The sequence below is a fragment of the Canis lupus genome, chromosome 6 (assembly GCF_011100685.1).
Source record: "Canis lupus familiaris isolate Mischka breed German Shepherd chromosome 6, alternate assembly UU_Cfam_GSD_1.0, whole genome shotgun sequence".
NCBI lineage: Eukaryota > Metazoa > Chordata > Mammalia > Carnivora > Canidae > Canis > Canis lupus.
Window position 1 is genome coordinate 5642714 of NC_049227.1, and position 121545 is coordinate 5764258.

Sequence of the window (121545 nt, forward strand, 5' to 3'; positions counted from 1 at the left end):
GATGGGGGCATGATCACTACACAGTCTTTACTTCCTCCTCCATGAAGTCTCAGAGCAATTTTGGCCCGGGGCCAGAGCACACTAGACACACCTCACCTCACAGATCACAGGATCTGTGATCCTTGGAACCAGCGAGAGGTCTCTCAGGATGTGCTCCCCGCCAGCGAGGTAATGCCATCTCTCAGCGCAGACCGCCCCCCCCTCAGGGCCACCCCACCCTCCATGGCGAGGCCTCCCAAGAGTTCCAGGGAGCAAGCCTCACATTCCCCACCACTGAAGGTCCAGAGCTTGTTAGCACTTGGCCCCACTCTGCGGATGGGATCTAAATCCTACAGCCCTGGGACATCCGTGTTTCTTGCTTGTGCTGTTTTTTCTGATGGAGATTTCCCCCAGGTTAACAGCTGTCCAGAAGTGGAGGTTGGATGTGGTAAACAAAGCCTGTGTTCCTCATCACTACATCCCCCAGTTAAAATTCTCTTTAACCAAAAATCCTGGACTAAGGAGGCTGTTTCAGAAACCCTAAGCAGGTTGGAAGTACCGACGAGACCTATCTGTGCCATTTCATTTTTCCATTTGGAGCTCATTGACCTAACAAAGACCCCAGTGGACAAGTTTAATCTCCCTCCCTCCCTCCCTCCCTCCCAGGATCCTGCAATCCTCCTGTGGCCCTATTTATACACACACTGCTGTCCCGTGGGCACCAGGGGGCCAGGGCCACCTGCCATCCAGGAAACCAGCCCAGGGCATCCCCAAGGGCAGGGAGGCAATCTTGGAAGGCAGCGCCCTGGCTGGGACACAGGGGCTAGAGAGACAGGCTGGAAGGTTCTGGAGAACACGGTGAGCCAATGAGAACCACTTGGCTCCTCCAGCAGACGGGACAGCAGTACCCCTTGCTGAAGAGTCCCCATTTCTTGAAGAAACTAAGCTTGATTAGAGGGGAGGCAGAATGGGCCAGGACAGCATTCCCTAAGCCCTTCAAAAGTTACGTACATGCTTGCAGTGCTGATTCTGGGCTGTCTGTCCAGAGTACAGAAACTGATCGGTTTGGCAGATGTGAAATAAAAAAAATATATAAAAAAAATAAAGGAAAAAAGGAAAGCAAAAGCTTTCTATATACGAGAACAGAAAAAAATGTGTGTATGTGCAGAGTATGTTTACACTGGACGTACACACTCATGCCAGATAGGAGGAAAACACATCTGCTTGCTAGGTCTGTAGTCCCACAAATTTTTGTTAAAAAAGTATTAGATGTAAGTGTTTATTAACTCCTTTTAAAAATGGCCCGTGGATGGAGAGGTTTCTTCTTTAGTGGCTGGGACGGGAAGTTGTGGGTTAAGGGCAGCAACAGCAAGGCTGTGTACACTTTTTAAGAACACTTTAAAGGAACCACGAGATCTGCCATAGTAGCTGTCACCCCATGTCGGTTGTAGATTAATAAGCAGCGAGTTCTGCTTTCTTTTTTCTTTTTTCTGAGTTCTGCTTTCTGTCAACACACTTGGGTCGGGTCAAGGGAGAGGCAGGGGCTGTGCTGGGAGAAAAGGAAAAAATCTGTAGTATGTGTAATTTTTTGTTTGTTTTTTTGGTGGGAAGAGCTGGTGCACGTGCTCTGTGTGGGGAGGGAACTTGCCTCAAAATCCCCTGGAAGCTGCTTACAGCTGGCATGTCCTAGCTGGAGAGTGGGGGGCTCAAGCCCCAGCTCAGAATAAATGCGCACTGGTCTCGGAAAACCCGTGAACAGTGCTCATCTAGCCTCCTCCACCTTGCACTCCACCTACCACCGAACCGCCCACCTGCCCCAGACATAATCATGAAAACACCTTCGAAAGAAATAAATTAGTGTGTGAAAGGCATGGATGGATTTTATTTATTACCCTATATCTACAATTTAATTTGAGGTAAAATATAAGCAACACATAAAAATGCCTATTTCTGCTACCATGTAATATAATTCTCCATCGTGAATATTGTGATAAAGCTAATGAAAACTCTATGCCATCACATACTCTAGCTTCTCATAGCTGGTATTTTACAACTCTCATTGTCTGTGAAATCCAACCCAGGTAAGATTCTCCCACAAAATGGCGCAGAATATCAGAGGGCGCGTCGTTAGCTTATTGGCCTCTCTTTCCCCACACTGGAGCCTCAATGTTACAAGTAGAGTTCTGAAACAATGAAGGCGATGAAAACCCCTGGAGTCTGGTCCGAGCTGGAAGTGTTCCAGAGAAACCTACACCACAACAGGTTGCGTGACCGCGAGGCTTTAGTGTCTGTCGCTGAGCTGGCCCAGACACTCCTACCTGATCTCACACTTCCAGTACGCCACGCACTTTATTTGGACGCACAGTCACCATGGAAGAGGTCCTCAGTATTCCATCAACAGGCCACACGCTGACATACTAACCTCTTACTGGCTTGTTAGGTGATCCAGATGGTGGTTGTTTTTAATTATGATAAAAAACATATGAACCATGATAGATAGCTTAGGAAAAGGTTTAGTCAAATATACAGATACTAACTGTTCACTCAGTCGTCAAGGAGAGCCGTGAACAAAAGGATCATTTAAATGATTTTTCAAATAGAAAAACTAAAAGGACTGAACTATCACAGGTGTTTCTTCACTGCAGGAGCTGAGATGTTCCAGTAGGAGAGATCTTCGCTTGATTGGAAAATAAACACCATAGCTGAAGGCTCTGTTGATACGTAAAAAATCTGATGAGATTCATCCCTGTCATTTTCCCTGTCGTTTTTCCAGCATTGCTGTAAAATCCTTATAATACATTCCAAAGTAAACCAGCCATTCCAAATCTACAGTCACTCTGCTCTTTAATTCAATTCACAGAACTGCTGAAAAAGTAGACATTTCTATCTAAAAGTAGAAAAAAAGGTTTGTATAGAAGGTATTTCTGTTATACAAGTATATTACACAGCTTGGGGCAGTAACAGGTCCGAAAAGCTCTTCTCACCCACTGATACTTTAAGCTACAATAGGAGAGAAAACAAACAAGCAAGAAACCACATTAATCCGGTTACAGGAATTTAACATTGGCAAACATCAAAACTCAATCAGCACGTAAGGCCATGACCTGGACTAAGTCTATGAAATATCCAGACCAAGAAAAAGTCTTTGTATAAAAAAGTATACCATCAGGTACAGATCAGAGCCAACTACTGTGAAGCTAGACCCTACAACCATCATGTCAACTATTCAACTGCTCAGGCTTAGCGAGGTTCAATGGGACCAAAGAACCAAGCGGGCAGACTCCTGGTGTGACTTGGCCAAGTTCAAGAAGTCTGGAAGAGCAGGTTCAAGGCTGTAGATTAATTATGCAAGACGCACGATGATTTGTTGAATCTTAGCCAGACTCTGCAAATACTATTTTTGTCAGAGTAGTTCTACGGATTCAGAGTGAATTCCAATGGAGAGGATGAGATTTATTTTCCTTTTAGGGCAAAAGTGTTTTTTCATCTTTGACTCACAGACAAATATTGATCTAAGGAAAATCTCTCTATTTGATCTTCTAACTCAAATCATTCAGTAGGGCTGACACTTGACTTCCTAAGACCCAAAGGAGGGGGAGGGGCATCATTTATGGCTGAAGCAGGGCAAACACACTAACTTCTAGGTGTGTGTGAATACACTAGGTTCAGACGGACACTAGATGGCACCCCAGACACAGACGCGGATTTACCCTAGGAGGGAAGAGGTCTACCACGTAGGGTCTGGTTCTTGCTTGATCTGAGAGTTTCCATCAGTCTCCTTTATTTCTATCAAGAAAAACAAAGGGGGTGGGGGGTGGGAGAAAAACAAAAGGGAACTGGTAAGTTGCACTATAAATGCAAATCTGTATGATTATAAACCCACTCCTACCAAACTCTGCACTAAAATGATTTAATAGGAATCATAAGATAGTAAAAACAACATTTTCAGAGACCATGTTGTTCTAGCAATCAGTTCTAAATTCTGTTACTCCAGTTTTCAAAGTAACAAACACCATATTACTTATCTATTTAAAAGTCTAGGTTAGAAAGTGGCCACTGAACTGGTTCAGGAGTCATTCATTAAGAGTCATTTGGAGAGAACAGAGCAAAAGAACCACAAGTCACCGCTAACAAGACATTTCTGGACACTAATGACAGATCCAATTCACCTCAACACAAAAGAAAACACAACCGCAGGGGTTTTAGAAGAGGTGGCATGAAAATCACAATCAATCCTGCGTTCTGAAGGCTCTCATAAGGAATTTCAGTTTTTGACAGCTGGACTAACCCTTTTTACCTTCTGTCGCAGGAACCTCCAATTGGCTGGGCTCAGCTGATTCTGAAGAGAAACACATGAAGATTTATCTTAACAAAGTCCTAAAGTCGCTCTCACTTACTTACAGGTCCTAGAGGAAGCAAGGAGAAAGCTCTCCAGACACTGCACACAAAGCACAGGTCCCAGATGCAAATAGCAGCCACAGCTGCTTGGGATTCAACAGGACGACTCAACTAGACTCACCTAGGCTCCCCCAAATTTCCTCTTCTGACATGTGCTAAGTTAATGGGAGCAACCAAAGTCTTATATAAAAATTGCAATTAACATAGCTCTCACGAGAAAGAAGTTCCTTTTTAAGGTCTTTCCCTGCCTTCCTGTGGATTCTTGTTTGATAAAATAAATGCCTTTTGTTGCTTTCAAGTGGATCCCAGTAGCAGGCCTCAACGCTGGTTTCTAAGGGACCTTTCTTTAAAGCCACGATTTCCACCTGACACAATTTGGCTGATAACAAGCATTAGATACGAATGGTATAAAGGAGTAAAGTCAGAAAGACATGTTTGTCACTAACAAATTACCCTCTACAACACTGGCCTCCCAGGGTTCCCAGCCTTCTTTCTGCCTGACCGGGACAGTGCAGTCAAATGGCATGTGGCCCACTGTTCTATTAGGACCCAGAGCTTGAACACAACAGACCTCTGAACACAGACAGGATTCATAAACACGAAGTCTGAGTGTGTAAATGACTTTCCCTAAAGTTAGGCACATGTAAGCAAGTGAGGTCTATCCACAATTTCATGTGATCCACTTTGTCGCAAAAGTAGGAATGTTTCTGTTTGACCTCACTTAATTTACCTTGTATCACTGGGCCTTCTGATTCACTCTGATCAACCAATTCTGAAAATAAAGCAAATTCATTTAAACAATAATTTACTGACTGGCTATTACAACGGAAAAGCATTCTTAGAACCATTCTCTACTTGGATGCTTCAAATTTGCCAGAACAGGTGCTATTTTCCTTATGAAAGGAGGGAACACATATTAAAAGTACTGATATATCCCATGAGAATAACTAATTCATAGTCATTACCAGAAAGTTCTATTATATACTACTGCATAAGGATGAGAACAAAACTGAATATTTTTAAACAAAAGATTGGGGGGGGGAGGCTTAAATACAATACTCTTTGAAACTAAAAATTACACAGAAAACAGATGCACTGGGATTAATAACCAAACAACAACAAAAAACAAATTAAAAAAACCCCACACATACACAAAAACCCCTAAAAGAAAAAAACATTTCTGTAAATGACCAAGCTCCCTGGTGTGATTCAAGTCGAATGTCACAAGGAGGATTAAAAGTCTATGAAACAAGGTCTATATCCTCTTTCATTATTAACACTATCAGATACGAACATACTTGGCCAAGATAGAGAGTATAATAAAAGCTGAATCTATAAAAAAAAAGAACCATAGTAGTTTAGGGGCACAGCCAAATGAATACAGACCAACAAATATATGTATAGTATCTGCTAAAAAAACGATTTTAAGTGTTATGAACATCAGGGAACTGGAAAACCACATATATTTGTTCATGCAACGATATTTGAGAGCCCAACGTGTGCCAGATCCTGGCTTATATATTAACAGAAGCAAGTGACATCACATTAAAAGATCTTATTTCAGCACTGTAATTGCATAATAAAGGAACTGCAGTAATAATATCAAATACAGATTATTCTTATGGAATGTATCAAGTATTGCTCTAGGTGAGGAGTCAAGAAGCTTTTTCATGAAGAGCTAGTTAGTGTGTATTTCAGACTTTGCAGGTCACAATGGTCTGGTACAGTTTTCCAAGCTTTCTGCCATAAGCAAAGGGGCAAGGAAATGTTCTCATAAAAGTTTATTTACAAACACAGACAGGAGCTCCCTCATCCATTTTAAGATGTTTGACACTGAAGGAGTCATTTAAAATGCTCGAAGACTCTCAAAATGGGTACCAATAAAACCATTTTACGAATGAATGAACTGAGATTTAAAAGACTGAGCAACTAAAAAATAAATTTAAAAAAATAATAAAAATAAAATAAAATAAATAAAAGACTGAGCAACTAACCCCATTTTACATGCAGAAAGTGCCTAGTGCTCTTACACAGGAGCTAAAACATCAACTTTGCCCGGTTACCGCTGTAGGTGAGGTAAAACATTACGTGCTGCGAGCAAAGGGCATGTATACACCAACAGTCTCTCACACCCCAGAAAAGAAGAAAAGGAAAAAGACTCCATGAAATCTACTCACGGTTATTAATCACAAGTCCCGGAAACGGTCTAGAGAGAGAAACAAATTGTGTAACAGTTTATTTTTACTCTACAAGAATGTACAAGTACATTGAGTTTATTTAACTAATATTTTACTCCCGTCACTTATGTGTTAGAATGAGCAATATTATCCAACTACATTTCTTTCCTTTTTCTATAAAGATTTTACCCATTCATTCATGAGAGACACACAGAGAGAGGCAGAGACATAGGCAGAGGGAGAAGCAGGCTCCATGCAGGGAGCCCGATGCAGGACTCGATCCCCAGGACTCCAGCATCATGCCCCAAGCCAGAAGGCAGACGCTTAACCGCTGAGCCACCCAGGCATCCCTCCAACTACATTTCAATCTTACACTTCTTAATCTATGGACAGATGGACAGATGAATAACTAATACCAACCATCACTGGAAAAGGTCACATGAACGATGGTGAAAACAGAGGAGCCAAGGAAAAAAAAGAGTGCAGTAATTCCACTGACATGGTCTAGTGGAAGCAGGCTTTCACCCAGTCCCCTGGGGAAGAGCACACACTGCTGACATGGGTTAAAAGGGACAGGTTAAAAGGGATAGAAACAAGATTTTTAGGGAAGGTTACCAGGAGAAGAGGAACAAACGACAAAACACCTTAGGGGGTTACCACATGAGCTATTCCAAGAGCCAGTCCAAAGGGATTTCTACTAGATACAGAGGGAGCTTGCCAGGGAACTGACTGTGAAGATTTAGTGGTAGTGAAGTTTTGGGGGTTGGAAAGGGTGGAGACTACATGGACCCTTGCTTAGGCGGACGGGAAAGAGGACATCCACTGAACATCTTACTGGGATGAGCACTTATGAATGAATGTAATCTCATGATGTCACTGAAGTGTAGGTTTAATCATCATTCCTGCTCTCAAAGATAACAACTACACTTTTATGGTACAGACAAGGACACAGAATGGGCTGGCTGGCTTGGGATCGGGTACCTGTCTGACCTGAGCCTGTGAAGAGGTGCCTGAGGAGACACAGGCTGGCCAATTGTTTTCTGTCTTGGGCCAGCCAGTAAGTATTTTCAGCTCTTTGCAGACCATACTGTCTCTGTCCTAACTGCTCCGTTTTAGCCTATAAATTGAAAGCAGGGCAGCCCCAGTGGCTCAGTGGTTTAGCACCGCGCCTTTGGCCTGGGGTGTGATCCTGGAGACCCGGGATCGAGTCCCGCGTCGGGCTCCCTGCATGGAGCCTGCTTCTCCCTCTGTCTGTGTCTCTGCCATTCTCTCTCTTTGTGTGTGCTTCTCATGAATAAATAAATAAAACCCTAAAAATAAACAAACAAACAAACAAACTGAAAGCAGTGGTAGACGCTATGTACCGCTAACTGTATGTGACTGTGTTTTGTTAAGACTTTATAAGAGCAAACAGCAGGCTGGATCTGGTCCACGGGCAATAGTTCGCCAACCCCTTGCCTTAAAAACTAGAGAATTAAGAGTCAGCTCAGGAAGAAAAGAATCCCACAGTAGAAGAACTCAAGCATTTTAAGTGTTCCTTTCACTACATGGAAAACCTGATTCTATTATTACATAGAACTATATTCTGGAAGATGACTTAACCTCATGATCTGCAGATTCATTCTGACGAACAAGCAGGGAAGCCTCACTTACCTAATGACTGTGAATTTAATGAACTCAGCAGAATCTAAGATCCTTCTCATGGAGCTGATTTCCAGGTAACTGGGGGCTTTGAATGAAACTCCGGGGGGCATGCCATCAACCACCACACAGCCAGGGTTAATTGTGATTTTCCTGTAGGGAACTTTCACAGGGAAACCCATACCAATAGCTTCACCTAGAACAAGATAAGCAGCATAAAAGCACAGATCAATCTATCATCTCTAAAGTGTTAGAAAGCACACGAGCAACATTTTTAAAGATGGTTTCCACGGTTAATGATGGCCACAGTACACAACAAACTACCCTACCTCTGAACCTCAATTCTATTCACTTTGATGGCGATCTTCATCAAGAGTCTAACACAGCTAAGGTTTCCTTAGGAAAAAACTTTAGAGAAACTCGAACACTTGCATTCCAACTTTATTTCCTTTTATGTAGGAAGGTAACAGCTATCTGAGCATAATCCATTGTGCAGATGTCACTGGAAGGAAATGTCCTAGCTCACTGCAAGGGGCACCATGCAAACACCAAACTCACCAAATTTCCGACTGAAGAGGTCATTCACTTGCTCTCGGAGCTGTCTGGCTTTTTCAACTTTTGACAGCCTTTCGTTATCATCATCTAGAAAAGTTAAGAGGACAGTCATAGCTTAATAATGCAATTTTAATTCCAAGTTAATTGTGAGGTGCTCTGACAGAACTTGCTTCATGTTTTCAGAAGATTTCAGTATTTTATACTGATCAAGATGGAAATGACTTAATCAAGTGATTTGACTCTAACAACACAAATGAAAATGCTCTGCCTTTGTTCCTGTTACAAGGAGCTTTGCCTGCACTTTAGAACAAATTTCTGAAATAAGACAAAAGGTACTAGCTCATGCCTGCATCTGGCCTAGAGCTTTCTGAAAAGGAACTGATGAGGTGATGTGTTTGGGGAGTGCTTTCTGCAAGGCGGGCAGGGGCACCGCACCACACAGAGCGAGCTCTAGGAACCTGAGTTGGTCAAGTGAAAGCCCAAACATGGAAAACCCCACAAACAAGAGAAAGACAGAAACATCATACCTGGAATCGTCACCTGAATGATGTTAAGATCTTCAACACCTGATGCAGTAGTATTAACGTTGGGTGATGAATTTATTTTTCCTTAAAACAGAAACTTCAGATTAGAAGACATGCAAAATGTAATTAAATCAGCTCTACCAATGTGCTTATAATTCAGACTACACAAGACAGTATTTAACCCAATTTTGTGCAAGGGTTGTTCCTTCTTCTGGTGTATTTTGTCATCCTGGGGGATTAAGCTTCCTGAAAGATGGTTTATACCCTCTACTTTTTTCTCTTTCTTGTGTTTTAGTACAGCATCAGACACACAAAGATTCTCATTTATATTAAATAAATTCAAAGTTGTAAAGAAATCACAACCATGAGTTTTAATGAGCTTTCTTGGTTTTGATTCAGTAGCTGCTCTTTCAACAATCTTTTTTAAAAAATCAATGCAACAAAATAATTTTCTCACAGCACATTTTCCATAGCACTCACTCCAACACTCACTCGGAGGGCTCTTCGAGGAGGAGGTGCTCTCCTTAATTGCAGTCTCAAACATTTCAGGCCTGAAAAACAAGTAGAGAGGAAAAAAAAGTGTGCTAATCATCCAATAGCAAAACATTAAAGATCAGACGAAGATTTTAAAATTTTACTTTCTATACATATACATTCAACTTAGTAATGGAAGAACAGAAAAAACATCCCTCGTCTAAAGTAACATATACAAAAAACCTAATTCTAGTCATGATCACAATGCCTATCCAGTCCTGCCTAGCTTATATTAGCTTCTCCTGTCCATGGTTTCCACTAAACCTTGGAAGAATCCAGTCAGTGCTAGACTTGAGGATGGATATATGGAGCACACTGTTCACGGGTAGCATGTAAACAGGGACAGGCTTGTGAAAACTTAAGCATGTGTCTTTTTCTATTAAGAAGTAGAAGCAAAGGGATGCTTGGGTGGCTCAATGGTTGAGGTATGATCCTGGAGACCCAGGATCGAGTCCCACATCGGGCTCCCTGCATGGAGCCTGCTTCTCCCTCTGCCTGTGTCTCTGCCTCTCTCTCATTCTGTGTCTCTATGAATAAATAAATAAAATATTAAAAAAATAAAATAAAATAAAATTCACTTCAATCAATTTCAAATAATTCTTGAGCACTAACCCGTATTTTTAAATTCTGATTATTTCCATCCATTTCAGTTGTGGTAGCCTAATTCACAGACCTCCAAAGCAGATGGAAATTTATTTTATTTTATTTTTTAAAGATTATTTATTTATTAGAGAGAGAGAGAGAGAGAGAGAGAAAGAGAAACAGGCAGAGGGAGAAGCAGGCTCTATGCAGGGAGCCCGACGTGGAACTTGATCCTGGGTCTCCAGGATCACGCCCTGGGTGGAAGGTGGTGCTAAACCGCTAAGCCACCGGGGCTGCCCTGCAGATGGAAATTTAGAATATTCTGGGGGCACCGCCTGGTGGGCTCAGTTGGAAGAGCACCCGACACTTGATCTCGGGGTCATGAGTTCCGGCCCCACAATTATGTGTAGAGATTAGAAAAAATAAATGAAGAAAGGGAAAATATTCTGTAAGCTGGAGAAATCACAGGACTTTATTAAAACTGCACGCCTTAGACCCCAGCAGCATCAACCATTAAAAATAAGACAATGGTAGACCTAACACTATCAAGTTGTTATCCCTCTGACAAGCTACAGTCCTCCTTTCCTTTCTTACCAATTATGAAAAACTTGTAAGATCTACGAAAGTACAGCTTAAAGAACTTTTTTGGGGGATTCCTAGAGCTCATTTTGTCTTGACAGAGGTGAACCCATGTACCAATCTGTCTGTATCACAAGTACAGGCTTCAAGGCCAGTCTTGTTTCTGCTAACTGCCCTTACTTTTTAATGATGAACTTAATCTTGGCCTTGTTTCTGAGTATCTTTTCCAGCCTTGGAATGCCAAAAGTGGACGGCCGCCGGAATGGCACACCCTCAGGCAGGCCCTCCACATAGAAGTCTTCTGGGAAAGATTCAAATAATGCAAACGGCACTTTTACAGCTTGCTTAAGGCCAAGAGCTTCGCCTGTAAAACACAGAGTTTCTTTTATTTCTCACATTCATCACTTTTCAAAACTCAAACTTTTTTTAAAAATGCATTTTAAATTACATTTTGTAGCTACTAAAATTATATATATATATATATATATATTTAAAGATCATACTACTTTCAATCTTAGAAAAATTTGTTCATTTTGCAGGCTCAGAAAAGTGGGAGAAATGATGGCATTCACGCTTGCAAAATGCATGCACTTCCAATGACCGTAAAATTTAAATGCTAAACATTTTATTCTGTGCACATTCTTCTACTGAAAAAAGGCCACCATATATTTTAGCACTAACATTTCAAAATAAGCTTACCGCATTTTTCATTGAAAAGATTTTCAACTTTCTGTTTTAGGTCTGTGATTTTGGCATTCCAGGCTTCTGCAAGTGAAAAATGAGACCATTACTAGCAATACTTAGCAAAATACATCTATGCTCAGCATTCTTATTTTATTGTACATTTTTAACAAGCACAAAAAAAAAAATACACAGGTTTTTAGCATAGTCATATCTTGGCAACTACTCTAATCCGACATTATTAAACTGTTTTATCATATTACTAATACATTGGCCACAAATAAATGACATAGGCTAAAATTAAAAATAAATGAAAACCAAGAAACCTCCCACCAAAACAATGATAGCATCTACTATGCGCCAGGTATGGTTCTACCCTTTAAATAACTTAGTACTTAGAATTCTCATTAATAACCCCATGAGGCAGAAGTAATATCCCCATTTTACACATCCAGAGACTGAGGCACAGAGGGGTTAAGTAGCTATTATAGTGCCTTTAATAGCTCATATATACTGACTTACCAGATAAAAAAAAAATTCACCTAGAAAAATAACATGTTTGTATTGGTTCCTTTTATTTCAAATGGATGAAATTAAGAAAAATAAAATTTATATGTACCAAAGGAAAATTCTCTCCCTCGAGGCTTGAAGGGAACATTAGAACCATTAGTCTGGGTAGGGGTTCGAACCGCGGAGGTTTGAGGGTTGTTGTTATTAGGGCCTAAAGAAAAATTAAAAGAAAAAAAATCAATCAATACACATATTTCATCATGTTTAAGTACTGCTTGTGATTCCCCTTAAAAACCAAATCAAGTTCAAACAGGACACAGGCACTGAGCAATGCAAATGGACACGCAGGCCCCAGGCCACATCCACCCATTCTTCTACTTTCATCCTTATATTCAGCCATTTTTATCCAGACAGAATTAGCTTTCCAGAAGATCTGAGGTATTTTCGACTCACTGAATGCTTCGTTCGAGCCCTTTTGGAGCCATCTAATTTTGGGGTAGCTATGTCTGCTTATGTGTTTTCCTTTCAACCCTTGATCATAATCACAATGTCAGGTACGGTTATCCTATCTCTACTAAGAAATCTTCCTTTAGATTCTCTAGCTGACTCTGGACACATCCTTCCTTTGAGGGGAAAAAAAAAAAAGATGCTTAGATGCTTATTTATTTAACAGATGGGGAGGGGCAGAGAGAGAGGGAGAAGCAGATTTCTCACTGAGCAGGAAGCCTGAAAGGGGGGCTTGATCCCAGGACCCTGAGATCATGACCTGAGCCAAACTCAGAAGCTTAACCCACTGACCTACCCAGGTGCCTCTTTCCTTTGAATTCTTAGTATAATTTAGAAACAGTGTTCTAGGAAACCAGTTGTTTTTCCATTGAATGAAGAGGACTGTTTAGGTGATTCTGATAAATCCCTGACCCTGATTCTTCTTTATGTAGGGTCACCTAATTATTAAATAGTTTATTTTAATCTGTAGCCAACCAGCAATATTTAAAAACAAAATAGTCAAAATAATGGGAAAATTTTTTAAAAATTAAGTTTCCTCAGATTTTCTTTAGAAAATAACCAACATTCTAAAGATACATCTTCAAACTCCGATTTCCTAGTTTGTAGAATATACGTATGGACTCTGGGCTTTCTGGGCTTTTCTGGGCTCAGCAGGTTAAGCGTCTGACTCTTGATTTCGGCTCAGGTCATGATCTCAGAGTCCTGGGATGGAGACCTGCACTCAGCAGGGAGTCTGCTGGAGATTCTCTCTCCTTCTGTCCCTCTTCCACCAAGTACACCCGTACTTTCTCTCAAATAAATACAATTAAAAAAAAAAAAAAACACTGAGCTTTCACCTAAACTATTTTCCTACTGAGTTACCTACTTCCTATTCTTATCTCCAATGTTTGCAACAACACTACCAACAGTGAAAGGTGCATATGGTCACTGCCCCAAGCATGTTGTGTGTTCACTAATTTAGTTTTCACAGGTAACATTACCACATCCAATGTACCCATGGAGACACTGAGTCCTGGGGACTACGTAACTTGCTGGTGACCACACAGTAGGTGCTGGGGCTGAGATACCAGCCATCGGAGTCTGGTTCCTTGGTCTTCACCACTATACACTACACACTACACACTATAGTCTCTGATGTACTTGTGGACAAGACCTTGAATGTCAGCAAGGGAAAACCTCAGTATGTGTGTGGCCATCCCCATCTTCTGAACTTAGCCTGGATATGGCCTTAGGATCCTCACCAGTATTAGAGGTGTTGGTGGGAATGGAGGATTCAATATGAAATGTATCTGTCATCCTCCATTAAATGTCAAGGGATGTCTGCGTGGCTCAGTTGGTTAAGTGTCCAACTCCTGATTTTCAGCTCAGGTCATGATCTCAGGAATGTGAGACTGAGCCCCGTTTCTGGCTCCCATTCAGCACAGGGTCTGCTTGTCTTCCTCTCTCTGCACCTGCCCCCATTCGCATATATGCTCTCTTTCTCTCTCTAAAACAAATACATAAGGTCTTTTTAAAAAAATTTTATTTATTTATTATAGTCACAGAGAGAGAGAGAGAGAGAGAGAGAGAGAGGCAGAGACATAGGCAGAGGGAGAAGCAGGCTCCATGCACCGGCAGCCCGACGTGGGATTCGATCCCGGGTCTCCAGGATCATGCCTTGGGCCAAAGGCAGGCGCCAAACTGCTGCGCCACCCAGGGATCCCCATAAGGTCTTTAAAAAATAAAATAAATACAATAAAATGTCCAGACCCAACATTCTACTCTTTAATTATTTAAAAACTCCTGAATAAAAATGCTAGCTTCCTTAAGATGGTATAGCAATGAAAGCAAAGTGTATGTGGGCTAGCTGGTTCTAGCAGCCTGTGCCAGCTGGCAGGTACAACCATGGAGAGGCCATCAGTCCCTCCCATCACCACAGCCCTGCAAGAGGCCACTAAGGCACCCAGCTCACAACTCTGCTTGTGTCAATGCTCGTAAACCAAGCCTTTGACAGTAACAGAGCAAGAGAGAAAGGAGTCTGGGAGCAACAGACCAAATGGAGTTGATTGAACTATCTAGTTCTTATCATTCTTCATTAATGAAGCAACATTCAGGTTGATAGTTAAATGAAATACCACCACACACCCTCTGGAAAAGCTTAATTTAAAACAATGACAATGCCGAATCCCGAGAGGACGAGTGGAAGCTGGAACACATACATGCCTGGCAGGAGTGTAAAATGGCAAAACCACCTCGGAAAACTGTTCAGTACTTTTGCAGAACATTAACAGCTCCATGATTCTGCTCCTAAATATCTCAAGAGGAGGAGAACATATGCCGCACTTTGTACACACATGTTCACAGTGTCGTTTTTAGACAAGGCTGGAAACAAAACCAAATGTCCGCTGACAAATGTATAAACAAAATGTGGTGAATCCACATCATGGTGGAATACTCAGCAATAAAAAGGGGATAGTGAAATATGCCCCAAGTGTAAATCAAAAAGCATTGAGAAAAAGAAGCCAGCCGTAAAAAGAATAGATACAGTAGGACTCCATTTATATGAAGTTTCAGAAGAAGCAGAAGCATTCCATAGTGACAAAAAGCAGACCAGTGGTTGCCTGTGGGCCCGACTGGGAGGGACTGGCTACTGAGGGCACCAGGGAGCAAGTCAGAGTGATGGAAATGTTCAAAAAATTGAGTGAAGTGGTGGCACAAACATTTCTCAAAACCTAAACCATACAATCACAATGAGTACATTCTACCATGTATAAATCATATGTAAAAAATTTACTTTTTAAAAGTAAAACAATTCCATACAAGCATGACATATAATTTAAAAACAGTATTAGTATAGTGCAAACAAAATACCTCCCCTCTTCATTAAATGGTCAAAAAGTTCCTGGATATGGACACAGCTTTTACTCCATACATCACCTTAAAATACTAACAACTGTTTAGTGGTATTTCAATGACTATTACTTACGTTTAGAGTCCATTTATAGCCTTGTTAAGCAACAAAAAGCTATCATGGGACAAGGGCCTCTACAGCATGGGGAACGTAATATAAACCTATTCTCTGTTCATCTCAAGTCAGGTCAAAACCGTTTTTCACCAAGCCATCACTGATCTTAAGCCCTTTCCTTTTGAATTAGAAACACTGGGTTTCTAAACTAGTATAATAAATGGGTTTATTACCCAATATAAAGGGCATTCCTATCTTGTTTCCCTTGCTGAAACTACTGCAAAGCAAGAAAAGTATTAGCAATTACACGGGACCATCCCAGTTAATACATTTATTTGTACTTAATAAACCCTCAAAAAATAAAGATTAAAAACTTATGTCCATACAAATGTTCATAGAAGCATTGTTCATAATACCCCCAAATCAGAAATGTCCCCAATGTCTACATGATAAATGGATAAACAAAATGTGGTACATTCACATGATGTAATGTAATTCACCAAAAAAAAAGAAATGGAACACCCAATGGGATGGATATTATCCAAAAAGTAAGAAACAGAAGGTGCGCCTGAGGAGGGGGCTCAGTTGGTTAAGAGTCTGACTTTGGCTCAGGTCATGATCTCATGGTTCTGGAACAGGGTGTCAGCATGAATTGGGAGTCTGTCCCTCTGCCTTTGCCCTCCCCAACCCCCCAAATAAATAAAATCTTTAAAAAATAAGAAACAATAAAAAGTGGTGGTGAGTACATGGAGAAACGTGAATGCTTGGTACATTGCTGACAGAACGTCAAATGTGTGGCTGGGGTGGAGAATGGAGCGGCAGTTACTTAAGTGAGGCGAATTCCGTATTGACCAGGTGGAGTTTCAACAGGGTAAGAGGACAAAGGTCTGGAGATTGACAGCGGTGATGGTCGCACAACAATGTGAATGCACTTACTGCACAGAACTGCACGTTTAAAAAATGTAGACCGGGATGCCTGGGGGGCTCAGCAGTTGAGTGTCTGCCTTCAGCTCAGGCCATGATCCCAAAGTTCTGGGATCGAGTCCCACATCCGGCTCCTGCATGGAGCCTGCTTCTCCTCCCTCTGCCTATGTCTCTGCCTCTCTGTGACTCTCATGAATAAATAAATAAAATCTTTAAAAAATAAAAATAAAAAAGAACGGTCAAGCCTTGTTATGTCATGTATATTTAACCAAAAATCTTAAAAGGTGGATGGAGGGGAAGCCCTGGAGAATTAGGACAAGCTACAACCCAGATGCACCTGGAAAACATGATGCCAAATGAAAGAAGCTGCTCACAAAGGATCTCCCACTGTGTGTGTCATTCCTCTTATATGAAACGTTGAAAACAAGCTGATCCAGAGACAAAAAACTAGATGAGTGGTTCCCAGGGGACAGGGAGATAGGAACAACTGCTATAGCCATGGGGTTTTTTCCTGGGGTGATGAAAAGGTTCTGGACTTCAACTGGTCGGTCGGTTGCTCAACCTTATGAATATAATAAAAATTACTGAGTTGTGTAATTTTAAGTGATGAATTAAAAAAAAAATAAAACGAATTTTACATATGAATTATACCTCAATTCTAAAAATAGTGTATGAGTCAAATATTATTCTTACCATTTTATAGATCTACTAACTGAAGCAGAGATTTTAAGTAATTTGACTAAATGGTGGAGCCCAGACTTAAAAAATCTAATAAACACGTTAGCAGCAGAAATAATGTTAGCACATTATTTAGTTTTAAATTCTCCCCACCCAATCAAGAGATCTAAAAATAAATCTGCTAGGGAATTCTAGAACAGCTTCTTGCTTGTGCTGACAATGGGTCCAGGGAGGGCTGATACTAAATCTCCTCTATACCTTGCTTTGTATGTACACCTGAACCTGCCGGAGTTCAATGGGTCTTCCTATATCCACGAAAGAAAGGACAAGAGGAAATTGAGAAGCCAGTCTTAGAATTTTGGAGCTACAAAAGGTAACCTACCTTCAGAATTTCTTTTATGTAAGAAAAACAGGCATCTCTCTTTGTAAAATTACAGTTGTTTATAACAGAATACAATCCTAATTTCTACCTGGTAATCTTACTTCTATAGACCTAATCATATTAAAGCATTACATTAACTACTCATTTCTCTATTTTTCTTACATCTAATTGATAACCAAGACTTTACTTATACTTATTTTTTTTATACTTATTTTTTTAAGCTGCCTCCACACCAATATGGGGCCTGAACTCATGACCCTAAGATTTTTTTTAAGATTTTATTTATTTATTCATGAGACACACAGAGAGAGGACAGAGACATAGGCAGAGGGAGAAGCAGGCTCCTCGCAGGGAGCCCAATGTGGGAATTGATCCCCAGACCCAGGATCACACGCTGAGCCCAACACAAATGCTCAACCACTGAGCTACCCAGGCATCCCACAACTCTGAGATTAAGAGTTGCATGCTCCTCTCAGGGTCATGAGATCAGATTCTGAGTCTGCACTGGGCATGGAGCCTCCTTAAGACTCTTTCTCCTCCCTCGCCCTTTTCCTCTGCTCCTCACTCCTTTCTCTCTCTCAAAAAATGGGGAGGGGATGCCTGGGTGGCTCAGTTGATTAAGTGTCCAAATTTTGATCTCAGCTGAGGTCTAAGCCCAGGGTCACTGAGTTCAAGCCCAACACTGGATTTCACACTGGGCGTGGAGCCTAAACTTGATGAAACAACACACACACACACACAGAATTGTATGCTCTACTGACTGAGCCAGCCAGATGCCCTCAAGATAACTAAAAGGGGACTAGGGATCCCTGGGTGGCGCAGTGGTTTAGCGCCTGCCTTTGGCCCAGGGCGCGATCCTGGAGACCCGGGATCGAATCCCACGTCGGGCTCCCGGTGCATGGAGCCTGCTTCTCCCTCTGCCTATGTCTCTGCCTCTCTCTCTCTCTCTCTCTCTGTGTGACTATCATAAATAAATAAAAATTAAAAAAAAATAAAAATAAAAATAAAAGGGGACTAAGTTTCCACTTAGTACCAGTACTGTAAACCATCAATATAAAACTTGAAGTTATGTGATAACAAAGAATTATCTTAATTAACAATGAATTATCCTAATGATAACAAAGAATTATCCTAATCCTTTTTTCCTGAGTGAACTGAAGAGATGGAAGATGATATCCATACCAACAGTAGGCTGAGAATCAACTACACTGTGCAAAGTACTTTAATACTGTGAACCTGAAAAGATGAAATTTCCAGACCCCATGCAAGTGGAGAGGGTATTAACCTGAAGATGTAGTAGGAACTAGTTTAATCCAAGGAACTGCCATTTAAACCACCCTTCAACACTTTACTGAAAAGAATAGGAGGGGCACCTGAGTGGCTCATCTGGCAAGCCTCTAACTCAATTTCGGCTCAGGTCATGACCTCAGGGTTGTGAAATGGAGCCTGGCACTGGGTTCCACACCCGGCATGGAGCCTGCTTGGGATTCTCTCTCTCCTTCTGCCCTCTCACCTCAAAAGAGAGAGGGAGAGAGAGAATTGCACATGTTCCTCTCTGCACCCTTAATTTATTAGAAAAAAAAAATTTTAGTGATCTTCCTGCAAGCAGATTACCATGTTCTACAGGAACATCATGTGGACTACTGTGAAAGTTTCAATCAGAAAGATTCAGAAATTAGTTTTATCATAGGTAGCTCTTCACATGTAAGTCCAGTTTTGCAAAAATTCATTTGCATAAAAACAAACAGTAAACTGAAGAATTGATGGACACTGTCAGTGAATTGGGAGAATCATCAGAAGCCTACCCAGAGTGGCCTTACCTTCCACAGTGACCTCAATTTCAGGAACTTTTGAATTGCTCCCAGGACTCCGTGGTCTTTTCGGGGACTGCAAGGCTATAAAAGAAGCATGTGATCACTTCTGCATATTGTAAAAAACAAAACAAAAACCCAGAAGAAGATGCTTTATAAAAGCAGAGTATTAAAATTCATACAGTTTGGGTCTTTTCAAAGAAACCTGAAGAATTAAAGTGGTAGTGTAATCCTCTACCTGAGTCTCAAACATAGATGTGGAAACATGAATGAAGGAGGATTGCAAACATGAAATTTTCATGAAATGTTTCAAAAGGGGGAGGAGAGCCTATTATATATATAAAATACCTTAAAAAGCCAAGAAATAAACTGAAAGCCCCCAAAAGACACGAGCACATGATTCAGTGTGATTTAGGTAATGACGATAAAGAATGTTTTAATGCACAGAGGTGTAACAAAGCATATATGTTCTCTTACCTTTAGTGTTTATTTTACTAGCCATTCCAGGAGGCAGGTAGGAAATAACTAGTTCAGGTCTATAAAGAAAACCAAGAAATGTTACAATAGCCACCATACTGTTGATCTTCACAGCTAGTAAACATTATCACAAGCAGTGATTTTTTTTTTTTTATAAATGCTATTATTCATAATGCGACAATGCATTCTGTCGTTATGGATAAAAACAACTCTCACTTTTCCCTCCCACCATAATGTGCTACATGAATTTGAAGAGTAAATGACTTCTTCCATGAAATGAAAATTAAAGAACACTAGTTTAGTTTCTGCAAGCATGGAAATCCTGCAGATGTGTAAATAAGAAACACAAGCACTGAAACTCAGCTGTCCACGAGCTGCCTCAGGAATACTGGAAGAGATACAGATCTGCGTCTTCATCCTTCACTCAATTACTGAGAAATGTTAAGAGTCAACACAGTACCTGTGACCAAGGTGAACATCACCCCTGTAAGGCAGAGGGGTCACCCTTCTCCTTGTATGGAAGAAGAAAATCTACACAGGTTAAAGGATTTTAAGCTCAGAGCTGTGCTTCCCATCACAGTCTACAAAGCCTTAGCTATTGCGTACAGCTAGGAAAAACTGCAAATAGAAAGAAAACTTTACTGTTTTGATTCCAGAAATGACTACATGGGCAAATTAAACTTACTTTTTAACAACAAACTTGATTTTATTACTCCCACGGACAATTCTTTCAAGCCGTGGGATTCCAAACCAGGTAGGGCTTCGGAAGGGAATGCCTTCTGGCAAGCCTTCTACATAAAGGAACTCAGGGTTTGATTCAAACACAGGGTATGGAACCTTCACCGCCTCTGTGAGTCCAAGAGCTTGAGCTGTAGGTTAAGAAAATATAACACATGTAAGGTAAAATGTTAAGAGACATTCTTTTATTTTTGTCCGCATTCTTTTTAAAAATTTTTCACTTTATCAAGGTATAGTTGACATATAACATTACATTAGTTTCAGGTATATAGCATAATGCTTTGGTATTTGCATAAATAGCAAAATGATCACCAGAGTAAGTTAACGTCCCGGCATTCTCAAATGTGTTATGCAAAGATTCCCTATCATCTAGCGATATCCATTCAGTATTTTTTTTTAAAGGGAGTCTCGATTCAATTATTAGAAGCATTTTGCATAGTATATTGTGCAAAACTGACGAACAGGCCTAAAAAATGAGTAATTTGAAAAAGAACATTTTAACACTTAAGGAAATCCAAAGGATAGTTCTATTACTAGTCAAAATGATCTCTGTGCTCTGGGCAGAAATAAACTATGGGCCAAGGCATACTGAAAGAGCCAAGTTTGCTGTTGAAAGATATGAGTTGCATATGGTGCACCTAAGTGGAATTCATCAAGTTAGAGAGATCAGAGGCAAAGTTTCCAGATTCCATATCTGGGACACAAAACGTTAACACCTTTTAATAATGATGGATGGGAAGGCCCCGGGGAAATTGCTATCACTCCCACTCCTTACTTCCTTTTCCATGATAGACACACCCAATCAACTGAAACACTCTTGCTGAATCTCCTCAGAATCCTCCTCAAGACAGCGCTCCAGGAAACCGCTGTCAACAAATCTACGTTGAAACAAACGATGAAACCTATTTGCTGTATGTGCGGTGTTAGCCAGATTCGAAGTGTACAGTGGAACCAAGCCTTCCCCCAACTCCTCCCTTCCTCTCCCATTTGGACATCCCAGAAAACCTAACCTGAGAGCAATAAAGTAACTTGGCTCAGGTTAAGTAGCAAATTTGGTAGCAGAAATAAATGAAAACCCAGTTTTGGGGAACTTACTTTCATAGGCCCGAACTGTTAGAATTCATTCAGAACACTGCCTCTCATTCAGGTTTCTAAACTAAGACATAATCACTAGGTCTTACTTACCGAATTTCAAATTAAAAATCTCTTCCACTTGTTTCCGTAGCTTGGTAATTCTGACATTCCAGTCTTCTTTGACTGGAAAGCAGAAATAAATGTAATTAACAATGTTCCTTCCTGGTGGTGACACAAAATTAGGCTGGATTTCCCAGTGAGGCTGTTTTGTTTTGCCTTTTTTTTAAAAAGATTTTATTTATTTATTCATGAGAGGCACACATAGAGAGAGGCAGAGACAGGCAGAGGGAGAAGTAGGTTCCATGCAGGGAGCCTGGTGTGGGACTCAATCACGGGACTCCAGGATCACACCCTGAGCCAAAGGCAGACGCTCAACCACTGAGACACATAGGCATCTCTCCCAGTGAGGTGGTTTTTTAAAAGATTCAGATATATCTGACATACAACATCGTAATCATTTGGGATGTACAAACCAGTGATGCTCTGAATTTGACTTCTTAGAAACAAAACCTTTGGGGCGCACCTGGGTGGCTCAGTGATTAAGCATCTGACTTCGGCTCAGGGCATGATCCTGGGGTCCTAGGATCGAGTCTCACACCAGGCTCCCCACAGCCTGCTTCTCCCTCTGCCTATATCTCTGCCTCTCTCTGTCTCTCATGAATAAATAAAATCTTAAAAAAAATAAAATAAAAAAGAGGGGATCCCTGGGTGGTGCAGCGGTTTAGCACCTGCCTTTGGCCCAGGGCATGATCCTGGAGACCCGGGATCGAATCCCAATTCGGGCTCCTGGTGCATGGAGCCTGCTTCTCCCTCTGCCTGTGTTTCTGCCTCTCTCTCTAACTATCATAAATAAATTAAAAAAATAAAAATAAAAAAGAAAGAAACAAAATCTTTGGGTCTTAAAGAGGAGGATTCCCTGCACTATCAAATATCAGAACTTCAGGAAGACATAGGCAAATTTCAATTAATATTGTGAATGAGGGGGAAAAAATTGTGAATGAGGAAACTGTTCATAAGCGCACTCTTTGTGAGTGGTCTTTGAGCATTCCGCCCTGGAGGTGTAGCACAGAATGCCGTCAGGACAGAGAGAAGCAGCTGTGTCAGGGATTTGGCATCCTACACCAGCTTCACAGAACAGCCTCAATTGTATTTGCTCTCTATATAGGCGTTCCCTGTCTTATCAAACTGATGTGTGGCCAGAAGCCCACAGAAAGCACAACTTCACTCATTACAGAAAAAATACGGGAGAGATACGTGTTCAGATGATCAGAGAGGGCTTACTTGACACTATTCACATCTATAATCTGGCTTATTTCATTCCCCTTATTTAGAAGACAACTATCTCCTTTTAGATAAAGCGAAAATGAGCCACTGCAGAAGACACGTAGGATGTCACTGACTTAAAGGAAGACACTCAGGACTTGTTTAGTGGAGCTGTGGCTGGAGGCCTGGGGGGTAAGGGGAGGGGGCTTTGAGGGAAGGGGCTGGACAAAGAGAGGAGAGCAGGGGAGGGGGGGAGCTCAAGGATCACTCTGTGTGGATGTCATCTGTGTTTGTGGATGAAGGCAGTGGGAAATGCTGGGGACACTGTGGCTTCGGAAAATCTCACAACACACTGTTTACTTTTGCTGTAGAAATACTTTAAAAAAGAGTTGCTCTAAAAGAAAACCTAGCATCTCAAAGATTTAATATTGTGTGGCTCAACTGTTCAGCTGGAAGAAGTTAAGTCTGGTAAAGACCAGATTTGAATTATTACTATAAAAACATCAAGACTCCCTTCCTCCAAGTCAAGAGCTTCTGTTCACTTGTCTAATTTCTGCCCTATGCTACAACTCCTAGGATGGTTGGTATCTGCTGACTAACAGAAAACCATCTCTGCACTAATCCCAGGACGTAAGTAACTATCCCGATTCTGCCCCTGCAAACAGCAATCACCTGGTTAACTCCAAGACTTCCTTCCATGTGACATTTGTGTATCTTCCCCAAAATTGAGGGCAAAGTGCCTGACAGTATGTTTTTTTTTTTTCCCCGACAGTATGTTTAAGTGTACAGCTTTTATCAAATCTCATGTCATGCCAAGAATCAAGTAGACCTAATGGCATAACTAACTTTTGTCACACAGGTTGACAGGAATTGGCCCAGTGAAAGCTGAATGCCTGGTTCACTGGCAGACCGGATAAACATTTTGTTGGAATGAAGAATGACAACTTTAATTCTTGCCAAGGTCTCCTAGGAATGGTGGAAGGCTAAGTATCGTTACTGATTTAAAACATTGAGGGTGGGATCCCTGGGTGGCGCAGCGGTTTAGCGCCTGCCTTTGGCCCAGGGCGTGATCCTGGAGACCCGGGATCGAGTCCCACATCGGGCTCCCGGTGCATGGAGCCTGCTTCTCCCTCTGCCTGTGTCTCTGCCTCTCTCTCTCTGTGTGTGACTGTCATAAATAAATAAAAAAAAAAAAACATTGAGGGTTTTTTGATGACAGGCTTTTCTTCTTTCTTTCTTTCTTTCTTTCTTTCTTTCTTTCTTTCTTTCTTTCTTTCTTTCTTTCTTTCTTTCTTCTTTCCCTTTCTTCCTTCCTTCCTTCCTCCCTTTCCTCCCTTCCTCCCTTCCTTCCTTCCCTCCCTCCCTCCTTCCTTCCTTCCTTCTTCCTTCCTTTCAGATTTTATTTATTTGACAGAAAGAGAGAGAGCGCACAAGCAGGGGGAGCTGCAGGTAGAGGTAGACGAAGAGGAAGAAACAAAGCTTCCCGCTGAGCAGGGAGCCTGACGCAGAGCTCAATCCCAGGATTCCGGGATCACAACCAGAGCTGGAGGCAGACACCCAACCCGACTGAGTCACCCAGGTGACTGCCCCAATGACAGGCTTTTCAAGTATCTATGCTAGAAGACAACAGATCAAGTACAGCTAAAAACAGGACACCTAAATCTAGTGCCAGGAACATCTTTACCACTCTCAGGTTTGTATTCACTAACAGAATTACTCAGTAGTGGGCAGCACAGGTGGCTCAGCAGTTTAGCGCCACCTTCAGCCCAGGGCCTGATCCTGGAGACCTGGGATCAAGTCCCACATCAGGCTCCCTGCATGGAGCCTGCTTCTCCCTCTGCCTGTCTCTGCCTCTCTCTCCCTGTGTCTCTCTGAATGAATTAATTAATTAATTAAAATCGTAAAAAAAAAAAAAAAAAAGAGTTACGTAGTAGTGATCACATTAATCACAACCTTGAATTTGACTTCTCTCTTGAGAAATTAAGACCCATAAGGAGATCTTCATCATAATCCCACTAATCCAGGATAACCCCATTCCACTTTTGAGAATTCTCTATCACTTCTCTCAACAAAGCCTAGGTCATTCTGTCTTTATTACCAATATTGTTTCTTTGCCTAAGTCAAAAGCACATTAAGAAGGTCGCTGTGTGGCTTCTGATGCTCATTGATCATGCCATTTACCCAGCAGGATTCCTGGCACAGGAGAATTCTGTTTCCCTTGTACCATGTTTCTGAACCACTTTGTATGCCAGTATAAACACAATTTTTTTAAAAAAATTTTATTCATTTATTCATGAGAGAGACAGAGACAGAGACACAGGCGGAGGGAGAAGCAGGGATCCTGATGTGGGACTTGATCCTGATCTCTGGGATCACAACTTGAGCCGAAGGCAGATGCTTAACTGCTGAGCCACCCAGGTGTCCCAACACAAACGATTTTATAATCTCATTGGCTTATTGGCTGACCCTCGCCAGCTGCCCACAAGCACCCTCAGAACTGAAGGATCAGTATTAAGTATAGACACCTTGTATACCATTTTGCTACAATATTTGTAAGAACAATTAACTGTGTGAATTCAGAAACACCACCTAGTTCTGTAGGGGGTGCCATTTTCTGTAATGCTATAGAATACAGGCAAGCAGTGGTCACTTTTTCTGACATGCATGGTAAACAAAAAAATGGCAAAGAAATAAAGGCAGACTTATAGTTCTTTGAAGAAAATAAAACCATTCATTCACACAACTGAGACTGAGACCTCACAGTTCTACTGGGCTATGAGGTCACTGCAGCTGCTGGAATTACAGTGTTTGTTATTAAAAAAAAAAAAAAAAAAAAAACAAAACAGGGGATGCGTGAATAAAGATTAAGGTCTCAATCTGCCTGGTAGGCCACATTAGCCCCATGTGGGGGCTGAACCAAGCACTTGAAATGTGGTTTGTTGAAGTGAGATGTACTCTAAGGATAAAACTTGCACAAGAGTTTTACCTCATCATTTGTTTATTTCAATCGATTACAGGTTGAAACACTGATTTAGCTACTGGAAAATTAAAACTGACACATGTGGCTTGCATTTGTGATGCACGTTATATTTCTACTGAACATCACTGATCTAAATTCAAAGCCTGAGGTGCACTTGGGTTGCTCAGTGGTTGAAAGTCTACCTTTGGCTCAGGGCATGATCCTGGGGTTCTGGGATCAAGTCCCACATTAGGATCCCCGAAGGGAGCCTGCTTCTCTCTCTGCTTCTCTCTGTGTGTATCTCACAAATAAAAAAATTTTTTTAACAAATAAAATTAAAAAATATATATATTTACATTCAAAGTCTGAGCTTTCCCAAAATTACCTGGGTGTGTACTGATAAATCAAGGCGTGCCTGCACTGAATGTCAACATATGATTTTGAAGGGGAAGGGAGAAAAGATGAGCTCTGTCCCTTTATTTATTTTTTTATTTTTTTAATAAATTTTTATTTATTTATGATAGTCACACACAGATAGAGAGAGAGAGGCAGAGACACAGGCAGAGGGAGAAGCAGGCTCCATGCACCGGGAGCCCGACGTGGGATTCGATCCCGGGTCTCCAGGATCGCACCCTGGGCCAAAGGCAGGCGCCAAACCGCTGCGCCACCCAGGGATCCCGCTCTGTCCCTTTAAAATAAGACTGTCAAAAAGGTTAACACACACTGATCTAAGCTTTTAAAAAGGAATTCATAACTATCTTACCTGGTGTATTCGTTCTTGGCTGAGTGACTTCAGTAGTACTGTGGGTCAGAAGTTCTGGTCTGCAAAAAGGTGGGTGAGATTATTAAGAGAGCAGGCAGGGAATGCTTTATAGGCCTTCCTCACACAGCTGTGCACTGCCAATAATTTCCAATATGGTTCATTCTGCCTTTATACCCAGTGGGGTAAAAATCAGTTTGAGGACTTGATTATTTTGAAAATAGTAATTTTCACAGATTCAGGTTCAGATCTGTATGTCCTCAAAAGCATCTGAAGCTCAACTACACAGAAACAGTCGCCATTTCACCCAAAACAGTTCGAATATTTCTAAAATCAGATGAACTCCACCATAATACCTGTAATATCTGGTCCTGTTGTCCTAAAGTTCCCTCTCCCTTGTACAGTGAGACCCAGTGACAAAGGCAAGAACCCCAATGAGTAAGCCACAGACAGCTACCCATTCTACCCCTACCCCTTTAATAAATACCCTTCTGTATTAAAGACGGGTATTCTGCACCCTCTCCCTGGCTCCATATCACCTATTCTGCTACCCTTCAAACTCAAGGCAGAAGAATCCTTTTAAAATACAAATCCAAATTACTAGTATTATTATTAAAGTAAGCTCTATGCCCAACTTGGGGCTTCAACTCGCAATATGAGAGTCATATACGGTACCGACTGAGCCAACCAGTCGTCCCTCCCAATTCTTTTAAGACAAACTGGCTTTAAAACCTTTTAATTACTCCATTGATAGTCCAGTACCAAAGGCCTTCCTCCATGCCCACGTCTGCCAGGCTTCCCATACCCACAGAGCATCACTCCTTCCACAAAGAATGGTGTAGTTATGTGACCCATCCCTCCTCTACTTTTATTATTTCCTGTATTTGAAGTCCCTTTACACTACTTCATGCACAGCTGACCGATCAACCTGCCACCCCTCACTTTCTCCACCAAAGCACCCGGTAACATCTTATTGCATTTATCTCATATAATATGCCTCCCAAGGACAAAGATCCCGTTGGACCCAGTTTTATCTATCTGGTATCTGGTAGTAAATAAACATTCGCTCAACACATGAACCTAACTCTAATATAACCTAATTTTAAATATGGAGAGTGAATCCAGCTGAGCAGGGAACAAAAGACCCACTTGCAGGAAATTAATCTTTTCTTAAGGACAGCATTACAATTTGTTTCCAGATATTATAATCTTACCTTTTAATAACAAATTTAATTCGATTGCCCACTTGTATGATTTTCTCCAGCCTTGGGATGCCATACCACGAGGGACTTCTAAAAGGAATGTTTTCAGGTAGTCCTTCCACGTAAAGGTCATTAGGATGTGCCTCAAATTTCTGGTAAGGTACAGCTTTGGCCTCTGTGCTCCCCAAGGCTTCCGCTTCACAAAGGAAAAGCAATTCAGGAGATTAGGTTTCTGTTGAAATCACCGTTTAGTACAATCCAAAGAAAGGTAGTGGTCAACTTTCGGAAAAGCAAAGTAAACCCTGGAAACATACACACTAACTATAGAAATAGATTCAGCACAGCAAAGGCAAGAATGAATGCCCCATGACCAAGAGGCTAACTTCTGGTGGAGGGGAGTTTCCGGATTTGAAGACCCTCTTATATATGTATGTATATGTTTATTTATTTATTTATTTGAAGTTCAATTTGGCAACAAATAGCCTAACACCCAGTGCTCATCCACCAAGTGCCCCCCTCAGTGCCCGTCACCCAGTCACCCCAACCCCTCACCCACCTTCCTTTCCATTACCCCTTGTTCATTTCCCAGAGTTCAGTATCTCTCATGTTTTGTCACCCTCAGATATTTTCATTCATTTTCTCTCCTTTCCCCTTTATTCCCTTTCATTATTTTTTATATTCCCCAAATGAATGAGACCATATAATGTTTGTCCTTGGATTTGAAGACCATCTTTTAATAGCGCTAAGGTCCTACAAAAGAATCTTCAATATCTTTGGGAGGAAATAAAAGGATAAGAGAACAACCACAGAGAATAAAAAATCTAATTTAGATACTACTTTTTCAAAGCATCTGGAGGCCGACTTTTGCTGCTTCATGTTCTCTGAGTGTGATAATCCTGTTAACTGACTCCTGCACACGAAGTTACTGCAGGCTCTATTCTTTACTTACATTGCAACCATGACATGAATGTTCCTTACCCCTTAAACCACACGAGTGTGGCATTTTAAAAGGAAATAACTTCTGCGAAGAATGCATGGAATGGGAAATAAAAATAGCAAGCAGAGACTGCTTTAGATTAAAAGAAATATATCAACCAAAGCTAATGCACCAATCTTGTTTAAACCCAAATTCAAAGCAAAACCTTTATTTGTTTTATTTATTTTAAAAATATTTTATTTTTTTATTCATGAGAGACACAGAGAGAGAGGCAGAGAGAAAAGCAGGCTCCATGCAGGGAGCCCAATGTGGGGCTTGATCCCAGGACTCCAGGATCACACCCTGGGCCAAAGGCAGGTGCTCAATTGCTGAGCCACCCAGGCATCCCATTCATTCGTTCATTCATGAGAGACGCAGAGAGAGATACAGAGGCAGAGACCTAGGCAGAGAGAGAAGCAGGCTCCCTGTGGGGAGCCTGACATGGACTCGATCCCAGAACCCCGGGATCACAGCCTGAGCCGAAGGCAGTCACTCAACCACTGAGCCACCTAGGCGTCCCAAAGCAAAACCTTTAAAGGTCCTTTTCAGGTAAATGATAAACAGTTGATGGTGTGAGGTGTGACGACTACATGGTGCTCATGTAAGAAAATGAAAACACTATTCACGGAGGCATACTGAACACAATATAAGTAACATGGTACCTGTGACTTGCTTTATAGAACACTCTTACAAAGGGAAGAAAGAGGAAAAGATGAACAGTGTGGAAAAATCTTAATGATCAAAGATTCTGAAAACTGGGTACATGGGAACGTTTTGCACTGCCTTTCCACTTTTGAATCTGTGGAGAACTAGAATTTTAAAGTGAAAAAATGAAATTTCCAATCTCTGCTCTGAAACCATACTTGAACAGAGCACTAAGAAAGATCTGAGGCCTTCCATTTAACTTGTTTCACTAGCACCAAATCTGAAGGGCTCAAGCACAGGATCTCTTCACTCTAAGTAAAGAATGTGTATTTGAAGTCACACACACAATATGTAATAAAGATTCTGACCTTTAAAGGAACCCACTCCCTCAAGAAATAGGGTAAAGCCTTCCACACCACACCCAGGAGAAATCTACGCTACGATAGGATATGTGATAGAATAATAATTACTCATGGAAATAGAGCAAAAAAGAATATGGTCATAACTCTAACAAAGATAGAAGTTATTTATAGGAGAGGGGGAAGGCCAATTGCATCAGCTGGTCCCCAGTGAGGCCTCCTTTAGAGAATACAATGATCCGACTCCCTATTCCCCTCTTGTCCCCATACTATATAACCCCTCTTGTATATTATGTATCCACTTCCTTTTCTCCATGCACCTTTCCCTGCATCTGGATGAAAGCCCCTGGGGGAAGTCCACTGCCTTCTGCTCTGACTCATTCTCAGCACCTGGTGCCCAGGCGTCCAGAGGGGCCTAAGGCCTAAAACTGAGTATTCTGCAGAATCAGCGGAACCATCTAGACTTACTATGTTTGACACTTAGAGAAAACATAAGCGTTCCTCTTTGCCTTTTGGGAACCTTTAAAGAAAGCAGCAACCCTCTCTTGTCCTAGACTCACCTAAGAACTTAAAAATAAAGAGCCAGACTTTTCACTGTTTATGACATAGCAACGTGTAAGCTCTTACCTATTTTCTTAGCTTTGACACAAGGCCAGAACATTTTTCTGTTGGCCACTTTTCGTGTGAGTGAGTGCCTTAGAACGTAGATCAAAAGCACATGTGGAGACTCGCGGGAAATGTGGCCTACTGCACTCTGAGAAACAAGCATTCCTTGCAGGCAGCTTCCAACAAGCCTCTAACATAGGAGAGTCAGAAGCTATGTCCACAGTAGGTGTGGAGCTGCGAGGGACAGGCCCTGTGCTCAACTCTCAGAAAGAAGCATTCCTTGAATGCAGCTTTCAACTAGCCTCTCATCTATGGGAGTTAGAATCTAGCTCCACTCTAGGTGAGGTATAAGGGCTTGTCAACAGCCTCTTCCTTCCATGAGGCCAAGTCAGCTGGCTTGGCAAGCATCAATGGCTTGGCAAGTCAGCTGGCTTGGCCGACTATTTTCCCCCAAGCTCAACTTCCAGAACCACACATGAGGGCAAAGTTTAAACCTGCTCATGCAAATACTCCTGGACTCTAATGACACTATGGTGGCTTTTCCAATGATGAATGACCTTCTTGATTTGATTCATTTTATTAAATGCCTTGGAAATATAATGATCTTTAAAGCTGTAAAGATACCTAAGTTTATTACTCATTAGCTGATTTCTGACCAGGTATATCAAGAAGAGAGAACTTGTCACTAAAGTCTTTTTTTTTTTTTTAAATAAGATTTTATTTATTCACGAGACACAGAGACATAGGCAGAGGGAGAAGCAGGCTCCCTGTGGGGAACCTGATGCGGGACTTCATCCCAGGATCCCAGGATCACGACCTGAGCCAAATGCAGCTGCTCAACCGTGGAGCCACCCAGGTGCCCCAGTCCCTGGCTTTTTAACGTTGGCCACTTATTCCCATTTTTAAAGGTACAAAAGCCCCACGAACAGCATCTTTTGCAAGATTCAGCAAGTATGTTTGCCACACCTGGTTTAAGCAAGAATGATGTGCAGTATGTTTGTAGTTTAATGTCACTAAGGTCCTATATTCACGCTGGGTTGTCCAGAACAGGGATGAGGAGAAAAAACTTAAAATTCGGACTTCTCAGGGGATCCCTGGGTGGCTCAGGGGATCCCTGGGTGGCTTGCACCTGCCTTTGGCCCAGGGCGCAATCCTGGAGTCCCTGGATCAAGTCCTGTGTGTCGGGCTCCTGGCATGGAGCCTGCTTCTCTCTCTGCCTCTGCCTCTCTCTCTCTCTCTCTGTCTATCATGAATAAATAAATAATAAAAAAACTTAAAAAAAAGATTAAAAAAAAATTTCGGACTTCTCCCCAAGGCCTTTTAATCTGAGGTCAACATTACAGGTAAATGATCCATACAGATTCTGCCAACAACATGCGATCAGTGACCTACGTTCCAAGATGGCACCTGAGATGCACCTAAGAGCTGCTTTAACACCCAGTGCCATGCACTGCCCCCTGGAAACCACAGGGCAAATAAGAATTGTCACCCAGGAGACTTGGCTTTTTTGTGGTGAAACTCCAATGGTTTCTCTCACATAACAGTGAGAACCCCCGTGGGCCACCCACACTGGCCTCTGCTGCAGCCTTCCCTGTGGAGGACAGCTGGGGCACTCCTGTACTGCCTTTGGACTACTCGGTGACATAATTTAATGAGGTCCAATGTACACTACCTGACTGAAAGGCTCAGTGGTTCCTGACGGTGTTAGCACACACTTCCATGACATTATCTATTCAGAGATTTGGTCAGTACCTGCTCCAGCCCCAGTCATAGTTCTAGAAGCAGATAAGATACAGAAGATCTTGGCTGTCATTATCTATGGGTGTTGTAATGGGAGGCAGAAGACCACCCTCAGTGCATGAGGATAGAAAATGTGATGACATATAATGAGCTTAGGGGTATAACAGTAGATGGTAACTCAGGAAAGACCTGGCCAATGGGGCCACATTTAAGACGTAAACGAAAAGAAGAGGCACAAAAACATCTCAGGTCATAGCAGGGGCACACTCCCAAGGACGTGACCTTGGAAAAATAAAAGATAAGTAGATGGCGGTAACAACTGGTACCAAGTGAGTAAATGGGACTGTCAACCAGGTGGTATCAGAAGAAAGGCAGGGTGGCTATGATCAGGGACTGTGGAGTTTATTCCAAGAAAAATGGGAGGCCATGGAACAGAAAAGAGGGAATGGAAATGCCTCCATTTTATGTTTTGATGAGATTAAAACCTAGTTGCAAAAAACAAAAACAAAAACAAAAACAAAAAAACCTGACTGCTTTGTGGCACCAACTTTGACAACAGCAAGAGACAGCAGCAGAGAAGAAAGGAGCGAGAGGGCTCCTTTCTTCCACCCTGGATTTGGGGTGGGCAGAAAGTCTGTCAGCAGGAGGCCATGTGAGAATTGAGAAGAGAAATCCAGGATCCTCGTGGGGCTTTGGCTGGGACAAAGTGGCAGGTGGTGCTACACAATGGTTGGGTAAAGGAGTATGTTGCAAGGAGGGGGGGCGATGGGACAAAAATCTTAATTAGGCCATGTGAAATCTGCAGATATATCAAAACAGGTGGAGGAGGGAACCCTGGGTGGTGCAGCGGTTTAGCGCCTGACTTTGGCCCAGGGCGAGATCCTGGAGACCCAGGATCGAATCCCATGTCAGGCTCCCGGTGCATGGAGCCTGCTTCTCCCTCTGCCTATGTCTCTGCCTCTGTGTGTGTGTGTGTGTGTGTGTGTGTGTGTGTGTGTGACTATCATAAATAAATAAAAATTAAAAAAAAAATTTATGAAAAAACAGGTGGAGGAAAAAGAAAGGTCAAGTGTCAGTTGGGAATGTCCAGGGCTAGAAACTTAAATGCAAAAGCCATCAGGAAATTGGGACTCTGGGACGCCTGGGTGGCTCAGCAGTTAAGCATCTTCCTTCAGCTCAGGGGTAATCCTAGAATCCCAGAATCAAGTCCCACCATCAGGCTGACTGCATGGAGCTTACTTATCCCTCTGCCTATGTCTCTGCCTCTCTCTTTCTGTGCCTCTCATGAATAAATAAATAAATAATCTTTTAAAAGTGGGGGGAATAAATGGGGGTGGGGTACAGACTCTACTATGTTCCCAACGTGAGATGGGAAGGATTAGCTGCTGAGAAAGCACAGCAGGGAAAGAGCGAGAGGGCTCAGGAGCGAGCTGCCAGGTGGCACCCCAAGCTGTCCAGACTGAACTGAAGGGAGGTGTGGTCATGAGCAAGGAGGACAGCCACCGACACAGGAAGAAACCAAGAGTCACCCAGGTTTGAAACAACCAATCCCATTGCAGGGCACTGAAAATCAGGGCAAAGCAGGGGAACATGAACCTTGGTAACAAAAGATGTTGCAGTGCCAAACCAAACCTAAGTATGGGTGGGTAAGTGTTCAGGGATGTGAGCCAGCAAGGCCAGGGAATGAGAGGAAAACAGGTGGTTCACACTGTGTTTTCAGATGACCAGACCTCCAATGACAGACTGCAACCCAGGCCCTTTCCGACAAAGAGACGCACCACGTGCTCCTACAGGGCCCAAAGACAAAGGACGACTGCCAGGTGCTGGGCGCTATATCAGTAATGCCGGGTCAGAGTTACTCAGGAAAAGAGCTCGAGTTTCCACTGCACCACTCTCTCCCTCCCCTGTGATATGGGTCTAAAACTCTTGATGATTTACAGATGGATATTGACCAATTAAAGAAAACTGGAGGTGACACACCACTCAGAATGGCTAATATTAACAAGTCAGGAAACTACAGTTATGGGTGAGAGGATGCAGAGAAAGGGGGACCCTCTTGCACTGTTGCTGGGAATGCAAGCTGGTGCAGTCACTCTAGAAAACAGGATAGAGGTTCCTCAAAAAGTTCAAAATAGAGCTACCGTATGACCCAGGAATTGCACTACTGGGTATTTAGCCCCAAGATACAAATATAGTAACTGAAGAGACGCATGCACCCCGGTTTACAGCAGCAATGTCCACAATAGACAAACTATGGAAACAGCCCAGATGTCAATGGACAGATGAATAGATGAATGGACAAAGAAGATGTGGTATATATATAAAATGGAGTATTACCACCAAAAAAAATGAAATCTTGCCGTTTGCAATGACATGGATGGAACTAGAGGGTATTATGCTGGTAAAATAAGTCAGAGAAAGACAAATACTGTATGATCTCACTCATATGTGAAATTTAAGAAACTAAACATAATCATAAGGAGAGAGAAGTAAAAATAAAACCAGATGAAATCAGAGGGAGACAAACCGTCAGAGACTCTTAATCATAGGAAACAACCTGAGGGTTGCTGGGAGGGAGAGTAGAGGGACGGGGTAACAGGGTGATGGGCATTAAAGCGGGCGCATGACGATGACGTGATGAGCATGGGGGGTTATACAAGACTGAATCGGTGAACGCTCTTCTGAAACTCACTGTATTTAATTTATTTTTTTTTTTTACTGTAATTTCTTAAAGCAAAATTTAGAAAACTTATTCTGTAATATACTTTAGTCATGGAGGAAATCAGACTTACCAAATTTTTTGCAGAAAAGCTGATCTACCATCTTCCGCAGTTTTGTGATTCTGGCGTACCACTCTTCCTTCACTGTAAGAGCAACAAACATAAAAATGGCGGCCTCTAACTGGTAGCATCACTAAACTAGGCCAAGTAAATATTATGATTTTTCTTAAAGTTTATTTAAGTAATCTCTATATCCAATATGGGGCTCGAACTCATGACCCTAAGATCTCACATCTCACAAATAAGTATGATACCCATGGCTCTGTGCTCTAAAAAGTGAACCCTTTCATGTCCTGTGGACGATGATGAGAGAGGATTCCATTGACCAACGCAGATGTGGATAAAACACTCTGCTACACTGTGCCAGACTTTGTATTTCAGAAGTAGAACAGGTATAGTTCTCTTCGCCTACCCAGAGATGTGATGCTTACGGTTAATTATTAGGAGGAACGTAAGTTTATTCTTCTTGAAAGCATAGTATTGCAATGTTGTGTGTTTCTTGTATATAATGTTCTGATTTTGCACATTATTTAAAAGTTATCTCTGTGCCCAAGGAGGGCTCGAACTCACAACCCCTATCGAGAGTCACATGTTCTACCAACAGGGCTAGCCAGGGATCTCACTTTGACACATAGTTTGAAACAAGACTGGAGACCTACCTCCTGAAGCTGGTTTATCAAGCTGTAAGTCTTCACGTGTTGAATTCAGAAGTTCATGTCTGTAAGGTAAGAAAAAATACTAAGGATTTACCAGGCAACATTTAGCAAAAGTAGCAACTACTAGTACTTATTTGATATTCAGTCATGAAGACCAGTTTTAAAAAGAAGAGACAATCTGGACTCTTAAGCACAATTAAACCCTTATTTCTGGAGATTTCAAGAGAGTAATAAAACCAAACAATAACTGCAAATTGTTTCATAAGGTACGTCTTGGAGCATTTGTCCTTCATGGAAACACTTCACTTTGCAACCTAAAGATATCTTATAAAAGCATATACCAAAAGAAGTGAACCACAAAAATTTTCAATGAGATCCTTTAATTTTACATTATACTCAGGACTACCTCACCTTAAGACATCTATAAATTGGTTATAAAAATCCTAATTATACTTCAATACTAACACACCTGCAAGACAGATTACACGTTTTGGGTTTTTTTTTTTTTTGTAATACAAAACTGCCCAGAAAACATAATTTCTAGATCACAGAATTTTCATAAACTAACATATATCCCATCATTCTATTTTGATGTAATGAGCTATAGTTGGGGGTTGTGGATAAGGGTGGGAATTGGGTCAGATATAAGCATGACCCTATTAACAACCATCTCAAAAATGTTGGAAATAAGCACAGGATTAAATCAAGGGTGTATACATAATATTTAAATAATATTAGTGAGCTATAAATAAAACATGCTAAGCTCTATAGAATTACCCTTCTAAATCAATCAAATACTTTACACACATCAAGAATAACCATATTAACTATTAGGGAAAAACTTTAGAAGTCCCTCTCAATGTGGAAGAGAGCCTGTCACAAATAAGTATATTGAAAGGACCTGAAACAGGATGTGCACAGCCTAAGTTATTCAACAATACATTTGCATTAACATTTAAACATCCAAAAAAAAAAAAACAAAAAAAAAAAAACAAAAAACATTTAAACATCCAAACAGTTTTATACCCTTCAAGGTTAGCAAATACAAGCAATGCTATATATAAAAAATTTATATACAGAAGTTCTATATAAATATAACAAATTTATAAAATAAATTCTGTATTTTCTTTAAATATTGTTATTTAAAAATGAATTCAAAACCTCTAATATTAAAAGCACAATAAAATGATAGATAGCACAAGTTTTCTTAAAACAATAAACGTATTAATTTATCAATGCATGGGGGAAGGCGGATGCTGACTGATGATCCTTGGGTAGTGTCAGGGTTTTAGAACAAGCCCATTTGGTTGACAATTCAATTTCATGAGCCTACTAGATCTTGAAACTATAATTTGTTTGCAATGACTTCTCTCTGTGGAGGACAACTCACTTATTACCTTGAGATACCTCTTGGGTCTTTTTCATGCTTAGTTAAATCTTAAAAGCTGTCATCCCTTTACTGAATACCAGTATAGACACAAGCATGCTTGGTTGTAATCTTTGATCAAAACAGTTGTTAAATTTCCATTTTTTTCAGCAGCACCAGAGTGTTCCCAAAGTAATGAAGTTGAATACTTCTGCAAATGATAATACTATTATTCTACCACTTTTTAAAAAACATTTATTTGAGAGCGAACATGGGGGCAGGGGTAAGAGGGAGGGAAAGAGAGAATCTTAAGCAGACTCTGTGCAGAGCCCGAGGCGGGGCTTGATCTCAGGTCCCTGGGATGACAACCTGAGCCAAAACTTAAAAGAGTCAGATATTTATCCAATTGAGCCACCCAGGTGCCCCATTCCACTACTTTACTGCCTTTTTTTTTTTTTTTTAAGATTTATTTATTTATTTATGATGGACATAGAGAGAGAGAGAGGGAGGCAGAGACACAGGAGGAGGGAGAAGCAGGCTCCATGCCAGGAGCCCGACGTGGGACTCGATCCCGGGACTCCAGGATCGCGCCCTGGACCAAAGGCAGGCGCTAAACCGCTGAGCCACCCAGGGATCCCCTACTTTACTGTTTATAGTTCAAAATATGTCAGAAAAAAGTTCAAAAATCAGTTATAATAATATGCACACAGAATCAAAAGATTCATTCCTAATCACAAGACTTCAAATGAAAGCATGTCTTTCAGCAGAAGCACACTCATGGCAACACCCTTGGGCCTGAGTATTGCTTGGTCTAGACCCATAATGGTTTATCTCTCTCATGGCTATAACTGGTTGAGGAATAAGCACTTGACAGAATTCTAACTGGAGAAGAGGAAGGCCACCTTCCAAGAGAAACACAGGTAGCTGTGGGCTCTCCTCCATAAGCTGCCTGACTGGGAGGCCAGGAATTTCTGCATCCGGCACATAATTGGTCTAAGGAAACTAGCAGCCCAAAGAAGGAAGAATCTGGAGAATAAAAGCAGAGCCTTCCATACCAGTTTTAATCATCTTACCCCTGACCTCCTTCTCAGGTGAGATAAGCCTATTCCTGTATGAAGGTGACTAACAAGGATTTTTGTCCCTCACTGCTGTATTCCTAACCACTACCCTATCCTTTCCATGGCAGAACGTCTCTATTTATGGGAGCCTTGGTGGGGGGGAGGGGCACTCAGTCAGTTAAGGGTCCATCTCTTGGTTTTGGCTGAGGTCGTGATCTCAGGGTCACGAGATTGAGCCCCACATCGGGCTCCATGCTCATCATGGAGTCTGTTTGAGATTTTCTCTCTCTCTCTCTCAAATAAATAAATAAATCTTAAAACAAAATAAAACAAAACAAAACAAAACCTCAGCCCTAAAAACAGGACACATTAATGACAAGTACTATATTACTTTTTTAAAAAAATATTATGCTGATATATGGGCAGCCCGGGTGGCTCAGCAGTTTAGCACCTGCCTTCAGCCCAGGTCGTGATCCCAGAGACCCAGGATAGAGTCCCATGTCGGGCTCCCTGAATGGAGCCTATTTCTCTCTCTGCCTATGTTTCTGCCTCTCTGTGTCTCTATGAATAAATAAAATCTTAAAATATATACATATATATTATGCTGATACATTGATACTTTATTCCTTTCTTTAGCAGACTTAGCAGAAAATTGGAGAAAAGAATGACAGCTATAAGTCAACCACATGAGCAGATATTCATGTTCCAGAAGCCAACTCTGGGCATGACAAAGAAAACCCTGTCCACAGACACATTAAAACATGGTAAATAAAACAATGTATAACTCAAATTTAATTAAAACAGAGCCCTAGAGGTTAACAAACATTTGACAACAGTATAAAAAGATGCACTAAATAAGAACAAAGACAAAAGTCCAAAGAGTGTCTTACTTCTTAATCACAAAACGAATCCTTTCCTTTGCCAGTAATATCCTCTCAAGGCGAGGAATTCCATACGTAGATGGTCTTCTAAAAGGAATTCCTTCTGGAAGTCCTTCTACATAAAGATCTTCAACGTGTGACTGGAAAAGAGGGTATGGGATCGTCACAGGACCTTTGGCTTTTATAGCTTGAGCTTTAAGGATAAGAAGAGAAAGGAAAAATCATTAATTTACAAGGAATAACCACAACCACAGTTTGTTTTTTTTTTTTTTTTTTTTTTTTTTAATTTTTTTTATTATTTATTTATTTATGATAGTCACAGAGAGAGAGAGAGGCAGAGACACAGGCAGAGGGAGAAGCAGGCTCCATGCACTGGGAGCCCGACGTGGGAATCGATCCCGGGTCTCCAGGATCGCGCCCTGGGCCAAAGGCAGGCGCCAAACCGCTGCGCCACCCAGGGATCCCACCACAACCACAGTTTGTACAATAGAGTAATTGAATATGTACTGCTCTGTAACTTTCACTACTTCATCTTTGCTTTTTTGTTTTCTAAACTATAACTAAATCACAAGAATACTACAAAGAAACTAAAAAAAAAGAACACCAACGATGCCAGTAGTCTAACCAAATCTGCAATCAAACAGTGTATTATTTTGGGGTAACATAGATGCAAGCCAGATGTTCTATTGAAATTTAAAGAATGTGCAATCCAGAATAACACACTGGTTCGCATCAGCTAATACATGCAGTACGTACAGAAAGACAAGTGATATTTTTCAATGACAAACATCAGTATAGAAAGGATTTTTTTTTAGATAAAGTAATTAAAGTAAAAGATTTTTTTTCTGAACTGTAAAGATTCTGCTAAGATATGCTTGTCCAAAGGTAAAATAATGCAGCAGCTGCGAAAGGTCAAAAACATGGAGAATCAAATATAATGAGAAGACCTTAGTGATTTTATCAAACAAACTAGAAAGGGTCAGATTCTCCAAACAACAGGTTATAGCTGAATATCATATGTAATGTTTGTGATAATGGAACTGAGATTAAGACAATTCTTTCCCCTCACCTAACTCCTGATTTTGCATGGTTTGTTTTCAAAGTAAGCTTTATGCCCAACAAGGGGACTAAACTCATGACCCTGGGTGTATCAAGAGCGGCATGCTCTACAGACTGAGCCAGCCAGGCACCCAACTCCCCATTTTGAAATGTAGAGCTGAAATGACAAGGTGTCTGGGACACTGCAGTTTTGTTTGTTTGTTTTTTATGATTTTATTTATTTATTCATAAGAGACACAGAGAGGGAGGCAGAGAGAGAAGCAGACTCCTTGCAGGGAGTGGGACTGGATCCTTGGACCCGGGATCATGCCCTGAGCTGAAGGCAGACACTCAACTGCTGAGCCACCCAGGCATCCCAGGATATTGTAATTTTAAAGTAAGTTTGCATCAAAAAGAGATGGGACAGGAGAGAGAGGACAAGAAGGAAACTCTCATAATGTTAAAGGTTGTTGAATTTGGGTGATGGATACTTAGAGGGTCTCTGTATCACTTACTTTTAGTTTTGTTTGGAAAATTTAATAAAAAGGTTTTAAAAAGCATGAGTTAAGCTCATCTACAACAGAGACACATTTATAGATTGTATTAAAAATTTCATTTAAATATTTTGATACTGAGTCAATCAATGCCAAGTATTTTAGGACTGCAGAGCAGACACATATCACTCCTCTCAAAGGCTTTTACTTCACTCGATGAGCATAGCAGTTACGGAAAAAGCTTTCTAGGGGGTGTACAGCAAGAACAGCCAATGAGCTACTGACCTGGCCAAAAAGGCCCCCCCCTTGCTGCCTCCTCCTTGTTCCACAGGAATCCCACCTCATCAAAACAGCCATCCTTTTTCACTAGTATTCTATGTAGAAGTCTGTTTGCTAAATGTTAATACCTGTACTGAAGTTTCAAGTGGACCGCAGTTCGCATTACTGCTGAGTTACATTTAACATCCTTTGTTGATGTACTGCATCTGAAAATCCTATTCACATAACAAAGAAAGCATCTTCCCCTAAGGCTATCACTATTGTTTCAATTTGTAAAATGTGAATAATGTTCTTATAATCTCATCATGCTAGGAAAACATTATTTTCTTACATGCAAAATAATGAAGTAAATCACCAAGCAAAAACAGAATTTCTCTTTATGAGAAGCACTGAGATTTCTAAAACTGTCTAAGAGTAATTATTTTTACTGCAAACAGTACTACAGTAAGTATATAATAACAAATGTGTAAACAAAAAGCACTTGCTAATTACATACAACCTATTACAGGAAGTAATTTACAGACACTATGCTATCTTATCAAATCTTCGTAACACATCCTCAGCTCTGCTGATCCTTTCCCAAGAAAGGCTCAGAGAGGAATGAAGAGAAATGGCCGAGCATTCTGTCCCCAGGGCCTGTAACCTTACCAGCATGGGACACTGCTTAATGTAGAACAGGTTCTGGGAGTTTCTGCTTTGAAGTGGACCAATTAAAATCACAGGCAAACTGCTCTGGCTACTGGAGAGGGAAGGCTACTAAGAGAATCTTAAGGAAATAACTGAAAGCATTAGGGGAAAGTTAAATGAATTTGTTACTGAATTTGCTCTCATTCTGAATCTCCACAGACGGGGTGGCTGTCATATTTGAAGTTTATCAAAGTAAATAATACCCGTGTAGTTTATCATTCAAGAGCGTAACCCAGAGAAACTCAGTGATACAGGAGAACACGCTAAATATAGGATTTTCAAGTGAAAATTCAGTGAATCAGCCCATTTTATAGACTGTCAGTCTAGTACAAAGTAAAGAATCCTCCAAATAAAAACACAGTTCAATGATGGTTGCTATTTTTAGGTGAGCATTTAATATATACCAACTGGTGGTAACACGGTGCTTGTTTCCTTGATCACTATCTAAAGACAAATGTAGGATAGAATAATGAAAGGAAAGGAGAAGAGAATTTGAGATCTAACTTAACCAATTATGTATCAATCATCAAAAACTGGGACACTAGATGAATACCAGACTTAACATAGCAGATGAAGTAAGACTATTACTAAAGAATCTCAACTTCAATTCAACCTCCAAGATCTGGGACTTTTGCAACAAATATGTAAATAAACTCCCAAAGGCTCATGTTGAAGTGTTAAGAGAAATGCTTCCTGGTAATCACAGAAAGAAAACTTTCCCAAACCATCAAAGTAATCTAGGAGATAGGGTTTCTAATATTTGGACAGATACTCCCCATGACCTTCTAAGGGAACCATATACAAGCAAGGCACACTTCACTGAGAGAAGTGGACTTTCTTACATTGGATGATATATAACCTCATTGTTAAAAGGCTTATCAACAAACTATTATAAGAATTTCTTAGTTTAGGGGTGCCTGGGTGGCTCAGTCAGTTAAGTGTCTGCCTTTGGCTCAGGTCATGATCCCAGGGTCCTGGGATGGAGCCCCTCATAGGGCTCCCTGCTCAGTGGGGAGTCTGCTTCTCCCTCTCCGTCCTGCCTGCCAATTCCCCCTGCTTGTGCTCTGTCAAATAAATAAAATCTTAAAATAAAATAAAAAGAATACCTGAGTTTAGACTCACCATATTTTCTTTCAAACAACTCTTCCACTTGTTTCCGTAGATCAGTAATTCGAGCATTCCATTTCTCTGAAAAATTGAGATTTCAAGTTACATCTAAATAATAAATCCCCGTTTGGACACACTATTATATTACAATGATCCAACATCTAATAACTTATTTTCTACATAATATATCCTATTTTTTTATATTAAGTAATCTCTATGTACAACATGGGACTTGAACTCATGATCCCAACCAAGACCAACAGTCTTCCACTTACTGAGTCAGCTAGTGCACCCATCCTAATTTTTAATAATGCAACTCCATCTATATAATTTTACTGCTTTCTGAAGAACTATTCTCTTTTTTGTGCTTCTTAGGATTGGTCCAGTGAGAGGTTATAAGAGATGTTTTTGAAAGTTTATTTTCAAGGGGCACCCAGCTGGCTCAGTCAAAAGAATGTGCAACTCTTGATCTTGGGGCCATTGAGTTCAAGCCCCACATGAGGTGCAGAGATTACTTAAATAAATAAAAAAACCTTCAAGAAAAACAAAGTTTATTTTCAAAATAAACCGAGTACCTCTTTTTAGCCTGATAATTTCTAAAAAGGTCAAAAAAGACCAGTCCAATTAAACAGTATTAAGTGGAGGCAAAAAAGAGGAGGTGTCTAAGGTCATTCTGAAAACTTTCTAAAGCATGCCTATGTTCTGTCGAAATAAGTATTTAAACACAGTTGCACCCTTCAAGAGAGTGCTAAGGAATATAAATAGCTGCAAACTTACTACTATCCATATAAAAATCAATTTATATCCAACATTTATGACTATGACAAATTAAAATACTTAAAAAGCTACTTAAAAAGTACACAAGTGGGGATCCCTGGGTGGCTCCGCGATTTAGCGCCTGCCTTCGGCCCCAGGGCGTGGTCCTGGAGTCCCGGGATTGGGTCCTGAGTTGGGCTCCTTGCATGGAGCCTGCTTCTCCCTCTGCCTGTGTCTCTGCCTCTCTCTCTGTGTCTCTCATGAATAAATAGAATCTTAAAAAAAAAAAAAGTACACAAGTGAAATGTTCTAACTATTCAAAATATGGATTGCAAATATAATTTGCTCCACTGATATTTAGTCCCTTAAAAAAGATACATCATCCGCTGGGGCTTGTTTAGATTAGCTGCTGGCAGTTACACAGTACAAGAAAAATCAATGCGTAAAATAGATTTTAAATAAGCAAATGAGGTTTTAAAGTGAAGAAAAACGACTTAATTACTAAGTCGTCAAAACCCTGACTCAAAGTCTATTAACTGTACTTAACATCAGAAGATGCTGTGCCTCATGCTCGGCCCCAAACCTTGCTTCAGCAGTGTCTGTAAGCTTGCTTCCAACTGTGCTAATCTAAGGTAGTAATGTATTTTTAAAGCAGCTCATTCCCTCCACGCTCACCAGAATGGCTCAAAGTTCTACAAGAAATCACTGGAAGGACAGAGAGGAAAGGCGCCTGCCCACGTCTGATCTTGAACGTACCGAAGTTGAACTCCCTCACTTTCCGCTTCCCAGCATTGGCAGGCTCCGAGACCGCTGGCTGGGGCGGCTCGCTGCTCTTTGGTCTCTTGGTAGGTGGAGAATAATCATCATCTTGAAAAAGAAAATGGTCATCACTGGAGGAACAGTATGACATAGTCCCAGCTACCGCTGTTCAATCCTCAATATTCAAAGACAGAGGTGGGAGTCTTCACCCCCGTGGGCAGAGGCAGTCAGCACCTCCCTGCGGGCATCTGTGCCTAGTCCCTCCCAGTAACCCCTTCAGCTTTCCTGCTCTGGGAGGCAGTGCTCAGGTAGACAGTCCTCATCTCTCTACCTTACTTCATCATCTTGACTTTGCTTAACTGGAACCACATCCTCATAGATTTCCCTTCTCCCCTAACTCCTCTCAATTCTTGAGATTACAATCTCTTTAGAGTCTTTTCAAGAAAAAGGTTTTAATGGAGACAGGTAACTACAGTTCTACAAATATGTAAGAAAAGGGGGAGGAAACATAGCTTGAAGAGAAAACTATTTCAGCTCATACAAGATCCAAGCATGCACAAACAAGGGAGGGTGGGTAACTGTATGTCGAACACTTTTAACAAACACAGAACTTACAGAATTAATGAAATAATGCTACATTATTTGTGAAACAGATAACGCTGAGTCAACACAAAACCTAGTAGAAGTGGGCAAGCAGATATTTAAGTACAGAATGTAGACGACTTAAGACATTGGTAGCCCGAGTTCATGATACTGTCTTAGTGGATATGTCTGCAGTGTGACTCTGCTAGGAAACTGCATCTAATGCTAGAATTAAGGACATCTGGATAAAATAAGAAAAGCTACCAATGCCATCTTTTGCTAGAACCCTGAAAATGTCATGTGGTACAATACTGATTTCTGCTCAAACATCATCCATACATTACTAAAACTACCACTTTACAAAATCTCTACTTGAAATTCAATCTGGGAATGGGGAAGAAATAATCACTGTATTAAAGACAATCTCAAAAAGATGCCATTCAAGTACTACAGGTCACTCTTCTAAATAATTTTCACTTTCCTCTCACAACTCAAGAAATCGGCTTAGCAAGTGTTCTGTGACTTAACCATGACACACCACTCAGCAGTGCAGCTGAGATCAGACTCTGAGTGTGACTCTTACCAGCACACTAACATGGTACTCTCAAAGAGAGAACAAGAAATTCCAATTCAGCAAATACACAACATTGCCTAGAACAACCATACATAACTTCTATGTATTTTGTACGTTAATCAAGGGAAAATCTGACCGAAGCTTAAAAGACGTGTATGTCATTCCTCTCCCGGCATCATAGAACACAATCAGACACTGTAATCCTGGTTCTTCCTCAAACACCAAGAGATACTCTAGTAACCTGAAATCATTTGGTGATTATTCCAACCAATAGGAGAAAAAGTCACCAATGTCACCAATACCAGATTAAGTCACATCAGGACCCATTTATGAGCTGGAAAAGACCAAAATGCCACATTTAGGGGATAGTGGGAAATGTTATCATATAAACAACTTAAAATACTCTTTTATGTATTGACAGCCACTGTAGAAACACTTCTTCAAATCCAGAAAAAAAGAAATCTATTGTAGAAGATTTTAAAATTACAAACTAGTAAAATAAAACTCGATCATGTCATCTGGGCTTATTAAAATACTACAAGGATTAGTGGTCAAATGACTATAAAAATGGTCAAAAGACTATAAAGATTATCGAGTAATTATATTCAATCTGAAAAGACACATTTGGGAAAACATAAGAAGTGTCATTAATATGTTTGCCCTTCGATTCTGAAAATGTACTAGAAAAAAAAAAAACAAAAACCAACCCCATTTTTTTCAACTTCCAGATTTTTAGAAGCAGACGAGTATTTTCATGCTAGTTTGCATAAAGTAAAATGAAAGACACTCGGTTCACCTATGAATAGGGTCAAACCTCTTTGTTTTATCTTAAGTAATCTCTACCCTCAACGTGGGGCTCGAACTCATGACTCTGAGATCAAGAGTGGCATGTTCTGCTGGCTCAGCCAGTCAGGTGCCCCCATGTCAAAGCATTTTAAACTCTTGATGTTAACGTTTCTTTACAAACATTAAGCAATGACATTAAAAGCAAAAATACTTTCTCTGTAGGGTAAATGTAGCCTACTTCTATAGGTCATCATTTAAACTGATTGTTAACTGAATTACATACAATGAAAACTAAAAGTATAAAATTAAGACGACAAGAGAGCTGGAGGGTGGTAATGAAGAATCCCAGCAATCTATTATATTAATCTCCACTATATGCTCTTTGAAACTGAGGCCCAGGGGCAAGGGCAAAACAGCTTTTCTTTAGTGTCAAGACCTCTTTGATCAGTCCAGCTTTATTTTACAACATAAGGGATTTAATAGGATACACCAATTTTATAAAAGTAACCTCATTAACTATAAACAGAAATAAAGAACAAAGACAAATCTAGGAGAGTGTTTTCAAATAAGACAAGCAATTGAACAGACCATAATATATTAAAGAGTGGTATCCCATTTCTCTCCAGCGACAAGTATGTTTAATCTATAAATGTGAACAAATACAAAGAGATAAATTTAATTACTTGTGGTAAAAAAAAAAATTACACCACACATTCTAGTAAAAGACTAAGCCATTTCATATATTTACTAATCAATCTTTGGACGTTTTAAATCCCATGAAACGTGGAATGAAATCAAAGTAACAGCTACGAGCCTGACCATATCTTCCATAGCCTTTTCCACTTTTTTCTGCAAAAAACTAATTTCTTTTGAGAAAGTACGAGCAAATGTTATTTTGACTTCAAAATCCTTTCCACAAAGGATAAAAATTACTTACTTCTCTGTAGCAAAAATATCAAATAAAGCCCTAAGCATTTGCCTCTTCTGGCAATCAAGTCCGGCAGACAGAACAGTCATTCTAATTATCGTGGCATTTCCACGTTAGAAACAACCCACTTCTGTGTTAAAAGATGCGTATTTCAGGAGGCTTCAAATTCAACCCCAAACTAAAAATGTTTACACCATCAATGTTGAAAGCTGGTAAGATAAATTTCAAAATATTTTAATGTGCAGAAGTTGTTATGCGGGAATAGAGAAGTATTACGCTGCCAGTACTAACACAAGCACCTACCACATCTTGAAAAAAAAAGGCAACTACTGTCCCTAACTCAAAATGTGTATTTAGAAAAGCCCATTCCCCTTTCTGCAACATATTTACAAATATACCTACAGGACAGCACAGACTTCAGAGCTTAAATTTATTATGGCATCCTTAACGCTGAATGCATTAATGAAATATGAAACAAATCTTCTGCTACTTTTATTTGCAACACAATCCAATGGTGATGCTTCCACCATACAATCTGACATCTATTTTTTAAAGATCAAACTAATAAACTAGATACCATATTCCTCTTGAAATTATGCAGAGTCATGAATTACCCTACGCATTTTAAAATTAATGGATGGCAGTTTTCATCCATGGATCTAGGTCCCAACTCCTTTAATACTCTAATTTTTACAGAAACAATAGGAAACTCATTATATAAAAAAAAATTTAAAAAAGGAAACTCATTATATGATTCTTAAGCAGCTATATAATTCTAAACACAAAAAATTTCAAATACTATAACGTACTTAACCATCCAGATCCTATGAACATGCTGATAATGTTTCCAAGATAAGCACAATAATTAAACAGTGACGAACAGCAAAGCCTACTGGCTCTATTTTCAGAACAGACTCACAATTCACCTACTTTTATCTCCAATGCCTCCATCCTGCTCTAAAACATCTGGCCTCTGGCCCTGGGTAGCCGAACACAACAGCTTCTAAGGCCGGTGTTCCTGCTCTGCTCCAGTCTACTCAGTCTTTCACAAAGCAGCCTTGTTTCCTCAAAGGGAAGAACAGAACTGTTGCTCCTCTTGATCAAATACCTCTAGTAGACTTGCCTATCCTGTTCCTTCCTAAATCCTAATCACCATGTGCAATCCCAGGCACATACGAGGTGCTGGTTATTTGCACAATGATTAAATGAATACTTGCATAGCGTAGTCCTTAATTATAAGCAGCAGCCAAATATTTATGAAAATCCTACTCATGAGTGTCACAAAAAAAGGATTCCAATGGAGGATGACAAGTCATCCAGCTATTGAAGCTCTAACACAGTGTTCTCCAGTAACAGTCCATGTGCCTGCTACATGTAGAACTGCACTGCTGTGTTGAAGTATTTGTGTATGTTTCCATGGACAGGGAGAAAGAAAATTAATATTTCAAACACAGCTTTACTTCAGAAAATGAAGGATTTGTTTCTAAATGAGTCTCCTTACAATCAACTTAAAGGAAAACCTTGAGTGAAGAAATGAACAGGAGGTTTTGCCACAGCACAACGGACATGTGTGAGAGGCTCAGGTTTGGGAACCAGTGCCCTAACAGAGAAGCGTGCATGATGGGAGCCTCTTCTGAAGCACAAAACACTCCTGTATTACCTTGCCCATGACAGCGAGAGCAAACGGTTCTAAATAAGATTCCCTTGGGATGCCTGGGTGGCTCTGCAGTTGAGTGTCTGCCTTTGGCTCAGGGCGTGATTCCCCGGGTCCGGGATGGAGTTCCACATTGGGATCCCTGTGAGGACCCTCCTTCTCTCTCTGCCTATGTCTCTGCCTCTCTCTCTGTCTCTCTCATGAATAAATAAATAAAATCTTAAATAAATAAGTAAGATTCCCTATGCATGTATTAAAGACCTATCAGCAATCCAATTTTACTTCCAAATGCAGGCATGATGTTTACTAAATTAAGGCAAGCCTCTTATTCCAAAGGCCATTTTCCAAACCTAAGTCACATACAAGGGGAATGTATACCAATGGCTCCAAGGACAAATGCATCACCACAGATGGAAGAGCACAACTCCGAGCACACCACCAGCAATGGTAAGGACTACGATCCTAGATAATGTGTCTTCAGTGATGCCAAATTAACCTCTTTGCAGCTCTATATGATTTCAAATGCAGAGATCAACAATAAAGTGCTGTGGAAAAGTCTAACAAACTTACTTGATGACAAGTTTTTTTGTTTTTCTTTTCTATAAACTATTTGGGAAATACAGAAAGATACAAAAATAAAAGTCATCCCAAGCAAGTAGGATTACCTTCATGTATCTTCTTTTAAGCCCAGCATTTTCTTAAACAAAACTGGTATCATTCTCTAGAGATAATTTTCCTTTTAAATGTACTTCATTCATGAAACACAGGGATTTTTCAACCTCAAAACTTCTTATAGTAGGAATCTTTTTATAAGTCACTGTCTTAAAACAAAACCAAACAAAAAACCATCCCTCTTGTTCAATGCTTGTATATTTTTTGTATTAGGAGGTTTTACCACATTTTCTTTTTCTATCAGTATCTTAACTAGTCATATAATGATTAAAAATCATCAATTTAAATTAAGGTTGATATTGACCATGTGTGTGAAAGTATATGCTGTGGAGGATGACAGCCTGAAAGGCAATTACTTTGCAAAAACCTGGCATTTCACTGGTCTTCTGACCATAAAGAAATTCTACTACTTGTGGATAAATTAGAATGGGTAAAGCAAACTTCTGGCACTGTCTCAAATTCAGAGAGACAGGATTTATCATTCCCCTTCAAAGAGTTAAAACTGAAAAGACTGACACTTCAGGCTCAAGATCCATTCATTTCATGATTATCTTTAAAGGTCTTGTGCTATAAATGTCAAGTAATTATTTTCCAACCAATTTTAAGTTTTTACCTGCTTTAAGTATTCCTAAATCTACTAGGTTACTAGTCCTACTTAAAAGTTTCATTCTAGGGGCACCTGGGTGGATCAATGGGGTCAAGTGTCCCTCTTGGTTCCAGCTCAGGTCATGATCTCAGGGTCAAGATCAGGCTCGCGCTGAGTAGAGAAGCCTGCTTAAGATTTTCTCTCTCTCCCTCTGCCCCTTCTCACCCTGTCATAAAAAAGTTTTATTCTAATAATTTTATTAATCGTCTATTTTTCCTATCTCTGCAGAAAGGACAAAGTTCTGAGTGTATATAATATTTACATACTTTTAAAAAGTTCTTCTCTCATAATTAATGAGGCTTCTAACTAAAAAGCAGTTAAATTCAAGTATATAATGCTGACTACAAACAATTCGAAATTGCTTTTAGGTTAGTGAAATTATATTAATGATTCAAGAAATGTGTGTGTGATACTGAGCTATTAAGACATGAAGTATGAAACAAATTCCCATGAGAATCATCAACATATTTCAGAAGCAATGAAGACAAACATTTTGAGTAGTATGAAACAGCAAAACATGATAAATAACCAAATAACAAAGGAGACAGGTTATAAAAAGAGAGAGAGAGATCAAATTAAAAAAGGTTAGGCTGCAGGAAAAAACAAAAAACAAAACAAACCTCAAAACCCTGAATCACTAAGATGTGTGGTTGAAGGGGGGAATTCTATGGAAATGTGATATATGTGTATTTTAAATGATCATTATAACGTATGCTGAAAATATCTATATATTTTTGCAAAACTAAATATATACATACATGTGTATTTATACACAATAAACTGGTATCTACCTGAGTTTAGGGATTTTAGAACAGAGCAGGATTGGTAAACAAAACTTTACATAGTACAATTTATTATAATGTTTCAACATTTTACTCTAAGAAAGTACTACTAGTGGAGGGGAAGGGAGGAGAGATGGGGGGGCATTTTAGAGGAGTAGCATAAGCCATTAATTGAAAAGGAAAAATATCAACATGCATCTAGGAATTATTAAACATGAGAAGTGATACTATTAATAATTTTCTATTAGCTTAATTTATTCATAATCCTGGGCTATCTGCATTCATGCAGTACCTTGGAAGACAAACTAGGTTTGAAGCCACTGTCACTAAAGATGTTACTTGAGCATCTATTCATCGCTACTGCTTCAATAATCATTTTTAAAGACAGATTCTGCATCAGCCTTTAATAGTGTTCTAGGGGCAAATGTGAAGAATGAGGAAAGAACTCTCCACACTTTCCCTTCCAATTCATGGAGGTACAAATTAGCTCTCTTCTGTTGCAACCCAAGCACAGGTTCTAAACTGTTTTTGTGAGCATCATGTTTGGTCATTGTTTTCATGTGTTTACTTTCGATTCCCAGTGACAGTGAAGGACAGCTCGGTCGACTTGTGGGCCGCTGCCTGTGCTCACACCCTGCCTGGTTGTCTAGAGGTCCCAAAGCACTGGCTGCGTTGCTGGGAAGCGGGCTGCCTTGGTCACACATACACATATATGCATCAGTTCTTCTCACAAGTTTCCGTTAAGAATGAATGGAATGTATACTCGGCAATGTGAATGTGACAAAGGGTTTTATGACCAGAAGTCCACTTTTGGAATCCAGGCTTCCGGGAACTAACCTTCGATAGTCACCTCAACTTCGGGGTCCTCACTTGTTTCTGAAGGGACATGCTGAGTAGAATCTTGAAAAAAATAAAATTCTAAAATGACATTCGTTATACAGCACTTTCTGTAAGTTCCAACATTTCACTGATTCACTGTTACTCCAAAAGCAGCCTACGAGAAAATTGTTACTGGCATTTGAATTCAGCTCATAGTTGTTAGGTTAGAACATCTGACCCTTTTCATGGCAAACAGAGATGAGGGAGAACAGAAAGAAAACCTCTGGACAACTACTTGATAATACCAAGCTACTTGCAGTAAACATTAACGGACTCAAAAACCTCCGAGTTTACAGGAAGGAGATTATAATGCCGTCACTATTGTTTTCCTGCTGAAACTAGAAAATGCTAGGACAGACTCGAGGCTTTCTCTCTTGTTTACTATTTCCCCTCTCCTTTCAGAGATCCTAGGAGTGGTTTACAGCATTAAATAAAACCACAATCCATTTTTTGATCTGGGGACCTTCATATCAAGATAATGGCTGGGACAGAAGCAGAGAGGACTCAATCCCCTAACATGATATGCAGCAGACTCATAAAACATAAGATCTTTTGTTTCTTTTTGTACTACTACACAAAACAAATGTACATGAGAATGTTAGTGCTAGAAAGCTCAGCTAGAGAGTATCCTTGTCAACTCTCTTTTCATTTTGCAAAGGTTGAGAGATTAATTGATTTGCCAAAGATTATGTTCACTTGTTAGTAAAAGAATAAAGACCAGAACCCAGGTCCAACTCAACTCTGTTCATACTGAAATGGGACAATAAAAATCTCAAACATCAAGTATTTCAAAGCCTAGAATGTGGACTATGGAGCAATGCAGACTGCCTGAAGAAGCCCTGTGCCAGGTGTGGCCTGCACACAGGTAGCTCACTGTTGCACATAGACCACCTATCTAAAACAAATGTTACAGAGGAAACCATCTAATTACCTCCTGACAGTAAAACATTAAAAAAATAATAATAATCCACACAATTTTCTATAAAAAGATCTCAAAAAGAAATGTAAAATATTGTTGAAAATGAGCATCTTGATATTTTTGCAAGATATGTACTTCAGTTAGAAACCAAATTCTAAAATCGAATTTGGAAAACTTAGCCGACATTTCAGGGACCTTAAGACCTCCCTATCCTCAAAAGAGGGTAGAAATCAAATTAATGATTTTTAAAAGTTAAATAAAAAAGCAAATATAAGGAATAAAAATATTCTCGAAAAGACTCCTTTTCTATTTGGGCAGGGGTGGTGGTGGGGTAGGCACAACATGACCAGTTTTTGAGAGAAATCAAAATTCTAAAACAAGATTCGGGTACCTTACACCAGTCATTTTCCTTGGGAAAAATCTACAAGAATTCTTCTGGAATTATGTAAACTGCTGAGAAATAGGAAGCCATTTGGCTCAGTAATAGTTTCACTTAGGATCTGGAGAATTTAAGGAGCCATACCACAGTTAAATATTTCCTTGACGCCACAATTGAAGGAGGATTGGCTGAGAAACAGAGAAAGGAGTTCCAAAGGGTATAAAAATAAACAGAGAGAAAATCCCTCCTTTATTAATCTTACGTGGAAACACTACTTTGAAAAAAAAAAAAAAAAAGGTACCGTTACATAATATTTTTAAGAATGAAATATGAACAGAAACCAGTCATTTTTTTCGGTCTAAAATATTGAAGCCAATCTTTGAGAGATCTGCAATATGGCACAAGATGATCAGGAAAAAAGGGCAGCATTTTGCATCATGAAGAGTTTTACTTACCACTTCTGTTTTCATCCCCATATGCTTTATTACTCAATACAGTTATATATGTATATTACACCTTAGGACTAAAAAAATAAACCTGTTGGCTAAGAAGGCATACCAAAACAATCAACTTTTTAGTTTCAAATAAGGTGTTTGAAGGGCAATATTCTCTATAATAGAGAACAAACATAATATGATTACTGCAAATTTAAAATCCCTTTATTTCTAACCTTCTGCTGGTACTTCCATTTCTGTTCCTTCATTGCCTTCTGAAGAATGATGGCTCCCTAAAGAGAAAATAAACCACATATACTAAACCAGTAAAAACTTACATTGAAAGAAGAGAAACTAGGCAACAGTGCAAATAATTTAACACTTAACCATACAACATATACAAACTGATTAACTCCTCTGCAGTTAATTCCAACAATGCGATCTAATTCAGAAAAACACATAAAACTTCTATTTGAAAGCACAAGAAATTATTTTAAAATGTAAACAGATAAAGAAACCTAAGTAGGTTTGGGGATTTAATATTATTACTGTTACTATACAATATAATTACTGATAGATGTTGGAATTTGAGATACAGAACAATTATGGTTCAAGGTACCATGCTCATCTGTCAATGACGCACACACAAAAACACAAATCAGAGTAAATTCTATCTTTGCTCACAGACTCTATTAAAGTCTACACAAACAAGTTCAGGTTTTGCTGTGAAATGTTTCCTGCTTTCCATTTTTACAATGGCGGAAGCTATGGAAACGCAATCCCCATTATTTAATCAAAGTTGTACTAAAAGGAAACTCGTAAGTTAAAATTTAAGATACTACCTTTAGTCTCAAAAGCATTTTAATTCAGGTAATATAATCTGCCTGCTTCTAAAAACTGGAACATAAAGCAATGTATCAGGTTAGGCAGTCACAAGGTAAACAGGCTCATCCTACTAGTGCAGAAGTTTTACTCATAAATAGGAAAGAAGTAATCTACAACATTAGAGAGCCACTTAGGATTAATTGCCCAAACTGCCCCAGAATATCATCCTCTGTCCTTAAATGTCTGAGCTACTAGCATGGAAAAAGCTGAAAATCACTGCCTTCAGGTATCAATAAACTATATTACATAGGAGTAAGAATAAATCAGATAGGGGAAGTAAAATGCAATCCATTTTGTCATCCACTAACAACTGAACTCAGAAGCTATACTAAACATGTGACCCCTAGACATAGGTTTAAATATAAGTATTTATTTTGATCTTTAAAGAGCATCGATTACAGTTTCAAAAACTGCCATTCAGTGTCTAGTACCTTTTAACTTAAATGCCATACTAAGGTCAAATACTTTTGGTTTTTAAAGGTCTAGTTTTATGATGCCATGATTATCTTGGGATTCTCTTCCAATAACTCCATATTATAAAAACTCACCTGAGCTCAAAACACTAGGTAAATCTATAAATCTAGAGACATGAATTATTCTTTAATTAACTCTTAAAGTATACTTTCTCAACACATAGTGCCCCACCCCCAGCCTTTAATGTTAAAATCCGAATTCATGGAGCACTGGCTTCTTTGACTGTAAAGTCAAAGAAAACAAAGATGAGGTCAAAGGAATGAGAGATAATGGAGCAGAGAATAGTATTTAACAAAGGAAGGGTGGGTAAAGGATAACAAGTTAAGCACGCTGTTCCACCCTAATATTACACAAGTGTCTGTCAACAAAGATGCTGTGTCCTTTCTGTTCTTTTTTAAATCTGAAATAAGCAATTACATTTATAGTCAAAGTAAAACTAAAAACTTAAAAAAAAAAAAAAAAAAATGGATCCTACTTGACCAAAGCCAGAATAGACAGAAGTAAAAGCCATCACATAGCCTATGATCCTCAAGTCAGGGCACACTATACAAAAATTCCCAGAAAAGTATTCAATTAATAAACTTAGGGATTTATTTACAAGTGGTATTTCACAAATCTTTCTAAAAACTAAGAATCAACATGACCTTCTCGATATTTACATTACTAACTATACAATAAAAACCTTATTTCTGACTATTCTGATATAAGGTATAAATGTGTACTTTACCTTAAATATGAAAGTGTGTCATGTACCCATTTCGAGATTCATTACTAGATTCACAAAAGGGAAAATTGGTTTTGAAAAATTGTTGCTTGTGAAGTTCATTTATGTTTTAAAAAAAAAAGGCCAATACATTTTCTTTTTCCTTTTCCATTTAGAAAAGTAACAGTACAGATATTAATACTAAAACACAGTCTGTCCAATATAAAGAACATCACATCACAACAGTACGTGGGAAAACGGAAGTGAAAACATTATACCTTGTAAAGACTTCGAAAGGGGGAGTTTGTCATCAACATCATCATTTTCGGAAGGGCCTGCTTTGGAATACAAAGATAATACTTCAAAAGTAATCCCAAAACTGTATTTTGGGTCACCTCAGTCAACAAATTGGACAAGAGAGATGGAATAATACAGCCTTTTCACGAACAAAAAAAAGAAAAAAAAAAGGCAAAATGAAAAAAAATGACAAAATGAGTGGCATCAATTCATGGTCTTACTGAATGGAAAAGGTGTCCTCAGATAAGTTCATATGTAGACAGTCCAGAGACATTTTGAAAATGACCAGACATATGGATTGAATGGGAATGGTACGTCTGAAACAGTAGACATGGGTTCCACACAGAAGTTTGGTTCCTAACAGCAAACTGCAACTTTCACTTTACACAGATGGTAAATGCAGATTTATCACACAAAGTGTATTGCTTCCTTCCTTTACAAATATTTGCTTCATCTTTTGTCATGCTGAAGAAAACTGCAGAATCAAATTGCTACACTTTCCTTAACTCTCTAAAATCATGTAATTAAACTATCAGTAAGCCTAAATCTCCACTGAAACAGAAACAGGACAAATTAAGAGTTATTAATTCAGAATTCCCTCTTTCCTGCAGATTCACAGGATTCCTTAATAACCTAATTGTTCTTCCCAGTTATTAATACAGAAAGTATTCTGAAATAACTAAACCTCCACAGAAAGCTATGAAGATTGTGACAACACGTTACATGTAGCATCAAGCTTGTTAGTGATGAGGGTAATCAATCTAAAACAGAGAACAAAACACTGTGTTTTTAATGGCTACTTATAGAATGTTCCTGTACTCAAATGAATACAAACCACTTCACTGTCTCTGAATATTGGATAGTATCATTAAGACTTTTGAAAGGTATCACATGAGAAATTTCACAAAGACCCAAACTACACATTATAAGCAAGGAACACATCATAGGAGAAAATAGTTTCAGAGAAGATGTACAAACTATATTCAGAATTTTAACTAAGAGCAAGATGCTGAATGAAAGAGACTTGAATTCAAACACCAGATTCATTGCTTCCTAGTCATGGGCTCGTGGGTAAACTATACACAGAAAATAAATGATAGCTAAGGGTGTTACTGGACTTTTAAGTATGGCTTTAGCTGCTTTTCCACTCTGGCTTTGTAGTATTCTTGATATTGTCCTGTTCTAATTTTGTAAAAATTAAGTCCTCTTTATTTTTTTTTTAATTTTTTTTTAATTTTTATTTATTTATGATAGTCACAGAGAGAGAGAGAGAGAGGCAGAGACACAGGCAGAGGGAGAAGCAGGCTCCATGCACCGGGAGCCCGATGTGGGATTCGATCCTGGGTCTCCAGGATCGCGCCCTGGGCCAAAGGCAGGCGCCAAACCGCTGCACCACCCAGGGATCCCAAGTCCTCTTTAACACAAAGTACATTTTTGTAGGATTTTCAATGTACAGGATTTCTATTTTAAATAACCTGTCTACTTCTGATTTCTAATTATACAAATTATATTATGTTCAGAGAATTTAAGGTTATCTGTGAACAAGTATAAAGTCAATTTTTTAAAAGATTTATTTATTCATGAGAGACCTAGAGAGAGAGAGAGAGAGAGAGAGAGAGAGAAGCAAAGACATAGGTAGAGGGAGAAGCAGACCCCTTGCAGGGATCCTGATGCGAGACTCGATCCTGGATCCCAGGATCACACCCTGAGCCGAAGGCAGATGCCCAACTGCTGAGCCACCCAAGTGTCCCCTAAAGCCAATTTTTTAAAAAGATCCATGCTTTGTAAGTTTATGTACTGGGTGCAGAGTTCTAGATATGCATCAATTAGCTCATGCTTCTAAACTGTAGAATGCAAATATTGTACTTATCTATAGGTATTCAACAGCATGAGATGTTTCTGTTATTGACAGTCATTTGTTAAAATCTCCCACATGACTAGAGACCTATAAATTTATCACAATTGTGTCAATTCTTTATTTCTATTTTAATTTCGAGGCTATACTTATACTGTAAGGTATATGCAAGGGTATATTTTTTGTGTGTGTGTATAGTATATATTAATGATCACTGTATCAACTCAGTTACTTATTAGTATATATTATATAGTCTAACTTTTTATACCTATTACTTTCTTCTTCTTTGGCCTCAAATTTATATTGTTAAACTTGATTTCTAGTGGTTAATATATGCCCAGTATACCTTCACAGACCACTACCCATTCAAACTACCTATGATGTTTACATTTAGCTATCTATGTTTTCACACATATATTTGGATTTTATTCATTCTAAGCACACTCAAAATGCTAGCCTTGTCATTTCAGTCATGAAAATCAAACATTCCCAATGCTCATATCTAAGGACCACTAACTATCCTAGTGGAACACTGACAAGTGCTCAGATATATGTCCGAGCCGATTTTAAAATGTCAAAAGTTTTGAAAGATAAATGTCCTATGTAGAATAATGATCAAATGAACTACAATGTAATCATACGACATATTATCACAATAATACTATTAAACTTCTATGTGACAAAACAAGTAAATCTCAAAAACTTACACTGCATGAGGGATGTACAAGAACATGTACATACCAACATATGTAGTACAATACCATTTGTGTCAAGCTTAAAAACTAAGAAAATACCATATATAAAATGCATGTGCATGGAAATACACAGACACTTCTGTAGGAGCAGATATGCAATAAAAGCATAAAATCTTTATGGGTAACGGGGCACGTGGGTGGCTCAGTAGATTGTCTGCCTCTTGATTTCAGCTCAGGTCAGGACCTCAGGGTCCTGAGATCTAGGATCACACTGGGCTGGCGTGGAGCCTGCTTAAGATTCTCTTTCCAGAAAAAAAAAAAAAAAAGATTCTCTTTCCAGGACGCCTGGGTGGCCTGGGTGGCTCGCGGTTGAGCCTCTGCCTTCACCTCAGGGCATGATCCTGGAGTCCCAGAATCGGGTCTGCCTCAGGCTCCCGGCAGGAACCTGCTTCTCTCTCTGCCTGTGTCTTTGCCTCTCTCTCTCTGTCTCTCTCATGAATAAATAAATAAAACCTTAAAAAAAAAAAAAAAAAAAAAGATTCTCTCTTTCCCTCTTCCTCTGCCCCTCACCTCCCCACCCAAACAAATGTTTATCAGTAAGGATGACCCTCAATTTCAAGAAACTAGTTAACTCGGAGGAATAGAAAAGAAAGTAGAAATTTCAGAGAGTCCAAGAAAAGGTGCCAATTACATATTTAACATGTTCTACTGTGGTAGGGGGCGGGGGGAGATGACAAGAGAGTAAGATTCCATAAACCCGGGCAGATGTACAGTATGTCTTTAGGTTTCAACATTTCACTTTAAAAGAAACCATTTTAGAAACACAAAACAGCAATGTAAATAAATGATCTATAAGTACACCCAACAATATGTCTCACAAATTTTGTTTTATAAAAAAAAACCTAGGGGTGCCTGGCTGGATATTGGAGTTGCGAATTCAAGTCCCAAATTGGGTGGAGAGATTACTTAAAAAATAAATTAATAAAATCTTACAGGTAAAAAAAAAAAAAGAAGCCTAAAACAACAGTATACACAAAAAGATCCCATTTATGTGAAATACAAAACCAGACAAAACTAATGTAGGTTGCTACAGGTCAGGAAGTTACCACTGGAGGGGGTTGCCTAGAAAGGAGCCCAAGGGAAGGAGCTAGTTTTAAGGATACTGACATCTAACAGCCCTTCAGAAAACACAAAAGGAGGAACAGATCTAGAGTCAGTTGGAGATTTCAATACTGTTTGACAGAATAAGCAGACAGAAATAGCAGTAGGAACAGCAGACCTAAATAACAATCAATCAACCTTAACAAAGTTAAAATAACTGAAATTATACAAAGAATGTTCTCCAACCATAACAGAAATAGAGAATCAGTAACAGAAAGATACCTGAAAAGCCTACAAGTATGTGGAAATTAAAACTACCCACTTCTGCTATGATCCAGTAATCACACTACTGGGTATCTGTAAAAAAACCAGAATAATACTAATTCAAAGGGATACACGCACTTTTGTGTTTATTGCAGCATTACTTACATTAGCCAAATTATGGAAGCATCGTAGTTATCTATCGATAGATGAATGGAGGAAGAAAATGTGGAATATATAAAGAAAGGAGTACTAATCAGCCACAAAAATGAATGAAATCTTGCCATTTGCACTGACATGGATGGAGGTGGAAAGTATTATGCTAAGCAAAGTAAGTCGGTCAGAGAAAGATAAATACCCTATGATTTTACTGTTGTGTGGAATTTTAGAAACAAAACAAATGAGTAAAGGGGAAAAAATAACAGAGAAAGACAAAGCAAGAAAACAGACTCTTAACTATAGAGATCACACTGACAGTTACCAAAAGGAGGTGACCAGGAGGATGGTAGAAGCAGAAGGGGATTAAAGAGCACTCTTGTTGGAGATGGGCACTGGGTGTTGTCTGAAAGTGTTGAATCACTATACTGTAAACCAGAAACTAATATAATACTGTATGTTAACTCTACTGGAATTAAAATAAAAATGTAATAAAAAAAAAAAACTACACACTTCTACAGAAACCACAGGACAAAGAACTAATCACAAGGAAATTCAAAAATGTTTTGAATTGAAAGAAAACAAATACAAATCAAAGTCTGTGGAATACAGCTGAACTAATGATTAAGAAATTTATGTCATCAAATGTTTATATTAGAAAAGATTTTAAATCAATGATTTAAGCTTTTATCTTAAGAAACATAAAATAAACACAAATTAAAATTAAAACAAGAAAAACAACAGAAAGAAACCTAAGAGCAAAAGTCACTGAAAGTAAAAGCTGGTTCTGTGAGAAAAAGAAAAAGTATGTAAAAGCTCTAGAGCTGGACCAATGGTTCTCCACTGCTAGTGATTATATCCCCACTCCACAGGGAGAGTTTATGTCATAATTACATTTTTGATGGTCACAGCTAGGGAGATACTACTGCTATCTAGTGGGTAAAGGCTAGGAAAGCTACTAAACATTCTATAATTCATAGCATAAAAGAGATACCCACAACAATCAACTGCTTGATCAGAATATCAACATTGACAAGCTTGAGAAACTCTGAGCTACAGCAACCAAGAAAAAAAAATGATAGACACAAACTAAAAAACTAGAAATGAGAAGGGCATCACTATTCATCTTGCAAATATTAAAATAAAAAAAGAACACTTGGCAAAATAGATTCTCTAAGAGACACAAACTGCCAAAGCACAATCAAGAAGTATGTGACCTGAACAGCTCTACAACTATTAAAAGAAATCTAAAAATTAAAAAACAGACCAAGTTTAAAAACCTTCCATTGGGGAGCCTGGGTGGCTCAGCTGGTTAAGCGTCTGCCTTCAGTTTGGGTCATGATCCCAGAGTCCTGGGATCCAGCCCTGCATCAGGTTCCTTGCTCAGTGGGGAGTCTGCTTCTCCCTCTGCCGTTCCCTCTGCTTGTGCTCTCTCACTCTCTTTCAAATAAATGGATAAAATCTTAACAAATAAAAAATAAAAACCTGGGGGATCCCTGGGTGGCTCAGCGGTTTGGTGCCTGCCTTTGGCCTGGGGCGTGATTCTGGAGTCCCAGGATCAAGTACCACATCAGGCTCCCTGCATGGAGCCCGCTTCTCCCTCTGCTTTTGTCTCTGCCTCTCTCTCTCTCTCTCTTTCTCTCTCTGTGTCTCTCATGAATAAATAAAATCTTAAAAAAAAAAAAAAAACAACTTTCATTATGGAAACCAAAAGCCCTAGGTGGCTTCACTGGCAAATTTCACCACACGCTTAAGAACAGAATAGTACCTATTCTCAAAAACCCTGTTCCAGGACAGCCCCGGTGGCGCAGTGGTTTGGTGCTGCCTGCAGCCTGGGGTGTGATCCTGGGGACCCAGGGATCGAGTCCCACATGGATGGGACTCCCTGCGTGGCGCCTGCTTCTCCCTCTGCCTCTCTCTCTCTGTGTCTATGAATAAATAAATAAAATCCTAAAAAAAAAAAAAAAAAAAACACTGTTCCAGTATATCACTTCCCAATTCGTTTTGCTGAGGCCAACATTACCAAAACCAAATACAAGGACATTTATAAGAAGTTTTCTGACTAGTATCTCTTAAGAACAATCAATAATACATAAAAAGAATACATTATAACCAAGAAGGGTTTATTATCCCAGTAATACCTGTCTGGTTTAACATCTGAAAATTAGTATTAATCACCATTTTAACAGACTAAACAAGAAAAACCCGTATAATCATCTCAAGAGATACAGAAAAGACCTACGAATTCAACATCCAATCACTATAAGCACTCTTCCCACTCGGAATACTAGAACTTCCTCAAACTGATGAAGGGCATCTACCAAACACTCACAGCTATTATACTGAAAGATGTCCTTCTAAAACTGTGAACAGGATAGGGATGTCTACTCTCACTACTCCTGTTCAAAACAACACCAGGGGTCCCAGATTGTGCAATTAACCCAAGGAAAGGAAATGGAAGGAATAACATTGTCTACTTAGAAAATACCAAAGATTTCACCAACAAGTTGCTTCAACTAATAAGTGAATTTTAACCAAGACACAAGATACAAGGTCAGTTGTAGTTCTATGTATTGGCTATAGCTGGAAGCTGAAATGTATCAGAATAATACCATTTACAGTAACACCAAAAAACATTAAATAGATATAAATCTTACCAAATGGGCACTACAGGATCTTTCTCTGAAAACAAAACTCTGATTTAAAAAATCTAGGAAAAGCTAAATAGGTAAGAGATATAAACCATGCTCATGAATTAAAAGATTGGGTATTAAGATACTTAGTTCAAATCAGCTATATATATTCAGCATAATCTCTATCAATATCCCCACAGTTTTTGAACAAATCACCAAGCCTATTTTTATAATTTATATGAAAAGATAAAGGAGCTAAAATAGACAAAATAATTTTTATAAAGAACCAATTCTGTAGGACTGCCACAATCTGATTTCAGGACTTACTATATGCTATAGCACTCAACACAGGTTAATATAAGGTTTACAAAAGGACACACAGAAATCAAGGTAATGCAATGGAAAAGAGCAGTCTTTTCAACAAATGCTACTAGAAAATTTGGATATCCATCTGCTTAAGTTTGAACTAAATATTTGCCACACCATGCAAAAATAAGGCCTAAATTGATCGAATACCTAAACGTAAAACCACAAAATTTTTGTAAAACAAGATACACAGTGTCTAGCTCCTACCTTCTCCAATTGGACCTAAGATAATATCATTTCAAACAATCTTCGCTCTACAAACATCTGATCTCCAATCCTTATTTCTCAAGCATTACCTTAAATTACTCAACGAACAAACTCAAAAGGGAACAAAAAAGCTTCTATACTCATGGCTGAGAATAACAACCCTAAACAGACAATACCAAAGATGAAGACAGACTTTTTATTTTAAAAATAACGTGTTAAGAAAAAAAAGACTAGGGTAGCCCCGGTGGCTCAGCAGTTTAGCACCTGCCTTCAGCCCAGGGCATGATCCTGGAGACCCAGGATCGAGTCTCACATTAGGCTCCCTGCATGGAACCTGCTTGTGTCTCTGCCTCTCTCTCTCTCTCTAGTCCCACATCAGTTCCCTGCATGGAGCCTGCTTGTGTCTCTGCCCCCCCCCCCCCCCCGTCTGTCATGAATAAATAAATAAAATCTTAAAAAAAAGAAAAAAAAGACTATTTTATCAACTAGTATTTATTAAATTTATGCACGTGTATTAGGTACCAAAAGCTACTTTTATAAAGGCTAAATTTTTTCCATAATTTTAACTCTTTACTTAAAACTCCACATAATTGTCTCAACCTTTTACCCATGTGATTATTAACATCACAAGCCATAAAATGTTCAAAACTGGCAGATAAAAATAATAAAATTCACTATGAAACATTTTAATATATGTATAGTTATTCACATTACAAATAAGAATAAATTTATTCATAAAACATTCACAATGCTCTAGAACTAATAAGGGCTTATCTTTTTAAATGAGTTACCACTATTAAGCAAATCACAACGAAAATGAGGTCTCGTAAGACACTCACTAAAATGGCTAAAAAGAAGACTGACAGGACAAGTGTTGGCAAGGATGTGGAACAACCAGGAACTACTTATGCACTGCCGGTGGAAATGTAAAATAGTACAAGCACCGTGCAAAACAGTTTGGTGGTTTCTTACAAAATTAAATACCTACCATATGTCCCAGCTATTCCATTTCTAGGAATCTACTCAAGAGAAATGAAGGTATATTTCCATACAATAATTTGCACACAAAAGTTCACAGCAACTTTGGTTTTAATAGCCCCCCAAACTAGAGACAATCAAAATATCCAACAATATAAAAAGGAATAAACAAATTGTGGTATACAGCCAAGCAATGGAATAATACTCGGTAATAAAATGGAATTAGCTATGGATATATGCAACATTGTGGATGAATTTCAAAACAATTATGTGGAATGAAAGAAGTCACATCCCATCCCAAGAAAACAGTACATACTTCATAATGATTCTACTTATAGAAATTTCAAGAAAAATGGAAACTCGTGTCAAATGAGATAAAACAGATCAGTGGTTGGCTGGAGAGGGCAGTGAATTGCAACAGAATACAAAGAAACTTGAGGGTTATGGAAATGTCATTATCCTCACTGCAGTGAAGATAACTTTACAGGTATATAGAGACAACCAAACTAATCAGATTTTATACATTAATATTTTCATGTATTTTGTACATCTATAAAAATTAAATGAGCTATAAAATATAGAAAATGTTCTTCAAAACTAAAATCTGACGCTGCATTGTTAAACTACAACTTTTAATACCTCCCTAATAAGCAAGTAAAAAAAACAGAACAAAGTGATAAATTAATAGCTAAAAATTTATTATCTTACCTTTTATAGATTTTTAAGATAATAATGCTTACACAGATATTTTTTGTTGCACAAATAGAGTGATTCCAGGTTCAGAAGACCTCTTTTCTGTCTTTCAAATAACTCTAGAAACTAGAACTGAATTCTAAATTGTGCCACAGCTTTTGCTTGTCCTTTTAAGAATATTAATGGCTATTTTACATTTTGCCTGTAGATAGATTACTTAACTCATTGCTCTATTTTTGAAATCTGTCTTATTCCAGTGATAAATTATAAGCACATGCCAATCAAGAAAGTCAATAAAGTCGTATTTAATGAATTCAGGCAATTGATAAATTTGAATCTTAACCACAAACAACTCTGGAAAGAAAAAATGCATGAATAGTATACCTTGAATATTATATTGATAGTAATCAGGATCTTCTGATTCTTCTTTTACTGTCACAGCTGCCATTTCCAGAGAAATACCTGTAAAAAGCAAATGAAAGTATATAATTACACATTAGGGCATGCAGTTAGATGGTGTAGGAAAATCTCTCCTACCTAAATAATGCAGAGCAATGAATGAAGACTTTGAAAAGACAAAAGTTTGCTAGGTAGCAAAGGGGCAAAAACCATCTAAAATCCAACCTAAACAATGTTTTAACAATATTACTAATTTTCTGAGATGATCTGCTTTTTCCTCTGACATCCTTATTCTTAGATTTGAAGAAAATTAGTCATACTCTCTTTTCATCCAACATTAAGAATGCTTTTACAGGGGTGCCTGGCTGGCTCAGTCAGTAGAACACAGGACTCCTGATCTCACGATCATGAATTCGAGTCTCATGTTGGGTATAGAGCTTACTTAAGAAATAGAAAAAGACTTTCACAAATTACTGAACATCACCTGTAAGGGCATCTGGGTGGCTCAGTCAGTTAAGCATCTGCCTTAGGCTCAGGTCATCATCTCAGATTTGAGACATGGAGCCCTGTGTCAGGCTCCGTGCTAGGCATAGGACCTGCTTAAGATTGTTTCTCTCCCTCTTCCTCCCTCTGAATGGAAGGAAGGAAGAAAGGAAGGAAGAGGAGAGGAGAGGAGAGAAGAGGAAGGAGGAAGGAAATTACCTTTAAACTTCAGTTGTAATGACTCAACACTCTGAGGTTAAGATGGTTTTGTTTTACTTTATTTTATAGATTTTATTGATTTATCCAGGAGAACCAGAGAGAGTCAGAGACAGGCAGAGAGAGAAGCAGGCTCCCTTTGGGGACGAAACTCAATCCCAGGATCTCAGGATCATGCCCTGAGCAAAAGGCAGACGCTCAACCACTGAGGACCCAGGCACCCTAAGATGGCATCATTTTATCTTTTTTTAAAGATTTTATTTATTTCTTCATGAGAGACACAGAAAGACAGGCAGAGACATAGGCAGAGAGAGAAGCAAGTTCCATGTGGGGAGCCCAATGTGGAACTCGATCCTGGGGCACTAGGACCACAACCCAAGTCGAAGGCAGACACTCAACCTCTGAGCCACCCAGGTGGCCCTAAATTGAGAATATTAAGATACAAATTATAAGGGAGAAAAAAGAAACCTCTCTGATAACGATACTATTATATCCATACATAAAGATGGTTGAAGAATTCAACAAAATAGGACTTTTCTCAATTCAGCATGTTTATTTTTAGATACACACTATTCAAGAAATGACTATGTGAATAAAAGAGAACAATTAGCAAAATGATCATTTAGGTGCAATTAACTAAAAGCTAAACAGGAAACTGTGGCATAGATTCAAATACTTCCTTCCCAATAAGATATTCAACGCTATCTTTCTCATACATCTCACAAAAAAGTAACACTTGGTCTATCTGTAACATACACAAAAGCTCCTGATCTCTCTCTCTCTGTCTCTCTCTCCTCACCTCCCCTCTCTCACACCAGCACACAGGCAGGTGCAATTAATACAGCTTCCCTTTGGGGCGCCCGGTGGCTCAGTTGGTGAAGTGTCCGATTCTTGGTTTCAGGTCAGGTCGTGATCTCAGGGGCGTGGGATCGAGTCCCCAGTCGGGCTCCACATTCAGCGTGGAGCCTGCTTGTCCCTCTCCTCTCTCTCTCTCTCTCTCTCTCTCTCTCTGAGGATAAAATCTTAAAACAAAAAAACACAGCTTCTTCTTTCCCCAACTACTAATCCCAAATGCCGCTAGATGCCACTGAACAATGTAGGCAGCCGCATCAGGTAGGTTCTGTGCAGCAGAATGAGAAGAGGACTTACAGGAGATTAAGGGGACACCAAGAAGGGCTTTAGGAGACGGAGGGAGATGAGTGGGCAAGCACGGGTGGTGACAGCCCAACAGGGAGGGCCACAGTGGGAGTGAGCCAAGGAGCCATGGGCTACAAAACAGGACATAGGTCCAATGAAGTAAATATATTAAGAATATCTGACTAGCAGGATCCTCATTGCAACAGACAGGAATTATATAGGAAAAGGAGGGGAAGGAACCCTTGGGATGTCAAGAACTGAAAATATGGGCATGGAAAAATAGAGATGTAAATAGAGGCATAGATATATTTACATGTATACAAACACATGTATATAAGGCACACACATAGGTTCCCAAGCTTTGTTAGAAATAGTAACATCCTAACTGCAGTCAGCACACCCAGCACCAAGATCCTTTTGTCTCAATATCACTCAGGAACCACGGCTTCTTGAAATAGTTGATACTAGAGCTGGACTAGAGAGGGATTAGAGACGAACCTTGACCATGTTCTACTACAAGAAAGAAAAAAGTTATCGGGCAGCCGGGGTAGCTCAGGGGTTTAGCGCCACCTTCAGCCCAGGGCCTGATCCTGGAGACCCGGGATCGAGTCCCACGTCGGGCTCCCTGCGTGGAGCCTGCTTCTCCCTCTGCCTGTGTCTGTCTGTCTCTCTCTCTAGGTCTCTCATGAATAAATAAATAAAATCTTAAAAAAAAAAAGTTATCTAAAATGATAGATGACATATGGACCAGGGAAAGGACTTGGGACTTCTTGAAGTGGCTCCCAAAGGCCAAAGAAAGGACTATTTGCAAATCAAGATAAATAATGATAATAATGTGTTGAATAAAATAGAAACATATGAAAGTAATAAACTGATTTTAATGGAAAGCCTGATGAGGAGTGGCACATATTTCTAGAGTCTCAGAGAAACTTCCACAAATATAATTACTACAAAGGAAGAGTAAGTTCATAGAGGAAAAGCCTCTCAAAACTAACTTTCATCTCATAAATGAAACCAACAGTAAAGGGATCAAGAGAAATCACCACCTGATATGAATGAACACAGTATCACTTCTATGATACTTTTGCTTAAAAATAAATAAATAAAAAGGCATTACATGAATCCAGTCATGAGAAAACATTAGATACTTCCTTCAAACATGCCCAGGTCACAGGAAGAAGACCCAGAAAGATTAGGAGACACTCTAGAGTGAAGAAGCCATCCACAAACACAATAGCAAAACTTGAGAAAGGTTTGAGAATTAGATGGGAGCAACTTATTGCCCTTATTTTGATGACTGCACTGTGGCAACGTGGGACCATGTTCTGGTGTGTAAGAATCACACACTTCAAAGAGTGAAAGGGCATCATGTTGGTAACTTTATGTCCAATGATACAGGGAAAATTCCCGGACCTGGTACATGCGGGTTTCCTAAAAGTCTGCAATAATTTTTAAATGTTAACACTTTAAGATAAAAATTTAAACAACTGGGCAGCCCCAGTGGCTCAGCGGTTTAGCACCGCCTTCGGCCCAGGGCGTGATCCTGGGGACCTGGAATAGAGTCCCACGTCGGGTTCCTGCGTGGAGCCTGCTTCTCCCTCTGCTGGTGTCTCTGCCACACTCTCTCTCTTTCTCTGTGTGTCTCTCATTAATAAATAAATAAAATCTTAAAAAAAAAATTTAAACAACTACAGTATCATTCATCTATTCACCATGGTAGCATTTCCTCAACTAAGTAGCACTCTGTCTTCTGGACACCTGCATTATCAGCAGGTATTCCACTGATGGAGCTGTAGGTTAAGTGCCGTTTTTGTAAGACAGCACAGGATCAAAGAACATGTGTACCTTCAATGACAAGAAAGGGGCATCTGGCTATCTCGGTTGGAACACACAATCCTTAATCTCGGGGTTGTGACTTCAAGCCCCATGTTCACTATAGAGATTATTTAAAAATAAAATCTTAAGGGCAGCCCCAGTGGCTCAGTGGTTTAGCACCGCCTTCAGCCCAGGGCATGAGACCTGGGTTCGAGTTCTACGTCGGGCTCCCTGCATGGAGTCTGCTTCTCCCTCTGCCTATGTCTCTGCCTTTCTTTCTTTCTCTCTCTCTCTCATGAATAAATAAAGAAAAAAACATTTTAAATAAATAAATAAATAAAATCTTTAAAAAGTGAATAAAATGAAATGACAAGAATTACCAAAGCATCATCTACATAATAAAGCAACCATTTAAGCGGTCATCAAGAATTTTTTTTTTAATTTTTTTTTTTTATCAAGAATTTTTAAAGCTCCCATGGCCACCTACTCTTTACTGAGTATGAGCAGAGTGTTTGCCAATCTGCTGGTACAACTTCCACCTCTGTTGGGTTTTTATCTCTCTTTAACAAAACTAATATTTTCTCTTGCTTCTTGAATCTCTGATCATTTATTCTTTGGATTAGCTCTCTGTAAGTCCACTACAACAACCACTTGTCATATGTCCTGCAAGAAGCCATTCCCTGCGTCTCACATGTCCCTGACACATTTTGGCTGACTCTGCCATCCTTCATTTTTAATTCCTTCTTAGTCTTATGTGGTGGTTAGAAATTATTCGGATGATTACTGAATTTTCTCCCCACAATGCTTTTAATCTGAACTTTTATTATATATATGCAATTTTTCACACTTCACAAAGTCAAGTCAGTCTCTCACTATTATGTTTTCAAGTGCTCTAGTTGATTCTCTTTGGTGTTCTAAATACACACTCCTATTGTCTGTACAATCTAATGATGCCCTCCACTTCCTAATTACTGAAACCTCATTCTTTTACTGGTTTGTACTAGCACACTGGTAAGAAACTGGTGAAATGTGCTTCTTCATCATACAAAGAATGCTTCTAGTGGTTCTCTACTAAACACAATGATGGGCTGGTATTTACAATTATGTACGATAGTCCAATCAATCAGGTTATGGATTTCTTTTTTTTAAGATTTTATTTATTCATGAGATACACAGAGAAAGAGGCTGAGACATAGGCAGAGGGCGAAGCAGGCTCCCTGGGGGGGGGGTGCCCAATGCAGGGCTCAATTCTAGGACCCCAGGATTATGACCAGAGCCAAAGGCAGATGCTCAACCACTGAGCTACACAGGTGCCCCAGGTTAAGGGTTTCTGCTGCCTTATCATCTACTCAGATGATATATTATTTCTAATTATTTTAGTAAAAAGAAAAAGTGAGTTTAGAGATTTACTAATAATATCCTTGTGTTCCTAGATGAAACTTAAGTCTGAAATTCACTACATAAGGTAATTTTTTTGAAGATTTCATTTTTTATTAAAATTTCTACACCCAACATGGGGCTCAAACTTACAACCCCAAAATCAAGAATTGTCCTATGCTCTATCAATTGAGCCAGTCAGGCAGCCCAGAGAATGGTTTAACTAATTTGAGAGCACAATAAAAGATCGGCTCTGCAACAATGCAAACATGGACATAACAAAACTGAAAATTGGCTTCCATCCTCTCTAAGAGGTCAAATCGAAAATATCACTATTTTGCAGTGACATAAAACTGCATTTTACAAAATTCAAATGTTTGGACTCCAGCTATAGCCTCTGCTTATTAGATCATACAGTTTATATATGCCTTCAGTACAAAAATGCAGTAAATGTCAATTTCTCTTTGCCAATCACCAAAGCTAATTATAAAATATATTCCTGGTAATAATACAATGATCTTTTATAATTATGGTTTTTTTTTGTATTTTTTTTTTAAAGATTTTATTTATTTATTCATGATAGTTACACAGAGAGAGACAGAGAGGCAGAGACACAGGTAGAGGGAGAAGCAGGCTCCATGCAGGGAGCCCGACATGGGATTCGATCTGGGTCTCCAGGATCGTGCCCCGGGCCAAAGGCAGGCGCCAAACCGCTGCGCCACCCAGGGATCCCTGTATTATTTTTTAAAGATAAAGTTGCAGGGTGCCTCAGTGGCTCAGTCGGTTAAACACCTGCCTTCAGCTCCAGGCCATGATTCTCAGGGTCCTGGGACTGAGTCCCACATCAGGCTCCAAGCACAGCAAGGAGTCGGCTTCTCCCTCTCTACAACTTGTGCTCTCACCCATGGGTGCTCTCTCTCAAATAAATAAATAAATAAATAAATAAATAAATAAATAAATACAAGATGATGATGCTTTCACTCATAGAACCAGAAAAACAAAAAAATCCTAACAATAGAATTATAATCAAGTCATGAAGAGCTGTATGTTTTATAAATAAGCTAAACCACTTGTGTCCTATAAATGGAACATGGCAAAAAAGCAAAACGTATGTAAAATGCCCAAGATCATGCTCAGTTGCCAAAGAACTTGAACAGTAAAAATCAATTTACCTATATGGTCAGAGTGGAAAAGGGGAAGAGTACTGGGAGACAGTAAAATAATTATATCCTCATTTTTCCATATGTTAACATAACAAAACCAAACCTTAAAACGACATGACCTACAGTGTGCTACTGGTCTAAGGCTAGACATTAGAGTTCAAGGGAACAGAACTGATAGTTGTAGAAGTACACTTGGTCACCTGCTGTTTGATAGAGGTGCTAAGGAGATCCGATGGGAACAGGTCAGCTTTTCAACAAAGGACACCAGGACAGTGGCATGTCCGCATGAAGAAGGATGAAATCAGACCCTTCCCTGGCAACCCACAAAACTATAAACTCAAAACAGGCCTGAGGTTTAGATTATAAGAGTTAATTAAAACCATGTAAAATTCTTCATGACCTCAGGTGATGCAAAGAGTTTAGTTTTGTAAAATTCTTCATGACCTCAGGTGAGGCAAAGAGTTTAGTTTTTCTCAGATGTAACACCAAAAGCCCAAATGATTAAAAAAAAAAAAAAAATTGAAAAACTGAATTCCATCAAAATGAAAACATTTTTAGGCTTCAAAGGACACCATAAAAAATGAAAACACAAGCCACAGAGTAGAAAAATATATTTGCAAAACGTTATTTCTGGGAGAAAAAAATGTATCCAGAATACATAAAGAACTGTTATAATTTTTTTAAATTTTTTTAAAAGGGAGAAAAAAAGAAGAAAGAATAAAGAAGGAAATCTTGTTATCTGTGACAACATGGATGGATCTACAGAGCATGAGGCTGAGCGAAATAAGTCAGACTAAAACCATATGATTTTACTTACATGTGAAATGTAAAAATCAAAACAAAAGAACAAAGACTCTTAAATATAGAGAACAAACTGGTGGTTGCCAGAGAGAAGGTGTGTGATGGGTTGGGCAAAACAGAGAAAAAAAGATTAAAAGGTACAAACTTACAGTTATAAAGTAAATAAGTATAAAAAGTACAGCATAAAGGATATAGTCAATATTGTAATGATGTATGGTGACCGATGATGGCCATACTTACCATGATGAGCACTAAATAATGTAGAGAATTATCTAATCACTATGCTATAAATCTGAAACTAACAAAACAAAACACTGTATGTCAGCTCTATTTCGATAAGGAATAAATAGCGGCACCTGGGTGGCTCAGTCAGTTAAGCATCTGCCTTCAGCTTAGGTCATGATCTCAGGGTCCTGGGACTGAGTGTCGCATTGGGCTCCCTGTTCAGCTGGCAGTCTACTTTTCCTCCCTCTCTCCTCCTGACCCCCACTTGTGTCTGCATACTCCCTCTCTTTAAAAAAAAAAAAAATGAAAAAAATAACCAAAAAGAAAAGAAACAACATAATTAAAGAATGAGCAAAAGATTTAAAAAGACATTTCATCAAAGGCAATATATGAATACCTAATGAGCACATAAAATGATGTTCAACATCATGAGGAAAATGCAATTAAAACCACAGTTCCAGAGGCATCTGGGTGGCTAGTCAATTAAGTAGCTGCCTTCAGCTCAGGTCATGATCTCCATGTCCTTGGATGGAGTCCAGCATCAGGCTCCCTCCTCAGCAGGGAGCCTGCTTCTCTCTCTGCCCTCTCCCCATGTTCATGTCACATAAATAAATAATCTTTAAAAAAAAACACAACAACACAGTTCTAGGATATCCTAGAAAAGGCAAAACAATGAAGGCAGTAAAAAGATCAGTGATGGATGGCCAGGTGTTACAGGAGAGAGACAGATGAAAAGGCAGAGGGCAGAGGACTTTTAGGGCAGTGAAACTATTCTGTATGATACAGACAAGTCATCATTATACATTTATCAAAATCCACAAAATGTACAAGACTAAACCCTAATGTAAACTATAGATGCTAGGTGATAATGGTTCATCATTTTTAATACCACTTTGATGTGGGATGTCCATAGTGGGAGGCTATACTTTTTGTTGAGTTTTGTTGTGAACCTAAAACTGCTCTAAAAATAAAATGTCTATTTAAGAGCATAAAGGAAAAAAAAAAAAAAAAACCCACACAATGAGATACCACTTGAGACTCCCTAGAATGACTATAATCAAAAAAGACAGACATTACCACATTTAGCCAAGATACAGAGAAACTGAAACCTCATACATTGCTGCTAAGAATGTACAGCCACTCTAGAAAACAATTTGTCAGTTGCTTATAAGTACAGTTACCACAGAAGTAGCAATTCGCTCCTGGGTATCTATGTATACCAGAGAAATGAAGAGAGACTTATTTCTACACAAAGACAAATATGTGAATGTTCACAGCCATGTTACTCAGAACAGCCAAAAAGTACGAACAATTCAAATGCCCAAATGGTAAATGGATTAAGAAAAGGTAGTATATCTATACAATGGAATAATATTCAGGGTATGAACTACTTATGTACACTACAACTATTTTTGAAGATGAATCTCCAAACATGACGCAGAGTTTAAAAGAGGCAAATGTAAAATACCATATTGTATGATTCTACTCATATGCAATGTCCAGGTAACCTACAAAACCCAAAATTAGATTAATGGTGGGAACATGGTTTCTACTTGGGCACCAGGTTTCCAACTGGGATGATAAAAATTTTCCAATATCAGATTGTCATGATTACTGCAAAACTCTGTGTACTCAACACCACCGAATTTTATACTTAGGGCTAAGTGAATTTGGCTGTATCTCACTCGATAAAGCTACCCAAAAAATATATATGAAATAAGAGTACAAGCATGACATTTAAAAGTAAGGAAATGAACACCAAAAACAGCATAAAGTTAAAAGCAGTCTCCCTAGAAAGTAGAAATAGGCGGCAGACGGGGGGAGGCAGGGAGAGTAAGATTACTTGCTTGGCTTGTGTAAAAAGCACTGCAGAAAGAGATGACATTTTACACTACTGTTCCTATGTAATCGAGGGGAAAACCTATTAACAAATTTGCTTACAAACATGTAATCAGCAACAAACTTCTGGCTACCATTCAGTAAATGAACTTTTTCAGGTTTTAGTATAGTATCTGGTAACATTAAGAGACAATGTCACCAATGGAACAAATTTGTTCTGTCTGCTTCTCATCAGTACATCACAGTAAAAAATAAGTCAAAATACAATCTTCTACATTAAGGAAAAGGTTCCCTTACTTTTATTTCACAGATTCTAAAAGCACTAGCAAGAACATACCAGAATCTTCTGTGGGTTCAGTTTTCACTTTGACGGGGCCACAGCTGAAAGGAAAAAAGCCTTAATGAAGCTCTGCACTGGTGCGGGCTGTCCACATACCAACACACAAAGTCACTTACCTGACCAAGCTCAAGGCAAATCTGACTCAACTTTTTAAGTTTACATATTTATCTCTTGCATAACGATAACTTGTCCACTGAATTTAGTATTTTAATTCCAATCAACTTTTTTTGGGGGGAAAAAAGACTGAAGACATAGGATAACATGATAACTTGCAAATTCCATGTTATTCTAAGGCCCTCCTCTTCCCAGTGTGGTTATCAACCTATCTTAAATGCTTCCCCCCAGAGCTACTCAGTCAAACACTGCATTTTCACAGAACCCCAAATGAATCAGCTAAATATTAACCCTCAAGACATTGTGATACGGGCCTTTTAATGTTCTAATTCCTCAAGATTCGAAAAACTAAAGTCCCCGGGATGTGGATGTGCAGGTTTATGCGTACTGATGAACTTTGCTTTTTACCTTCCACCTGGAGAGAGCATGGACCTTTCAGCATCCGTTACCATTACGCGACCACCTATGTACAAAAAAATAGTGAGATTTAGGTTTTGCCAACACTTTCAACTAATATTTCCAAAGGTCCTCAACAGAGAGTAAGCAGGGTAGGGATGTCCACAGCTCCAGGTCACAGTGGAGGGCACACGGCAGTGTGAATTCACATAACAATGTCCTTCATTCTTCCCTCAAAGGAAGAGGTGTGGGGATGATGACCATCCAACAGTTTTCACCCCCTCACCCACCAGCACCCTCCCCCCTTAAGGAAAAAGCTCATAATTTTTTTAAAGATTTTATTTATTTGACAGAGAGCACAAGTAGGGGAATCAGCAGGCAGAGGGAGAGGGAGAAGCAAGCTCCCTGCAGAGCAGGGAGCTGGACATAGAAATCGATCCCAGGACCCTGGGATCATGACCTAAGCCAAAGGCAGACACTTAGCCAAATGAGCCACCCAGGTGCCCCAAAGCTCATAGGTTTATCAGTGAAACAAATACACCAATGCACTATTACTCCAACAGTAGAGAAGAAGCCTATACTGACACAGGAGTGCTGATAAAGATTTCTGTTAGGGATACATCAAGCAAACAGTGACTGAGTAACAGATACAGGATTTCTATTTGAGAGTGATAAAAATATTCTGAAATTAAGAGTGAGGTGACAGTTGCCCATCTTGTAAATATACAAGATGAACTGCACACTTTAAAACCATGAATTTTTTTTTTAATTTTTATTTATTTATGATAGTCACAGAGAGAGAGAGAGAGAGAGAGAGGCAGAGGGAGAAGCAGGCTCCATGCACCGGGAGCCCGATGTGGGATTTGATCCCGGGTCTCCAGGATCGCGCCCTGGGCCAAAGGCAGGCGCCAAACCGCTGCGCCACCCAGGGATCCCGTAAAACCATGAATTTTATATTAAAAAGCCCATGAATTTTATGTTTGCAAAAAAATTAAAATGTAAAGAGAGGCTGATGCCACCAAATGTGAATGAAGATATAGAATAACTGAGACTCTCAATGTTGGTGGGACCACCAAATGAAATAAATCACACTAAAAACCAGATTGGCACGTTCTTGAAGAATTATTTATGTAAATACCATGTGCCACTCCAATTTTAGGTATTTACCCAAATGTGTGTCCACATAAGGTCTTACACTGAAATATTCACAGTAGTTTTCTTTATAAAAGCCAAGAAATGGAAACCCAAATTTTTGTGAACAGGTGAATGGGTAAACAATTATAGTGTACCTGTACTGTAATACTCATCAGGAAAATAAGGAATTACTGATACACAAACAGGCATAAATCTCAAAATAAGACAAAAAAAAAAGTACCTACTATGATTCAATTTCTATTTTAAAAGTCTAGAAAATGCAAATAAATCCACAGTGACAAAATCAATGGTTGCCTGGGATTAAGGGTAGGAAAAACAAAAGACAGGAGTTATCAAAGGCTGACAGCAAACTTGGGGTGAAAGATATGTTCCTTGTCTTGACTGTATTGATGGTTTTCACAGTATATACATGTATCAAAAGTCAACAAACACTCTACACTCTAAATATGTGTAGTTTATTTTATGCCAATAACAACTCAACAAGGGACACCTGGGTGGCTCAGTAGGTTAAGAATTTGCCTTCAGCTCAGGTCCTAGGATCGAGCCCCAAGTTAGGGTCCCTGCTCAGCAGAGAGTCTGCTTCTCCCACTCCCTATGCCCCTCCCGCTTGTCTGCACACTCTCAAATAAATAAAACCTTTAATAATAATAATAACTCAACAAAGTTATCAAAAACTTTAAAAACTGGAAAATATCCCATTACAATCAAAACTTTCCAATTATTCTGAGTCAAGTATGATAAAAAAAAAAAAGCAGTCATACAAACCCTCCTGCTTGTACCACCTGGTGTAAGCACCCTATAAGAAACATTCTTTAGTTAACAACCAGGCCCCAGTGTTTCAAAAGAAATTTATAGAAGACTTCAAAAAGTACAAATGGCAGATTAAAACCTAGAACACTTCAGGAAAAAAATACTGCTTAAGAAAATTTGGAATTTAAAATTAAACAAAGCAATAAAGCTTTTCTTTCTTATAAAGGACATCTACAAAAAACCAACAGCTACCATATTGTCAAAGCCAAAATGTCTTCCTCCTAATACTGAGAGGGTGAGGCTCCTATCCCAACTTCCATTAGATATTATATTGGACATTCTGGCTAGAAAAATAAGATGAAGATATAAAAAGCATTCAGACTGCAGAGTTAAACTATCCTGATTCACACACAACAGGATCCATGACATAGAAAGCTCAGAAACAGGCAAGGTCAACTAACTTTCTTTTTTAAAGACTTTTTATTTATTAGAGACCCAGAGAGAGAGAGAGAGAGAGAGAAACAGGCAGAGGGAGAAGCAGCCTCCATGCAGGGAGCCCGAAGTGGGACTCCCGGGTCTCCAGGACCACACCCTGGGCAGAAGGCGGTGCTAAACTGCTAAGCCACTGGGGCTGCCCAACTAACTTCCTAACAAAAATCCCAAAGCACTTCCGGGAAGAAAGTACATTTTTTTTCCATCAAATTGTGCTGGAACAACTAGACAGCCACATGCAAACTGAATTTCCACCTTCATCATGTGCCATACACAAAAACTAACTCAGAACTTACCACAGATCTAAACGTAGTAACTCAGAATATAAAAACTTATAGAAGAAAACACAACACATTCTCATGACCTTGTGATAGGCAATGGATGATCTGAGATATGAGATCAAAAGCATAAGAATTAAAAGAATGAATTGGGCTTTGCAAAAATTAAAAGCTTTTGTTCTCGGGTGCCTGGGTGGCTCAGTCAGTTAGGTGTCTGCCTTCCACTCAGCTTATGGCCCCAGGACCCAGGGATCGGGCCCCAGGACCCAGGGATCGGGCCCCAGGACCCAGGGATCGAGCCCCACGCCCAGCTACCTGTTCAATAGGAAGCATGCTTCTCCTTCTCCCTCTGCTCCTCCCCCCTGCTCATGCTCTCTCTCTCTTTCAAATAAATAAATAAATAAAGTTTTTAAAAACCTTTTGTTCCTCAGAGGACACTGTCAAAAGACAACTTGTAAAACTAGAGAAAATATACATATCAAAAATCTATAAAGAACTCTTACAACTCTAATAAACTACAAATAATCCAATTAAAACACATGGAAAGGCCCTGTACAAACCTTATTTCAAAGAATATACATAAATGGTCACTGGCCACTAATCCCGTGAAAAGATACTCAACATTTTTAGTAATTAGGGAATATGCAAATCAAAGCCACAATGGCATACCACTTCACATCCATTAGGATGGTTAAAACCAGGGATCCCTGGGTGGCTCAGTGGTTTAGCGCCTGCCTTTGGCCCAGGGCGCGATCCTGGAGACCCAGGATCGAATCCCACGTCGGGCTCCCGGTGCATGGAGCCTGCTTCTCCCTCTGCCTGTGTCTCTGCCTCTCTCTCTCACTGTCTGCCTATCATAAATAAATAATAATAAAAAAAATTAAAAAAAAAAAAAAAAAAGGATGGTTAAACCAAAAAGACAATACCAAGTGTTAAGAGGAATGTGGAGAAAGTGGAACCCTCAGACAATGCCCATAGGAACATAAAATGGTACAGGCACCATGAAGGGAGCTTGGCAGTTTTTTAAAAGCTAAATGTGAAATTAGTCTATGACTCAGCAATTCTATTCCTGGGTATCTAAACCCAAGAGAAATTAAAGTATGTGTCCACACAAAAACTTGTTCAAGTATGCCCACGGTAGTATGATTCTTTAGTATGATTCGTAACAGCCCAGTGGAAACAATCTAAAGGCCTATCAAAGGGATCCCTGGGTGGCGCAGCGGTTTGGCGCCTGCCTTTGGCCCAGGGCGCGATCCTGGAGACCCAGGATCGAGTCCCACATCGGGCTCCTGGTGCATGGAGCCTGCTTCTCCCTCTGCCTGTGTCTCTGCCTCTCTCTCTTTCTCTCTCTGTGACTATCATAAATAAATAAAAATTTAAAAAAAAATTTAAAAAAAATAAATAAAGGCCTATCAACCGGTAAATGGATAAATGAGTAGTATATTCGTATGTAGGAATATTCGCCATTTAGTAAGAGAAAGGAAATAACTATTAATACATCCAATGATCTGGATGAGCCTCAATTGAGTTATGCTGAGTGAAAAAAGTTAATCCAAAAGGATCCACACTGTGTATGTATTTTATATACCCTTCATGCAAATATGAAAATAACAGAGATGAGGATAAAAATATTCTGAAATTAGACTGTGACAATGATTGTAAAACTTTGTAAACTCTGTCAATTTACTAAAGCCCACTGAATTATATAATTAAAATAGGCGAATCTTATGGCATCCTAACTATACCTCAATAAAACATATAAAATATTAATCTTTTCATCATGGTAAGAAATAAAGGTTATTTAACAAAAAATAAAATACATTGCATGTGTATATATATTATTCTGTCCTTTCTTATACTGGTAGAGGCTATGAACGATAATGGTCATTTATTTTCAAAAGTCTCAAAAAAACCTGCCTCCAAAGGCCATCAGTCTCCTAAAAATCACTTTTCCCTTCAAATGCAATGGCTTAAGTGTCCCAAAAGAAAGTCCTATTGAAATTCTCATTTTTCAAGGGCCCATCTTAATGCCTTCTTCGATTTCAAAACCTTCTTGGGCTGTAAATGAATCCTTCCTGCAATGAACTTCCACAGAATTTTCTCTAACCATTTGTGCAGTGTGTACGTTATGATCTTGCTGTGGTGACTTTATGGGCTTTTTTTTATGTCTCACATTAAACTACCAGCACTCCGAAGCTTTAATGCTTGATGCACAGTTGTATATCTCCTCCTCATTCAATCTTGTGCCCAACAATTCTGTGCCTGTTCAATGAACGCTAGGTAATTAAGTCATCCTCTTAATTCTGGGAAATGAGGGCAGATCCAATGTATGATTGTATATGTTGCCAAGGTAAACCTTGACTACATCATAAACAGAGTAACAGAGCCAGAAACAAAAAACAAGTCTCTAGTTTTTCAGCTCAGTGACTTTTCATGGTTTTGTTTTGTTTTTTAATTTTTATTTATTTATTTATGATAGTCACAGAAAGAGAGAGAGAGAGAGAGAGAGGCAGAGACACAGGCAGAGGGAGAAGCAGGCTCCATGCACCGGGAGCCCGATGTGGGATTCGATCCCGGGTCTCCAGGATCACACCCTGGGCCAAAGGCAGGCGCTAAACCGCTGCGCCACCCAGGGATCCTCATTGGTTTATATAGAACACCCTAGTTCCAAAATGTATTACATCATAATCTCAAAGAAAATAAAAATCAGTAAAATATGTTCAGTTTGGACCCAATAGGTTTAGGAACAATCTGTAAACAAAGTAATCACTTACCTAGGTGCTTCTTTGGCTCTAGGAAAGGTCTGCATTAAAACAAAATAAAAAACTATACATGAATATACAAAATAAAATTATTGTCAAGCATAAATTTAAATAACTTCTACAGTAAACAAGAATTTTAAAAACATATTAAAATGAACTGCATATTCAATGTTATATAATAAACTATTGATAAGCAAGGGGTAAAGTACTTTACCTCTTAATGATAAATGAAATCCCTGCTTTGTTCTCTAAAATCCACTTCAGGGTGGCAAGATCATAGTTCTCGGGGTGTTTAAAGGCAACTCCTTCTGGAAGCCCCTGCACGACCACAGCAGACTGATCTCGTAGCATCTTCTCATATGGAACAGGTACCACAGTTGATTTGCCTAAAGCTTTCCCTGGGAGTGAGGGAGAGGGGTGAGGTAGAAAGAGGGTAAACATCATTAAATGTTGAGATTAAAAAACAAAACCATCATTAGTTGATCACAGCTTAACAAATAGCCTTCATGCTGTTTTGTAATATCCGATTTCAAAATGACTTCAAAATAGCAGAGGGCCCTATTCCCACGTTAGAAGTTCTAAGCCTGAAACAGATCCAAAAGGTCAAAATGAAAAGTACATAAAATATTTATATAAAACCTACACAAAAACAAAAGGAACAATGGCTGATTTTTTCCACTAGTGTCTTTCTTTACAATGGCCTCACTCTGGTTTAATACAACCTTTTCATATACAATTCAGGCTTAGAACATGGAAACCTGACAGGTCCTATTGTCATCATAAAACATCAGGCAATTTTTGGCCAATCTTCTCAGCGAAAACTTATTAGATAGAGAAAACTGATATTCACAACTGGGTGTGCTCTACCACCCTGTCGTTGTGTATCAGGCAGTGAGCCACAGATGCTAGAAACCCTATTCCCCAGAGATGAAATTTACTACAACCTCACAGTATGTAACCAGTATCTTCTCCCTTCCACTGTTTCTCTGAAGAGCTTTGCTTACCACATGTTTAGACTAACAAAAGGTGGGTTTTTTTCAGGAACTGGTGAGATCAACACAGGGGGCAAAAATAAACCATTCTCTTTGGGTGATTATGTTGAGTTAATGTAGGTTGGGGGTAGGCAGTTGTAGTGGGAGGGAGCTATGCAAGTATTGGGCCAGGGGGTACACAGGAAATCTACTTTCCTCTTTACCTATAAACCTTGAACAGCTCATAAAAAGAAAAAGATTAAAAACAAAAACACCTATCCCATAGATCTAATAGGTATGTTTGTTTCCAGGTTCCTTCAAACTAGAAATGGGAAGTACAGTCATTCCTGATGTTAACCCACTGATTTGAAGTTGATTCACTCCGTTTGTCAAAAGTGTGCAGTTTGACTATGAAACCAGTTACACAATCCACCCTTTACCAAACTCAATTTTATATCTTTTAGAAAATTCAGGTGTATAACCTTACCATAGCAAAAGCAGAAATAGTCCTCAACTGTTTTTCTGAGTGTCTCAATCTCTACAGCGTCTACACTCATCCGATTTGCCGGGGTTGTAGATTTCATCTTATGCATTTCTGCAGCCTTTTCTTCTTCTTCAACACCTATAAAATAATGATATAAAAGGCTCATGTTCATTATCTTAATATTTAGACTTTGGTAAGAATACTTTTTTCTATATTCTAGTATTTATGATTTGTTATAAAAAGACAAAGAGGAATGAGCACCCGGGGGGCTCAGTTGGTTAAGCACCTGTCATCAGCTCAAGTCATGATCTCAGGGTCATGGAATTAAATCTCATGATGATCCCAGGACACCGGGATAATGACCCAAGCCAAAGGCAGATGTCCGACCACTGAGCTACCCAGGTGACCTGCTACAAATATTTTTTTTAAAAAGGTATCTTTAGGGACGCCTGGGTGGCTCAGCATTTGGGTGCCTGCCTTTGCCTCAGGTTGTGATCCTGGATTCCGGATCACAGAATCGGCTCCCTGTGGGAAGCCTGCTTCTCCCTCTGCCTGTGTTACTTCCCCTCTCTCTCTGTCTCTCATGAATAAAAAAAATAAATCATTAAAAAATAAAAATAAAAAATAAAAAGGTATCTTTAGGGATGGCTAGGTGGCTCAGTGGTTGAGTGTCTGCCTTTGGCTCTGGGTGTGATTCCCGGGATCAAGTCCTGCATCAGGCTGCCCGCAGGAAGCCTGCTTCTCCCTCTGCTTGTGTCTGTCTTTGATGAATAAATAAATAAAATCTAAAAAATAAAATAAAAAGGTATCTTTAGAGTAATTCACCAGCTACAAACTTTTTCTTAATGCACTAAATGAATACTTTTATTGACAACTAAATCAACTCCAAATTTAAATATAAGATTATCTTTCTTTAATATTTTATTTATTTATTCATGAGAGACACAGGGAGAGAGGCAGAGACATAGGTAGAGGGAGAAGCAGGCTCCACACAGGGAGCCCGATGTGGGACTCGATCCCAGGACTGCGGGATCACACCCTGAGCCAAAGGCAAACACTCAACCCCGAGCCACCCAGGCATCCCTAAATATAAAATTATCACACCACCACAAAAAAAATTCCAGGTTCAAGAAGTTCAACAATTAGCCACTAGACATCTGTGGCTACTGACCACCTGAAATGTGTACTAATCCAAATTAAGACGTGTGGTAAAGGGCAGCCCAGGTGGCTGAGCAGTTTAGTGCTGCCTTTGGCCCAGGACATGACCTTGGAGACCCGAGATCGAGTCCTGCGTCAGGCTCCCTGCATGGAGCCTGCTTCTCCCTCTGCCTGTGTCTGCCTCTCTGTGTCTCTCATGAATAAATAAATAAAATCTTAAAAAAAAAAAAAAAAAAAGATGTGTGGTAAAATTGCCAATACATACTGGATTTTAAAAACAGTAAAAAGAGTATGCAAAATATCCCATTAATCACTTCTATGTTGATGCTGAATGATAATGTTTTAAATAGATCAGGTTAAACTATAACTACTAAAATAAATTTCACTTGTTTCTCCTTCTTATTGTCATAACTCAAATATTTTAAATTATGAGTGATTCATATCATCTCATTGCTCCTGGACAGTGCTTCAAACCTTGGGAAAGAGAATTTTCCCCAAGAAATTATAAAACTGACTCATAAACCTACTGATTAGGTGTCAGAAGACTACTATTGACCTTTGTGTACAAAATACCTTATATAAACAAATATTACATACTTAAGAATTACTTCCAAAGATTATTTTCTAAGGCATTGAATTATTGGTAACAAAAAAGAAAGGATGAATACTAATGGGCAGGGACTACAGTTTGCAACTATGGACAATTCCCCAAATGCTTAGTTCTAACCACTGGAGAACCACATAAGCAAGGCAGTATAGGGAATGGGAATATAAACACAGCTGCCAGTGGGATTATAGTATTCATGGGACAGATGGCAGCTGATATACACATAATCAAAACAACATTACTATAAACTTAAATACACAAACATGATCAAAGCCTTAAAAATTCTCAAAACAATCAGAAATAATGAAAAAAATTTAACTAGATTATACTACCATAAAGCTTAAAAGATTATAGTGGGGGTGGAAGCAGACATATACAGTGTGAAAATATGCATTTTAACAGGACTAAAAATTAATGTTAATAAGAAAACTATTTTATTCACCCATGATCTCAATTCATCATGAATTGGATCTAACTTGCTAATGGAAATTTAAGTTTGGCACCTAAAGACACACTCACGTACACAATATGCCTATAGACATCCCCACCATTTTGTTCTTTCCATGTTTAAAAAGAGGCTAGATCACTGAGACAACATGACACTGGCAGGCAGTGTAAGGTTAAACATGGATACAAAATCGGTCTGTGTAAGATCATAGGTAGTAACAGCCTACAGCAAATTTATTTACTGTTTTTGTTGTATATCAAGTTAAATTTTCACCAACTGGATGAACTCCCAATTGAAGAACCACAAAACACACTGAGAATCCTTACAAGTTGATTCTACTGAGGGAATCAAAGAGGCCAGTTTAATTTTATATCATGCTTACGCGAATTTCATGCACAAAGACTTGCTTTGAACACACCAAGTACCTATCAAGAAAATAACTGTTTACTTAAACAAGAACCTTTAATCAATTCAAGATTTCTCTACCTTGTCTCTCATATGTGCCACCAATCCAAAGTAACACCAAGCAAGGAACACAGAATAAACATTTACCATTTTTCTTAAACTCTTCAGTATTTACCCTTATATATTATCATGTTGGGAACACTGAGCATTTTGAAATGTCTCTCTAGACATTTTAGAAAGTCTTTTTAGTATAAATATCATTCTGCTTTAGAAAGTAAGATATTGGGGACGCCTGGGTGGCTCAGTGGTTGAGTGCCTCCCTTCGGCCCAGGGCGTGATCCTGGAGTCCCGGGATCGAGTCCCACATCGGGCTCCCTGCGTGGAGCCTGCTTCTCCCTCTGCCTGTGTCTCTGCCTCTCATGAATAAATAAATAAAATCTTAAAAAAAAAAAAAAAAAGAAAGAAAGAAATAAGACATTTGTTATCCACAAATATTTGGGCACAATATTTATGAAATACAAATGATAAAAATATAATACTTACAGTATTTTACAAAATCTTTCTGAAAATCCTTTCTGGTGTTGACAAAAGCACGTCCTCTCTCAGTTCCAACAACAAACACATCTGTCTCATACACTGCAATGCAGGCCACTTCTGCCTTGGACTTGGCCAGTTCTTTACACTAAAATACAAATAACAAACCTTATGTTATATACAGATGTCTGAAAGTACTATTTCTGCTGGATGGATAAAAAAAATCTTATCACTTCAATTGTCTTATTACAGTAACTGGAATTAGATGAAGTTCCTAGTTTCTGGCCTTAGATCATCATATAAAAAGAGGGTCACCGTTTTTTATAGGTATCTCTCTTTCTAGATAGTTTCTAACCCCAATTTTAAACAGGAAAAGAGAATTTGTAAGAAAAAAAGGCAGAAATCCCTTGTAACCTGTGATAGGTCAAATTCCCATGAAGCAGACTCAGATTTCTATTCAGGCTTTGTGGAGAGTACTCTCTCAATAGCAACACCCAGGAGATGTGACGGATGCAGGTTTCGGCAGAGGGGGAGTTGATCACTGGTGCAACTGCATCTGGAGAGCTCTGGAGCTGGGATGGCCCTCCCATAGAAAGGGGAGACCTTGGGCAAGGGAGCCTCAAATACTCGCAGCAGCTGGGAGGATTATTGCCATCAGTCAAAAGGGAAGTTTGAAGCCACATCACAACATCCACTATGTTGGGACGCCTGGGTGGCTCAGCAGTTGAGCATCTGTCTTCAGCTCAGGGCGTGATCCCAGGATCCAGAATCGAGTCCCACATCGGGCTCCCTGCATGCAGCCTGCTTCTCCCTCTGCCTGTGTCTCTGCCTCTCTTTCTGTGTCTCTCAGGAATAAATAAAATCTTTTAAAAAATAATAATAAAATCTTTAAAAACAGTAATAATCCAGTGAATGGTTGTATTAAAGAGTACTGTACCTTAGATATTTCTCTGTAAATTAACATACTATTTGCCTACTTTTCTACTATGTTAATAGTGTTTTTTCCTATTGATTCATAAAAATATCTCACTTATTTTAGGCATTAGAAAAGATGTTTCTGGAATTAAATAGGATTATATATTTTTCTTCTGGTTTTTAAATTTGTCCTAATATATTATTTTCTTTTACTCATCTAGAATTTTAACTTGACATACTATAAAGACTTGAGTTTGGGGATTTTCTTTTGCTTTTTTTTTTTTTTTTGGCCAAATACACTATGTTCTCTGTCATTTGTTGCAAACTACAGCTTTCCTCTATTTGGTTTTTATTTACACAATAACCATCATAAATAGAAATTATCTGCATGATATTGATCTAAAACATTATTTTGAATAAATAATTTTATGCCAACTGAGATGATCACAAATCTTTTGAAATATAATAAAGCCACAGCATAGAACTTCTGACCTAGAGGTAAGCCAACAATTGTTCCCAGCATGAGGAATAATGCTGCCCTATCATTTTGTTAACATTTTATTTACATGAGATATACAGTAGCTGCTCACCTGAAAGGAAATGTGTGAGGGTGCGTGCCTATTTTATCCACACTTAGGTGGACATCCGTCTCACCAAAGGCAGTATTTATGAAACAACAAAGCAAGATTCATGTATTGCCCAAGATTATATGAAAGAAATCTACTGTTAAAGATAAATTCAAAGCTACTGTTTGCAAAACAAGAAACTGCTTAAGACACTGGTAGGTAAACAACTGAAATTAAATGTAAAAAGTTAAACAGGTTAAGAACATTCTGAAACATGGTAATAAAATCATTTGAAAAAAAAAATAAAAATAAAATCATTTGAAAGGCTTATATTAACTATTATTCAAGCAAAAGTACTCTTCTTCTAAAACCAAAAAACATGCAAGTTTACAAAAAAAAAAAAAAATCAATCTCACCTATGAGCTCAAGCCTATTCAACTACAGACATTTTCTAGAACTATAAAGCCATCTCACCATGGACTCCAGAGCAGACATGAGGAATGTCACCACCATCCTGCTCTCTGAGGACTCCTCGTCTTCAACGGGCAGGGTAGACATTGCTACTTGGGCCATGATCCCTAGGAAAGAAATAGAAAGTGAGTGGCAGAAATCCACAATGTCCTTCCAAACAGACATTCAGAGCTATGAGAGTCCTCCACAGACTGCCTAATTTAGTTTTCTTGCCTAAGAGAAAAGCAGCTCAGGAACTGACCAATTTGTCCAAAACTCCCATCCTCTAAGATAGAAAAAAAATCAGTCCTCTAACTTTCCAGCTAATTTCTACAAAATTAGGCCAGTATAGTCTCCAAAATAAACTCAGATGTCATCAACAACCAGTTAAAATTTCTCCTAATAGAGGGGTGCCTGCGTGGCTCAGTCAGTTAACCGTCTACCTTCAGCTCAGGTCATGATCCCCGGGTGCTGAGACTGAGTCCCTAGTTGGACTCCCTGCTCGGCAGGGAGTCTGCTTCTCCCTCTCCTTCGGCTCATGTTCTCTGTCTCTCAAATAAATTCAAAACAAACAAAAATTGCCCCAAGTGAGAGTCAGAGGTAAGGCATTCCACCATCCAGTGACAGTTTATCACAGTTCAACATAGGACATAGATGCAACGCTCCCCCTCCCTCCCAGGCACATGTGCAGTGGGTTAAGGCAGAAGGACGCTGGACGAAGAGAATTTCTTTGTTCTTACTAAGAAGAAAATAGGGGGCAGGACAAATAACATCTAAGATTACTTTATAATACAGCACTATTACTCTCTGTAGAAAACATTTTCTGATACTTGGCTATCAGCAAGGAACTTGAGCTCAATCTCCAACACTATAAAAATGCAACACATACAGACGCCTGGGTGGCTCAGCGGTAGAGCATCTGCCTTTGGCTCAGGACATGATCCTGGGATCTGCGATAGAGTCCCACCTCGGGCTACCTGCATGGAGCCTGCTACTCCCTCTGCCTGTGTCCGTGTCTCTCTCTCTCTCTCTCTCTCTCTATCTCTCATAAATAAATAAATAAAATCTTTAATTAAAAAAAAAAGAGAAAGCCCTCGACATAAGAGTTTGTAAAAAAATTTTTAAATAAATAAATAAATAAAATAAAATAAAATAAAAATAAAACGCAACACATAAACACTAAATAGGAGAAATTGGAACCTTTGTATACGGCTGTCAGGAATAGAAGATGGTGCATGCATGGTGGAAAACAATTTGCCGGTTCCTTAAAAATTCAACAGAATTACCGTGACACAGCAATTCCACTTCTGGGTATATACCCAAAAGAAATGAAAGCAGGCACTCAGATACATCTATACCCATGTTCACAGAAGCGTTACTCACAATAGCCAAGAGGTAGAAACAACCCAGATGTCCACTGTCAGCTCAATGGAAGCACAAAATGGGATACATACATACAATTGAATATAATTCAGCCTTAAAGAGAAAAGCTCTGAGACATGCTACAACATAAATGAACCTTGAAAAGATTATCCTAAATGAAATAAGCTAGACAAATATTATGATTCTACTCATATGAGATATCTATATAATAGTCAAACTCACAGAGACAGAGTATAGAATGATGGTCACCAGGGACTGGGAGGAGCGTGTAGTGGGGATTTATTGTTAATATGCACAGAATTTTAGTTTGGGATGATGAAAAGTTCTGGAACTAAATGGTGGTAATGGTTGCAAAACAATATGAACGTGCTTAATGCCAAGGATGGTTAAGATGGTAAATTTTGTTATGTCTATCTTATAAAAATTTAAAATTGAAGGGGTGTCTGGCTGGCTCAGTCAGTAAAGCATGCAACCCCTGATCTCAGGATAGTGAGGTCAAGCCCCACACTGGGCACAGAACTTTAAAAAAAAAAAAAATTGAAAATTGAAAAGCAAAAACATGTCACATAAAGACACTCAAAAGCATATTTTAAAAATCAAAAGCCAAAATCAAAAGCATATTTTTAAAATACTAATACTGGGGCACCTGGGTGGCTCAGTGGGTTAAACGTCTGACTCTTGATTTTTGGCTCAGTTCATGATGTCAGGGTAGTGAGATCAAACCCCTAGGATGGCTCTGTGCTGGGTGTGGAGCCTGCTTAAGATTCTCTCTCTCTCCCTCTGTCCCTCCCCCAATATCCACCCCAGTGCCTGGGCTCTCTCAAAAAAACAAAAACACTAACACTAAAAAAACCTTTTTCTAGGAGCACCTGGCTGGCTCAGTCAGTAGAATGTGTGACTCTTGATCTTGGAGTCCTAAATTCAAGCCCCACATTGGGCATAGAGCTTACTTTAAAAAAAAAAAAAAAAATTGGGGGCAGCCCGGGTGGCTCAGCAGTTTAGTGCTGTCTTCAGCCCAGGGTGTGGTCCTGGGGACCCGGGATCGAGTCCCGCATCAGGCTCCCTGCATAGATGGAATGTAGCCTGCTTCTCCCTCTGCCTGTGTCTGTGCCTTTCTCTCTGTCTCTCTGTGTCTCTCATGAATAAATAAATAAAATCTTAAAAAAAAAAAAAATGTGCTCTTGCTCCACCATCTCTTACCAGGTAAGTTACCTGCTAGGCTAGATTTGGGCATCAGCAAGTAAAGTGTACATACTTAGGAAATAACACTTTACAACAGAAAACAATAACAAAAACAACTGACACTTATCCCTGAATCTGTGAACACATAGAAGCAATTTTGTTTTTCAAAACAAGATCTCTATCCTGAATAGAGATAGAATCAGGAAAAGCAGTATTAAGCAAGAGAATGCTTAAGACACAGAAATTACTTTCCCTAATAGCCTGAGTCCCATTCTTTTCTCCTGAATACGTAAGTTTAAGTAAATTTATACTGAAATGTGGCTCAAAATGGACAACAAAGGGATATTATCTTGCCATAATCAGAATATACTGTCATTATTTCTGAAAGTTCATAGTATTTCTTAGCTAATCTCGCTTTTCCAGGTGCCTGGGTGGCTCAGTCGCTGAAGTGTCTGCCTTTGGCTCAGGTCATGGGAACTGGGACCTAGCCCTGCTTTAGGATCCCTGCTCAGCTGGTAGTCTGCTTCTCCCTCTCCCTCTGCCTCTGCTTCTGCCTCTGCCTCTGCTCCTCCTTCTGGCTGTGCTCTCTTTCAAATAAATAAATAAAACCTTTTTAAAAAATAAGTAAATAAAAAAACTAATCTCACTTTTCCTTCAATTCTCCAGAAAGAGATAAGGGAGACGTGAAAAGGGAGACATGTTCTCATTTTACAAATTTAATGATGTGTCAAAGGTTACAGCCACATTCCGTGCCAGAACACAACACTGGGACAATTTTCTGCCCACTACAATCTCTACTTCTCACCTTCAACTGCCAGAAATCTGCCATGAGGTCATTCACACTCAATCAGTGTTAAGAAATGGGAGAAAGACACCACACTGACAGCCCTATAGGGATGCCACAGGCGACAACAGGCCCTATTTCATTATCAGAACTTCTCTGGAAGCATCCTAGCATAGCACTCATCAATGGAAAGAATCTTGGAGGTGACCAATCCAATAGGGTTTGATGGGGAAGGACGCGTTTTGTTTGGGGCTTTCTGGCTAAAGAAAAGTATTCATTGCATCACAACAGAAATTCTCTGGACTATTCTTTGCCCATCCAGATAGGTCTGGGTCATTTCTCTAGATCATCTTGAGTCAAGACTATTCAAGGACCACTCTCCCTGCACTCCTCACCTGGTGACTGCTACCCTTCTCCTTCCCAGGAAAGAACTGCCATCACACAGTGGCAGTGACAACGGACACCAGGGACACACACCAGCCCAGGCTGCTGACACAAGCTTATGGCACATGAGTCATGACAGGCACTGGCAGACGAGGCTGGAGGCCGCCAGACCACTAAGCAGCTCTGGGACCTCCTGTGAGTAAAGACACTAAATCAACCACTTCCTTAGAAATTTCATTTCACCTCTGACCTTTTTTTTTTTTTTTAATTTTATTTATTTATTCATGAGAGACAGAGAGAGAGAGAGAGAGGCAGAGACACAGGCAGAGGGAGAAGCAGGCTCCATACAGGGGGCCCGATGTGGGACTAGATCCTGGGTCTCCAGGATCAGGCTGAAGGCGGCGCTAAACCGCTGAGCCACCCAGGCTGCCCTTACCTCTGACCTTTTATGAGCCCCCTCATTTTAAACAGGAATTAGACCAAAAAAAAAAGAATTAAAGATCTATTCACTATACCCATCATGCTTTATTTATTGATCTATTTCAGAGTCACAACAACCCTATGAGGGAGAAAGAATAAGAGTACAAAAGCACAAAAGAAGTATATTCACAGAGCTTAGAAAAAAGAACTTCTGGATTATTTTAAACCGTGTGTGTGTGTGTGTGTCTGTGTGTGTGTGTCACTAGAAATGAACAACAAAAAAATTACCACTGAAAGCAACTAAAATGGGAGTTAGCTCTGTACTCATATTCTTTGGAACAAAAAGGAGAATGAACAAAATGATCATATACTCCATAAGTAAATACAAAAGAAAACAGTGGATCCTTTTGAATCTTTTATATACGGAAAAGGAGAAAAAATTGACCTGAGACAATTTGCTGAGTGAACCCATGTTAGACAAGAGAACGACTTCTGATTTCGGGATTTGTAACAGAAAGTCCTTGCTTCCCACTGTGTATCTCTGATGCTGTCTTGGGAAAGGAGACCTTACAAAGAGCTCAGGTCATCTCTTTATAAGGCAGTCATCCAAGTCAGTCAAGGAACAACCTGGTGGAAATCCCATTAGAGATGTACTATCCAATATGGCAGTGAATAGCCCCATGTAACTATTTTATTTTTTTTATTTTTTTAAAGATTTTATTTATTTATTCATGAGAGACACAGAGAGAAAGAGAGGCAGAGACACAGGCAGAGGAAGAAGCAGACTCCATGCAGGGAACCCGACATGGGACTCGATCCCGGGTCTCCAGGATCACACCCAAAGCTGACAGCAGCGCTAAACCGCTAAGCCACCAGGGCTGCCCTATTTTATTTAAATTTAAACTTTTAGCATTACTTGTCACCTTCCAAGTGTTCCATATCCACATGTAGCTGGTGGTTACTATATTTAAGATCAAAGAACATTTTCTTCATCACAAAAACTATATGGCTATAGAGGTTACACTATGTTGAAGAAGTTCATTTAAACTTATTCATGAAAAAAAAATTTAAAAAAAAATAAACTTATTCATGAGAAGTAATTTTCATGACTCCTTGAGCCAGTGTGGTGGGGGTAGCTGTAACAAGAATTAACCAAGGAAAAAGATCATTCATGGGAACATAAACCAGGATACAAAGGTCCACTATAATGCCATCTGGGCATTCTTCACTGCCAACCTACCAAGGATTGATTTTTTTTTTTTAAGATTTTATTTATTTATTCATGAGAGACACAGAGAGAGGGGCAGAGACACAGGCAGAAGGAGAAGCAGACTCCCTGCAAGGAGCCCGATGCGGGACTTGATCCAGGGACTCCAGGATCACGCCCTGAGTCAATGACAGATGCTCAACGGCTGAGCCACCCAGGCATCCCCCAAGGATTGATTATTGATGTTAAGAGTATCCCACAGGAAAAAAAAAAAAAAAAAAGAGTATCCCACAGGAAAAAAAAAAAAAAAAGAGTATCCCCACAGAACAGAGTAGCAAAGTAGGTTTCCTGAGTAGAACACTCAAGTACAGTTTTATGATATGCTACAGTTAAAATGTATGAGACATCCAAGACACAGATTCTCAAGATAAATTAGTAAAATTCCAAAGAGGATAACCCACTATCAGTGCAGTGAACTTGCCTCAATGATCAACAAGCACTGTGTACTTGTAGCCACATTCCATATTTTAACAGGACAAATTATTATTTATACAGCTACATAACAGCCCATCAAAATGGAGTCATACAATTTCTCTGAACATTTTCATAAATATACCCTTTGCCGTTATTTCCATATTTTAAAATTCTTAATACTGAAATAGATTAGTATAAACACTCGTATTTTATTTTTTTTAAAGATTTTATTTATTTATTCATAGAGATGCAGAGAGAGAGAGGCAGAGACACAGGCAGAGGGAGAAGCAGGCTCCATGCAGGGGGCCCGCCGTGGGACTCGATCCTGGGTCTCCAGGATCACGCCCTGGGCTGCAGGCAGCACTAAACCGGCTGAGCCACCGGGGCTGCCAACACTTGTATTCTAAAAGGTTTATTTATTTGAAAGAGAGAGAGAGAGGGATGCCTGGGTGGCTTAGCGGCTGAGCATCTGCCTTCAACTCAGGGCATGATCCCAGGATCTGGGATTGAGTCCCACATCGGGCTCTCTGCGAGGAACTTGCTTCTCTTCTCCTTCTGCTTATGTCTCTGCCTCTCCTTCTTTGTGTCTCTCTGAATAAATAAGTAAATTTTAAAAAATAGAGAGAGAGGGCAGCCTGGGTGGCTCAGCGATTTAGCGCCGCCTTCAGCCCAGGGCGTGATTCTGGGTCTCCAGGATCCTTGAGTCCCACGTAGGGCTCCCTGCAAGGGGCCTCCTTCTCCCTCTGCCTGTGTCTCTGCCTCTCTCTCTCTCTCTCTCTGTGTCTCTCATGAATAAATAAAATCTTAAAAAGAGAGAGAGCACAAGTGGGGGGAAGGAAACAGGCAGAGGGAGGGAAAGGGTGTCTCAACCAGCACCCCCCTAAGCACAAAGCCTGATGTGGGGCTCCATCCCCTGACTCTGAGATCATGACCTAGGCCAAGATCAAGAGTCTGACACCCAACTGACTGAGCCACCCAGGCTCTCCAATAAGTAGCATGAATATCTTTATAGCTCTTGATACCTAATGCCAAAATTTTTATTGTTCCCATAATTGCTTAAAATATACTAAATTTGGGATGCCTGGGTGGCTCAGCAGTTGAGCATCTGTCTTTATCTCAGGGCATGATCCCAGAGTCCCAGAAGGAGTCCCACATCAGGCTCCCTGCGAGGAGACTGCTTCTCCCTCTACCTCTGTCTCTGCCTCTCTCTATATATATCTCTCATGAATAAATAGTCTTAAAAAAAAAAAAAAAAACATACACACACACTAAATTTGAGGTGCCTGGCTAGCTCCATCAGTACAGCAGCATATGACTCCTGATCTCAGGGTCATGAGTTTAAGCTTCATGTTGAGTGTAGAGATTACTTTTTAAAAGTTCATTTTTGGCGGAAACAAGATGACGAAGGGGACGTCATCGTTCGGAAAGCGTCGCAATAAGACGCACACGTTGTGCCGCCGCTGTGGCTCTAAGGCCTACCACCTTCAGAAGTCCACCTGCGGCAAGTGTGGCTACCCTGCCAAGCGGAAGAGAAAGTATAACTGGAGTGCCAAGGCTAAAAGACGGAATACCACTGGGACCGGTCGAATGAGGCACCTAAAAATTGTATACCGCAGATTCAGGCATGGATTCCGTGAAGGAACGACACCTAAGCCCAAGAGGGCAGCTGTTGCAGCATCCAGTTCATCTTAAGGATTTCAACGATTAGTCAAAATAAACGTTCTGGTTTTAAAAAGTAAAAAAAAAAAAAAAAAAAAAATAAAAGTTCATTTTTGGGGATCCCTGGGTGGCGCAGCGGTTTGGCGCCTGCCTTTGGCCCAGGGCGCGATCCTGGAGATCCGGGATCGAATCCCACGTCGGGCTCCCGGTGCATGGAGCCTGCTTCTCCCTCTGCCTATGTCTTTGCCTCTCTCTCTCTCTGTATGACTATCATAAATAAATAAAAATTAAGAAAAAAAAAAAAAGTTCATTTTTGGGGTAGCCCTGGTGGCACAGCAGTTTAGCGCCACCTGCAGCCCAGGGCGTGATCCTGGAGACCTGGGATGAGTCCCAGGTCAGGATCTCTGCACGGGGCCTGCTTCTCCCTCTGCCTGTGTCTCTGCCTCTCTCTCTTTGTGTCTCTATGAATAAACAAATTTAAAGAAAAATAAAAATAAAAGTTCATTTTTTAAAAATAGTAATAAAATAAAACATACTAAATTCATCGGCCTCAAAAACCATTTTGAAGAGCTAGGACCTAATCTCTATGAATATCTCATTACTACCAAAGTAAATCAATTTCCTTGCTCACTAAAGAAACACTTTTCATAGTTTTGTTATTTGTATTTCTTCTTAGGTGACTCAGATCCTATGCCCATTACTAAGTCGATGTCTGATGGCTTTATATTTAGATAAGTTGTCAATAAATTTCTTTTTTTAAAAAAAAACTAGGCTCCATGCCCAACATGGAGCTTGAAGTCACAACCCCAAGATTGAGAATCACATGCTCGGGATCCCTGGGTGGCGCAGCGGTTGAGCGCCTGCCTTTGGCCCAGGGCGCGATCCTGGAGACCCGGGATCAAATCCCATGTCGGGCTCCCGGTGCATGGAGCCTGCTTCTCCCTCTGCCTGTGTCTCTGCCTCTCTCTCTCTCTGTCTCTCTCTGTGACTATCATAAATAAAATAAAAAAAAAAAAAAAAAAAAAAGAGAATCACATGCTCTACCAAGTGAGCCAGCCAAGTGCCCCGAAATTATCAATAAGTTTCAATTCCAATTCATTCTTTCAATTTTGATTATGAGTCACTCCTTGATTATTCACAGCTTTTGTATATGTCTTAATTCTGTATTTTCAAATGCAGTATTTTTTTTTTGCTTTACCCAAGTTTTCATTTTTTTTTAGTCACATACTTAAGACAAGTCTTTGTTTATTCTTTTTTGCATCTCAATACTTTCCTTCTGCCTGAAGTTAATCCTTTAAAATTTCCTTCCCATGGCAAACTGTTTTTGTTTGCTCAAAGTCCTTATTCTTGTAAGGTATTTTCACTGGAATAGAAATCTAGGTCGACAGCTTCTTTCAGCACAGTGAGGTTACTTCATTATAAACTGGCTTCCACTGCTGCTATTCAAAAGTCATCTGGAGTCTCCTTTGAAGGTAATCCCTCTTTCCCCCGCCCCCTGCTGTTTTTATGATGTTTTCTTTCTTTGGTATTCCATAATTTCACTATGCATCTAGATGTACTTTTTTTATTCAGCATGTCCTTCCCTGGGCTTCCTGACTAAAGATTCCGTTGGGGCAAATTCTCAGCTCTTGTCTCTTCACATATATTGTCTCCATCCTGGTTCTTATTCTCCCACCCTACTGAGATTCAGATGGAATGTTATGTTAGTCCTTAAGACCATATATACCCTCTTCTGTATTTTTCTCATTTGTCCTCTCTTAAGTAAACTATTTCTTCAGACTCACCTTCCATTTCATGAATTCTTTATCTGTGCTTATTCTGTTAAAACCATCGGCTTTTTTTTTATTAATTTTCACTTCTAAAATTCCTATTTGTTGTTATGTAACATTTTATAGTTTCCTACTCTCTAGAGATTTTTAGGCCTAACATATTTATTTAAAAAAAAAAAAAGATTTTAGGGTGCCTGGGTAGCTCAGTCAGTTAAGCATCTGCCTTTGGCTCAGGTCGTGATCCTGGAGTCCCAGATGGAGGCCCATGTCAGGTTCCCTGCTTAGCGGGGAGCTTGCTTCTCTTTCTCCCTCTGCCCTTCACCCTACCTGTGCTCGCTCTCTCTCTCATGCTTTCTCAAATAAATAAAAATATTTTTTTAAAAAATAAAGATTTTATTTATTTATTGGAGGCAGGTAGGGGAAGAGAGAGGGGTAGACGTAAAGGGTGAAACTTAAGTAGACTCCACATTGAGCATGGAGCCCAACATGGGAATTGTTCTCACAACCAACTAAACCACACATGCGCTCAAAGTCTGACCTATTTCTAAAGTATAACAGAGGTAGTTGTTTTACAGTCTCTGGCAACTCAAAAAAGTCTTAGCAGATGTATTTCTGTTGTTTCTTGCTCATATTCATGGTACTTGTTCCCATGTATGCCTGATTATCTTTTATACTGTGCTGCTCACTTTACATTAAAAAATTATTAAAAGAAATTAACTTGGGATGCTTGGGTGGCTCAGCAGTTGAGCATCTATCTGCCTTCAGCTCAGGGTATGATCCCGGAGTCCCAGATGGCATGATCCAGGGGTCCTGGGAATGAGTCCCACATCTGGCTCCCTGCAGGGAACCTGCTTCTCCCTCTGCCTACGTCTCTGTCTTTCTCTCTCCATGTCTCTCATGAATAAATGGAATCTTACAAAAAAATAAAATAAATCAATTTAAATGTGAAGCCTAGGATAAGGTAGGTTCCTCCAGATGTCTGGGAACACTACCTTGCCTGGGTTTACCATAAATCAAGTTCAAGGTTTTAGGCTGCTTGGGCCACCCAGATGTTAACCCAGACCACAAACAGGGATGCAGGCTGGCTTACTTATCAATCACCCTCATCCAATTTGGGGTCTCATCTTACTGGGGGGGGGGGTGGTCTCCTATTTGACCCCTGACTTTTGTGGAGGCTTTGGGCTTCAATTTCTGAGCCTCTCATCCTATGAGGTGGTACAACTGGTAGATACCTTCAGGACAAAAGTGATTTTCACTTCTATTACCTGAGTTCCCACTTCCTTTTTCCTTTTTTTTTTTTTTTTTTTTTTTTAAAGGTTTTACCTATTCATGAGAGACACAGAGAGAAAGAGAGAGAGAGGCAGAGACACAAGCAGAAGAAGCAGGCTCCATGCAGGGAGCCTGACATGGGACTCGATCCCGGGTCTCCAGAATCACACCCTGAGCTGAAGGCAGTGCTAAACCGCTGAGCCACCCAGACTGCCCATATCTTATAATACTCTTTATTCTGAAGAATAATTTATGAATTTGCCAGAACTATATATTTTTTTATTTTATTTTACTTATTCATGAGAGACACAGGCAGAGGGAGAAGCAGGCTCCCTGCAGGGAGCCAGATGTGGGACTCAATCCCAGGACCCCTGGATCATGCCCTGAGCCAAAGGCAGACGCTCAATCACTAAGCCACCCAGGTGCCCAACCAGAACTAAGTATCTTAGATTGTAAGGTTACAAATTCCTATTTCAAACTACCCCAAGAAAGGGATTTTACTGTCTTAATTATTTAGCTTAAAGGTTGCACTGGCTCCACATACAGCTAGATCCAGAAACACAAGACATGTCATTAGAGTTCTCTCTACTCTGATAGTCTTTACTTCTTAAGCAGATGGGTTTCTTCCCTAAGACAGAGATGACGGCCACATGTATCTTTAAGCTTACCACACACCTGTACTGTGATGCCAGAGGCAACAGACTATCCTATCTTCCCACTACCGGGTGCACAAAAGTTCTGGGGGTTTGTGCCATGAACCTGGTCTAATTACAGTGGCTAGGCAAAACAAGATTATCTGGAATTCACTCTGATTTGCAGTGAACTAGAACTACATAGAATAGGAAGGTAGGCAGTTATTCAGAAGGCAAAGCAGGGGCTCGCCTGACCAGCTCAGTTCGTAAAGCATGGACACCTAATCTCAGGGCTCTGAGTTCAAGCCCCAAGCTGGGCATGGAGCCTACTAAAAAGAAAGCAAAGCTGGACACTGCTATCAGGAGAAAAACAGGCCTGGCACACAAAAATTAGCAATCTTAGTCTGCTATATCTTCTTTCCCATTTTTTCAATATCCTCAATTTGCCCATTCTGAATGTTTTCTGACTTCATCCTGTGTTTCCCGGATTTGATTTTCATTCTCCTTTATGAGTTTCAAAGATGACCTTCATTGGACTGTTGCTGTTTCATCCATCTCTCATCTTCATCAGCTACTGTTTAATGGATGCGATGTTTTTTTTGATCTGAAACCAGACTCCAGACATTCTTTACAACCTTCTTGTGTTTCTTGCTGGAGATCCATTTCAAGGATTAGGTTTATTTGTGTTCTTACTGCTCTGATCTGTTCTAACCTCAAAAAAGCCGGTAATTAATTCCATATAAATTTTCATTTGACCATACTTCTCCTTTTAATTTATTGATCCTTGCTGTTAATGCTCAACAGCAAAATAACAAAACATATTTTAGAGCGAGTCAGAGACCTCATGAACATTTTCATGCATGCCATTATCACTCTAAAAACAACAAAAACAACAAAACCCACTGAGGTTCTTAATATTTTTTATTATGATGATCTCTAAAATATTACTGAATTTTCAGTACTTCTGTTTCTAAGTTAAGCTTCGGGTCAGACTGCTAAATGAGGAAGGCACTATATTATAGTGATCCTGTCTTTACATTCTTACCCTATTTCTTTTTGGTATTTATATTGTTAATTTCAATAAGCATCTTCCCATTTCAGTCTTACAACATATAAGATTTTTCCTTAGATCAAAGGAAAAAAAGTAAGATATTTTTAGTGCAACCTCTTTGCTCCATTATGTTTTATAAATGAGAAGCCCAACCCAGAAAGATTAGCTGTCTTGCTAAGGTCATAAAGAGAGTTAATTTTATAACAAGTGACTAGACTCCATATCTCCAAATTCCAACTGACCTCTTTCATGCACAATAATATTCAAAGAAAAGCAGGTTAAATAAAAAGAAACCCAAGGTAAATAATTACACAGTGATTAAAGCTGTAATACTAGGCAATCTTTATGATGCAGTAAATTAACTGCCACCCACTGTAAACAAACTAAAGCAAAAGGATAGTATCCTTTTTGTCCATAAAGCACAGATTACAGTAGACATTGAGGAATACTTTATATATCAATCAGTCACATTCTATGAAGAAAATAAAAGATTTGATTCAAAGAAAAAATATTAATGAGTTACAGGCCAAGTATCTATGTGAACACGTAATTTCTGTCACAGAACGCTGCTGACAGGAAATCAGGAGTCATATCTTCTCTTAACAGCAAAGAACAGCCCACAGAGTTGAGTTTAAACAACAGTTTAACTTAGTAAAATTTTAGTAAAATCCAAAACCCAGGACCCACTGCTCAACCAGGAGGAAAAGGAGTTAAATTGTGAGCAGCACCAGGCCCATTATTTTATTCTATTCTCAAAAACTTTCTTTGCACAATTTTCTACAGACTGCTAAGGTTATCTCCACTATATTTACTTATACTAGGCAATTAAGATCTACCTTGGGCAGCCCGGGTGGCTCAGCGGTTTAGCGCCTGCCTTCTGCCCAGGGCGTGATCCTGGAGACCCGGGATGGAGTCCCACGTCGGGCTCCTTGCATGGAGCCTGCTTCTCTCTCTGCCTGTGTCTCTGCCTCTCTCTCTCTCTCTGTGTGTGTGTGTGTGTGTGTCTCTCATGAATAAATAAATAAATTTTTTTTTTTTTTAGTAAAATCTTTAAAAAAAAAAAAAGATCTACCTTGCACAGTTACTTAGGTAAGGTGAAATAAACTTCAAGACTGCAGAAATCATTAACTTTCCTAACTCAATGTTTTGTACAAGAGCCATAACACCACTAAACCCCAGCCAGATACCTGGATCAATTAAAACCAAGAAAATATTCAAAAGTTCCTAAAACATCTATCACTAGGATATTGTCTATGGAAGACTACACATAGTATTTAGTACAGGTAAAGGTATTCAATTCTGTAATAATTCAACAGGCTTAAGAGGTAAAAATAAACAAAAGAATACTTTTACCAGGACAATCTTTCATCCAAACTTCTTCAGTTACCGACCTCTACTCCCAAAATTCCAGTGAGGGGCACCTGACTAGCTGAGTAGGAGATCATGCAACTCTTAATTTTAGGGTTGTGAGTTCGAGCCCCATGTTGGGTGTACAACCTACTTAAGTTTAAAAAAGAAATACATCTTTTAAAAATGCAGTGTGACTTTCCTGTATTATGAATGGCCTTTCCTGGGCCAGTATTTTAAGATCCCTTTCTTGGTTTTACAGTATTAGTTCCAGTTGTCTCCATTCTATGAGATCTAGTCTCTGGTTATCATTTATGTGTGAGGTAAAACTCAAGTTTACCAACTCATTTTATTAAGAAACCCTAAGTGTCAAGTTTTGACAAAATTAATGACAAAAGGCATCATTATCATCTGAAGTATATAAATAAACAGAAACATCTTCAGTGAGAAGTATAAAATAATTTCAAGTATCACTTAATTCTAAGGAAAATGTAAAACGGCATCTCAGGCTTTTAAATATAAATTATAATTTATAAAATAAATTTTCTCAAAATGATAAATATGAATAGAAACAGAAAAGTTAAAATTCATCATCTAAGATGTTACACATTTTGTCGTAACAGGGTGCCTAAAATAAATGGAAAGAATCAAATAGTTCAATTAGCTGATTTTATCCTAAACAAGATTCAGTCCCATTAAAATTAATTTAGGTCATCACATAATACTATCTTCTGGGGGCACCTGGGTGGCTTAGTGGTTGAGCATCTGCCTTTGGCTCAGGTCATGATCCCCAGGTCCTGGGATCAAGTCCCACATCGGGCTCCCTACAGGGAGCCTGCTTCTCCCTCTGCCTGTGTCTCTGCCTCTCTGTGTCTCTAACGAATAAATAAATAAAATATTTAAAAAATATACTATATTCTGACAATCTTCTAGGCTCCCTAAATCTATCTCTGAAATTGATGGTATTTAAATACCTCCATGTTCTACATGTAATTACAAGTAGTAAAAGCTAAAGAATCTGTTTTTCTTTAGAGGAGAGGAAACATTCATCCCCTAAAACATCAGTTTATGTTTACTATAATCAGTTCAGACTGCAAACACAGAATTCGTAAGGGTCTTAAATTTCTTTCAACATGCTATGTTGTTCTAATTATGTCTACTTAGTAGCTTCTACAGAAGACCTTTTTAAGGTAATTCGCTGGCCCTATTAATTTGTCTTCCGAAGGATACCAAAGAAATGAACTTGATTGGATTTTTAAAAGATTTTATTTATTTATTCCACAGAGAGAGAGAGAGAAAACAAGCAGGGGAGCAGCAGGCAGAGGGAGACGGAGAAGCAGGCTCCTCACAGAGCAGGGAGCCCAATGTGGGGCTCGATCCCAGGACCCTGGGATCATGACCTGAGCTGCAGGTAGCTGCTTAACCAACTGAGCCACCCAGGCATTACCGAAGTGGGGCATCTGCCTGACACATTTTACAAAGCAGAACTTTTTTTCTTTTTAACGGGAGAACAACTCATAACTTGGAAAAACAAGGTAAACTGCTCAAGATTGCAGAATTCTAAAGTAGAATCTAACAGAGATCTGACTGCTCTTAATTCTTTTTTTTTTTTTGCTCTTAATTCTTGATGTTCTCTCAAACCACATCATATACTGTAAAATTTAATCTGATTATTGCTTCCCAAATTCCAGTATCCACAATATTTAAATTCCAGAAAAACACTTAGTATTCAGAGACTTAAATAACAACTGTAACAGGATTTTTAGGTCCATGCGCAACCTTCATTCTAAAAAATAAAAAAACCCACCCTCAAGAAAAAAACAAATTCCTCAATTCTAAGAGATAGTTTCATTATCCCCAAAGTATTGCCACACAAAATGCTAATTAACGAAGTAAAGCATGGCACACACCAAGTGATAGAAGTTAACACTAGTCAGGGGACAAACAGACCTCACATCCCACCCATCAGAATGTACTGAGAACACCGTGATATTCCTGCCTAATTACATTGGACAAACCAAACTTGAAGGACATTCTGTCAAATGACTACCGCGTAATCTTCGAAAAGGTAAAGGGCATAGAATTCAAAGGCTAAGGAACTGTTGTAAAGTGAGGGACAAGACAACTGGGTGAAAATGTGATCCTGGATCAAATACACCCTTTTGTTATAAAGGGACATCTGCCAAAACCTGAATGGGGTTTCTGGGTGAAGGGTATATGGAAAATTTTTGTTTGCTGATCTTGTACCTATTTTGTCAGTTTAAGAGCATCCCAAGTAATTTTTAAACCACTAAGTACATATGTGCTAATAAGCTAATCACCATTTTTCTATTTTTGCCTTATTTCATGGGTGTTTAAGTCCTGCCTCTATTAGCTAAATAAAACTGGGAATGGGCTATTTTTCTCTCTTCTTGTGTTTAAAGGAGGAAGTAACTAGAAATCCCTGAAGGTCAATACGCCCAGACATATTACACTTCAAAGGTTATCAAACTTCTCTACAGACTACACATCAAAGGTAAACTGGGGGTTTTTTAATTTGGACAGTATTTACCATTGACTGTGTGTCTATTCACTAAGGGTGGCAGGGGAGATGCGCTCACCCCAGCACCAACACAGCACCTGGCACACATTAAGCACTCTCGACACTTGTGCTGAATTCAACAATGAATCCTAGGTTCCTGGCTGATGTTTCCCCCCCAAAACTAGAACTTAGTCACAATGAAGGCTGTCAAATAGCAGATCTCTAGCTAGAACGCCTATGTCAGAAAAGTGTATTCAATAATTTGATCCCAGGTAAGTTCGCATAATTTTCAACCTTGTAGCTATCTTGTTTATAAACAGTTCAGTGAAATTATGAGTTTATCATTACCTATACTTTGAACATTAATATCAGAACTGGAAATTAGTATAATGTGATAATTAAGAGCATGGTCTCTGAGTCTCACTGCTTAGGTTGATGGCGCCTGCCTACTTTGGGACACTGGATTGCTGTGAAGATTAAAAGTATCCTAATGTAAGCAGTGCTTAGAACAGTAAATGCTTTTATAAAAAGCACTCAAAAAATGTTACTAGTTACTGGTATTCTTGCCCAATTCTCTTTAAGGTATCCTAAATTTCCACACATCCTCCAACAGTTTGCTACATTGTTTAAGATTTTATTTTTGGGATCCCTGGGTGGCGCAGCGGTTTGGCGCCTGCCTTTGGCCCAGGGCACGATCCTGGAGACCCGGGATCGAATCCCACGTCGGGCTCCCGGTGCACGGAACCTGCTTCTCCCTCTGCCTGTGTCTCTGCCTCTCTCTCTGTGTGTGTGACTGTCATAAATAAATAAAAAATTAAAAAAAAAAGATTTTATTTTTAAAAGTAATCTCTACACCCAACATGGGGCTCGATTTACAACCAGAGATCAAGAGTCCCAAGCTCCAAGGACTAAGCCAGCCAGGCATTCTGAGCTTGCTACTTTTTAAATGAACAACTTGCAAACACAGGACTGGCTTAATATTAGTCCTAACGGATCAAATCTGTCCCTGTCGGGCAGCCCCAGCGGCCCAGCGGTTTAGCGCCGCCTGCAGCCCGGGGTGTGATCCTGGAGACCGGGGATCGAGTCCCATATCGGGTTCCCTGCATGATAGAGCCTGCTTCTCTCTCTGCCTGTGTCTCTGCCCCTCTCTCTCTCTCTCTCTCTGTGTCTCTATGAATAAATAAATAAAATCTTAAAAAAAAAAAAAAAAGCTGTCCCTGTCACATCCTCAAGAGCCTTCTTTTACAAAAAAGCCCTTTCAACGCACTGTGCTCCTCCACGTGCTCATCCCTAAACTAAGCATCCCCAGTATGTCCTGTGCTTTCCCTGTAACATCCTTTGTTACAGGGATTAGTAAATTACACTTTACTACACCATCCTCAAAATGTTCAAGTTTGTCCCAAACTTGGAATTTGGGAATTGGACATAATATCTCAGATAAGATCAGTTCACCAGACACTACACTTGGACCTGTAACTCCCAGAATTTAATTATTACTTGCCTATTATCACAGACAGATATTTTAATTCACGTTTGTAAGAGCCAATCTCCACAGGATTAATTTTCCAAAGGGAAGAAAATTAGGTTAGTGCTTCATTCAGTGGTTTCCATTTCACAAACACTTCATAATAGAATATAAAGTATCACTAAAGTATCACAATTTATATTAGTATAGTAACATATATCTAACACATATAACTTCATCAGACAAAGCCAAAGAGCCCATTTTAGTTCACTTAACTTTCATTAATCTTTTTTTTTTTTTTTTAATTTTTTTTTTTTATTTATTTATGATAGTCACACAGAGAGAGAGAGAGAGAGAGAGAGAGGCAGAAACACAGGCAGAGGGAGAAGCAGGCTCCATGCACCGGGAGCCCGACGTGGGATTCGATCCCGGGTCTCCAGGATCGCGCCCTGGGCCAAAGGCAGGCGCCGAACCGCTGCGCCACCCAGAGATCCCAACTTTCATTAATCTTTAGAAATTATATCTAATGGCAAATACTTAGAAATAAAATTAGAAGTCTGGGGATCCCTAGGTGGCTCAGGGGTTTAGTGCCTGCCTTCGGCCCAGAGCGTGATCCTGGAGTCCCGGGATTGAGTCCCATGTCAGGCTCTCATGAATAAATAAATAAAATCTTAAAAAAATAAAAATTAAATTAAAATTAAAAAAAAGAAATAAAATTAGAAATCCCTAAAATGAACCTTTGCTCAAGAAGGTCTGCCCAATTGATGGATCTTAAGTTCAGTCCTGAGCCTCACATGTAGCCAAAACAAATGTCCTTGAAAAACAAACGAAAAACAAAACAAAACGAAACCCTTATCAGCTATTCAGGAAGATTGGCAACTTTACTTGGCACTACAGTTTAAAAGAAAATGCAAATGTATAAATTATCCTTTTAAATTGATAGTCAAAAAAATTTTTTTTTCATTTTTTAAATAAATAAATTGATAGTCCAGGGATGCCTGGGTGGCTCAGTGGCTGAGTGTTGTCGGCCTTTGGCACAGGGCATGATCCAGGGTCCAGGATGGAGTGCCACATCGGGCTCCCTGCAAGGAGCCTACTTCTCCCTCTGCCTGTGTCTCGGCCTCTCTCTCTGTGTCTCTCATGAATAAACAAATAAAAGCTTTAAAATAAATAAATAAATAGATAGTTCAGATCTTTAAAAAGCAGCAGCTTGCTCTGCCAATACACCAAGAAAGTATCCCTTTGACCTTATTACAAATTTAAAAATTATTTAGTACTGGAAAAGCTGGATTACTTGTTCTTTTTCTAATTTTGTATGAATTAGGAGAAGAAATGGAAATCAAGTAACTATGATCTACAAAGTCCCATCTTTATTTTTTCTTAATGCACTGTTCATAGATGGCAGGCAACAGAGCAAAGCTACCATGAATGCCAATTCTGCAATCAGACCAAAGTTCTGAATTCAAATTCTATCTCAAGTATTAGATAAGACTGACCTTGGAAATCTCAAACCCGAAACTTACTATTCTGGAAAATGACAATAATATGCATACTTAGCTCACAAAGTTATCAAAATCTAAGTTAAGTCCCTGCCAGTGTTTCACATAAACATTCAGTAAATTAACCATTTAAAATTTCATTAAAATACTTTTTTTTTTTTAGATTTTATTTGAGGGATGCCTGGGTGGCTCAGCAGTTGAGCACCTGCCTTCAGCCCAGGGCATGATCCTGGAGTCCCAGGATCAAGTCCCGCATCTGGCTCCCTGCATGGAGCCTGCTTCTCCCTCTGCCTGTGTCTCTGCTTCTCTCTGTGTCTCTCATGAATAAACAGCCTGCGTCTCCCTCTGCCTGTGTCTCTGCCTCTCTCTGTGTCTCATGAATAAATAAATAAAATCTCGGGATACCTGGGTGGCTCCGCGGTTGAGCGTCTGCCTTTGGCTTAGGATATGATCCCAGATTTCCAGGTTGTAGTCCCATATCAGGCCCCCCACAGGGAACCTGCTTCTCCCTCTGCCTGTGTCTCTGCCTCTCTCTGTGTGTGTCTCTATGAATAAATAAAATCTTAAAAAAAAAAAATTAAATTTAGCTTCTACATAATTAAAAAAAAAAATGGTGAAAATAGGGCATCTGGCCAGCACATGACTCTTGATCTCCAGGTCATGAGTTTGAGACCCACGTTGAGCATGGGGCCTACTTAAAAAATTTTTTTTATAATTTAAAAATGGCTAAAAGGATTACTAATATTATTTTTTGTCATATCTTTATTGTAAATATCATGTAGCTGTTATAGTAATTAACAATATACTAAAAATAAGTAAACAATATAAATGAAAAATGGTCAAGTTCTGTGGCATGTATTTTTTTTTTAAGATTTTATTGATCTATTCATGAGAGACAGAGAGACAGAGAGAGACAGAGACACAGGCAGAGGAAGAAGCAGGCTCCATGCGGGAAGCCCGACAATCCTGAGTCTCCAGGATCACGCCCTGGGCTGAAGGCGGCGCTAAACCGCTAAGCCACTGGGGGCTGCCCTGTGGCATGTATATTTTATCACAACATTTTTTTTTTTTTTTAACCCTATGAGGAACCACTTGAAAAAAAGAGGTGTTCGTGGTGGAAATGGCAGACACTAATTTACCTTTTTTTTTTTTTTTAAGATTTATTTATCTATTCATGAGAGACACAGAAAGAGGCAGAGGCAGAGAGGCAGAGGGAGAAGCAGGCTCCCGGAAGGGAGCCTGATGTCAGGGAGCCCGGATGGGGGACTCCAAGCCAGGTCCCAGGATCACACCCTAAGCCGAAGGCAGACAGACATTCAACCGCGGAGCCACCCAGGTGTCCCCACAAATCTATTCTTTACAAAGGGGACAAATGCATTTTATATGGGTTTTCTACACACTATTGGGAGATTTATTCAGATCCATCCAAATTCTTCTCCAAAAAAAGCATTAAAAAGAAAAACAATGACCCAGCGATTCCACTCAAGTATATACACAAAAGATCTGAAAATAGGCTTCAAAATACACTGGTGAACCAATGTCCATAGCTGCATATCCATAATAGCCAAAAGGCAGAAAGCATCTGAATGTCCATCAACAGATGAAAGTACAAATAAAATGTGGTAATTATATAATGGAACATTATTCAGCCATAAAGAGAAATGAAGTTTTGACACAGCCACAACATAGAGCCTTGAAATCAAAATGCTAAGTGAAATAAACCAGACGTGAAATGACAAGCACTGTATGATTCCATTTAAAAGAGATATCTAAAATAGGCAAGGGGCACCTGGCTGGCTGAGTCAGTAAAGTGACCCTCACCTTGGGCTGGTGAGTTCAAGCCCCACGTTGGGCAATGAGCCTACTTAAAAATGATAGATAGATGGATAAACAGAATAAAACAGGCAAATTCATAAAGGCATAGAGTGTATTAGAGTTACCAGAGACTGGGGGAAAAGAGAAATGATGAGTTATTGCTTACTGGGTACAGAGTTTCTATTTGGGGTGATAAGAAAGATTTTAGAAATGGTGATGACTATACAACATTTTGAATGTACTTAATGCCATTAAATTTTTAAAAAATGCTTAAAAAGAAAAGCCTAAAAATGTTTAAAGTGACAAGTGCCTGGGTGGCTCAGCTCAGTTGGTTAAGCATCTGCCTTCAGCTTAGGTAATGATCCCAGGGGTCCCAAGATCAAGCCCAGGATCCAGCAGGGAGTCTGCTTCTCCCTCTCCTTCTGCCCCTTACCCTTCCTTGTGAGCACATGCGTTCTCTCTCTCTCTCTCTCTCTCTCTCTCACACACACATACACACACACAAATAAATAAATAAATAAATAAAATCTTAAAAAAAAAAAGGTTAAAGTGGCAGAAAGAACAAACGAACGAACGAACAGGAGGGAGAAGTGAAGCTAACGGATCTCCTGATAACTGTTCAGCCAATTTTCACACTCATTCCAGAACCCAGGTCAATTTCTACTTCCTCACTTATCGCGTGGGCATAATACATGCTTGCCATCCTTCTTTGTCAAAATATCGATGAAATAATGTAACTGAAGTGTTTGGTGGCTGGCCACAATAAGATAGCCAAGCTTTTCTTACCTCCTTTAATTGCCCTGTAAAAGCCAGGAAATTATGACTATCTTTCAACTCCTTTACTAGTTTCTATCTCAAACACATCAACACCACCAGTAGAGAAAGAGGTCACTATTTCAAAACCTGTGAGGGGTGAAGAGAGAAAATAGGTGCAGTGAATCTATGTGTTGAGTAAGCAGTTCCAGAAGGCTATTTTTCCTTCTTTCTTTCTTTTTTTTTTTTTTAAAGATTTTATTTATTTATGAGAGACACACAGAGAGAGGCAGAGACACAGGCAGAGGGAGAAGCAGGCTCCATACAGGAAGCCCGACATGGGACGCGATCCCAGGACTCCAGGATCACACCCTGGGCGGAAGGCAGGCTCTAAACCGCTTGAGCCACCCAGGAATCCCCAGAAATTTTCAATTATAAATCCACTATTCAGAGGTAGACATGTTTCATCTCCATTACACAAATTTACAGATTTTTTTAAACTTTTTTTTTAAGACCTTATTTATTTATTCATGAGAGACACACAGAGAGGCAGAGACACAGGCAGAGGGAGAAGCAGGCTCCATGCAGGGAGCCCGATGCGTGACTTGATCCCAGGGCCTTGGGATTAGGACCCGAGCGGAAGACAGACGTTTAACCACTGAGCCACCCAGGCGTCCCTGCAAATTTATAGATTCTAGGCTCGTTTGAAGCAGATACCCTAAATAAAACCAAACTCTTCACTATTCTATTTGTAGAATTATACTATAATGTAATCCGATACAAGAACTTTTTTTTTTAAGATTTTATTTATTTATTGAGACAGAGAGAAAGAGAGGCAGAGACACAGGCACAGGTAGAAGCAGGCATCATACAGAGAGCCTGACGAGGGACTCGATCCAGGGTCTCCAGGATCACGCCCCAGGCTGCAGGCGGCGCTAAACCGCTGCGCCATAAACCGCTGCGCCACCGGGGCTGCCCCCTATACAAGCACTTTAAGGGCGGGAGGGGGGACGACACACCTTATTTCCTTTGCCCTTCTACAAGAAACAATTTCAACAGTCACAAGGGAAAAAAATCCCAAGGAGTCCTTGACTTTCCAGAGTTTATACTCTTCAGTTCGGGGAGATTAACCTTGTAGCCAGTATTACTGGGACATTTTTATTTCCTTAGAAAATTCAATTTTTCAAAAGTATCCAACACAGTGTTTTTATGGCTAATATTTATTGAATGCTCATTGTTTGCTAGATACCATCCCAAGCACTTTCACTCATTCAACCTTCACAACAACCTACAAGAGAAACAGGTTCTCTCATCATCATTCCTATTTTTTAAAATAGGGAAAATGAGGCACAAAGAGGTGAAGTGAATTACTCAAGGTAACAACCAGAACTAACACAAGCCAGGATTCTGAATCCAGGCAGTCTGATTTCAGAACCTGTGTTTGTTAGTGCCACACTAAGCCATATTTGTCTCTCGCAATTATAAATTCATTTTGCCTCTTACGTTACGTTTTAAATAAACTAATTTTTGGGATGCCTGGGTGGCTCAGCAGTTGAGTATCTGCTCAGGGCATGATCTCAGGGTCCCAGGATCACCCAGGATCAAGGCTGCATGGGGCTCCCCTCAGGGAGCCTACTCCCCTCTGCCTATGTCTCAGCCTCTCTGTGTCTCATGAATAAATAAAATCTTTTTTTAAAAATAAACTAATTCGGGATCCCTGGGTGGCGCAGCAGTTTAGCTCCTGCCTTTGGCCCAGGGCGCGATTCTGGAGACCCGGGATCGAATCCCACGTCGGGCTCCCGGTGCATGGAGCCTGCTTCTCCCTCTGCCTATGTCTCTGCCTCTCTCTCTCTCTCTGTGACTATCATAAATAAATAAAAATTTTTAAAAATTAAAAAAAAAAATAAACTAATTCTTTAAAAATCTTCTATTGTGGGACGCCTGGGTGGCTCAGCAGTTGAGCACCTGCCTTCCGCCCAGGGCGTGATCCTGCAGTCCCAGGATCGATTCCCACATCGGGCTCCTTGCGTGGAGCCTGCTTCTCCCTCTGCCTGTGTCTTTGCCTCTCTGTATGTGTGTGTGTGTCTCATGAAAAAATAAATAAAATCTTAAAAAAAAAAAATCTTCTATCGTTTTCTTAGGGTTTTAAGATTTTATTTGAGAGAGCACAAACTGGGGGGAGGGGGAGCAGAGGGGATGGGGGAGAGAGAATCTGCAAGCTGACTCCATGCTGAGCCCCAAGTGGGCTTCATCTCCAGGACCCTGACCTGAGCCAGAACCAAGAGACAGATGCTCAACGAACTGGGCCACCCTCATGCCCCCCAAAGTCCTCTATAGTTTGCAATCAAGTTATCACCAAGGAACAATGAGTCAATTCTCCCATCAATTCTGAAAATCCCTGGTTATCTTGAACTTTCTCTTACTTTCCTGCTAGGCCAAAGTGGAAAAAGCAGAGGAATAAGTGCCAGAAAGAAAACAAAAACAAGCCAGGGTAGGATGACAAGGACTGCAGAAACAATGAGAAAAAAAGAAAACAAAAACAGGAAAACTGCAGTGGTGAGAGTTTGAACAAAGCACAGGCAAGAGAGAAGAGAATGGTAAGGGACAAAAGAATGGAAAATGAGTATCAAGATATTACCTTCAGGGCTTGCAGTGATTTATCCACATCATTTTTCCACTGCACATACATCCTTTAAATACTAATTCTCAATTCTATTCCCCAGGCAGAGGGTCTCAGACAACACTCTCACCAACTGAACGTTCTGCATGTTGCTATGTTGCTATTTTAACTGCCCTCATTACAAGGAATCTCAACTCCGCAATTATAACCAATGGATCAACTGCATTTCTAACTTTCACTTAGCAACAATGAATAAGCTTCACTCAAATGAATGTATACAATTTGAAGAAAATACTACCAGTGATCATTAGTAGATACTGATAAAATTTTTGGCAATTACCTTTTAGGTTAATTGCCTCTAACATATTTCTACAAAGTGAAATAAATACTGTTCTCAGAGTCTTCTCAACTCTTGGAGAAAGTTTTTTCCCTTAGACATACATAAAAATCACTTGATCAGCATCTGTTTAAGCCAGTGGTCAAAACAATCTCATGAATTACACCACAGCAGTTATGAAGTGAATTGAAATATTTTTTTAAAACTCATGTTTTATTTTTTATTTATTTTTATTTTTTTTATTCATTTGAAAGAGAGAGAGCAAGGGGAAGGGCAGAGGGAGAGGGAGAAGCAGACCCCCCCCACTGAGCAGGGAGCCCCATGTAAGGTTCAATCTCAAAATGCTGTGATCAAGACCTGAGTCAAAGGCAGGCATTTAACCAACAATGCCACCCAGAAGCCCCCCAAAATCTCATCTTTTTTAAGATTTTTTTTTTTTTAATTCATGAGATACACACACACAGAGAGAGAGAGAGAGAGAGAGAGAAGCAGAGACACGGGCAGAGGGAGAAGCAGGCTCCATACAGGGAGCCTGACATGGGACTCGATCCCGGGTCTCCAGGATCAGGCCCTGGGCTAAAGGCGGCGCTAAAGCACTGAGCCACCCGGGCTGCCCATCATCTTTTTATTTTTTAAGATTTTATTTTATTCATGAGAGAGGCAAACACATAGGCAGAAGGAGAAGCAAGCTCCCTGCAGGGAGCCCAATGTGGGGCTCATTTCCAGGACCCTGGGATCACAACCTTAACCAAAGGCAGACGCTCAACCACTGAGCTACCCAGGTGCCCCAAAAACTCAAGTTTTTTTTTTTTTTTTTTTAAAGAATTTATTTATTTATTCATGAGAGACATACAGAGAGAGAGGAGAGGCAGAGAAACAGGCAAAGTGAGAACAGGCTCCATGCAGGAAGCCTGACGTGGGACTCGATACCAAGTCTCCAGGATCAGGCCCTGGGTCCGAAGGCAGCGCTAAACTGCTGAGCCACCGGGGCTGCCCAAAACTCAAGTTTTCAACAAAGAAAGAAACCCTGGCAGAACTGAATCAGGTGGAATGCAATGAATAAGCTAGCTACCAATACTAACGGGAAGGTTAAGTGTTGAGTAATTTCTGTGTCTTATTCACAGCTCCTTTCATGACAATCTGGAGAAGGGCACTTGTCTTTCATATTTTGTTTTGGAACACACAATCCATCTATGGATAATCAAAAATGACAGAACATAATGGTAAACCAACCCCATTCCTCCTACCTAATTTGAGTTACTTTCTCCAGGAGAAAATCTATTATAATAAATAAGAAACCTATCTCAAGACTTGTACCCCAAGAAAAAGAACCTCAGAAACCTACATTTTAAGGGTAGTCTTTGTAACCATTCTTATTCTTATTCTTTTTTTTTTTTTTTTTTTTTTTAGTTTATTTATTCGTGAGAGACACAGGGAGAGAGAGAAAGGCAGAGATCTAGGCAGAGGGAGAAGCAGGCTCCATGCAGGAAGCCTGCCTGGGGGACTGGGGACTGGATCCCGGGACTCCAGGATCATGCCCTGGGCCAAAAGCAGATGCTTAATTGCTGAGCCACTCAGGTGTCCCTGTAGCCGTTCTTAAAAGTAAACCAAATCAAAGGCTCCTGGCTGCTCATTCGGTGCAGCATGCAACTTCTGATCTCAGGGTCCTGAGTTCAGGCCCGGAGTCTACTTTAAAAAAAAAGAAAAAGAAAAAGAAAAAGAAAAAAAGTAAACCAAATCACTGGAAGTGCCTGGGGCTTGGAAGGAGTGAGGGGGTGGAATCTGGGCCTTCAAGTGACCACCAGCTCCCTCATTTCAGCATCAAGCTGAGGCCCTATCAGCACTCCGGGTTCCCAGACAAGACTGGTGGGGATGAGATGCCTCAGTCATCTCTAGGAGGAGATTGCCATAATGCCAGTGCCATAAATGAATTAAAAAATGATTGAGACTGAAAAAAAAAAAAAAAAAAAGGCAAGATTAGGTTTCTAATTTTATCCTGTACTTAAATCCGTGGCTCTTTTAAAACCTGAGACTTCTTAAACTTTTAATTTCGTAATCATGGCTAACAAAAATTTTTAACTCTCAATCAGCTTTCCACACAATCTACGATAAGCAGTCCGAATTATTTTTGGTTAAGTTCAGGTTTTAAAGTAACGAAAAGCTTTAAAGAAAATCTAGAATAAATTCCCTACACTCACAGCTTAATTTTGCACCGCGCTGAATGGCTCTCCGAGAGCAGAGCCATCCTCCGAGCGGCGGAACAACAGCCCGCTCCAACTAGTTAGAAATGCAAATAATGGGGCCCCACCCCAGACCTGCCGAATCCGAAGTCTGGGGTTCTGGGGTGGGGCGGGGCGACGGTGTCTGAACAAGCCCTCCGGGGGTTGCTGACGCTCCGGAGTCTGAGAGCCACAGGCTGAGGGGTTAAGAGTCGGACTGCCCAGGCTCCAACCTTGCAGTCAAGGTTGACTTGCTGAGTAATCAAGAATACACTACTCAGCTTCTCTAGACTTGTTCCTCGTCTACACAAGGGAATTGCGGGGTTGTTTTCAAGACTGAATAAGAAAACACGTTAGTGCTGAAGAGGGATGCCCGGCGCTTAGGAAACATCCAAATGTTAGGCTCGGTGCAAGGCCCTTCGCGGGTCTGTCCGCCGGGAGGGGAGACAAAGGCGGAAAAAGCTTAACCCCTGCCCCTCCTGCCCACGGACGGGGCGGACAAGAGTGCACCGACGCACAACACTCCCCTCAGGGAAACCCAGACCCGCTCCTGGAAGGGCCGCACCAGCTGATTCGGACGCCGCGGGGCCGCTGGGCTCGTCCGCCCCGCGCTCAGGACCCGGTTCCGGAGCCCCGGGGTCAAGTCCCGGGATGGAGTCCAGCACCCGCTCCCCCAAGGAGGCCTGCTTCTCCCTCTGCCTCTCTCCGCGTCTCGTGGGTAAATAAAATCTTTAAGAGAAAGAAAAAAGAAACGACCAATTCCCACCAAACAATGCAAGAGACGGCCTTCAGCGACGGCACGGGAGCAAGACCAGAGTTCCAAAGCCCGAACATAAGAAAAAGTCAAGGTCCCAAGGAGGAGGCAAGAGCACCGCGCCCGGCAGCCCGGCTCTGCGGCTGAACGACTGACGAGACAGAGACAGCGACGGGGCAGGAGGGAGGAGGTGTCTGTCCTCCCCGGCCGCGGGCCTGGGGCGCGGGCGCGGGCGCGGGCTCAGCCTCCTCCCCGCACTCCGGGGCACCCTCATTTGCAAACTAACTTCCCCTTCTGCTTCCGGAACGCCCCAGAGACGGCTCTGCTGCCCTCCGGCCCCTCAAGCCGCAGAGAAGGGGGAAGCGTGCCCGGAGCCCCGCAGCCGCAGGAGTGGGCCTGCTCCAACCCAACTCGACGCCGGAACGCTCTCGGCCGCCGGCTACCGCAACGCCACATTGGACAGGGGAAGAAGAAGAAGAAGAAGGGAAAAAAGAACTTCCTTTATTCAAAGGCAAAACTTGGAGAAAGTGGAGGCAGCACAGGGAGGGGGGAAAGGACAGTTTTTCCCCTTCGTCCCTCCGCGAAACCCCGTCCGGGCGCCTGCGGGATCCAGACGGCTTTCCGTGGCCCGAAGGCCGAGGTTTTCCTTCCGGTCATTGTGTTTATTTCCCCCAAAGAACAGGCCCCGCGGGGCCGGCGCGCCGGCCGGGCCGGGACAAAGCCCACTCCGGGCTCCACCTGGGCGCGGGCAGGGGCGGGGAGGGGCGGGGGCGGGGCGGGGCGGGGCGGGGCGGGGCGGGCGGCGCTCCGGGGCCCGCCGGCCCCGGGCCGCAGTTACCAGGCAGCGCGGCGGCGCCGCCCCCGCCGCCCGCCGGCCAATCGCGCGCGTCTGCTGCCCGGGCGCACGAGCCCCGGAGACACCAGGCCGAGCGCGACCCCACGGCTCGGGCCTGGCACCGCGCGCGCACCCGCACCGCCCGAGCCGGCCAATCAGCGGCCGGGCATGCGCAGCCCGCAGGCTCGCTCGCGCGCGGGACTCACGCGTGAGCCCCCCCACGCAGCGCCGGCGCGCGCGCCCCTCCCCCCGCGCTCCCAGGCGCGCGCGTGCAACTGTCGTCCCCCGCGACCGCGTCTCCTCCCGCCCCACCCCCAACACGGCGGCCCGGGTACCCCGGCCCCAGTCCGCGCGGGCCCCGGGGGGGCGCGTCTCAAAGAAGGGCCCCGCTCGCGATGGCAACCGGGGCGGGGGGCGCGGGGGAGGCGACGGGGACTCACCCGAGTGCAGCCGCCTCCAGGCAGCGCCGGGGCTGGGGGAGCCGAAAGGAAGCGCGTGTGGGCCGAGCAAGAGCTGCGGCCGCGGCGGAGCAGCTCCGGGCTGGGGCGAGCGGGCGAGCGGGCAGGAGGTGAGAGGGCGAGGGGCCCGGGCGTCTTGGCCGAGCTCCTGTCACCGCCGCATGGCCGCCCCGGCAGGGCCTGGGTCAGCGCCTAGATCCGATCACGGGGGACCGAGGGAGAGGCCGGGATCACCGCGGCAGGCGGGCGGCCTCAGCTAGAGAGCGCGTGCGGGGAAGCGGGGGGGCGATCGGTGGCCCCTTTTCTCTGCTCTCCGAGCTTCTCTCTCACCCTCCTCCTCCTCCTCTTTTTTTTTTTTTTTTTTGTTCCTCGAAGGCGCGCTGCGCGTGCGCACCCGCAGCGCCGCCCAGCGGGAGTTGTAGTTTTGTGGTTCGTCCCCACCAACGCGACGGCGGGGGCGGCGGACTACGACTCCCAGGAAGCCCCGCGCCGGCGAGCCCCGAGCCCGAGGACGCGGCGAGCGCGGCGCCCGGCCCTCTCCGGCAAGGACTGTCAATGGAGGCGCGGGTGGTGGGAGCAAGAACATGGCTGCACCTGGGGCCTGCGCGGCCGCCCGGGTGGGGGAGGGGAGCCGGGGCGCGGGGCGCCGGCCTAGGCCGGGGGCGGCCCCCGCCTGCTCAGCGCCGCGGTGCCGCGGGCCCGAGCCACCGTCCGGGGCTCGCACTCACTCGTGCGTCCGACATTCCCTGCCGATGGCGAGGCCGGAACATGGCAGAGGCCCGGGAGCCCCAGGCCGGCCCGCCGGTCCCTGTGCTCCGCCGAGGGACTTCCTCCGCCCTGCACCACCCTCCCGGACACAAAGAGCTCCTCTGTTAGTTTTGCAAGCTTGCCTCCGAGGCGGCCGGAGGAGACCGGAGCCCCAACCTGCGCCGGGGCAGGGGGCGGGGGGCTCCTGTTTTTATTTACCACCCCCACCCCCACCCCACCCACACAGCCCAGACTTTCCCCTCGCTCCCTCGCTCCACGTTTAGAGGCAAAGTTGAGAGAAAGCCGCGGAGGGAGCAGAAAACCTGCCCTGTAGCCCGCTGGGTTTTGTTCTGTCGACCGCGGAGAAACTGGACCGAAACCTCTCCCCCGCACCCCGCACCCCGCACCCCGCACCCCGCCTCCCGCCTCCCGATTGTGCTTTTTCGCTTTCCAACTTGAGCTCTCGAATGTCGAAAACGCTGAGACACTGCTCTTCACCTAAGCGACGCTCAAAAGTTTACAGAACTCGAGCCCCGAGGTCGAGGGCGGTTCTGCGGAGCACTGGACCGAAGGGTTTCACGATTCTTCCCCCCGGCGGCGATGGGGGGGCCCCGCCGGCCGCCCTCCTCCCCACCCCCACCCCCGCCCCCACCCCTTCTCCCCTCCCCCTCGGTAGGTGGCGACCACGGCGCTTTTTTCCAGCCTTTGTCGCTGGAAAGAAAACTTTCCGAGCAGCCAGTCTTTTTGATGTCGGTCCAAGACCTTCCCTTTGAATCTCGGTGCCCGCAGATCGGCGTTCCCCCATCTCCTCCCGCGTCGACCGCACCCGGAAAGCCTCCCCTAGAATTCCCACGTCGGGATTCTTTAAAACAGACGGAGGCTTTCGCGGTCCCTGCGGGAGCCGCGCGATTTGCAGAAGATGGGCACGTCTCTACGGTTTCCCCCTCGCCTCCCACAGGCATTTCTGTCCCCGCCGGGCTCGATCGGGACTCTCCTTTGTCGAGCCTCTCTCCAAAGCGTTCCATTCCGTTTTCAAACAAGAACAGTGTTTCTTTTTTGCACTCGTATTTCATTACCATATTGGCATATTTAATTAAACTCCGTAGTCCCAGTAGCGAGTACTACTGACAGCTATTTAGAGAACAAGCGTTAACTTTCTCGGGAAGTCTGCAATCGAGCTAACAGGAGCAGCCAGGCTTGCAGGGGCAAACACAGCTGCTGTGGGGCTCGGGGAGGATGTTTTAGGGAAGGGCTGGAGGCCTGGGTGGCTTCTGGAGGACGCTGGCAGCTTGAGGGCCGCCAGGGCAGGCTTCGCACCGTGAACTGGTGTCATGGAGGAGCGTTTGGAGAGAGTCCCAAAGTGGGCTGGCAAGGCAGAAACTCATTTAGTCAGGAGTCACTTGTCATCATTAAAAACTTGTTCGCCCCTGGCTTCTATGAATGTAACACTTTGGTGTGGAATTTTGCTGCTGCTTCATGAAAAACTCCCAACTTCTGTGAGGTGGAAGCAATTCCTTGAAACTATTAAGTCCCAAAGAGGCCCCTCAAGCTTTAGCTTGGAGGCTTGGAATTGCCTCCCTACAGAAAGCTGGCTCTTTTGGAACAATGAACAGTGTCTGGAATGGTGTGTGGTTCAAAGTTTTTTTCTCTTCTTTTCTTTTTTTGCATACTGCCGTTGGGGGCTGTAACCCTCAAATTGATGTCTTATAGTCACACAGCATGCTTTTACAGTCTTCCCTAAGGCCTGACTCATCACCTTAGCAGCTACTGGTACAGTTACTGCCTTGTGCTAGCCAATTCCTACCTCTCCTCATTGATAGGTGCTCTGTTAATGGAGACCCTAAGTGAGGAGACACTCTGAATATCATCTCAGCAGGGTGTGTTGTTTTTCCAACATAGGATCAAATTGCTGGATTTGGGGTTGAGCAACAGATGGGGAAAAAAAAAAAAACGAACAAATGATTTGTGTTTAGGGGTGGAATCCTTTGTTAAATCGCACCCAGCTCACCGTTGTGGTCAGAATCACATTCAGCATAACGAAATGTGTATGCTAAGACGGATGGTCTGCAGCTCTCGGATCATGCTCACCTGAAGACCAAAATGCACAGGGTCCAATAGGCAGCCAAATATTGTATGTTATTTATCTTGAATTATTTCAAATATTTCTCTTTTAATGTTTAACCTACAGAATGCAGTCCTGCAGATGAGTGTCCATGTAGCATGACACCATTCTACTGTATACTTGGGAAACAAAAGCCAAGTCTAGGGACAACTGGGTGGCTCAGTGGTTAAGTGTCTACCTTTGGATCAGGACATGATCCCAGAGTCCTGGGATCAAGTCCCACATCGGGCTCCTTGCATGGAGCTTGCTTCTCCTTCCTCTGCCTCTATCTCTGCCTCTCTCTCTGGGTCTCTCATGAATAAATAAATAAAATCTTAAAAAAAAAAAAAAAAAAAAGCCAAGTCTAATGGGCCTTGGCCAGTCAAGAGATGGATCTAGACCAACTGGTGTGAATGCATCTTCACATAGACCGGGTTTGCAGATTTGTAGCTTGCTTTAAAAAAAAAAAAAAATTTTATTTATTATTGTGGGAGAAGGCATGAGCAAGTACATGAATGGGGGGAGGGGGTGCAAAGGGAGAAGCAGACTCCCCAATGAGCAGGATGTGGGACTCAATCCCAAGACCCTGGAATCATGACCTGAGCCAAAGGCAGAGGCTTAACTCATGGAACCACCCAGGCACCCCTGCTAAATTGCTTTTAAATACTGAGTGACCGGTGGCAGAGCAGTGGATGACCCTGTTTTCGCCACCTGGCGAAATGGAGCTCGAGGCCATGAGCAGATACACCAGCCCAGTGAACCTTGCCTTCTTCCCCCATCTGACCATGGTGCTATTGGCAATTGACATGTTCTTTACCGCCTGGTTCTTCATTTATGAGGTCACCTCCACCAAGTACACTCGGAATATCTACAAAGAGCTCCTCATCTCCTTGGTGGCCTCACTCTTCATGGGTTTTGGAGTCCTCTTCCTGCTGCTCTGGGTTGGCATCTACGTATGAGCTCCCAAGGGTTCCAACCAGGTGGCTTCACTGAACTTCTGCTTTTGTAAATTAATATTTTTACTATTGCTGGAAGTGTCCCACCTGCTGCTCCCAATAAAGGGAGATGTGTGACCATCAAAAAAAACACAAAAAAAACAATGATATGGTAATGATCAAATGTCTTCAACAGTCTCGAAAACTAATCATGTTCTCCTGGAGTTAATTCTTCATATCAGGAATCTTTCTTCTCCATTATCATGGGACCATTTATTCATGGACCCACCCTGGTTAGAGAACCCTACCACCCAACCACCCATGTAGACAGAACTGTACTGACATCACTTGGTCAAGGTTACCATTGTTGAGAGATCATTTAGTGCTCTTTTGAATCCAAACTGAATAATTTAAACTTTCTGTGACTCTGTCATGTATTTTAAGTTGCCCAAAACCATAATTCTAAGCGAAAGTTGAGATTTTCTTGACATACCCGTTTCTCACAGCACATCCAGTCTAACTTTTTTTGAAGATTTTATTGTATTGGGCAGCCCCCCGTGGCACAGCGGTTTGGCGCCGCCTGCAGCCTGGGGTGTGATCCTGGAGACCCAGGATCGAGTCCCACATCGGGCTCCCTGCATGGAGCCTGTTTCTCCCTCTGCCTGTGTCTCTGCCTCTCTCTCTCTCTCTCTCTCTCTCTCTCTGTCTCTATGAATAAATAAAGTCTTAAAAAAAAAAAAAGATTTTATTGTATTTACTCATGAGACACACAGAGAGAGAGGCAGGCTCCATGCCGGGAGCCCAATGTGGGACTCAATTCCAGGACTCCAGGACCACAGCCTGGGCCGAAGGCAGGTGCTCAACGGCTGAGCCACCCAGGCATCCCTTGTCTAACTTTTTTTTAAGATTTTTATTTTTTTTTAATTTTTATTTATTTATGATAGTCACACAGAGAGAGAGAGAGAGAGGCAGAGACACAGGCAGAGGGAGAAGCAGGCTCCATGCAGGGAGCCCGACGTGGGATTCGATCCTGGGTCTCCAGGATCGTGCCCTGAGCCAAAGGCAGGCGCTAAACCGCTGCGCCACCCAGGGATCCCGATTTTTATTTTTTTTAAAGTAATCTCTACACCCAACGTTGGGCTAGAATTTACAACCCTGAGATCAGAAGTCCCATTCTCCACAGACTGAGCCAGCCAGGTGCCCCAGTCTTTCTTTTCTTAATATTTTATTTTATTTTATTTTTATTGAAGTATAGTTTTTTGTTTTGTTTTTAAAGATTTTATTTGTTCATGAGAGACACAGAGAGAGAGAGGCAGAGACATAGCCAGAGGGAGAAGCAGGATGTGGAACTCGATCCAGGACCCCAAGATCACACCCTGAGCCGAAGGCAGACATTCAACCACTGAGCCACCCAGGCGTCCCTATTGAAATATAGTTGACACACAATTTACATTAGTTTCAGGAACACATCCAGGCTTTTGATGGAAACTAAACAGAGGTATTTTTTCCCATAATGGCACTTAATGCAGGCCCAATATCTTCTGGGTCCAGTTTCTTAGTTTTCCTTTACAGTAGACATAAGCACAGTATATTGAGAGAATGCGCCATAAAACATATATCATTTGTAAGGTAGCAGTTTGATCTCTCACATCCGTGTTCTCAATTAGGATTTGTACACCTTGGGACACCTGGATGGCTCAGCGGTTGAGCATCTGCCTTTGGCCCAGGGCATGATTCCTGGCATGATCCTGGGATCCGGGATCGAGTCCCACATCAGGCTCCTTGCAGGGAGCCTGCTTCTCCCTCTGCCTATGTCTCTGCCTCTGTGTGTGTGTGTGTGTGTGTGTGTGTGTGTGTCTCATGAGTAAATAAATCTTTAGAAAAAAGGGGGGGGGGTTGTACACCTCAGTCTAAATCACATGGGTTGGGCCACAGTGACATTGTTAGCTTTTCCATGGGTATCTGCGCTCTAGGAGATAA

The 121545-nt window shown here is 40.7% G+C and overlaps 3 protein-coding genes across 15 annotated transcripts; 2 read left to right on the top strand and 1 right to left on the bottom strand.

Annotated features, from left to right (window-relative positions):
• Window positions 1–1833: 1833 nt before the first annotated feature.
• GTF2I (general transcription factor IIi) lies at window positions 1834–116146 on the bottom strand. Of its 13 annotated transcripts, none has more exons than XM_038539055.1 (35): window positions 115765–116142; window positions 86970–87073; window positions 85024–85162; window positions 81866–82000; window positions 80622–80805; window positions 80420–80448; window positions 74983–75037; window positions 74458–74501; window positions 65050–65127; window positions 55702–55758; window positions 53598–53654; window positions 51588–51650; window positions 44124–44234; window positions 42627–42692; window positions 39016–39199; window positions 35705–35763; window positions 35058–35129; window positions 27952–28135; window positions 26741–26799; window positions 21807–21878; window positions 20569–20752; window positions 19884–19942; window positions 19416–19490; window positions 12270–12371; window positions 11669–11734; window positions 11150–11333; window positions 9767–9825; window positions 9278–9358; window positions 8754–8837; window positions 8208–8391; window positions 6555–6583; window positions 5108–5149; window positions 4268–4318; window positions 3690–3765; window positions 1834–2979 (listed from the first exon to the last, which is right to left on the bottom strand). In XM_038539055.1, exons 2-34 carry the CDS (start codon window positions 87066–87068, stop codon window positions 3707–3709), a joined length of 3006 nt encoding a protein of 1001 aa, XP_038394983.1. In that variant the 5' UTR covers window positions 87069–87073; window positions 115765–116142; the 3' UTR covers window positions 1834–2979; window positions 3690–3706. The 13 variants fall into 13 exon arrangements, with proteins under 13 accessions (XP_038394983.1, XP_038394985.1, XP_038394984.1 ...); XM_038539057.1 differs by having other exon boundaries at window positions 4277–4318; window positions 115765–116141; XM_038539056.1 differs by having other exon boundaries at window positions 4277–4318; window positions 55702–55761; window positions 115765–116141.
• LOC119876347 (60S ribosomal protein L37) lies at window positions 94162–94538 on the top strand. The gene has a single exon (XM_038539067.1). It carries the CDS (start codon window positions 94178–94180, stop codon window positions 94469–94471), a length of 294 nt encoding a protein of 97 aa, XP_038394995.1. The 5' UTR covers window positions 94162–94177; the 3' UTR covers window positions 94472–94538.
• A 340-nt stretch (window positions 116147–116486) lies between the features above and the next one.
• Window positions 116487–120162, top strand: LOC119872320 (transmembrane protein 258-like). Its single transcript, XM_038538842.1, has one exon. It carries the CDS (start codon window positions 119323–119325, stop codon window positions 119587–119589), a length of 267 nt encoding a protein of 88 aa, XP_038394770.1. The 5' UTR covers window positions 116487–119322; the 3' UTR covers window positions 119590–120162.
• The last annotated feature ends 1383 nt before the right edge of the window (window positions 120163–121545 follow it).

What these genes read in the sequence shown, in the direction of transcription:
- GTF2I (XM_038539054.1), bottom strand. Translation starts at nt 87,068, where the DNA reads ATGGCCCAAGTAGCAATGTCTACCCTGCCCGTTGAAGACGAGGAGTCC. An exon ending in ATTTCATTTATCATTAAGAG is followed by an intron (nt 80,449 to 80,621) that starts GTAAAGTACTTT and finishes GTTTTAATGCAG; the next exon opens with ACCTTTCCTAGAGCCAAAGA. An exon ending in ATCAAGTTTGTTGTTAAAAA is followed by an intron (nt 19,943 to 20,568) that starts GTAAGTTTAATT and finishes TTTTCTTTATAG; the next exon opens with ACCTGAACTAGTTATTTCCT.
- LOC119876347 (XM_038539067.1), top strand. Translation starts at nt 94,178, where the DNA reads ATGACGAAGGGGACGTCATCGTTCGGAAAGCGTCGCAATAAGACGCAC.
- LOC119872320 (XM_038538842.1), top strand. Translation starts at nt 119,323, where the DNA reads ATGACCCTGTTTTCGCCACCTGGCGAAATGGAGCTCGAGGCCATGAGC.